At 41.5% G+C, this 144179-nt stretch overlaps 1 protein-coding gene across 3 annotated transcripts; it reads left to right on the top strand.

Moving 5' to 3' along the window:
* Positions 1-100938: 100938 nt before the first annotated feature.
* schip1 (schwannomin interacting protein 1) lies at positions 100939-143807 on the top strand. Of its 3 annotated transcripts, none has more exons than XM_063494290.1 (8): positions 100939-101479; positions 104290-105075; positions 132279-132397; positions 133825-133942; positions 134554-134751; positions 140839-140962; positions 141630-141723; positions 142808-143807. In XM_063494290.1, the coding sequence occupies exons 1-8, from the start codon at positions 101471-101473 to the stop codon at positions 142857-142859; spliced, it is 1500 nt and encodes a 499-aa protein (XP_063350360.1). In that variant the 5' UTR covers positions 100939-101470; the 3' UTR covers positions 142860-143807. The 3 variants fall into 3 exon arrangements, with proteins under 3 accessions (XP_063350360.1, XP_063350359.1, XP_063350361.1); XM_063494289.1 differs by lacking the exon at positions 100939-101479 and adding an exon at positions 102229-102525; XM_063494291.1 differs by lacking the exons at positions 100939-101479; positions 104290-105075 and adding an exon at positions 117595-118009.
* The last annotated feature ends 372 nt before the right edge of the window (positions 143808-144179 follow it).

Genomic DNA, 144179 nt, shown 5'->3' with positions numbered 1-144179 from the left:
ACAAAAAAACCCTTTATCAAAATGGATCTAGTGTTTACTCTGCAAGGTATTCATTTTATTGACTATCAATTACTTTATCGATCTGGATTCAAAGGCACACAGTTTCAGAACACCCTATCCAGATTGTGAGATCTGTAGGCACGCTGATGTTGTTGCTGTGTAGAGGACACTCTCAGTTTGTAAACACCCCCCCTTCCCCTTCTGTCTGATAATGCCAGTCAAGGGCCTCTTCTTTTAAATTAATAGCTCATTATCAACATATTTGTAATTAAAAAGAGAGGTGAGCTGCTTTTTTTTTATTACACTCTCTTATCTGTCTCGCTCTACCTTTCTCCCTGCGTCCCTTCTATTTTGCCTCCCTTTCCTTTTCTCCTTGAGCCTTTTTAATTTCACAACACTTTGAATTAAATATTAAAGGGTTTCAGGATGACATCAGACTTGCGAACAAGCTGCTGGGTTTTTCTAGCCCGCCTTCTATTTATAAAATGTCATCCCTCCCTATTTTTTCACCCTTTTTTTTCCCCTTCCAATTTCATTCTCAACTTCCTTTACATAAATTTGTGCTGTCAAAATATGCTGGGATGAAAACAGAAGAAAGATCATGATAATAACAGAGTCTACGAATAGTAAACAATGGTGGCTTAAACTCCCTTGAGACCTTACAGAGGAATTTACTCCCAGCATTTCATTTGAGTGACTGCATTGATATTACATGAAATGTAGCGCATTGTATGGTAATATTAAATTATTGTTATCCACTGCTAGCTAATATAAACATTTGTTTGATGATTATTTTCAGGTTATGTGTTACAATGATCTAAATAAACAACTACCTTTAAGAAACCTGTGAAACTACACATCACAGCAGATTGATGTAGAAAATATCGTTCTGTTAACTGCAGGTCACTCGGGCTCCAGCAACTGATGTGCTTTACAAATCCCACTTTCACATTGTGGCATCCTGATTGGTCTCCTTATTAAATAGAAGACTGGAGCAGAAATGGAGACATCAGTATTAACCAATGCAAAGGGAGAAAAGAACAGCAGCTTTGAACAGTATTTGTGCAACACCACGGACAAGCAAATTGAGACGCGTTCCTAAACCTTCACAAAGTCAAAAGATACTCACACTTGCATCATTCTCTGATAACATTTTAATATAAAAAAAATACATCTGCTTGAAAAAACCAAGCATGTTACAACATATATCATTAAAGGGAGAAAAAAGCACCTTCTTTCCTTTCCCCTTTTCTCATACCAAGAATGCCTTTCTGTCTTTACTGATCCCACAACCACCATTACGGTATTTCACTGATCTCCTGCTCGCTCCATAAAACAGACGTAATTGATCATCAAAGCCTGATTGGAGACAGCGATGATTTGAAGTGATACAATTATTTATTATCTTAGCTCTAGAATCTATTGATTGGGGCTTTGCAGGGGTAATCAAGAGCAGCCACGCGCTGTAAAGTGTGATACTTTATTCTGAAAAGTGTCCATCTTAGATTTCCCAACAGTAAGTAGATGTTTCAGCTGATGGACACAGGACTCAATTTAATTCTGAAAGCTGATAAGCGTGATAGTGGGAGTTACAAAGAAAGCAGCTAATTTTTTTTTTTGAGAGGACTGGATAAGAGGATGAAGAGAAGGAATATGGATTCTCATCAGTGAGATAAGAATTCCATAAAAAAATCTATTTATAATAATAATAATAAATATAATTCATAGTAAATAACTTGTGTTGCTTTTTTCATGTTCTGTGTAATTTTTTTGTTGTCTCTTCTGAACGAATAAGAACTCGGTCAGTATTTATCCAGAGCACTGGCTATCTCATTTTGGAATAAAGCATGTATTAGCACATCAGCTGCTACCTGTAGCTCATTAGCAGTGCATTTGTGCTGCCTTTTAGGCGACACTGAAAAATAGAGATGAAGATGGAACTGCGTCTATTTTCCTGTGCCACAAGTTCTGCCTACCTATAACTAGCGCTAGTAATGGAAATGTTTTATTAATAGGGGAGTGCATGCTCTCTGCCTCAAACATAATCCATGCTATTCATGCATAAGTGCATCACACATACATGTGCACATGTACACACATAGGAAAGAAAGAGGTAATTAAGAGTATGTTACCGTAGCGCTCATTTATACTTGACATGATTTTACACATTTGTACCTCAAGAGCTGGAAGATATCTTGAGGTACGTGTGTGTGTGTGTGTGTGTGTGTGTGTGTGTGTGTGTGTGTGTGTGTGTGTGTGTGTGTGAGAGAGAGAGAGAGAGAGACACTGAGAGCAAAGGAACAGCCTGCAGCACACCGACCACAGTATGTGAGGACTCAGGGCTGTGTGTCGGACAGGGTCGTCTGCAGTACGGGGGCCCCACAGGGAACGGTTCTGGCTCCGTTCCTCTTCACCATCTACACTGCAGACTTCTCCCACAACTCCACCCAGTGCTTCCTGCAGAAGTTCTCTGATGACTCTGCTATAGTCGGCCTCATCACTGATGGGGACGACAAGGAGTACAGAGGACTGACTCAGGACTTTGTGGACTGGTGCCAGCTGAACTACCTCCAGATCAATGCCAGTAAAACAAAGGAGCTGGTGGTAGACTTCCGCAGGCACAAACATCCTCCACTGCAACCACTGAACATCCAAGGTATGGACATTGAGGCTGTGGACAGCTACAGGTACCTTGGTGTTCATCTGAACAGCAAACTGGACTGGACTCATAACTCAGACGCCCTCTACAGGAAAGGGCAGAGCAGACTGTACCTGCTGCGGAGACTCAGGTCTTTTGGAGTGGAGGGCCGACTCCTGAAGACCTTCTATGATTCTGTGGTGGCCTCAGCCATCTTTTATGGTGTGGTCTGCTGGGGCGGCAGCATCTCTTCTGGGGACAGGAAGAGACTGAACAGGCTGATCTGCAGGGCCAGCTCTGTTCTAGGATGCCCTCTGGACCCAGTGGAGGTTGTGAGTGACAGGAGAATGGTGGCTAAGCTGTCATCCCTGTTGGACAACATCTCCCACCCCATGCATGAGACTGTGACAGCACTGAGCAGCTCCTTCAGTGGGAGACTGCGGCACCCACGGTGTGGGACGGAGAGATTTCGCAGGTCTTTCCTCCCCACTGCTGTCAGACTGCACAACAAAGACTCCAACTGATCAACACACACATTCACACATGTGCAATAATCTTTTCTGGTATCGTTGTATTTTTACTGAGTTGTATATAGCACTTGTATTCTATTTTTATCTTATTGCATATTTTATTCTATTTTATTCTACTGTATATAGTATTTTATTTTATTCTATTCTGTACAGTTGTATACTGTATTTATTCTTATTTTATTTTATTCTAATTTTTGCTTCATAACTTTTGCACTGTCCACTTCCTGCTGTGACAAAACAAATTTCCCACATGTGGGACTAATAAAGGTTATCTTATCTTATATCCAGCCTCATTTACCAGATTCCACTCCTCCATTATCAGCTGGATCATTATCCTCTCTCCGCCCTGCCCTGGCTGCTCACTTCAGCTGGGACTCAAGGTGGCACACTAAAACATCAACGCATACATCACTTACTTTCACCCAGAAAGCTTAGTATTCTGCATTTCCTTTAAAATGTGAACCTCAAAACTGAAAATAGTTCACTTCTGGGTGTATATGTGCACATAAGGGTGCAAAGTTTTCGTCCTGCTGCTGTTGTATGTGGCTATGTGTGCACGTGTCTTTTACTTGTGAGACGAGTGGTTTGCAGCTAAAGTCGAGTATCGAGATGGAGCGATACACGTCTAAGATTAGATAAAGGTTTCAGTTCTGCCACGAGCACGAAACCACTCAATGTCATACCGGTCGTTATCTTCTTTCATGTACATGTACTGTATAATGCTTTGCTGAGCATAATAGAATGCACTTTATATGGCACAGCTAGTCATACGTACTGTAGGTACTCGTGAAAGGACACATTTGTCTGTGTACACCGGCAAAGATTACAGGAAGTGGAGCATTAACTTTTCAACGACTGGCTGTTTCACTATGATAATAATTACTTAGAATAGATCGCCGAAGTGAGCGAGAAAAATCATTTCACTTCTGTACAGAGAAGTCCTTTCTTTGATTTTGTACACTGCTGCTTTTTTCCTGTTTCCTATCAAGATGGCAACATTCCCCCACTCAGACAATGAGTCTGTGATTTTTCACAGCCTAGTCCGAACTTATATTTCAGAGAAGTTCTCCATGTTGTTATTCAAGTCGAACAATCCCACTGCTTATTCAGCCCTGTGAGATCCCACTAATAGTCACAGTGACTGCTGAGGCGCGGAACGGTAGGATACACTGAACCGACTCTGGAAATATAAAAGACTGCACGCATACCAGAAGTCAGTTGTTGTGTGTGTGTCTGCATACATTTCGGTGTGTATGTGCTCTCTCAGATGTGACCATCTAAGCTGTGATTTTTATTAAAATACTGAACATGCAGTCTGTTTGAGAAGGAGAGAGTGAGGGAGAGGAGGGGGATTTTGTTTCTCGGTTTATTGGTTTGGCATTTAGAGACAGGAGAAATCCTGAGGAGAAGAAGAGAGGGGAATGTATTGAACAGAAGGGAGATAAAAGGGGGAGAGGAAAAGCCTATTCTTCTTCCCACTGAGTGCTCTGGTCCCCAGAGAGAAACAAACTGATTTGTGATTAATGAAAAGATGGAGAAGAGGCTTCCTCTCCTTCTTTTTCTTCCTCCACAGTCCCTTTCTCTTACTAACCTAAATCTCTCACCCAGAAAAATCCATCTTGGTAATGATGTATGTGTATTGGGAATGATTAGGGAGCAGATAAAGAGGGAAATCAGTCAATAAAATAAAGACAAAAACATTTTATAATGTTATCATCGCACAACCAATTTGTGCCCCATGGAAATAATGTGCTATCGTGAAGTAAAGACCTCACCGCTTGGTAAAGTCTCATCTCTCTTCTGTGGAGCTTTCTCTCCACTTTCACAAGTGAGTGTAAGTTTTGTCTTCTAAGTAAGCTCACGAAACTTTCTACCTTGCTGAAACTACACATTTGCTCCACAACTTAAGATTCGATTTTTTATTTTTTTTTAAAGTGAGAAACTTTGATAGAAGGCACGACAGTAAAGGGAAAGAGGGAGATCCTGAGTTTTATGGAGCATTTTCATGCTTCATTAGCTCAGTGAAAACCAGCTTTGTTCCCTGACATCACACAGTGCATATTCCTGTGCCGCACTGACATTATAGGTCATCACTTTGCCCCAGTTATTCATCCAATGACAATGACGAAGGTAGTTTTTTTGTTGTTGTTTTTTTAAAAATGTACTCTCAAAGCATTTGTAGGAGAACATGGTTGAAAAAAAGTATGTGAAAGAGTTGTAAGACTCGGAAATGGAACAGGGGTGAGCCAAAGTATCATAATTAGAGACACCTGGAAGATCGGAAACCACGGCGCTATACTGCACCTGCCTGTCACAAGGGAGACTTCACAGCAACCGTAGTACAACTCCTCGTTCACATGACATTTCTCGGGGAAAGCAAACCTTTTTTAGTAAATCAAGAGTGGGGACAGGAGGATGGAGGCGTAAAGGGAGAGATGGTAATTAGGAAGAGGAGAAGCATTTCTGCTGAAAGGCAGAATGTTGAGAAGACGAGCTTTGATTTTACGCATAAATTCATGGAGTGCTAAGGTGAGCGGGTGAAACTAAGTGCCATCAAGGGGTGTGGCAACAAGCCTACTGAGGCAAATATGAGGAAAGTAAAGCAAGAGATTTTGAGCACTTTAAACAGGATAAAACAAAAAAAAAATCATGATAGAAGTTTATATTTAAAAAAATACTTTTGTTTCTCATTGGAGCTTAATGCAATGTGAAAAAAAATAAAGTGAGAAAATTTAAAATATCATTCATCCATCCATTCATTCTCTTCCAACTATCCTTATCAGGGTCTTGGGATGCCTGGAGCCTATCCCAGCTACCATAACACGAGAGGCGGGGCACACCGTCGACAGTTCGCCAATCTGATGCAGGGCTAACACAGAGACACAACCATTCACACTCACATTCACACCTATGGGCAATTTAGTATCACCTATTAATCTAATCCCACTAAATAAAATATTAAGGCAATATGTTTTTACACATCAAAAAACAAAAAAAAGGTTTTTGAGTAAACAACGAGATTTTAGCTTAACTTTACATTCACAACTTTCAGCTGCTCCCTTATTTCCAGCAGCAGATTTAACTCCATATTTGGTTTGGCACAGGTTTTTATACCAGATGAAAATCCTTATATTTATCCCGGCTTTGGGGCCTAGCTTGTGGATAAATGGGAGGGCTGTCAGGAAGTGTGTCTGGTGTTAAAATCTGTGCCAAGCCAAAAATGTTATTGTTAGCCTCATAGAAATATTGTGATTAGGTGAAGAAGAAGAAAATATAAGATGCCAGAACTAAAGATTAATAAAGTAAACAGGTGAGAAAATTCAGAAAGCTCAAGTAGGCATGATTTTGTGGTAAACTGACTGTTACTTAAATAGTGCTTTTCTCTCAAAATACTACAAGCCTCATTCATCCATTCACACACATGTAATTTAAGGTGACATTCATACACTCACACTCCAATAGATTAATCGGGGGTAACTTGGGGCTCAGTGTCTCGCCCAAGGATTCTTCAACATGCAGACCAGAGGACCCAGAAATCAAACCGCTCTACCTCCTAAGCCATACTGCCTTAGCTACTAAGCTTAGTGTTACTAAAGTCACATAAATTGGCCACTTATTGAGGATTTTCAAGGTCATGACTCAACTACCATAATGTCTGGATATATAGTATACAGGTAATTAAATAAATGTTGACACTAAGTGTTTCAGTACAGTAAGGTTAGGTAAAGATTTTGGTAACGTCACTGGTTACTCACTGGTTTCTGAAAGGTTTCCACTTTTGCTTTCTTACTTAGTTACAAAAATGAATGACTTGTGTTTGACAAGTCATTCATTCAGTCATTCAGTCATTCATAACCAGTCAGTGGCATTTGCATACCAGATAATCCTCAAAATAGACTTAAGTTTGAATTCAATATGATCCGAAATGAGTGAGGTCAAGACAGAAAACCGCAGGCATGTGACCACTAACCATGTGATGTTAACTGTCTTCCATTGGGTGTTCATAATCACCTTGACAATGTAGGATCAAGTGAATATGGCCTCAATCACACATGCCTAGAAACCAGCCCATGACTATCTGGCAACCAGCAGTCAAGACAGAAATATTAGTATCCTCCTGTGAGTGGTTGATGAAGGTTGATGGCATTTGCTGGGAAAATGATTGCTAAAGCCCCAGTTACACAGCCCTATGGACCAGTCACAGATCCCCTGGCGACTGCTTGTCACTAGGGAAAAGTCACTAGGTCATGGCTTGTAGTTGTAGTTTGAATAGAAGTGACAGACTTGTCTACAAACACTGTTAAGATGTGACACAAATCGAAAATATAGACTTTTGCCTTCAAAGTGAAAGTTGTGCTGTATGAAGCATGTGGCTGCAGTGCTTATACATAATTTCCTGTTTGCTTTGTACATTTTCGACTTGTAATTAGCAAGTTTTGCATCCAAACATGAAAAACCACAGCCGGTTCTGGCAATGTGCTAACAACCAAAGCAATCACTGGGAGATTTTTAGTACAACTAGCCAGCAACCTCCAGGAACTACTGCCAACTAGTCGGGTAACACATGGTTTTCCCTAGCAGCCACAGCTGTCGCCATCTGGTGTCTTCATATAGAACGCATGAGTATATGCATGTCATTGTCAAAGCCAGGAACAGACCTCAGCTTGTAAAACTTTTAACTTCTCTTAGTGTTTATTTTCCCCCTTCTCACTACATTTAAATATATCTGATATGCCTAACCTGCATTTGTTCATTTAAGCTAACAGCTGCACTTAATGCACAGAAATGTGATGTTTTTGTTTAAAGTTTCTGTGTATTTAGGAATTTTGCAAGTGTTGCCTCAAAGACAGCACGTCTACTCTAAGTGTATACTGAGTGACAACAGGCATTCTGCACCAGACAATGTTCAATGTCTGCATATTTGCATCAGCTGTCTAGGAAATGATGCATGCAGGATTCATAGAGCAAACAAAGAATGGCTGACAGCTTTGATATGACAACGCTTTTCCTCTCCTATGGAGCTCCACGGTTTCAAAATCAGTCATTCCCTGAGTTCATGAACTGTGGGGAAAAAATGGCATGTGCAGGAGAGAGTACGACAGAGAGGACAGCAAATGTAAGGAAAAGAACAGAAGTCTTCCTACAGAGTGCTTCCTGAACAATTCTTCTGTGGCTTTCCACTCCTGTGAGGAGAACATAGGCTTTGCTGAGAAAAGAGATCACATCAGTATTAAATCGAAGGCATTTTAACTGCTTTGTAGGAAGCAGAATTAACTTGGGACTAGCAGAGGTAGAAAGTTCACCAGGTACACGCAGGGAGAAGCTAACTAGTTTAGAGAGAGAGAGTTTTTCAGTTCCAGTAATATTTTATTAATTGCAGTTATGAAAATTAATATCTCACCAAATATCAGAGCTTTAGGCTCCTTTCTGTCCAATAATTCTCTTATTAATTGAAAGGCTCTTTTTCTGCCCACACACTGTTTTGTTCTTCGGTGTGGATAAATATTTCATTTGATGATTTACATTTCCAGGAGGCAACTATCTCCCCTCATGCCATAAAGGCTAGAATATGGAAATGGCCTGAGTCGCTTTGGCACAGCAGAACATCAATCACAATATATACACTTCTATACCACCATTCCTTATTTGCATATGAGTCTTTTACAAATTCGATATTGTGCTCTCACGAGTACTGTTTGAATGGAGAAATGCACTCTGCATGCATAATGCATCACAAACATTTTTTTTAATTTAACACAACTGTTTCAAGTTCCAGTAAGACTCACAATCACAGCACAGACACAACATTTCTCCGAACAGTTCAGCAATTTGTTGAATATAAGATGATTTAATATATTTCTGCAACTAAAGGACACAAAAACAGTTTTCTGGTACAAACATGAGCAGTAGCGCGTCTACTGGAGATCATCAGTACTTATATTTAATTAAAAAATAATAATTAGTAATTAGTAATTAGTGTGTTGTTACAGATCAAGAATGATTTACTATGTCAAGTTAAGATGCAGTTTTCATGAGATACCCCCAAGTGCTGGCACTCCAGTGATGTACCAGCATTTGTGATATGGTTATAGAAAGGAAGCCACTTCCATTAATTAGTATTATATGTGGACAAACTACCAAAATAAAAGCACTACCAGCAAGGCTGTTATTGAAAATAAGAGGGGGAAAAATGTGGAGCAGCTGAGCAATGCTTATTTTTATTTAAGGGTGGAGATCACTTCAACAATGACTTCACCACATTCTGTAATAGCATGGGTTTTGAAATAACACATTTCTCTTGCATACATTCGAAGCTTAGGAGCTACTGACTGCCAGAACTGCGGACAAAGGAAAAGGTAAAACAATGATCTGTGTACCCTTTTGTCTACGTAAACTTTGCACATCTTTGGAGCCACTCTCTTTTTCTTGTTTTATTAAACGGTATGAATAATGTCTCTGCAATATTAGAATGACAGGGGGTTTGAACAGTGTGTTAATGCACTGCTGTGTAATACCTAAAATGTATCTAAAGCCCCTCTCAGCTCATCTATAATGCCTCTAAAAGGACACCCCTTTTTGCCTATTTATACTGAACCAAGCAGAGCTGACCTAATGCCACAAGAGAGATTTTTAGTTAGTACATCACTGCTCTGGAATCGGACTGTAGAGATGCAGGTAATTTCAGTGGAGTTATTTCATTGTAATAGAAGAACAGCAAGCAAAGAATCTTCATACCTCAGCTGCAGTTTGAGGAAGGGGCGATGTTTTGGTACAAGAAAAAATGAAACTTACACTGTATGGCAAAACTGACTGAAGCAGAAGTCTCACTCCACGAGATGAGAGTGTGACATCCTTACATTAACACCCAAGCTGCGATAATTACAGGAGGCCCACAAGAAGTGTTTTACAGCTAGCAATTCATTATCAAGGCAAGCCGGCGAATATTCATATTACATGTCCAAGTCCTGTATGTGTGTGTATGTTACGCTTATACGCGTAAAAATGTTCTGTTAAAAGTAAAACTGCCGGACCGTGCCTTCACACATGTCTGGCCACGACGTAGCCGTGAAAGACAGTTATGCACTAAGATTAGAAACACAAAGTCTTATTCGATCTTTGTAATGAGAAACCTGTCCTCATTTCTATGCTACTGATTTGTGGAGAGACCAGAGAGGTCCATGTGCGGTGAGAAAAAAGCCCAAGCCAATCAATGTTTTCAAAGTAGAAGAGTGCACTGTGGCTGCTCTCTCCTAACAAAGAAATCTCCCATAAACCCATGCAAAGAATTGAAATGATTTATTTATTAGACTTGCTGTTTAGAAATAGTTCCATTTTTATCATCGTTACACGGTGTTTACCGTATCATTTTTAAAGCAACATGTTTTTTCGATTTTGCAGTAACCAAAACAGGTGTCCCTAGCAGTTTGAAACTTTACCTAGGAGGGATTTTCCATAAACAAGTGTCATGTCAGTGAACCAGTGTTCATCTCTTCACAGCTAATTATCTTGTAGGAGACGGCACATAGCACGGTTGCTTGGATCAGTTTCAATGAGCATACTGCATGTGCTAAACCAGGCGCCGTAGGAAGTGGAAATCACCAAAGGACGCAGGGAAATCTCTTTGCTACACTGAGGCATAGAGTGAGATTAGCGGTGATGGGTTTCACTTTGCTGTAAACAGGCTGAGCAGGAATGCAGTTGTATTAGAACAGTTTCTATCACAGGCTGCTGAAATTGCCTCGCCTCCGATGCGATGTGGGTGCGTTATTGTGTCCCTGACGTACGTACCTTTGATCAGCTGCGATATTTAATTACACTGAAGAACACCCTGAACATCTGAATTTGTTTCCACCTTGTTTTTGTTTTTTTCATTTACTCCCCTATGCATCTATAATAGAAAACAGCTGGGCATATCATAGGGAGCAATAAAATGTCTTATCCCGAAAGCCTTGCTATCATAGCTGTTTGCATTCATGTTGAGCTCCTTTGTGCAGGGTGACGCTTTATGAACACAGATGTTCACTGAACGCAGAGACAGACAGATTAAGAGGATAACTGCTCATTTACAAATTTTGAAATTGTTGAGTGTTGTCTCAACATATACACAACATTTACTACGTAGAAACTAACAGCTGTCAGAGATTAAGGTAAAAGGGAAAAGAGAGCCAAAATGCACTCTACTCATTTCTCACCAAACCCCAAGTCCATTTTTACGTCGTAGCTACAGCACAACCGCAAAGGGTGGAGACAAGATGTGAGTTATTGAATTTGTAATGAATGGTCTCAATGACACCACTAGCTGCCAGATTGCATATTTTAGCTCAATCCATCACTAAAGGGACATTTTCAAATCTTACCCTGAAGCTGAAATATGAAAATCACAGCCACTCTGCCTGGTTTTAAGACTGAAGCAATCAATCCTCTGGCCCCCATCTTTTCACAGCCTTAATTACATGGTATCTCTTGTGCCATCTGCCCTCCTGTCCAAGTCTGGTTGTCATTCAGTATAAAATGAGTGAGATGAGCCTGTTCTAATTAAATAAGAAAGAGATAGACTGGGGAGATTACAATATGTGTGTGCAATATGAGCTGGGTGGAAAAATGTCTATATTTGGCGATTGGTGTTTATGAACTGCTTAGCTGTCGAGTCATGCCACATTTATATAGGATAAATGAAATGAAAGATATGAAACCAACCTCAACAGAGACATCTGTAACAGACAAATGTTGTATGTTCTGCTATCAGAAACCTGAAATACTGCAGTATTTCATGCTTCAAAGTGTATAATGAAGGCCACCCAGAGGAATTGCTGCTACTACAGCTCATTCAGTAAATAACAATTACACATGTCGACACTTATATGAGCACAGCATAGGCATTTTGTGTTAGCAACTGTTTTTTTAGTGTAAGAGAATTAACGCATATTGTACTCTTACCGTCACTTCTTTTTGCTCCGTCACATCAGTAGAAAGTAGAAGCTCAATGGATCCTGTTTCCCTTCTTGTCCGCCGACAGTGTGACTTATAATTGGTGGAATTGATCAAGTGAAATGAGTGAGCTGATGCAGCACAGCGCAGTGCAGAGCAGAATAGTGTCAGACTAAAATTGCACATGCACAAATGAATGACATTTATGAGATCAGACATTTACACGAACTCTGTCTCGCTTGCCAGCTCTCACAGAAGGCAGAAGGCACCTGCAGAGAGAGGAAATGGCTCACTTTTTGTGCATTTGGGAGGCTGAGTGTTACTGGAAATTCCCTGAAAACAGCATACTCATCCCTGAAACAATATATCTGTTATCCCCGTCCAGTTCGTGTATCCCCACTGAACCAACTGATTCCCCCCATTTGGTGCGTGCAAACATGTGTAGATGGTTCTTACGGGAAGGTGTAGGTCTCAACCCTTGCAAGTGTTATCTCTTTAACAGAGCATGGAGCACCCTGTGGCGCCGATCAGCTGGGCAGCCTTCTCTTCCACAGCAGGACATGCACTACTCAGAAATACTCGCTGCTTTGCTTTTCTCCGAGGGTTAATCGAAGAGCTGCAGGTATGCCCTGGGGGGAAACAGGTAGAAAGAAGGATTAGGTTAAAGAAAAGAGATCTCGTGAATGTGCGTTTATTGATTAAAATGACTAGTTGAGTCTAGTTATTTGAATCAATCAAAGCTGATTCTGTTCAACAGAATCAACTTCTGGGGATTTCCTTACCTGCATGATTGAGCATGCATCAAGAAATTAAAATGACTAGGTTTTCAGTTTTTTTAATCAGTTTCACTGAGGGACATTTTTCCTCATGCATAACATCCAAACCAGTGCTTTGTATTGCTCTTGCTCCAAAACAAGGTCAAATGTTATATGAAGATCAGAGTGATGAAGTCTTACCTGTGGTTCATACACAGTTCATTGAATACATGAGACTTAACTCACAGGGTAAGATCAAAAGTCAAACTCCTGAGTCCTTGACCTTAGATCTCCTCCCAGTGGCTTCACTGATTTATCTTTGTTGATGACCTTGCAAGGAATAAAAAAGAACATCTGAGTTTCTTTCTTACAGGTATGCTTTTGTGTCCGGTGAGATACACTGGTGTATATCTTCCAGAAATTCAGTTATTTTTCTTTCATTCCAACTCAAAGTATGCAGATCTCGTGTCCATTTCTGCCTTCCCCGAAAACTTCTCTGCTCCCTTAGGCTTTGTGCCCTGAGCTGAAGACACAAACGACCGCCAAGGCTCTGCCAGTTTCACAGCAAACAGTCGCTTGTCACTTCACAGTGGTGAAATCAACTTGGATAAGAGGATTATGTGACTGAGGACGACTGAACAGAACATTTAGTGTTGGCGCCAAGAAACAGCTCGATCAACAGCTAAGGGTTATTAGGCAGCTTGCAGACTTGAAGTCCTCGCTATCTTTCATTTACTGTCCTCGACTCCTGCCATCATCTTCTTCTGCCTCTTTCTCCTGCTAGAGGTTTTCTTTTCCTCTTTTCTTACGCCCACTTATTTACTCCTCTGTTATATCTGTAGCCTTGCACCTTTCTGTTAAGATCACTTACATCTTGCTGTTCAGTTATTCCTCTTCTTCCATCCTTATTATGGTTGGTAATTCATCAGTTTGCCAGCATGAGAGTAATATTGCAGTTTGCATTAATCAGAAACTTGTATAAACTGTTATATGGCAAGTAATAACACTACGCGTGTGTACGTGTTTTCTCACCTCTTATTAGGATCGTCAATTTTCCAGCAGGAAATATATGTTCACCTCTCGTGCTTTAATGTGTGGGGAATGGCTGAGTGCTGTAAAAGAGAGCCATAATTGTACGACATCAGAGAGAGCGAGGAAAGTGACTACCCCCAAAGGACCTGCAATACAAGAAAAGATACTTACACAGAAAGGAATGCAGTGACACAGTCGCTTATCCGATAGACCATCAGTCACACCACTTGGATGGGTGATCTTGGAAAACCCTTGAAATTCAAAGGAACAGAAATATGGTTTGTAAAGTTTAGGTATTTCTGTTTTTATTGTATTACATTTTTTTATTTGTTAATCCAGAGTTAACATTGTGGTTCTGCTCTCATTCCCAGCTGCAGAATGACTTTTAATGCCAGTTGGTCTTCATTTCTGGCAAAATACTTTACCTTGAGGGAGAGAAAAGAGCTTAATGTCTGGCTCCCTGCTTCTTGTTTTCACTTTTTATTTGTGTGAGCAATGAAATGATCGCAGCAGAGCTTGATTTTAATGCCGTTATTTGTTTTAACCACCAGAGATATTTGATTTTAGATTTAAGCAAATGATCGTTTGCTTACTGAGCATGAATGTTTCGTCAGAAACATCTTGTCTCAGTTGTAGCACAACCCAAATATGCCATAGAAAGTGAGACGTGAAATGCCTGCATTAGAGAGTACTGAATACTCTTCATTAAAAATAAAGCATGGAGGTAATCTTTAGCATTGACTAAACTGTCAGCTACTGTTTTATTATTAACACTTGTTTTAAAACTGCAAGAGCTGCCTTGTTCAAATGGTTTTGTTTAATGAAACAAAGCAAGAGGAAGAATTTCAGATATTACCGAGCATTGCTTATTTTTGTAACACAAGCAGCTTGTCTGATATGCAGGAGGTTGGTAATCAGGGCTCCCTGTAGCAAAAAAAGATGAGCAGTCACCCCTTCATGACAAAATATGGTGAAAATCCTGTATTAACGAATCTTACTCAAAAGTGCTGAGGTATTTTAGGGAAAAAGATCTTGGCCAAGTGTGCATAAGAATTCACAGATAAAAATCCACCATGAGATAGAATCACACCAGCTACAAAACCACAGAGCTCTCAAACTGCAGAAGAACAGAACTTCATTGTGGTCTCCACTATCCAAACAGACATTTTTGGTTATGCAATGTGTCTCACATTTCAGTGATGGCAGACACACACACATATAAACCAACAAGGTGAAAATAATACCCACTACTTCAATCCAACAGTTACATCTTTTAATACAGAAGAAAGAAATGAAATAGAAAACTTGAGGCCATGTTGGAATGGGATCACCTTAGCTGCAATGGCAGTGAGCTGTCTACCTTTGAACATATCATTTGTTTATACACCAGGTAAAAATATTCAGTATGGGGCGTTAAGAATACATTATAAAATAAAAAGCAGCAGAAAGCATCTTAAACAGGGGACAGACCATACCAATCTTCAGGCTTCTGTCCAAATTTTAAACTAAGCTCAGAAAGAACAAAAAGGCTCCAGGGGTGAAAACAGTACCAGCCTTTCTGTTGCAAGCACAACAGAATTCCTGGCAACAAATGGACCAACTTTGTCATTCAGTCTCCATCCCCTGCTTTTCCCAACCAGTTTGAAATAAGTAATTTCCAACTCATAAGCTAGCTTTCCTCCCAAGTGCCTTCCCAACTACCTCTCCAATGCACACTCATTGCATTTGTCCAAACAGCCATTTCCTAAGCTGACATTTGTTTTGATGCAGTGTTACAAATGCGGTGCAGAGCTCTCTGAGTTAGTGTTTAGTGAATCAATGCTGTTTCATTTAGCTTTGTCCTTAGTGTTTAAGGGGTCTCTGGAAAACACAACTTTACTTTGTCGCAATGCCAAGAACCTTCACTAGTCTATCATGATGACAACACATTAAGTTAAATGCATTAACCCAGAGATGGAATAAAAGTCAGAGCCAAGGAACCAATCACATAGCAAATGGAATAAGTTTGTTTATTTGTTAAGACGAATGAGAGGGAGACAAATGAGAGGGTGTAGCCAATTACAGCTGATTCTGTGTGAGGGGAGAGAAAAAGCGGTGCATCAAGTAGATGAGCGAATGTTTAATATTTCATCTTAAATGTTCACCTTAAAGACTGATACCCTATTTCACAGATAAATAGCTTTTACACAAACAATTATACATCGTTCAATAAGCATTTAAAAATCAAAGGCTTTTTCTATTGCCTGCGATCTGGTTCAGTGATGCTTTTTTTTGTACATGCGCTCAAGAACACATTCACACACATGTCGTCTTTGAGCAAGGCTTTCAAATTCAAAAACCTTGTGCTGTCTTGTCTGTGATGTTTTGGCATAAAAGATCCAGTCATTTCTAAGCTCTAGTACGCACTCAGTCAGACCCCCACAAGCCATTTACTCACTCAGTAGGGTGCCAAAGGTATTCATTCCCTATTCCAGCAGCATTTGTGACTCCAATCATTTTTCAGTTGTGTCTTTTTTTTTTGTCTAATTCAGACAAGATGCAATGAATTTTGGAATTGGTATCTGAAGAGCTAAAAACAGCAAAATCATCACCTTTTCCTCTGGCTTTCAGCTCTGCAGTGTTTTAAGTGCTGTTATGCTCAGTGCAAACATGGGGGCTCTACTGCTGATGTCACATTAGAGTGCCTTTACTGGACATGACTCTAAGCACCTTATGTAAACCAGCCCAAACCCCTCAATATATTAGTTTTACTAAGAATCATATAGACACAGACTTTCTTTAATCTTCTCTTCTTTTATGTGAAGTGACATTCTCAGGACAATAATAACTAAAAGGCTTCTCGAAACCAAAAAAATGTATTCTATGGGTGGAAAATTATTTTCAGATTTTCTATCTTCTCAACCCAAGAAAACCAATTTCTTCTTTATTGTCATATTTCCAGCAAATGAATTGAGTTTTTTTTCTGTAGCGGTGAAAAAGTTCTAATCCTTATTGCTAGAGGGAGAAAAATAATTGAGTCAGGGAGAGGTCAATAGACGTCCGTGCAAAGATAAAGGCGCACGCACATAAGCTGGTTTTGTACTGTACATACATACAAAGACACAAAGTAAAACAATACATTCGCAAAGAGAAGCATAGACATGTACCCATTTCATTCAATAAATGCACACGTGTTTATCAATGCCATTGTTTTAGCACTGACATGTTAACATACCCACAGCGATAGTGGTAACATGTCAATGTCTGTGCTTTCCTTAAAAAGGTAATATTGTAACTTAATTCTTCTTATTTAGAACAGAATATCCATCTGGGGCTGGCAAGAATGTAATTTGTTTTGCAGGTGATAGTTATAAAGCACACTACTTGGAGAATGGGAGTAATTTTTTTTGGGGGGGGGGGGCAAATTTTTACGGCAATCCAACTAGTAGAGAAGTACATGAGGCTGACAGGCCAACAGAGAGATTCGTAAAGCAACTCTAAATTTCCATTGTCTCCAAAAAAAGCATCTAAAACAAAACAAAAATATATCTATCTGGAGTGATATTAGGCAGATTATTTTCATTTTCACTTTGAATAAACTGGATTCAGTGATCAACAGTTTTAACTGATAAGCACTTATTAAAATGGGCAGCAACAAAAAATGACAAATCTACAAACTATCTAACCAAAAATACAGGTAGTGTTGTATTGTGGGATAGTACATGCTTGAGTGTCTTGTAAAAATGCCACGCTTTATGAGCATGGGGCACCAACATCCCCTCTGGACCAGATGTAAACAATGCTATGGCCTTCCTTAGTAATATGTGTGTAGAGATGTGAATAATCATCAAGTGCGAGCCCCTGGCTGACTGTGGTGCCAGGGGAAATCAAGCTGAACAGCACGCAGTAGGGACCCTTCCATTCCATTAGCTAAAGTACAGGTAGATCAGCCCTGCCCGACTCCTGCTCCACAGAGGCAAATGTGTGTTTGCCCACGTTTGCAGGCTACTGTGCACAAGCTTGTTTGATGCCCGTGTAGCACGAATACTGGGACAGCTATGGCCTTGCTATACTGCCTGCCTTCAGCTCCCCAATATGCAGCCATTAATCATTGAGCAGACCCTATAAATAACTTCTAAAGGGATTTCTGTTGTGTAAGAGTCTGCGCTTGTAATCAAGCAAAAGAAGTACCCCTGTGGTGTGTTTTTGTTGCTGTTGTTATTTTTATTTTTATTTATTTTTGCTTTTCTTCTTTCTCTGCCTTTTGAGGCGTAGAATGGAAAGTTATTGTCAAAAACGTCATCCTTAATTGTCCTCGCCTCATCTCTCTGATGAGCACCCTCTTACTCTTGTACAATAATACTTTGTTTGAAGGTGACAGCTGCTAATAGCCATGTTTGGAAACATGCATGTGCACATCTTTATATTCATTTTTCTTGATTAGACGTGTGTGTTTATGTGTTTATGTGTTTGTGTGCATGTGTGCATGTGTGCCTGCGCTCTTCCATATGCTTGAATGTGGCTGGTCTGTCTTTGCCAGGTCTCAGTCATTAGGATCGTATCCAAGTCACACGAAGCTGAACCTCTCATCTCTCATTTAGCCTGATGGACACCCACTTGGGTAAGCACAGAGGGGAGGCACGTCCTGCTCTGTCTGTCCTTCTCACTTTCTCTGTTTGTTTGAGCGTGCAGGACTATGCGTGCCTGTCCCTGAACGGCTCAAGGGCACTGAGTGTAGAAACTTCCATTAAAATAAAGGCTAAAAAAATCCAGTACAGAAAACCTGATCCTTTCTGTCATGTAATGTCATTAGCTCATGTTAAGGAAATTGAAGATTTTTAAAGATATGGGGTTTTTTCTTTTTATAATAGATGCTGTAACAGCGCTTGAACTTGCAGAACAAGTGCATTCTTAGGTTAAGCCTAGCATTTAAAAGCTGTAAAAAATATGAAAGGTTGCAGTCATTTGTTATAATTTCCAGCCTAAAGTTGTTTATTGAGATGGGAAATAAATGCATTTTTATTTCTCATATTCATTCTGTAAAATTTGTAAAATTTGTAAAAAAAAAAAAAAAAAAAGTAAATAAATTTTGAAAAAGAGACAAAGAAAAGAAAATGAATCGGGTGCTCAGGTGTGAAATTTATGGTTTTCAGGGGTTTTATCGGTTTTTATCATTATTTTTTTATCACTTTTATTGTTAACTCGGCTTGCCTGGGTCTTTTCCCGTGTGTTATGAATAAATCTTCTTCTTTTTTTGGTTTTATTTTGTTGTATTTATCCGTGACACCTTAAAGGTTGGTCCATGAATATATTGTCGGACATAAACCGGTCCGTGGCCCAAAAAAGGTTAGGGACCCCTGCTGTAGTGGATCACTTACAGATCCTAGACATTAAAATGCTCAACCTTAGAGCAGAAATTCACATGTTTTGCGCCAAATTTACTCAGAGGGGCAAGTTAGTGCTGTACTTAAAAATATATATATAATAAGTTCTGATTTAATGCACTTTGTTTCAATAGCGACCAGCAATCTTCTCAGAGTGGCGCAAATTAGCGGGTCCAAAAGAGCAGGGTATGTGCAGTCTGCAGGCCAAAATAATAAGCTGTAAGCGCACGCTTTCTATTGTGTTAATATGGCAATTTATAACAGAGGCAGCTGGAGAAGAATCAATATGTTAGCCTAACTCTTCTGTTAGAAACTGCTGTGGACTCGTGCTTGGTTTTGTAGGTTTAAAAACAGCTGTTCTCTGACTAAACCTGGACATGTCTGATTTTCATTATTTGATTCGTTTTGACAGACCTTCAGTTTGGTTTGTAACAGATTGATACCAGAGAATAAAAAGGTTCCTGCGTGCGTTCACACTGCTAAGAACGGGCATGTGACGTCTGCATACCGCTCAGCTTGATGTGAAAAGTAACCTGGCCGTGGGTAAAACAAGATGCACATTCTTTTTCTCCCTCTAATCTTCAGCTCAGATCGTCTAAGCTCTGCTCGGTTTCATCAAAATGCCAGAAATATTTAGAAGCAGAAAAATGTGACTCAGGTCTAGCCAAAGTTTTGGCACAATGCTCACAACTTTGAGCAATCCACTCATGCCGGTTACTCACTCATTCTGATAATCTCTCCCTTCCTTATTAAGAAGGAGCACTTCTAACAGTAACTACCACAACCATACATAAAAAAGACGTTCTTCTTTTCAGCATTAAATTCAATGGAAAAGTTTCTTTTTAATGCCTCGAGAGGATTTCATGCCGCTACAGGCTGTTAGGAAATCTGGCTTTTGGGCTCAACTAATTTGAGCGACTGAACTGTTTGTGGTGCATTTTTAACACTGTTGTCTAAAAGCCAAAAAACACTACTGCACAGCTATTTCACTGGATGCTAGGAAAGAAACAGACGCATCCAGTGTTGCGCGCTAATTTGCAAAAAATAATATTCATTTGCAAAATGGCAAAATTCAAAAGGGTAGTCCACAAACCACTGGGCGATGTCATGGTGGACACTTTACCCTAGTTTTTGCCCTACAGTATATGCTAACCAAATCTCCTGGCTGTATCTTTATTAACAGGCAGATACGAGATATGAAGTCAAATATTAAATGTAATTATTGTGAAGAAAGGGAACAAGCTTATTTCCCAAAAAGGTCAGTTAAATAAGCCTTAATCATTTCCATTTAGCTCAGTAGCAGGATTACCTACCAAGAAAATGCTCGTATTCTGACAGTTACCTGTCCTCAGTGTATTATCTGGCCCGTATTAGTGATAGCACAAAGCACAACAAAAGCTTCAGGATGATCTGCCATCAGCATAATTCATAAAGCTCCTCGGGCATATCAGTGTCAAACATATGCCAATGCTGTTTAATTACTAGACTGAGATAATCCACAGGTAATTACTCCTTTTTATTAATTTCCATTTTTAATGTCCCCATATTCATTCATTTGCTTTGTTGCAGCTGCCGGGAGACTTGGATGGAAGGCATTATGTATTTAGACAGGTTTCATTTAAAATTTAGTGTTTTCCTATTGCATGGAAAGGAGGAATTGGACTCATGTAAATAATGTGGTAATTTGCCTAAAACCTAAAGCCCCAGTATATTCTATCTCCACATGCAGCATTCTTGGCTTTGTGCCTCAAGCACTCATGCAGCATCCCTACATACAGCCAAGTCTTGGTTTTAAGTGTAATCATATCCTTCTTTTTCTCAATTTGTTCAATTTTAAAATGCTTTGTTCATTTGTGTTGGTTGAGCTTAGCCATCAGGCTGAACTTTTTAATTTTAAATGGGTGGACCATCTTATTACTTAGCCTAGATGCATTATTATGAAATATTGTGAAATGTTTCCCTGAGGTTGTTTATTTTGTTTTATATTTCCCTCTATACAAAAGAAGCAGACTTTAAGTCAAGAAAAATGGCCTCGGGCATACAGTATTTGGCTAAAAACAACTAGAGAACTGTAAGCACATTGGCTTAAGAAAAGTGAGAGAACACAAAGACAACAAAGTAATTTAGGGGGGAAAAGGTTGTAGAGAAGAGGGGATAACAGGGTCGTTATGTTTCACCACAGAGTACATTCCTTGGACATCATTCTCCTGCTTCCAATTAAGCCCTCCAAAAACAGATCTTTGCAGACAGGAGGAAGGCACTCAGCTAAGACCCTGAATGTCTCCCACTGGTCCAGTTTCCCCAGATAAGTAGTGGATCAGTGCAGCCCCAGCGCTGCTGTGTCTGAGACACTGGTACCTTCTTTGTCAAGTTGAGGAAACTCCAGCTGTTCTCTTGCTATAAGGAACTGAGGATGCATCTTTTTCCCGGATAAAATGAGCTTGCCTGGAGGGAACAAGAGTTTGTGGATTTATAGCAGGCACTTTCAGCACAAGCCAAATGGTTCACTGATATAATCAGGCTCCCCATCACAAGAGACACAGCTACTCTATGCCCTTTGTCTGTCACATATTCACACATGCAGATATCCACGGCAACCTTTTTTTCCTCCGGTGTATACACACACACACACACACCACCAGCATGAGCACAGTTTATATCTCTTAACCTACCATCCAATTAAACATGTGTAGTATTCTTCCTCTGTCCATATAGTATTCAGTGTATGTGTCCATACTGTACAGATATCATCAGCTTAGACCAGCCATGTCTGTGTTTTTTCCCCAAAGGATCCAACATTTCCTTGTCTTGCATCATTATAATGTTTTTCAAGGTGTGCGGGAAGCTCAACCGTGACTTGGCGCTTTGTTGATGAGTCATCCTAATCATTCCCGCCGTCCAACCTTGTTTTTCCGTCCCTTGGCTCTTGCCATGCATTAGTGTGCCTGCATTTACATTATATCCTAATAAGTGTTTCCCAGCAGGATATCTGAAACTTTCTTTCATTGTCTTGAAACCTCAAAATGAATACAAATGTAGATGGATTTGATCAGTGGAGATGCCGCTGATTTAAGTTTCCTCGATGTGCTCAGCAGCGCTGGATAAGAATGAGGTGCGTGTGTGTGTGTGTGTGTGTGTGAGAGAGAGAGAGAGAGGTGTTGACATCAAGTACACTGTGTGTCCTGTAAGATTGTTGCTAGGATGCACATCTCTCAGAAGGAAATGAAATCTGGATGATGTTACAGCAGCAATCAATTAATCCTGCTTGAAGTCAGGACAGAGTCACACGCCCTCATGCACACATGCACACCAGTGCGCACACACACGTATCTGATTGGTCTGTATTTCGAGCTGTCATTGGTGCAACTCAGAGTGGATTGTCGTATCATCGTGGCATATTATTCGGTTTGTTTTATGCCATGTTTTATTACTTTTTTTAAAAATTTCATAGTAATCTGTTTTGTTGTCCTCTATTGGTAACTATAATTTGAAAAGTGCTACTCAATTTGAACCTACGACCTTTGCTCCTCAATTTCTGGGGTATATTTTTGCATCAGGTAGGTGAGTGCGTTGCTGCAGGAGCAGCAAGAACAATTGGCTATATTCAAAGTTGAACTGCAAAGTGAGAACTCCCACACAGTAACACAGTTAGCGCTGAGTTTATGCAGCAAGTCATTGGCCTTATTGAACCACAAAACTGAATGAATCTAAAAGCCAGACAGCTCTAGTGGCTTATGAATAATGATCTCTAAGCTAGGTAATTTGATTTATCATTGCATACTTTTAGCCAGAGTCTACTTTTTCTTCTTTGGTAAATTGATTCTCAAGGTTAAGAGACAGCAGTATGATAGTACTCTGGAGTTTGTTTGAAATCCTTTTTTTTTCTTTTATTATAACTACAATGTAAGAGGCAGAGGTTAACAGAAGCATAAAACATAGAAAGTACGGTGAACCAATCTGACATAAACACAACAGGGGTATAAATGTATATATCAACATGAAGCAGGAGCACGGCTTATTTTTTAATTTTTTTAATAGATTATTTGGATTATTTGATGGTGCATTGCTTTCATGATACCTTGTATATTGTGTTTTGCATAAATTCTGTAACCAGTTTTCTTAATCAACAACTTTTGATACTTTAGCCACATAAAAAAGCATCAGTGTGGCCAATGAACCAACACCGAGACAGGAAAAAGAAGTGGATGGACACAGAAACGGTTTTAGTGGCACTCTGTTGGACTACCAGTTACTGCTTATGGGGTTTATAGCAGCTGGGGAAGTCTTGTCAAAGAAATAGTGTGCTGTAATTCTTCTGACAAACAGAGAAACACAATAATGTCAAAGCTCAATGGCTTTTCTGTGTCGTGCATTGTGGGATGGATTTTGCTGAGGTGTATGTATATATTGGCAAAGAGCACAAGATAAACAGTGAATATAAGAAGTGCTCGTTCACTAGCATATCCTCCCAAGAGTGAGGATCCCTTTATACATGACAGAAATATCAAAGGCCTGTTTGATCTCACCACCGGCTTTTCACCCTCCGAAACAAATCGACACGGTTCAGTCTTTTTTTTTCCCCCTTTCTGAATAGCTGCTTGTTGGAGTTTTGATGATGAAATGTTGCAGTCTGTTCAATCCCTCATGCTCTGAATTTCTCAGCTCCTCCCTTTGGTGTTCTTTCTTTTACCAGTTTTACTCTCTCAAGTCAGGCTCTCTTCTTTAAAGTTCAGCATCTCTCCTCGTGTGGATGTGCAGCTATTTGCATCTGGATGAGCTCTGGGCCAGCAGTTTCTGTATGGGACAACATCCTTAGGTATCAAATGGGAAGAAAGAGGAGAGAAGGGAAAGGGAGAGCAATATGCTGGCTTAGTTAATTCGAAATGTGTGCTATCACAGCCCCATCCAATCTTACTGCCACACACTCATACTGTTACAGGCTCTTAACCATTCCGTCTGGTCCAAGTTACTCTCAGTGTGCTTAATGTCCACCAATTAGGCCCAGGCTCATTTTGGACTAGGCATGTCTTATTATTTGTCATTTGTCCCATCAGAGCTGTGTTGCTGGACTCATAACTGCTACTTAATTGGCTGGGAGACAGAACACTGGGTCTATATGGGTTCTTATGCTGGTTACTGACTGATGATGATGGCTAGTTTGGGACTGAGAAAGCCTATCTGTGGGGTAATGGAGTCTGAATGGATGGTGCCCTGCAGATGTCTTATGCTTTCTATTTAGCCCATATAAGCCCTTGTGTCTAGACTGGAGGTGCCTATTAGAGATGTGCCAAATACATGGTGGTGTCTATGCTCTTTGATTAAACCTACACGTAGAAGGTACAATGCTGCAGTACTTCCTTTTTTTGTGATAGAACAGACAGAGAGCACTTTGCTGGATGGACACGTCAACATAAATCTTGTTTAAATAGGACAGTTAAAGAGTAAAGACTGTAATAGTGGGCATGGAGCCATTTTAATTCCTTTTGGAACAAAATGGGTGACGAAGCACTCTTTTGTCAGAGGGCAAAAACCCTCTAAGTTGCAAACCACTTTGGTTAATCACAGGTCGTTTCAGATGGAGAGCGTTTCGTTTGGTTCCTCCAGAAACTAAAACACACATGCATTTTCCTCCAGATAATAAAAGTTGGATTTAAAAGAAGAAAATTCTCCAGGAAAAATACATTGCAGCCTGTAACCTACAGGTATTTTATGTTTCATGAGACTTATATGTCTCATCATGTAGATATTACACTATAAATTACCCATGAACGTGTGCACTTTGCCCCTTTGGGAAATTTGCTCATCACGCAATGACTTCCTTGAGCAAGAATATTCCATCTTCAACTGCACGAATGTTATATGCAGTGCTGGAAAACAAGGAGAATTCTAAGCCAACTTTTTCGGTTTTTTTAAATAAGCAGAGAGCCAGTGCCTTGTCACCTGGAGCAGATGGACAACACCTCTGCAGATAAGACCATAAAATGCGACAGATAAACAGCCAGTCTGATAAGACCCATTGAATCGAGCTTTGAATAACTGGCTCAATGAACACGCGGAAGGAGTAGATTCAGTTGAAGAAAGACTTGATATAATGTGGAAATTTTAAAAACACACACACACACACACACACACGCATAGGCAGTGTTGGCTGTTCCTGGAAATAGAGTAGTAGCCAGTATGTCCCTGACTACATATTGGAAGAGGAAAAAGATGAGTGTGAGAGAAATAAAGGAAGGATTGGTTAAGAACAAGGGGTCATGACTGCTACAGCTTGTATGTAGTCAGGCTGAATCTGTTAATTTCACACTTCACTTCCATGTCGACTCGCTCCTCTTTGGCTTCATAGTCTTACAAGTCCCGTTTCATTAAGGAATATGAACATATTCTCTAATCCACTTTCCCATGTACTGTAACCATAACAACCAGGAGATCTTTTTTTCTTTCTTTTTTTTTGCATGTTTTTCATTCTGTTTGACTTCGATCTTTGTTTTCATCCTTGTTTTTCCTTGTTTTTCTCCCAGTTTGGTGAGGCCACTTCCCCTGAACTTCTGTTTTTTCTTTTTTAACTGCGAAGGCTGGAGGGCATAGATAGTCTTGTACCTCCACTTACATACATGCTGTTACCAGCTGCTCTTTTCTGCCTTCAGAAGGCTGTAATATGTCCAGAGATTTCCTGGTTGTGGAGTAATAAAGAAATGGGTACTACTGTGAAATAAACCCAGATACTAGGATGGGCAAGTGCTTTTTCCTAGCCCAAGCCACTTTACTGCAGCATATCCTTAACCCTCACTAAAATAATGTTATTTCCAACTTTCATTATGTGCGACTCTTCGATTACGTATGGTTTATGTTTAATGAAGTTTCTAATCCCACATTTGTCATTTTTATCAGCTAAGCAAAAAAAACCTTTTGCTTCTATTCAGTATGCATTTGATTGTCATTTTGTGACCTGCGTGTATTGAAAACATACTATATGTATGTGCATCATTTCTATGTGGACAAAGCAAAGGAAACTATAGCAGTAATATGGTTATCTCTGTGGCCCTGCTGCAGCCCATAGTGAAAATCTGAAAGCCATTTACCTTACCTGTGTGCAGTTAGGCAGTTATATAAGTGTGTCTGTCAGTAGTTCTACCATCCACTAACTCTTACTATTGTGATATTCACTCCACTAACATGAGACAGAGGCATTCAAGGGAGAAACTGGGATTCAGCAATAAGAAAAAGTGAGCAAAGAAAAGAGGAATACTGTAGGTGACAAAAGGAAGCATATAGAGAGAGACACACACAGTAAAAGCAAGCTGTGTAAGTAATACGAAAGCCACTGTTATGGAACTAAAAAGCAAAAAGGTCAGCTTGTCTGTTTGAGAGAAGCATTCTTCTGGGCTCTGCTGCTCGATCTTCTGTCCCCGCTTGTTTTCTGCTTCTGTTTTTATCTGCCTGCAATCTCTGCCACACTGCAACGAGCAGTTGGTTTACATCAGAGACACCTGTATTATGATCAGGAGCACTGAAGGGGGATATAAGACAGTATAAATTTGATTTCACAGTGTAAGGGAGATTTATCAGACTGATGGTGTTATGTATCAGTATACATAATGCAAGGGGTAAACCCAGATTCTATCAAAAACAACATCATGTCTTTGTCTCCTCTGTAAACTCATTTCATCCCATCCTCACTACTCGAAGACTGACCTCTGCCAGACAGACAGCAGATGGGGTTTTTTTTTTTTTTGGTTTCTTTTCTGTTTTGCTCTCTCCCTCATTCTCTTTCTGTTCCTTCCTTTCACTGGTGATGTCACTGATGCAGAGATAAATATGCTGCTTTAAAGACCATCTCACTGCTGAGGGACAGTCCGCAGTGCGGAGAGGAGGGAGTCAGAGGAATGCGTAGCAGAATGAAACAATGTGTAATAGACAAAAAAACTTAGTTCTAACTAAGCTCGCTATGATGATTCCTACTTGCTGTGAAGAGTCTGTGGTATAAGTAGGCATTGATATTCTCACAGTGCTTTAGAGATGCATCACTAATAATCGCTTACAGTTTATTTAATATGTGATAGTAATAGTAATCTAGAGTATTTCCATATGCAGTCACATACATCACTGGCCACGCCCATCAGCGTGCACGCAGGCATTCATAAACTTCTGCAAACAACCAGAGAAAGAAGAAGCCAGGCTCAGTGTGTGCAGATGTCTTGCAGTGTAGGTGATTTATTGCCCGCCAGCTCATTCCTAGATGAATTCTCCCATGAATCATTGCACCTGCAGTGGTGATGGCAGACAGGGCAGTGTCACTAGCTGCTTCTTTTGCTTGGCTCTATACAACTTTGTTTAGAGGGATTTGCTATTTCTACTCTCTTTATTCCACTTGACTAGCCTAAACTGCACACATACACACACAAGCTTGCTGAGTTTTTCTTTTTTCTTTTTAGCATCTTTTTGACCATCTTGCAAATAAGTAGCCAAAAGTGTGATGAAGATATAGAATAGATTGTATAGTGCAAGAATAAGCAGGATTTTTAGATGCCAAGATAGCGGCCATTGATATCCAGGCCCTACAGTATGGTTGTCAGTCAGTGGTGCTTAGAAACCTATCTGCTTGACCATGGCCATGTTTGTGAGCAGCCTTATTCAATATAATAAAGTAATAGTGGGATTTTTTACTTGTAACGCTTTTATTTTTAATGGGTATGTTTTGAATCTTTTTATTTCCGGCCACTGTTCTTAACAATTTTGAGGTTTGTGGCTAGCATTACCCTGAGCAGAGTACTGGTATCACTTCAATTAGGTTTCCAAAGAGAAGAAGACAAAAACTAAAGGACTTAAGGGATTCAACATTCACAGGCCACCATGATTTCTACCAAAAAAAGGAGAAAGAAATTAAAAAAAAAAAAAAATTCCTTATCATGCCACTGCACCCTGGTGTTGGTGTTGGTGTGTTTGCACATACCAATTGTAAGACTCATAGAGTGTATAATATTCACACTGTTGTTTTGCGGCCCATACCCTATTTGCTGTGTCGTCAGCTGCTATGTTCTCGTCCTGGGTGTAAGTGCTGAGTCACGTTAGTGTAAGCCCAGATAGACTACAGGCCTGCACACATATTTGTTTAGAAAAACGCAAACGCAGCTCAACTTGGACACTCTTGTCAGAGTTTGTAGGGAGTGGGAGGCTGAGGAATTTGCTGAAGGATTTTCTGCCTCTCCGTCTCTAATCACAATACTAATTAAAGTTTACTGGCTAATTGTGGCTGAGATAGTGTTTCTATATGCTGCCTACTTCTCTGTGCTAGTGCCTGGCAAATTACAGAGCTAATGGTCTATTGGCCAGCTCTGCTGTGGACACAGCTCTAATGCATGAACAGTAAAGTGATGGATTACAGTCCGTGTTCATCAGTCCTGGTCCCGCTGGAGCTTCCCATGGGGTTCAGGTTTTTGCTCCTGCCCAGTGATGAAACTGGAACACTGAAAATCATCCCACTCCCTGCTAGCCACAGCAGTCAATAGCTATCATTTCATGCTAGCTCATAAGACTTCTTATCAACCTGTAGTATTACACAGCTCATCCACAGACACCCATATGCTTGCACGTGACACAGATTCCTTTCATGCGTGGCCACTTCCCTTCAGTCAGGTTAGAACGTCGACAGCTGGTACTGACAGTCTCATATCCCGAGGCTAGTGCTAGGTGTGTGTAATGTTTGTGCATTCATCAGCCATAACAATGATTAGCAGGGTTAATTGGGCACAGTGAGGCTCTGATTATGCTGCAGGATAACAAGGAGCTGGTGGAAAGCTGTCAGAGTACTACTGGAGTGTTGAGGTGTACCCGAGTTCTGTCCTTGCAAATCCCAGCAGATCAAGTCAGGGAGACGCACAAATCTTCAAACGAGGACTGGCTTTCCGCGTCTTTGTCTGTATGCTCTAACTTTGCTTTAACTTTGCCCGTGGAATATCACTTATGTTTTGTGCAGTACACTGCAATATGCTTCCCAGCTAAGGGCACTCAAAATATTGTTAAGATGCTAGCGGCCTTGCAGGCAGCTGCACTCTCGAGCAAAGAGAAGGACTTGCCAACAGCACAAAACACAAACTGCATACAAGCATCATGTTGTATTCCCAATCCCACACACCAGAATTCCTTTACTCCATCATCCTCCTGCCTGCTGGGGGCTCGGCTAGATAACAGGGTTTTCAAGGAGCATTCCAGAGAAACGAAAGCACAAAACATCTTTGGGGATGCTTTTATTCAATACATACAGGCGCTCATATATTAAAGAAATGATCTAGTGTGTGCCTTGGATGTGGAATTCTGAGGTTACTCAGTTTGCTCCATACAAAAGCACAGGGGCATCTCTCTCAGAAGCCAAGCCTCTCATAAGCACAGTTTCTTTTGAATGTTCCTCTGTGCATGTGTCTTCTTGCATGTGTCAGTGTGCTTGTGTCCTTTGCCTTTGTAATCGGATCTCTGTGATGTCTTGACTGTCTGACGAACCAAAGCCCTCTGCAGGCAACAAATGATAAACACAAGGGTAAAGAGAAAGAAAGAGAGGCCTATTTGAATTAGGGATTCATCTTTCTTTACTGCATACTTTGAAGCTTAGGACAAGCCTGATGATTGGATCAAGGATGCTGTAAGAAATGGGATAAAGGATGGGAGGGGAGTGGTGGGAATGAGATTTTCCCTTCTCTGGGAATGTTCTAAGATTTCTTCATGCCTGTACGCTGACATTGACATTAAGCTTGTCATCATTAAAGAGCTATTCTGCGATTCTATGTGCAATTCTATGTGAGCAATAGGAGGGCATATTATCAAAAGTCCTCATATCTCTATGACCGTTGGACATACTCACACACGCACGTTGAGGCATGTATTCTTAATTGCAAATCATTTTTAAGTCCTCCTCCACCGTATCAGATTCTTGATTGAATTAGATCAGCATGCTTTGGCCTTGAGAGGATTTCTCCACATGCATTTTGTATGAGACTGTAATCGGCACTGTTACTATCACTCCTGCTTTTCAAGAAGAAGAGGATTATTAGAACAGATTACAGGAGACTTTTTAAGATATTCTTCAAAAAAAAAAAATCATGTGCTCATATGCCACCCACAGCGTGAGCAAACACTGGTGCCAGAGGGAAAGAAATGATAAAACGGCAACAAAAAGCTGAAAGTATTATGCATAGCTACTTGGCATCGTTTCCCCTCTCTGATATATAATAACTTTGATCCAAGCTGTGAGATTTTTCTTGCAATTTTAGCCCAGTTACTCTCTTTTTTGTGCTGACCCGAGCCTTTTCTACATATGTCTCCACTTTAACATCCGCTGTTAACTACGTGTCTGTGCCCTTACTGCAGTGCCCTGCCTCGCCCCACTGTCTGGCGTATTGATCAGGACAGCTTTAAGCTCCCTGCATTGAAGCTCCCTGGAGCCCAGATGCTTCACACCGCTCTGAATGTGGACTAGAAAGTAGTGGTTTGTTTTGGCCTTGAGTATTAAGCAAAATACCTCTATACATTGATGCTGCTGATGAGTACACATACCTCTGTAAAATGCTATCACTCTTTATTCAAGCTTTTGTCAGTGTGGTATTTTGTTTGGTTTTGTTTGTTTTTTCCTTGGTTTTGGCTCGGATCCTGTCTTTCATTCTGTTGTCTGTGTTTAATTTTCTGGTTAGACTACAAGACCAAGAGCGAGTTTATCTCTCCTCTCCCTCTCTCTGTCAGATCCCCTTGGTGAGTTTGTACCTGCCGCCTGTCTCTCTGTGTGCCTTGAACTGTGCTTTGGAGTAATTACCTGGAGAGACAGAGAAATGAGAGGGAACACCTAACCTTTAAGTCTTTATCAGCCCACAGGTCTGGAGAAGAGAGCACAAACACATGCAACTGAGATAAACACACTCACACAGAACACAGTAATGACACATACAAAGTAGACCTGCAACAACGAATTGAGCAATTCAGATATACCTGATTACAGAAAATCCTCAATGCTTCATGTCATTGCGGTCCAAATTGCTTAATGGCTCAGTCATATTGGAGTAAATGATAAGATGGCAACCTCCTCGTAAAAAGGAAAAATCTGTGGTCAGTGAGCACTGATGCTCTTAAGTCTGTTTCAAAAGTTTTAAGTCACAATTCACTTTATTGTGCCATTTATTGTGTGCCCTGATGGGTGGTTTGACTTCTACTTTTCAATAATAAGCTCAGAGCATAAACACCTTCAAGTAAGTTTTCATCCTCAATAGGTTGTGGCTGGACCCGTCATATAAGCAGTTAATGTGAATTTCTGTTTAATATGAACTTCTGTGTATGTAGACAGCAACGGATCTGCAACAGTTGGCAGCAGATTTGCAATTTTTGACAGTTTATCATAAACAGATTGTATATATTTGCCAACTTGAGCCCATTCAATCATATCCTGATAACCAGACTGATAGTTGACCAGTTCCGTCTTGACGCACCAAAGTTGCTTTGAAGATGGCAACGGCTGCAGGTGGTCGCAGACCTAGAACCCATCTTCAAAGAAACCAATTTCAAAGGCAACGAGATTTGTAAGTTTAGTCATGCCATGGTTTGCAGCCTCTGTATTTTGTAGTGTGACTATAGCATTAGGTCACCATCCTACTTTCATCAATAAGATTCTTGCCCAATGACACACTTTCCCAGTCTTCCACTGCTGACACCAACACCAATCTGTGAGCCGGGGATGAAAACCTACCTGAAGACATCATTGTGTTTGAGCTCTGAGCTTATTACTCAAAAGCAAAAGTCAAACCACTTGTCAGAGCACACACAACAAGTGCTTTCTAATTAGGGGTGACATGATCTTGTAGTGCCGGCCATTTTTCTTAGTGAGTGGCGGACGCCCGTCAAGTATGTTAGCTGGTGAAGCTCACACTAGCACATGGCACGACTTAAAACTTTTGAAACAGGCTCAAGAGCATCACTGCTCACTGACTCAGTGCTATTTCATTAACTTTCTAAATTCAATTGTTGAGTAATTAAAGATTAAAAAGACAAGATTTCTTATCCAATTAATCCATGGAATGGCCAGTAGAAAACTTGATTATCAAAATAACTGATTGCTGCAGCACTGACACCAGCAGAAGTCTAAAACTGTGTTGTGCTGAGTGATGACACACCATTTCAGTGAGGGATTTGGTCACATGAGCCAGGCACATATGGCAGGGCTTAATTAGACTTGCCCACAGATACACATAATTGATCATGTAATCGGTTAATTAATGTGGCCCCGCCCCACCCCTTGTTTGTGGCCCATGAAGCCCATTTGCTTTTACAGGTCATTAAAATGATGAAGGGATGAAAGTGGTTTGAAATGAACATAGGTAAAGAAATAATGAGTCTGCAGAGGCTTGTGTGGAGGAGTGTGTGTTCGGAAAATGCCTGGAGACCGCTGTCTGTTCCTCTCATTCCTTTCACAGGCGTTCACAAATATGAAAATACACACATGCAGAAGAAATCTGCAGGTAACTTTAAAGAGTAATTGTCTGCATCGGCTTGTTTCTTCCTTCATAGCATTTGTTTCTCACTCTTTTACATTTTCTTACTCTACATAACTAGCTCTACTCTATTTGTCAGTTTGCCACCGATTCTTATTCATATGGCAACTGTCTGCATAAACGTGTGTGGACACACAGACACACTTACACACACAAGTCTGAGGGAGGCAGGTGTGTGAATGTGTTGACAAATGAATATTAATGAGGAAGAAAGTTTCCTTTTGCAATGGAAAGAAATCTAGCTGATTATTCAAATCAGAGTTGGCTTTGTAGTGAAATGAGCTTGGCAGTCGTTCAGAGGAATGAGGCCGTAAAGAAGGAGAGAGAGATATAAGAAACTCACTTTTTTTTCTTTTCACAAGGAAAAAGCCAAACCATCCCTTGTGTCTGATAGTTTCCCTGAGGGGGGTGGAAGAGGGGGCTTGGTTGCTTTTAGGTGAGGAGAAAAAGGGAATTGTCTGTGTTGTTTTCCGGTTACTCTGCACTAGCAGCACAGAGGAGAGGAGACTGAAGCAGTGATTTAACGCACAACTGCTGTCTCGCTTCATCAGTGTCCTGTCATCTTCCACATCACCCCGCCTTAAACGCTACAAACCCACTGCTTCATCATTCACACAAGAACCATGAGTTGTAGAAATTATAAGAAAGCATACAGCTCGTCCAGCCTTCTAACCTTTAACGCTCAATTCAGAAAACATGATTTTTAATTGTAATTTTCAGGAATGAAGTTGTCTAATTCAGTAGTTTTCTTAAACATCTTGTTTTCTTTCTCGGTAATTAAAGGTTGATCCGCTTAAGTTTGCAGTGCTTTCCAGTTTCCGGTGACACTGGTTCACAAAACACTCTTAGTATCAGATCCAATTAGCTGGTGGTCAGATCCTTCTTCCTGAAACATTTTCCCAAATTTGATAAACTCTAAAGGTTAGAATAGCAATTTATCTGAAAGTTTTTCAATTAGCCTGAAAGTTTATCCTTAAAGGACACCTATTACATGCACACTGATACATATGTAATGTTATGTGTTGGACGTTCATATTGCAGCTTCAAGTAATCAGTTAAAGTATGTAAAAGTGGTTGTTCTGAACTGAAAGCTCATGGGTCAGGCTGCTTTGCTTCCTTTATATCATCTCATGTTTCTGGCAAAAGCTGAAACCACAGTCCTCCTGGTAAGTTGCTGATCACATTGTAGCAAAGCAGTATGAGTAGTGTTAAAGGCATTTATTGCAGCATAGAAATAACCAGTGGTGCAGAGAGTTACTATACAGTTGCTTGGAAACAGCAGAGTTAAAACTTCCTAGCCAGATTATCTTTAGTATTTCCTGGGAGTCGACACTTTCCAATTCACTTGGCATTTTACGGTATTTCCCACACGTACATCTATTAACTGGGGTTTAAAATGAAAACATTTTATGTATGGCTTGTGACTGCAGGTAATGAGCGTAATGTTTACCAAACAGAAACATCAGACTGCAGTCTTTGTTGCTGTGAAAGTTCATGCGGTGCAGGTTAAATTCAAGCTCAAACACATAATGGATTTATTTAAGATGTTGTAAAATTTCATCTCATGAGAAATATTGTTACTAAGTACATTTACCATTACTGGATAAACTGTTTTGTCAAGTCTACATACATCTGTGCAGTACTGACCAGGTGGTAGAGGCATAGTATCCACTCCCAGTCACTGCTGTGCATTACTGAGTTTCAAAAAGTTCCATACTCTCTAAAATTATAGTAACCTACTGACTTCCCCATTAACGTCCCCATCAACTAAAAGGGATTATATATCTTATTTTTCTATTTTTAAAAGTCCTGCGTGTCCTAGTGATACCATCCAGACAATCTGATAATTGTAAGCAAAGCAAGAACTATTTGTAATTGAGCAGTGCATTAGTATGACAAAGACATTGTTTCATAATAGAATTTGTTCTTTTGTTCATAATCTTATATACTTAAACATCTCTCCAGCTGCTATGACCCAGTTTCTCTAGAGGAATCATTAAACTTTTATCCTATCGAAACTGCTCTTGGAGCAAAACCTCCAGGCTCTCCAGAGCTCACTCCAGATCACACCAGCACACTGCAGCCGCATTCATCCACACTGGCTGAAAAACCCTTCCACAGCTTGCTACTTTAACAGCCCACTCAGTGGATACAGAAGACAGCGAGGACTGGAAAAGCAAAGGAAAAGGAGCACGAGAGCAGGCAATCATTATAGCTAGCAGCAGTGCAGAATGACTAATGACCTATCAACCAAGTGAGACAAAGTAAAACAGGGAGGAAGTTTGGGTTAATGTGTGGAGGGTTATTTGCACGTTTGAGTGCTCGGCCTAATAATAAATATACTGGCACAGAGACTCACAGAGTGCTTCACCTGCCTTATGTTGAAGTGTTGTCATATTGATTAATGGGAGGCCATCGTGCTTACATACAGTCGATTTGTAATAGCATTATCAAACAACATTATCTAACGAAATATATCATCCCCCATTTGTATGACACTAAATTCTGGTTAGATATGTGGGAATATTAGTTTTGCACACCTGAAAGACAACGTAATTTCTAATCCAGAAATCTGGAAATATGCAAGTTTTTGCAAAAAGAGACAGAAAGCATCATTTACTAGATGTTAACTGGGGCAAAAAGAATAAAGTTTACATGAAGTTAGAGGAGAGGAGAGGAGAGGAGAGGAGAGGAGAGGAGAGGAGAGGAGAGGAGAGGAGAGGAGATTTGCCACAGTGTAACATGTGTTGCATACTAAGATAAAATGCTTGAGGAGAAAAAACAACATGATACAAGAAAGACAATAAGAGGCTGACTTTGAAAAGATTTGCTGTGTAGAAGTCAAACAAGAGATATGAAAGAAAAGAGAATAAAGATATTAAAGCCTGAGCAAACCAAATATTACCCATTGAAATCAATGATCCCATTAAAGCCTCCAGCAGCTGTTCCTTGTTAAACAGAGACTGGTCGGCACCGCTTCACATCAAAGTATTGACAAGCAGTACAGCTCCTTCTTACCATAGTGGATATTAAGTCAAGCACCAAATGATTATAACATAAAGTGCTTTTTATAACATATTACGTACACAAATAAATTAGGCAAGACTTTCTGCAATCAATCAAAACGTCTTTCCTCCTTATGTTTGGGTTTTTCTTTGTGTCTGCTTTTTATCTCTGACCTGCGGTGACAGTGGTGTTGCTGCTGTGCTCTCGCTGACATAAAGAAGCAGACTGAAAGTAAACTCTTCGATAATTTCCTCCTCTTAAAAATATCAATCCAGAGTTAATAAAGTAGTCACCATTTGAACCGGTGTAAGTGCATGTGAGAGAATGTCTGCTGGTCTTTATGAAAGAGAGAATTTCATGCATTGCTGGTTATAATGGGAGCAAGAGGGCAATGGTGTGGGCTAGAACGGAGGGGTGGTGGAGATGAATTACGAAGATGGACCTGGAGGAAAGGATTCATGCTGTAATTTATGCAAATACTACTCGCCCCTTCACACTTGATCCTTCCAGCTTCTTTTACAGCATTCCCTCATTTCAGAGCCCAGTGGACACAGTTTTCGACTCACTGCACAACATCGATAGTTGTTGTACGTTTAACAGTTACAAATGATACTTGTTACTCGCTGGGAGCCGTCTTTGTAATGTTTTAATTTGATGACAAGTGTTACTTCACTGGGTTTTGTAGATTATGGCGAGATGTTTTGTACTGAAATCAAAACTTGGATATTTGAAGCAATAGCTCTACACAGTATACTATGATTGTTCAGTCTGTGAATCATCTTTATTTCTCATATATATATTATGTAGCTTACAAAGACTGGACCTACCTAAGAATGACTTTCATTGTTTTTACCTTTAAGAGCACCTTACAGTTCCCTGAGTTTATTGCGTGTTAAAACGATTCACCGTGTCGTCTTCGCTTTCTTTAACTACTGGTTTTTGTCTTTTTGCTCTGAATATCGAGGTGCTTTGAATAATTCCATGTGGAGAAAAGAAACTTTTACACCATGCAGGGCTCATTTTTATGCAGCACAAATAAAAGGGCATTTTCTTCCTTTCAATTAAAAAACTAATTAACAACTAATTATAATGACAATGACTCTGGGACTTGGAGTTTATTATTTGTTTTTGTTAAACCTCAAGGTGATATTTCCAGAGGTTAATAACAAATGCAATAACTTGACACTTTACCTCAGCAATTACAATTGCTAATACACTATCATTTTAGTGCCTTTCATTTCCATGTTTGTATGGCTCACACTTCTATCATTTTTCTGTGACACACGAGTGCCTACCTTCCTAATCATCCATTTTCCCACCTACACTAACACAAACAGACACACAGCAGAAAGACAGAGAGACAGACAGAAAAGCATCTCCTTCTCTCTGCACCTTTGACCAAATGACAGTGGCCATGCTGTCATCCATGAGAGAGGTGTCTCTCCTTCAGAGTCTGGTTCTATAAATCACTCAGCAGCAGGACACTTGCTATTCCCCCGACACAAACACATCTGACAATCAATTCATCACGGTAGTCTGGATACACTTAGGGAGGAGGGCATCACCAAACTTGTGCTTGTTGGGAAAATAGAATTTAAGAGTTTGTTTTTTTACCACCTTAAGCTGTGTCTACCCTGGAAGTGATGTGGTAACCAGAGACCATATAAAGTGAATGACATTTGACAATTTTCAGGGATCACAGGCAAAATTACCGCTGGCGACACGAAGTGGGCAGGACCCGAGGTTAACCTTTCTCAACTTCCAGGTGAGTGATTGAAGCGACTGCCAATGAAAGTGTGAGTTAATAGTGATTGATATATGACCTAGTAATATAAACCTGTGGTTTATCTAGGCAAGTGGAACCTGGCATGTGCACAAGCAATCAGCATTCAGCATCAAAGACATGTGCAACGAGCAGATCTCTCGAGTGTGAATGCAGGTTAATGGCTCATAGCAGAGGAAAAATAGGACAATACCATCCTAGTAAACGCCTGTGGTTTCCTGGTGATTGCTTTTAATTTCTTCAGTTTCCGTGCAAGTAGCTGTGTTAACCAACTGTTAGGCTGTGAGGGTGTTGCACATTTAACCTCTGGGCTAGACTTTTGATCACAAGGAAATTGTCATCTGCTGGGAGGGCAACCTATTTCCAAACAGTTACGGTCTGACTTGGACTAATTGCAACTGCTCACAGACAGACTGGAAAAGGTTTGCAAATAATAGCCACCTAATGTATAACTGCAGACAGATTGCCAACACGTTGGTATCAGATGGACGGTATCAGGTTGTGCATCAGTGAGTTTACCTCATTTGCAATGGGTCTCATTGAGGCAGGGGACTAAACTCAAAGATGGATTTGACTGCAAGTGACACGGCTGCACTGGCAGACCATGGGGATGTTGGGAAGGAGGACCTAAACGCTGGACTCTTTGATGAATGCAGTGCGTTTAGTTACAGTGACGTAAAGATAATCCACACAACAATAAATCCCGACTCCCACTCCGTGTCTTCTCCAAGTGTCTGTGCTCCGTGTGTCGGCTCCCTAGTGCCCGTGTACTCCGTGCCTGCTGCCCTCTCGTTTCTGCACTCCTTCCGGGAAATCACAGAGGCAGCCGTTTGTACAATCAACTTCACTGGCAAGCTCACACTCACAAACCGACTAGCTGGAGAATTGACGGCAAGTCTCACGCAACAATCCCACGTTGATGGGAGCTCAGCAACTCTCTAAAGTAGCTCCCTCCAGACGAGACTGATCAGCTGCAGGTGTGTGGCATCATCCTGGGTGCGGCCAGCGACCTGGCAGGGCACACCCACCAGGGCTGTGGCCTACCTGCACACACACACACACACACACACACACACACACACACACACACACACACACATACCTGCAGCAGGAAAACTATGGACAGCAGCACAACACATCCAATATACATATAACATATAAGTCCAAAACTGCTCATGGACTCTGGGTCCCTCAGACCCTGACTGCAAGAGGTTGCAGACATGGTCCTCATCTTCAACACGATCATTCTAAAGGAAATGAAACTAGAACAGTATATGAGTATTTAATTAGCTGTCTCTGGCAGTCAAAATGTAATTGACTTGGATAACCATGTAAGTGCTAAATGATGTAATATAACATACACTGTTATAAATCTGCATGTAAAACCTTCCACTTGCAAAGAAAAGGTCTTAGAAATACCCTTGTGATCAGCTTCCCTCTCTTCTCCCTGAAGATCAGTTCACAAAAACCACTGATACAACCCTGAGATTCAAAACAAACCAGCTTCATATAAAGAAGCTAGCTTCAATCCAACACACATAAGAAAACACAGACACATATGCAAACACACATAGGCAATCCACTCTGTTAATAGGCAGAGCAAGTCAAGGCCTTAAGAGTTAAAGGTTGTAGGCAAAGGTTTGTATTCAAATGAGGATATTTGCAGTAGGTGCAGACTTAGAGGATCTTGTGCTGTTTAAAATTACCAGAAGCACCCATCATGGGTCAAGATGTCAGTATTCATGCATCACTCCATCACCTGAAGGTTCCAGGAAATGTGCATGAGAGGTTAATAAGGGCAGATTTTTGGTCTTATTTGTCTGCCTCTTTGTGCACGTGTCTGTGCCCTGCATATATTGCATGTTTGGTGTTTATTCATTAATTTTTTTCCCAGTATTTCTGTCTAAACACTGAGTGTGTACTTCTGTATGATTGTGTCTTTGCTGTTGGCCCACATGCATGTTTATGTTTGCTTGTGTTGGTTATCATCGGCCGAGCACAGCATTTAACGAGGGAGATGGGAGGAAAATAAATATAGTGGCTTTGAAAATGATTTCATCTCATCCTTTTATTGCCTCTCATTTCCATCCATTTATTGTGTGGGAGAGAGTGTATGGAAGCACAGAGAGGAAGAAAATTTGAATCATTACACCCCAGTGTCAACATTAGTTTGTCCTCCTTTATGCCTCTGTTCAGCTTTATTCGCTCCTCTTACCCCAGCTGTGCACGGTGAGCTCTGTTTGTTAACATTAGGACAACTGCAGTTCAACAATAATACAGTTTGTGGAAAATGCGTGTCCTTTTAAGTGAAAAACAAATGAGTACACTGCAGATCACTCACATGTGTAAATTATGCAAATTGTGAAAAAAGTTTTAATATGGCATTCTTTAGCATGACAGGCAGAATGTACAGAACGTGATACTTTAACTAGCATGGAGTTTCAGAAGCATAAGTGATAGTCAAACCACGCATGCAAGAAACTGAGACCACCTTTAGAGTAAACTTTGTGCCCTCTCAAGTGTTTTGGTTTCAGTAGTAAAACAGAACTTTTCTTTGAAGGTGGTCTCAGTTTCTGGTTTCTTCACAATATCAGCATCTTCCACGTAAACTCCCAGCAGTCGTTGCAATCCGCTGGTGGCCGAAGCAAACACAAAGAGATTTTTAGGCCAGCACTTTCTCTTCAACAGATTTCACCTGATTTCAGCCATTTGGGAAACAGACATGTTTCTGTAGTGTCCAGAGGGGGGTGACTTAGCCTGTGTGACTGAGGTCTTGTTATTTTGTTCATTTGTTTTGTAATGAAGGCATGGAAGGAGCTCTATCTGTGTAGTATTAAGATACTACACAGATAGAGCTCCTTCCTTGTTTAGAGCATGCTGCCTTTCCCCTTCTCATATTGTTGATTGGTATAACATTTACTGCATCTTACCTAAGAAGAAGCTGTTTTTACATGAGCCATCCAGTCAGCGTGGTGGAATGTGTGTGATTGTGTTTGATTGCCAGTCTAAGAGCTCATAAGCTTTCCAAGTACCAGATTGGTCTAATTTCCTTCCTGTTTTTTTCCCCTACTTAAAGTAGTAGAGCATGGTGAGGCATTGTGCTTTCTGTTATCATCCCTCATATGCTTTATTGATTGTTATTTAGTAATAATGTTTTAGGGGCAGGGTGAAATTTAGGTTTTGGATTGAAGTATTGTAGAGTTCCTTTACTTTACAAGTAAACTGCCCTGACTTTGCCCACAGTGGTCTTCACAAAGAAGTGAGGCTTCAAAAACTAGAAGACCATCCTGATGGTTGACGAGATAAAGCAGCTTTCTAAAAAATGTTTTACAAGGTGACTTCCTTGAGAAGGCCGAAAGAAAGGTTTCTCTCCAGTGTGTTAGTATTTGAATGGACTGGAAATCCAGAACCAAGTATATTCTAAGGCAAAAAAGGGTTATTTTTCAAATTGGCTTTAAAGCAGCAGACTTGCAAATCTGACGGACAGCTGCTTGTCCCAGGAAAAAGGGCATGTGACCACAAATTACACAGAAAATAAGACGTTGTTGCAGGTGAGGGAGTAAAGAGGCGAGGAGAAAAAGAGACCGTGATTGGGAGGTTGCAAAAGGAAACCTCGTCCTTTACATAATGCTTCTGTGATTAGTCTCAATTATGACTTCAGTTCAGTGCAAGAAAACAAATCTCAACATCTTATTACATGCTGAACCATAGTTACACATTGTATTTTCAGTGTATGTTTAATTCCAGAGAGATTAAGATAAGATCATTCCTTTTGTCTGTGGCTGCTCGTCTCTTAATTAAAGCTGTTGTGTGTGTGGGGTCAGAGCCTACAACATTAGGGTTATTACCCCACGGAGCTGAGAATCAATGCGGTGGGCAAGGAGCATTCTTTTTGTCCTTTAACTCATCGACTCTCATTTACCTCCACCCACCATCCATCGTCACCACCCAGTAAAGCGTGCGCAGAGGTGAATTAATAAGACTTACAGAGTCTTATTGTGTGTGTGGAAGTGGATATATGTGTATATATGTTCACTTTCAGTAAATAGAACAGTATGTGATATTTATGTTGATAATCTTCTGCTCTTTAGTCTTCTTCAGTCACTCTATTTTTCCTCAAACACAGCACACCTGCAGGCTCACTGCCTGTTACCTCACACTGATACCACTCTTACACCTCGGCACAGCTGGAGGTGAGGAAACAGTACGCGAACATATGAACCATGTTTCCCCTCAAGCCCCTCTCTTGATCTATCCTACATGTTCACCCTATGTTCACTCCTCTCCCGCCCTCTGCAGCATTTCTGTACTTGTCTTTGCAATCAAAATGGGAATAACAAGGCACCCTTCTAACCTTTTTTCTCTTTTCATTTATCAAACACAAATCACACGGTCTGAGAAATGACACATTTTTTTATTATCTACACCCCCTCTGTATCTGTAACGCTCTCCCTCCATGACCATTTTGTAGGTGTTGGTATTATATGCTGTGAGGTGCGGCAATTAAGAGAGTGGGCAGGAGGCTGAGCTCTTAACTTGTCTCCTGGTATATAACATGTGACATGTTTTACAGCCGTCTGCTGTGTTCAATAACACCTCAATCTCTCTCAGAACAAAGACACTGCTGAACCTCCGAACCCTAGCAATCTTTGTTAAGGTTAATAAATACAGACACTCAATACTGCATGCTTCTTGTATTTTGTATGTTGTATTTTAATTCCACTGCAGTGACCCTTGGGTTGCAAAACTGTGAATTCAAACAGGTGTCATTTCTCAATCTTCAGTCTCAGTAGCAATTACAACCCAGTTGTAGGCAAAGGATTGATATCTCACTCTGTGCAGTTTCACTTAATATTTTTCTCTTTTAATCATATGATTGATGGTCACGCAACATCACTATGATATTATGAGTCACTCAAATCGCTCATGGAAGCAAACTAACAGAATAATGTAGTGACATTAGCAGCATTTTGCACGCGCACGCATGCACATTAATTTGTGTACTGGCCATGCGATGTTTGTGCACGTGTATTTGTTGACTACAAGGTTATGTGGGAGAGGAGTGCACACATATATTAGCCCTCAACCTCATCACGTATTCTGCGACAGCCTTGCAATGCAGTGTCCCGGGACTTTTTACAGACCATTTTTCTTTTCATTGTTGGGAAATATCAGCCATTATGCAGGGCACGGGGTATCAAATCTGACTTTTAAATTGTATACAAACACTCATCTCACATTCAGTGACATCTCCTTTCCACTGCGTGCCCTCAAAGGATTTCTGCTCTATTTTCTCTGTTTGCTGTCTCCCCGGGGAGAACTCAAATGAAAGGTCCGTGGCCCAGGGACATGCTCTTTTAATAGCCCACCCCACACACACACTTAAAGTCTGAAGTCATCCATAATGCTACAGTACAACCTTTTCATACACACACACTCATAAGTGCACACACAAGCGCACACTTTCTCCTCTGTTTGCCCCGGGACATATTGGAAGAGGAGTCCTTTGGGATCAGTGTGGAGAAGGATAACTTTGACTGGATAAGAGGAAATGATTGAATGTGTGACCTTGGAATGGTAACAGAGACAAGAGACAAGCAGGTAGATTTTGATTAAAGGGTTGCTCTAGGTGAAAGACAAGCTTGGGTTTAAGAGTGGAGAAGAGTGTCAGGGGATGGACAGGAGTAATAGTGAGAATCCTTCAAGAGGAGGGTAGACGGGGTAAAGTCAGAGGTTCAGGAGATGCCTGGGTCTACAGAGGAATAGCCCGTATCTGTTCATTTCTTTTTCTGCTTCTGGGAGTGCAAATCTATTCCATGCATAATCATATTCATCATGATTCTTTGTCGTGAAATCATGATTCACAATTTGCATCACAAATGCATCAAACCTTCTAATGATATGCAGCAAAAAAAAAATTTGGAATTAGTTCCTCAGGAAACTTACTCAGTAGGTCTAAATTTATCTCATTGTTTCATAACTTTGGAAATGAAATTCAAAGCTGGATGCAGGAATAAGGTTTCAAGCAGGGTAGAGTTCTGTGGGCATTGCAGCTGCGTTACGTCACTAAGTGCCGATGTTTCTGTTCCTGGTCCCCCTTTGAATATTTCACACTGCCATTTGCTCCTGAGTTCCTTCCCAGAGAAAGGGAACCACAGTAAATTGTGCTGTGCCAGATCTCCCCTCTTCTCTTTACCCTCTCTCTCCTTCCTCCCTCTCAACCTTTGTTTCTCCCTTCTCGCCTTTCTCTTCACACTTAACGTTACTTTTTCATAAACTTCAGTCCTCTGCTCTCCATCCCTCGATTCCTCGCTTATACTCAGACACCTCCTTTCCCATTTTCCCTGATCAGAGACATAATAGGTTAGAAACATGTATGTGATATAATCCAAACAGACTGCACTTCCCTCTCAGGAATACCTCTCCCTCCACCTGCTCCCTGCAGTCTCTTTTAAGACACAGTGAGCCTTCTAGTCCATATCCCCATGTTTTTGTGGCTTGTCTTCACCTTTTCCCACCTTTAAATAGAAGATCTATGTTCAATCTGCCCTCAGTTCCTTAGCAAGGACCTTTGATACCAATTTGCTGTTGTGATGTGAGATGAGCTGCAAGAAAATGAAGATAAAAAAGCCCAAACCACGTAGTTCCTTTTCACAGTGACATTTAGCAGTCTTTTGCCTGTAACTTTCTTTCTAAGTGTGGGGCAAAAGGTGAATCTCTTCATTCAGGATGAAAATGTTGTTTTTGACACCATCGTAGCAGTTGCTCTGTAGCAAACCTTACAGCTATAATACTTCAAATGTACTAGAAATGAGTGGCAGATCATTGCATAGCTGACCTTGTGAACCGTGGTGGCCCTCCGGGCGGCAGACAGGTGCTGGGCTGATCAAAGGCTGCTTAAAGGCGGTGAACTTTTGTACCAGCATATATCAAAATTCTCCTCTTTCCGTCAGCCATTTGCTAACTTTCTCTTCCTCTCTGAGGAAGAAGCCAGCGAGTGTGTCTTGTCAAAAAGCGGCGACACTTTTATCTGTTCAAGAAAAGAAGGGAAAAAGAGTCGGGATGGGAGAGAGGGAGATGATGTGGAATCAGAAAATGTGTTTATGCATGGACAAAGGAGAGAATGAGAAACCAATAGAAAGAGAACAGCAGGGAGAGAAGAGATGGAGGGGGAAACGAAAGATATTTTAAGAGCCACAAGAAGCGTATTCGCTTAAATATTGACAGCAAGGAATGTTAGATTACTTCTCTGTTATCTGGCAACTCCTTTCTACACAGTCTCTCTTTGCTTTCCCTCATTGTGTCACAGCAATCTGTGCTTAGACACAGATGTTTGACCTCCATCAAGAGTCCTCAATTGTCTCCCCTTTCCATTTTCTGATCCTTTTTTCATAATAAAAACCCACTCCTTAGGAAAACGAATACACAACACTATTTAAAGGAAGCACTTGCTCACGTATTTGTATTCATTATGTGCTAAACCCAAAAGCAGTATTGCTATCTACATAGCAGGGTTATCCAAATTCAGTGATTATTTAAGTTTATTAATCTACCAGTAAAATATATTCATGATCAGAGTCTGTTGTATTGCTTATATTAGCTAATGTGGCCAAATAGAGTTGAAAGGATTATATTCTATCATCCCCATGTTGCTGCAGTTTGTATTAACACCCCATTCCAGTGGCTTACAAATGCTTGCCACTCGTATTAGCCTCATGAACCGCTATATAACCTAAATATTTAGCCCATGCACTGTGAATGTGTTGCAACGATGCCCATTGTTCTCAATCTTTTGCAAGCCATGAGACTGTAATTATGCTTCAGTAATCTAATGGCTCATTGACACTGTGCTTTCCTGTTGCAAAGGTCTGAGCTAAGCACTGGCTCAAGTGGATGCAAAAGGAGGCTCACTGCACACAGGCTCAGCAATGAATTATAAAAAGAAACGCATCTAAGTTTATTCATTAGCACCTCGGCACATGCTGACAGCAAGAAGCCCTCGCACTGGTTTTACACACACGTGCACACGGCACAACATACCCACACACGTTTGTTCCCAAAAACAAAAGCCTCTGTCAGTGCTCCATGGTAGCACAACTGCAGTGCTGCACAGCCAGATTTGGGTCAAGTGCTGGATGGTGGCCGTATGGCTGTGGAGCTGAGTTGTGGCTTTTTAACAGATTGGATTTGCCCTCTCATCTGCTCATGGATGGGTTCTTACTGTGGTTCACAAAATGCTGTGAGCGTGCAGATTGAGCTGAGTGAAGCATGAGAGGAACGAGAAGAGATGGAGTTGGATTTTGCCTTTCAGGGAAGTTGTGGAATGTTTCCAAGAAGACATGAGCCTCGGTGGTGTATTTTAATGTGTTGTATTTGAAAATATAGCGGTCCAGTGCTTACCGTGTTTTGATTAAAATCTTTATGGTGAATGAATGATGACTGAACACCACAAATAGCTAACAGTCAAAAAAATAAGTAAAAAAACAAAAAACAAAATCTGAATTTCATATTTTGTAGAAAATTATAATTGCTGTTTGCAGGACAATGCTTTACGTAACACTCTTTGTTAACAGCTTTCTGTTAACAGATGCTGTCTTCTCCTGATTATGCAGTTTTATTTTAGCTTCTAATCTTCTTACTCTATTCAGGTCAAGTTAAGCAGTGCTAGTGCACAAATTATATTCTGGGTTACACTATGAAGCTGACAGGTAGTTTTTTAAAGGTCCAATATTTTTGACTTATTAATGGAAAAGAACATTGTGCTCATAAATATACTGTACAATGATTAGTTTGTAATTACGTCTTACAAGAAATTGATGCGTTCTTATAAACTTAGAAGAAATTTATTAACAATACATAGAAGTGGGCGTCAGTTTGTGGAAGTCACCCTCTTGAATACAGAATGCCAAGATGGGCATTGCAGTTCAGCCTGATTGCATTTTATGTCTGTGGCTAGAGAACGGCCACAGACATAAATGTAGTAAGCCTTATAAGTTACCTTTAATTTAAAGATCACAAATAGTTCTGTTGACCTGTGTATAACATTTTTACATTCTCTTCCTCCATTGCTGCTCCCTGCCCTCCCTTATTTCCTCCTCTTCTTACTCACCTCCAGCCTCATCTCCTGAACCCAAGTCAGGGCTTGCATGACAACGTGCATAAACATGTTTATTTATTCCCAATTTTGTGGCAGTCACTCGCTGTTAGAAGATTAGACATGTAAACAAGAACAACCGCTAAGCTAAAATTATGCTAGCGGCCAGTGAACATACAGAAGCCTGCTGCCTTTGACCTGACAATTAGTGATAAAAGTGCATCCAGGTTTATGTTATTATAGGGCACATCAGAAATTTCATATACATTTATAGTTTTCACTGTCTTCGTATAATTCAGGAAGTATTTCAGGAATTGGGTGCTGTTAAACTCATTTCAGGTCCTTCATCTCTAAATCATTCTTCTGATGATTTAGTGTTCCCAATATTACTTTCAAAAAGTGTCCACATAGCCCCTCACCAGGGACACATTCATTCTTGTTTGACCTTTAAACTTGCCACAGGCAGGAAATGTCATTTTCACTAACCCACTAACATGTCTAGTGCCATTTAATTAATAACAGTGTTCATCTCTACAATTCACGTATGCACACATACAATTATGCAGTCGTTACTTAGGTATATAGGAGAAATATATTTCATAGACGCGGTCTTCTGGTATCACAGACACAAACACAGATGCACATGCACAAACTCATCATCATTTTCCTAACTTCTTCCTGGCAGGACATCAAGTTTGTCTGATAAACACTAATGCCATCTCGCCGCAGAAGTAGATCAATCTATCAGAATGCCGCTTCAGTTCCAAACTGAGACTGTGATCATATAAAGTTATGTTATTATAGTGTTCCTGTAAAAAAAAGGAAAAGAAAAGAAAGGGAAGGTAAGTGTCTTTTCTCCGTGTCAGAGTGTCTGATAATCAGTCTCTCTCTGCTAAAGCCCTGACTTCCAGGGATTAAGTAAGACAGAATGAAAGTGTAGAAAGTAAAAGAATAAAGAGGCTGTAATTTAAATTCACTCACTAAAACCATGAGCTACTATATTTCACCTCAAGGTTTTTATATGTAAATGGAATTTTCTATCATCTGATTCTCTCCCCACCTCCGTGACATTGCAATAATGAGCTGCACTCATGCCAGAGTTCAGATCAAGTCTTCAGGCTGTTTGGTGGGTGGTGGAACACACAGAGTGTGCAGAGAGGAACTCAGTCAAAACTGTGTGGCAGCGTTTCGAAACCTAAGAAAAGCAATTCCGTTTGTGCTCTGTATTTTTGGCAGAACATTGGCAGTTTGACTTCACACTCACACATACAGTGATCTACAAGAAAAGCCCTATAGAAAAGTGGACCGGTTTTTATTTCTCAGAACATTCAGAGGATGTACAAAGATGATTATTTTTTCAACTGGTGTTCCTAGCAGGACATTAAACCTAAATCACTGAACTGATTTTCACACTCTTTCATCACTGCATCACTCTCCCGCACACCAAAAGAAACAAATGAAAAAAAAAATGGGTTGTGTGCCAGTATTGTAATGTATCATTATCACTTAAGCAGTTCAGATTCTGTGTGCGTCCAGTGTGTGTAATGAATTACAAGAAAAGTGCTTAGTGACAGGCCACAGAAGCTACAAGCTGGAATATGGTTTCCTGGGAAACCTCCTCTCATCTGCTACATTAAATCTCTGTTGCGTGTTTTATAAAAAACAAACAGGAGTTCAGCCTAATATGTTTATTTTATTGGAGTTTTTATATCACTATTTGCTCTTAGACAAGTATTCACCTTGAGACTTGAGAGTTTATTTTATTGACAGTGTCTTACTTTTTCTAGCTGATCATCCTTTATATTTCATAAATTTCTTCCATTCAAATTTAGTATTACGTGACAGAACTAATGAGCACAAAGTCCAAAGATGTATTCAGTCACCCTTTATAATTCTCTTACAATATTGCATGCGTCACATGAAATTTATTTTAAGTGAGTGGCCTGTTGTTTTTTCTCTGCTCAGGAGAAGATTGCAGTTAGTTGCCCATGAAATGTAGAGCAACAGCTTAACACAAGTCCATATGCACCAACATCTGGGGCTGAAAACTGAAGCCAACACAGTTGTGTGAAAGACCTGAAATTCCTTGAATTGCTCAAAAAGGGAGTCAATCACCAGATAAGTCTTAGTAATATTACTGTAATACACGAAAGATATGGATATTTTCCCACTAACTCATCCTTCACAATTAGGAATTATGTGACCAAAATTAATGCCCAGGTTCTTATTTGTAGCAGATGGGCTCCAGGACCCTCGTTACCCTGATAAGGATAAGCGGAAGAGGGTGGATGTACTACCAACACTCTGTTTGCCCAGGTCTATGAGCATGGGTGGTCTCTGCCACCCTTTTTTAATGACCAGTCAAAGGTAAGCTGCAGAGAGCTAAGTAAGCAGCATAGAAAGCACAAGTGCCACTTCTAACTTCTAACTGGATTGCCAGCTAGAAGCTGCAGATGTAACGAGTAGCACGCACACTCCAATCCATCTATCCATTCTCTTCCACTTATCCAAATCAGGATAATGGATGGACTGGTGTCTTTCCCAGCTGTCACAGGATGAGAGGTCACATATCGTTTCATTATCTGTAAAAGAAAATTATCAGAACTCATTAAGAAGACTTAAAATCAAGGCTAAGCTTCTGTTTAGGCTCAAGAGAGAGCCTACCACTGTTTATTAATGTGTGTGCTTTAGTCATGATTTGGTATTCATAATATTCTTCTCATGGAGAAAATGTACTGAATGAGCAGCCTGACAACATAAAAACAACTTTTTTTTTCTTAAGAGAAAGAGCGATTATATTGACGTGTAAACTAGAGCGTGAGACATTTAATGAAGCCATTACAGTTTGTTTAGTGAATGCTAACTCGGTAATTGTTTTTATCTTGAGTTTACTGCAGCTGTAGCAGCATTATTTATAGCAGCGTGAAACCGTTTTGACACAGAAAAGCTGGACAGCAGACAGAGGGTGGTCAGAGTCCTTGTTTGTGTGTCGGGCGTGGGGGCGCGCAGATGTTGATTTCTGCTGTTTTTGACTGCTGTTTTTCAGCTTGTAGAAGATATCAGAAAACATCTACAAAAACATTTGTCAGAGAGATGATGCTACCATCTGAACAAGGACTCAAACCTCTAGGTTACTATTTGTCTGTTCTAACCTAGAGTCTTTGTCTCAGTCAAGTTGCCAACCCAGGTCTGGGACTGGCTCAGATTGAGAGTTTTATTTAAATCTTACCAGTATTAGCAGGCATGTTTGTCTTCACGATGCATCTGTAGTCAACGGACTGAGCTTGCTAAACCAAGCTAATTAGTGTTGGCCTATAAGTTAGCCTTCCACCCTCCCAGTCTAAGACCATCATTTAAGATGGTGACAGCTAATAAGGTGAAATGGAGGCTTTGGAATAGCAGTCCATAAACCTTTTGATGATATTATGTTTTATATGGATTCCACAGGTGAACACCTGGATTTCTTGCCTTTAAACGTGCTGCAAATAAGGATACATAAATGTACATACATGTATTTTGCATGTGGGACGTGTGGGAGGGGTTAGCAATGATGTTTTTTAGGATTGTTGTTGTCCTACCTCATTAGCATCGATGCCATACTGCCAGTCTGTTTATGGAGCAAGGCCAGCTGCTTTTACCTTTTTTGTAATTCTGTAGAAGAGCTAAGAATAGTTACATGTTTCACTCAGCCTGTTCCTCTTCTATTCTGAGCCAAACTCTGCATTGACAAAGACAAACTTCAAAATTGATCTGCTGAAAACCTCCCCTTCTCTTCTATCCCACAGGAATGTTAAAGCAGGACAGAAAAGCTTATTTCTCCCTTCCTCCTCGTTTCTTTTTCATTGTCCTCTCTGCATTGCTGCCTTGGACTGCCCTGCAGTAATTCAGAACTTTGACACATGCACCGTCTTCGTGCAGCTGTCTTTCTCTCCATGCGTCTGTGTGTGTTAGCAGCTATAATGTGCAGGGCGTGACTCTTTTACAATACGTTCAATATCACACCACAGGGCTTCGCAACCCAGACAACAACTCTAATGATGCAGAGAGAAGGAGCGAGATGGCAGGATGTTAGAATATATGGCACTGAACTATCAGTGCAGAGTAAACCCATTTGTCTCCCTCTTCCCGTATTTGCAACACCCCCTACAGCCTATAAAACATACCACACTAAACATACCCACGCACACTAACAAAGAAACATTATAGCTTCCAAATTCCACATTATCCATCCCCCAGAAGCTGAACAGCTCATATTTCTAGACATGTACTATTCTCCTCAAGCTATGCTTCAATTGTCAAGCCAACAGGGCTTAAAAGGGAAGACAGATCTACATGATTTGGACCATTATATTTGTAATCTTGTAAGATCTGTGAGATCAATGTGCTAACATAAGCTGCAGAACAATTTAAAACAATGTCAAGGTAATTTCAAAAAGTCTGTCTAATACAGCTTAATAATTAGAGTCAATATCAGACATCGATATCAATATTTTGCCATTACTGGTGTAGTACGTTACAGACTGGGAAGAAATGAAAACGTTGTTCAGTGACACAATGCTGCAAACTGGGATCAGATCAAATCCAGGCTAATATTAGCTTTTTATTTATTATGCAGACATGGCAACACATTAAACATGCAGATTATCAAGAAAAGTGATTTCCATACTGGATCAGTCGGGGCCCGGGTTAACAAGAACCACCTCTGGTGCTGTTGGACAACAGGGTGCCGGCGGAAACTGTGACACTGTTGGCCAAAGACAAAGGACATGCAGAGGTTTGGTGTGACAGAGGAGGATGCTAGGGATTGGGTGAGATGGAGACAAATGATTCGCTGTGGTGACCCCTAAAAGCCACGGGCAAAAGAAGGAGAAGACATGGTAACATGTCTCTCTTTCGTGTACCTCTTCGCAAAATAGCAGTCAGTTACTGCATTTGCTGTTTTCTCCCAGGACATAAGTCGTTTCCAAAAAATATAACAAACAAAAAAAAATCTATAAGTCAAATCATATGACAATGACTTCATAAGATTTCAGCGAAACTCAGTTAATAATTTAATCCCTATTTAATTTGCAACGTAATGACAGTTACTGTCATCCCAAAGGACATACAGTACAGCTTGAGCAGCGTTTCAGTTTTAAGAGCCTGTCAGGATTAACTGGCATCCTGCTCAATGGACACGCACAAAGTTTTTGAACACATTTGTGATTTTCTCAACACAGACCGGGCCAGTGAAAGTCTGACAGGCAGTTGGAGTGAAAGGAGACGTGTGCTAATATTTGCTTGGTTATCCATTGATCCATGCGGATGTGTGTTGAGGCTTTGTAGATTAGGTGGCCTGCCTCGGGGCTCTGTGGAAATCAGCAGGACACACTCTCACATCAGATTGTCTTAACTGATTTCTGCTTAGAGGGGGATTTAATCTCACTGTCACGAGCCTGACTAATAAAGGTTTTAAAACATTGCCAAGTTGTTAAAAGTACTGAGTGATTAACAGTAGCTCCCAGATGGTAGCTGATCCAACCTATATGCAATTAGCAGTTATACTGGGGTATAAAGTTTTTAACTGCATTCAGAGACTCAGTTGCAGTGGTGCGATTTAACTATCCAACGTCTCCAGTGATTTTTGTGTAAATGCTTATAAACACTGATCATTTGACAAGTCAGGCTTATTACTTTTCCCTCAATAGTGATAAAACTGCCCTTGGGGTGTATTATCATGGGAGGGAATATAATTATTGTGTTTGCTACTTAGTAATGTGGTTTTGATTAAAGGGGGTTTCCAGTGTGGATGCTATGACAATGAACATTGGGGGGGGGGGTTCTTTTTTATCACAAGATTGCTTGAATAGCAATAAACACATGCACAATTACCATTTCCATTTCAGGCTCAATTGAGAACACATTGAGTATGCGATGGTCAAGTGAGCATTGGCCTATAGGGAAAGACATAAAATGATGATACACAACTACAGTATGGTGTGTTATGAAAAATAGGAAGTGACACCACTGTGGGGCTTGGTCTCCTTTACTGGACAATTGGTCATCCTTAAACAGAGAATGAGTGTTTCATGCTTTCCGCGTGTGTGTGTGTGTGTGTGTGTGTGTGTGTGTGTGTGTGTGTGTGTGTGTGTGTGTGTGTGTGTGTGTGTGTGCACGCCAAATGCAAAAGCAGGACAGACTCTGAGTACCTCTCCACTATTCTCTTTCACATACATTCCCTAGAGATGTATATAGGCTTGTTTTAGAAAGCAGAAAAAAGTAGGAAGAGCGAGAGAAAAAAGCTGATGAAAAGTAGGGATATGCTTTAACCCTTCACTGCAAAGAGAGTTATATAAGCAGAAAAATAGACCCTTGTATGTTTTCAGTCTCTAAGCTGACTCAGTGAGAGCAATCCACCTGTACCTGCATTCTTCCTTTTCCTCATCCATTCCACTTCTTTCCTCCTCCTTGCTTTTCTTCACCACCCACGATCCCGCTCTCACATCTTCTGCTTTATACCTGCTTGCCAAGTTTCCTCTTCTCTCGCCCACCTGAGCCCAACACCTGTGTGAGCAGTGAGTTCCAGGAAAGAGGGCCAGACCGCCATCGCAAGCAGCCTGTCAAGAAGTTCTCTCCTGCTGCGAAGCTACCTCACACAGCCAGCCTGCCTCCCTCTCTGGAGGCCCAGATCTACCCCAGAGATTGTGTTTCTAGGGTGGGTTCTTTAAGCTGCCCACTTTTGTTGCGCTAGAGACTTTCCTGTCTCTCTGCACTTGCACACATATTCACATGTAGAGCCGAGCACACACACAAACACAGAAACACATTGTGCTCTTGGAAAACCTGTTCACAAGTGTGGGCTGCTTAGTGGTAGTGAGTCGTGATAACCCTCTTACCGCCACCAGATGGCCTGCTCTCACTCATCATTGTAATGATCTGGCAGCCAATCACACGCTATGTAATATTCATGAATGAAAGCAAGGCTGGATGGTTGAGTAAAGTGTTTAGTGAGGGGGAACAGACATTATGTTTGCTTCTCTAATTTTTTGAGATTGAGAGCAGTGTCCCACATTTTATGGTGTATGGTTCCTTGATGGCACCCGAACATCGACTCAGCACTAAGTGAGTGATTGTTCATTGGTTTGTTAAGTGTAAAGTTTAATTTAGCTGCATTTGTCAAATTAAGCTGAGTCCTTGAGCAACATTACGCAAAATACATCTCAATAAATAAATAAATTGTTTACTATCCCCTAGCTGAGAAACATTTTTCCACCATTAATGATGATAAGGAAATGATCAAATGTAAAATAAACAAAAAACAATTAAAGGCTACACATTTCCTCTATTTAGTGTTGTAAATATTAGCAGTAAATTAATCTAGTTAACATATTTTATCCGTTAATCGTTAAGTTTTCTTTTCAGCTATTGTGATTATGTTAGCATAGTGATGCTAGCGTTTAGCTTTTTAGCTAGTTAGCATTAAGCTTTTATTGACCAATAGAGTTGCCCTAATTGGGTTATGTTGTGATATTTATAACTGTATAAAAGAGAGAAAAGAAACAACATGCAAAGCTTTCAATTTCAGACACTAGAACCAGCTAATGGGAATTAAATTTTCTGTCAGCTAATAATTCAATGAATCAGTCAGTCATTTCAGCACAGTTCAATCATCCAGATGACATTGTATTTACAATTATCATGCTAATTTATTTTTATTGTGTTAAATTTAATTTCAAACATGCCCAAACCCAGCAGAGAGCAAAGCAATGGAACATGACACTGCTTTGTTATCTCCGGCAGCCAATTAACCTCATCCACTCTGCCTAGGCAGCCACACAAATATGAATAAATACACAAACACACCAGCACAAAAGTACACATAAACAACGTAAAGCTGTGGTGTTATCTGTGATATGCAATTAGGCGAATATTTACCATTGTGCTGATGGTAGCAGCAGTGACTGTAGTATTAATCTATTAGTATGCACAGGCTGTCTGTGATTTGCTCTGGAACACTACCTTGGATTGTTAATCAGAGAGAGAATAAAGTGTCTGCTGCTGTTTTTTCTTCCTTCTCAATTCTTTGTTTCTCTCTTCTCCTTTTATCTCCCCAAATAACATCCCCTTTTCTTTATTTCGTTTGCTTTTCACATCACATTTTTTTCCACTCATGGATATTACTCATTACCCCCAAAATTTCCATTTTGTCATTTTTACACTCAACAATTTTTTTGTTAAGAGTTAAAATTTCCATTTTGTCATTTTTACATACTCAGCTGCTAGTTTTATGTCAGCAATTGCTTCATGAGTCTAGAATATTTTGTTTTGAACTCTCTCCGCTTTTCCTCCTCTTCTTCCTCCTCCTGTTGCTCCCCAACTCCCTGGTGTAATGACTCATCTAATGAGTTGAAGTCCAGCAATTTCAACCAGGCCACTGGCCACACAATCACACACAAAAGGGAGACAAGCTTGGACTTAATCTGTACACTGCAGCCAATCATCTCCTACAAACCAAAAACAAGTGGTGAGATGGACGGGGAGAGCAATAGGTGAAGAAGAGGAGAAGATCAGTGACATAAAGGCAGGACAAGGTAATAAAGAGAGACCATGAGAAAACAGTGTGTGTGTGTGTGGGTGGGTGGTGGGTGGTGGGGGACCTTGTACAGGAAAAAATATGCTGAGAGAGAGTTTGATCCTCATAGTGTTTGTACACATGTATAATCAGTCCCCAAGCCTACTTGTTATTCTGCTTGGTCGTCCAGCTTCAAACTGCACCATAGAAGTTAATTTAATGAAATAAAATAATTATCCCTGTTGACTCCTCTTTGAAGGACATCATAGGATTGTAGGGATCACTGTAGAAGACCTGCTACCTCCTTCTTCAGCCTCTCTCTCATACACAAACACAAATTCCCCTCCCTGTCTCCACATTCAGTGAGTCATCGGTGATGTGTCAGAGCCAGATCGATACTGGGTGTCTCTTGCACAGATAGAATGGCAGAAACTCCTTGGAAAGGAGGAGAAGTTAGGCTATGAAAATGTGTTCTGTCTTGACTGCTAATATTGCCATTGATGTATTCCCCAGGGCCATCCTTAAATCACACGCCAAGACTCACAAGTGAGAATTTGAATATCGACCTTTTGCTGTAAAAACCATTTGTCTTTTCAGGGCTTGTAAAAACAACTTAGGTGTATATTTTACATAATTTAGGTTTGAAACTATAACCCTGAAAGAGGAAAATGTTGTTAGGTATTGTTTTCTATATGATGCTTGATGGTAGTCGAAGTGCTCTGTGGTGTGGCTGTCAGAAGGAGAATGTAGTTCTATTACGCCTTCAGAAAAAGTTTTTATCAGACTGTGTTCTGTCTCCTTTATACATAGGTTTTTTAAAGTAGTTTCAGACCTATTTTGTTGTAGTTATGGAAACATATGGGCAAAGTGAAAAAATTGCAGCATATATGAGACAGGTGAAAAAAGAGTCAGTTGCTTTATTCAGCCAACCACCCACTGCAACATCATAGCAACAGGACTTACTTTAAAGTTTACAGCCCCAGCAATACAGGCAGATTGAGATCAGTTGCCAACCGCCTAGCAACCACCAGTTGCTAGGGAAAAATGAGTGCTGATAAATGACAGGTGCTGTGAATTCAATAGCTAAAGCCCCATAAAGGCAAAAAGAAAAAGTATGTGTTTTTGGGACCGCTTTGCCAGTGATCGCTGGAGGTTGCTGAAAGTCACTAGCATGAATTTGGTCTCATAGTGGTATACGAAAAGATATTTGCATTTTCTTTGGTTGCTAACAATTTGCCACGGTCTCCAGTAGTTTGATCCCGGTCTGGACCAAGAAGCTGTCCCAGAAGGTTATGATCTAAAACCTGACAGGGTGCATCTTTTTTAACTGGTAGAGCTTTTCTGATCTTTACGGTTCAACGGCTGAAGAAATGCAGAGACTAATTTGGTGCTAATTAGGCCACATGATACCACTCAGCCAATCAAATCTGTGCATCCCAGGCACTAAACACTGGGACTCTACAGTGCTGACAGCTGAGAGTTAGTAGTGATAAATGCAGAAAAAAAGAAAGGGAGAAATACAGATGACTATCTGGAGAAACGGAGGGACAAATAAGGAACAAACGGTGCTGTGAAAAAAAGAAAAGTGGACAGTGAAAATAGAGCATTGGCTCCACACTCAAAAGTGAGGCAGTTTTCTCCACAGTGACATAATCGAAACTAAATGTCGTTCCCAGCTCACCAATGAGCACCTCCAGATGTGTGTAAGAATGGCCCTGACTCCATTCAAGCCCAGGTTTAAAATCCTGGCAGGGCAAGCTGGAGCTCAGTTCTCTCACTGAGCAAAAAAGGGGGGGGGGGACTTGATTAAAAGAGTGGAAGAAAATGACCCTCTAAAACTATTCACAACTGTTAAACTGTGTTAAGATTTATTATCTGTAAAGTTGTTTGAGACTGTTCAGTGAGGATGTGAAACAGAAAAGGGGAAATTCAAGTTTTTCCATCATCCATCCATCCTCTTCTGCTTATCCTTGTCAGGGTCACGGGGGGGCTGGAGCCTATTCCTGCTGTCTTAGGGCGAGAGGCAGGGTACACCCTGAACAGGTTACCAGTCTCCCGCAGAGCTAACACATAGAGACTGACAACCATTCACACTCACATTCACATCTACATTCACACCTATGGGCAATTTAGAGTTACCAATGAACCTATCCCCACTAAGTAATCCCCACTATCCCCACTATTTGTCCTCCCTTTGTGTCATTTTTCTGAATTTAAGCACTTCATTGGAACGTGCACAATTTTCACTCTTCAATGGTGAGAATTTTCAGCAGTCATACTGTTCAGTTCTACGTCTCATGACCAAACATTTGTCATATTGCTTAGACATTATGATCATCCGGACCTTTGCATCCAAAAATTTTTCTAACTGGATCTCTTTAAATTTTAGTTGAAAACCCCTGGTCTATGTGTATTGACCACTATATAACCAGCAGTCATCAGCAGTCATGTTTCTGGGCAAAGAATGGAAGCCCATTATTTCATTTCCTGTTTACACTGTAAATACTTCACTGTTTTGATATAATTGATGACTTTGTCAGTTTCCCATTTGGTGTTTTAGAAGAAATGCTTAACACAGGGCAGTCATTCTTCAACTTATTCATCCATCCATTTTTGCTAATTACCTATCTTATGTAGCCTTATGGGGTGGCTGTAGTGTAGGACAGTTGTCACAGCATGAAGGGCATACCACACTCCGGACATCCCTCACATCCACACCTATGCTAAATTTAGAATCACCAATAAGCCTGATAAGCAGGTCATTGAACTTGATTTATTTATCTATGGCCATTGTTAACACATGTGTCCCATATCTTTTCATACATTTCACACCTGGCTGCCTGCACATCAAAAACATCTAGCAAAAGATCAATACAACATTTATTTAATTAGTCCATCCTGCCACAATCTAATGCACCTCAGTGTCTGTCTTTTCGATCTATTCCGGGAAGAAAGGCAAGTCTTGGTTCATCTTAAGGTCATGTCTAACTCTGATTGACCAGACACTTTACCATTTGTTCACACTTCTCTACTTCCCCCCCTTTTCCTCCTGTGTTTGCCTGGATTTTTTTTTTTTTTTTTTTTTTTGTGTAATCTGTTTTTTTATGTGAGAAGTCCTTGTTGTTAAATCCATTCAGTCAATTGCAGGCAGCCTGAAGCCATCATTTGCACATATATCTGTGTATTTCACTTGAGTCTCGCTTTGCAAAGAGCAACCCTCAGTTGAATCTTCAGACCCTAATATGGTTTATTTGTGTTTGAGGAGTGCTGATATTACAGTTAATTTCTAGATGTACTTTCTGAGCATGGATTTAAGTTGTAATTAAATATTCCCCTTAGAGTAAGCGAGCAGCTATTTTTCATTTTAGTTGAGAAGCAAAAAAACAGTTTTCAAAAAATAAATATTGAAAACAATCATTGAATTTCTCTTAAATTTATTCAGCTTAAGATTTTTTTGATTAAATGAATATTTTAAATTCAAGAGCTGTTTATAATAGGCAGCTAGCATTCTGGCACCATAAACAAATAAGTTGTATTCAAATTTATGACATCACACGCTACAATTTCTCCTGCTACAACAAGCCGTTTTGTCCATTCTCAACTCTAAAACTAATCACTTGTAATCAAAATAGATCATAAAATATTATATAGTGCATAAAAGTAAATAAAAGATGAATTTGTGCATTTTGTGATTTATCTTACCTTTTCAGAGAATTAATTTCTATAGTTTGTTGGTGCTTTTTCCATCGTTCAGTGGGTTCCCAACCAAATCCTGCCCATTATTTCACCAGAAAACACTCCAGTCATAGGCCTCAGTGTATCACCCACAGTGACCCTGTTAGTTTTCACATTCATGTCTGACAAGATAGCAGGTCAACAAATCCTGAAATATGAACTGCAGAAAATAGCTTACAGCACATTTTCAAGCAGAAAGAAAAACCCAAAATCTGTTATAACCAAAGTCAGAATTGCTCCTTTTCTAGTTTCAGTTTCTCTCTGTCAGCCCCGCTCTTTAAAACAGCTTTAGAGTATCTCCCCCTTAACTACCACACCAAGCACCACCCCCTCAAGCACATTACACAACATATATTGTTTGTTAAACCACATGCATTTTTATAAATTTCTCCTTGTGCCTTCCATCTATAATGACAGTAGCTTTCTTGAAATTAATGAGATGTATACCTCTGTCGCTCATTTATCAGTTATAGCTGACAAGCAGATGTGTATATGTTGCATATATTGCTTTTTTATATGGATGGATAATACAATTCAACCAGATTTAGTAGCATGTTTCCTTTTTTAATTGTGCTTAAAAAAGGCTAGCTGTTGAAAGTCCACAGAACCACTAAATAAAACCATTTCTGTTCTTTCTCTGAAACATTTACCATATTAACCATTTACTTCATAACCTAACTCGTAAGTCCGATTAGTTAAACAGCATTCTTTGGATTTACATGTTAAATGTTGCTTATTTAGCTTAGCTGGGTCTAAAGCTTTGTTTGATAGCAACCAAAGATTCAAAGCAAGTACATCCCTATAGATTGCACTAAAAATGGTATTTTACGGCCAAAATGAGAGCCAGTTGTTATCATTGGGGCATCAGTTAGGACCACTTTGTTCACTTTGTTTTTCCTACTTTACACACAAAGTGTATATGTGTGTGCATGTGTATTCGTGTGCTATGATGCACTTGGTTATGGTGTAACTGAAAATTTTGGTCATTTCTAACATTGGTCAGTTGTCAACAAAGGCCCATCCATAAAAGAAATAACAATGTTTCCCTGACCTTAACCAAACTGTTTTATGTAGTGCCTAAACTCGATCAAGTAGTTTTTACTGCCAAAACTGGTGAATGAAACTGAAAGCACAAACGTAAGGAGAAAAAAAGAAAGTAACTGCAAAACACAAAGGTCCCAACAGCACACAAACTAGCATGTCCTGCTGAGTGTGCCATCGTGACCCCTCCAGCCTGGTTGCACGCCTGTTAAATGTGGCTGTTATCTCTCACTGGACAATATAACCGCAGTCAGAGCGTCAGAGCACTGATGCTAAAGGACATGTGGCGCATAATGAGGAGATGAAGGATGCACCACAAAAATTAGCAAATAAAGTGTTTATAGCGTAATACATAAAGTTACATAAAGTTGCTGATACACAGAGCTACAGCCCAAGTGTGAGTCACTGAAGTAGTTTTTGGAGCCTTTTAATAAAAAATAAGTGTGATGCATTATTAACTGCAGTGTGTGTTTTTTGTTTAGTGAATTTCCCTTTTATTATTTTTTTAATATATATAAATGGTGCTTATATGTATAAATGCATATTTTATGAGTGCATACTGTTGCATCATTTGTGATCAGGTTTTTAAATAGTTTTTCCCAGCTTCTTGTAAAGATGTTAGGGACACCTACAGGTCTGGGAAATAAATGCTCTAAAAACATAGGAGATTAAAAAAAACAAAAAAACAAACACATAGACCTTTGAGTTGAATGAAAAGAGAAAAATAAAGTGATCTGTGGTTCCCCACATATTTGAGATGTGACTGTTTATCAGTAGTCCTTTTCATACTTAGATGGGAATCTGCATCATCACTGTTATCATGGCCGTCTTTTTTTAGACAGTCATTTGTGCATCACATGCTGTTCTCCATTGAGCTGGAGAGAGAGAGCACATCACCTGATGTGGAAGTTGTATCATGCTGTTTAATTCATTCAACCTTTTGGGTTTTTCTAAATTTAACTGTTTTCTAGTGTCTTCTAACTCTATAGCTGCAGCATAGAGTACATGCACACACACACACACATCTACAGCTACCATGTTTTGTTTTGTTTTTTTCATTTCTTTTCATTTCTTCAATGCTGGCTACTCTGTGCCATTGATCTGTTCTACTGATTTATGGCAATGGTTGAAGGGTTCAGTCATTCTTTACTTTCACTTTCACATGAGCAGACATTGAACATGCACATCTCTATACTTTTGTTTGGCTACACACAAACAAACGCATGCTGTATTTTACTGTCCATTTTACAGAGTAAAGAGAATCTGGGGAGAAGAAGTCTGTGTGATTCAGGTTCTTTATAGCCTACAGACTTTGTATTATGCAGAGTGCAGCTTATTGTTCACTGTGTGGGCTGTGCAGCTGTGCCGCAAGTAAAAACAGCAACATATAAATGAAGACGCAGACAAAAGACAAGTATTGCAACTTTTTCATAGCATATGTTGTCATATTGTGAGTCTGAAGGCTTTAAACTGAAAGGCAGAAGGCCTGGGTCAGGCTAAGTTCATGTGGCAGATTTATCCCAACCAGAGAAAGATAAAATTCCTTTCATTTTTGTTTATGGGAAAATAAAAAGGCAAAGAAAAGTCTAATGTTGCCAAAAACAGGATTGGTTGATGAGATTGGTGATAACACACACCTGGCTTTTTGTGTGCACTAACACTGCAGCTGCAACGGTTTGACCTCGCAATGTTAACTGAATAAGGAAAAACTAAGTATATTGCAGACTAAATGTTTTTTCTCTGTCTCTCTCCCTGTTTAATGATTAAGGTTTGATTACTCAGATTTGTAAGAAAGCTTTAGTTAAAGATTCAAAGAGTGCAGCCTCATGGACATAAAAAAAAACTGTGGCCTTACATCTATAAAGCCAACTAGTGAGTCAATATTGACCTTTTTCCTCAACAGTTAATCCCTGACTCCAGGCCACCCTGGACCTGAGTCCCATGAACTCATCAAACAGCTCTCTGTCACTTCACCTTTCTCTTGCTCAACCTTTCTCTCTTTTCATGCCTCATCCTCTCATCTCAGTGACTGATGTTGCAGTCAAACCCCAGCTACCTCTATGACTGTCTCCCTATCCATTACCACCCCCTTTACCTTCTCATTTCCAATTTTTTAAACCCTTTTATTTTAAACCACTATAACAGCAAAATAGTCTTTTTATGTTGCCGCTCGTGTTTCATCTCCGTCTGGCTGTTGCCGAGTTCAGATTTTATTTATTAGAGCTTCCTTTGATATCAAATATCATATTGATGAAAAATTAATGTGAAGTTATTTGTGAAATTCGGGGTCAAATGCAGGATAATTCATGAATTCAGATCTCGTCTGTGTTTACATTTGAACTAGCCAAAAGTTCCCTAACTTTCTCATTTTTGTACCGATGTATATTTTTAGTCAAGTGTCTCAGGTTATGTGAGCTCTGTCTGCAGAACTGGATCCTGGCACATTTATCTGACGATCAATGTATTTACAAGTAATGTAACTGTAGGTTACTCATACAGAAAGAAAGTGTAGCACAATAAACAGTTGATAATTTGTCAAAATGAAGAAAAAGAGCACCTCATTCGAGCTGCAATCTTGTATCAGGTTGGACCTTTGTTTTGCCTAGATTTTGATGGCATAGATTCCAAAAGATTTTAGTGACAAATTGTTGTAGAATCTCCTGATTTGAGCTTTGTGATATTATCCTGCTGGAAGCTGCTTTGAGAACGTGGGTGCAGTGTGGCTGGTTATTTGAGTTACTGTTACGGTCCTATTGGCTCGAAGAAGTCAGGTCATTCTCCTCTGACCTCTGGCACCAGTGGGCTATTTTTTTCCAGATAACTGCTGTTCACTGGATGTTTTGTCTTTTTTGGACCGTTCGCTGTAAACCCTAGAGTTGGCAGTGTGCAAAAATCCCAGTAGATCAGCAATTTCTGAAATTCTCAGACCAGCCAACAGCATCAAACACATAACATTTAAAGTCACTTCTTCCAAATTCTAATGCTCAGTTTGAACTTCAGCAGGTTATGTGAAGAAATGCATTAAGATGCTGCCATTAGATTAGATTATTAGAGATCTGTGTGAATGGGTACTTGAATACAAATCTTTAATCCATAAGTGGCCTGAGTGTATATTGAAAAGCTACTATGGATGTAAACACCCATCTGCAATAATTATCCTTGTTATTTTGAACTACAGCATCTATCTAAAGTCCAGCAGTAGATGAGCCTTAACCAGACCTGTTTATCGTTGTCTGGCTCTCAGGCTTCCCTGTCTTGAACTGTTGTACTGCCGCTGAGACCGCGGGTTTTGTCATCTGCTAAAAATAATGTCACCCAATTAGCACTTTGTAATTACCTCATCACCCAGATAAGCCTGATGCTGATTGGTTAATCAAAAATGTGTGTGTAAGTATATGTGAGGATGTGAAATCTTGCAGGGATTTTGTAACCGCTGATTTTCAGCACAGTTTAGTGTCAGTGTGTTTTGAGTTACTGAGCAAAAGAAATTCACTTCCTCCTTAAAATGATGTGACACAAAACCTTTATGGAACCAGACACATTTAGTGGGAATCAAAAGGCATTACTGGTTAATGTAGATACACACACACACACACACACACATTCACAGAGATATGTTTTCATCAATTTGTCATTACCAACTGTTTAGCTCATCAGGCACTGGCAAAGTGGCCATCTCTATCAGATCTGCCCAGATATCACAAACACACAGTAATTCAGCTTAAGGTGTTGATTGTGCACATTTCTGCGGGTATTTGTGTGAACATGTGACATTCTCTCAGTCTGCAGGGTTTCACCTCCTCCCTGAATCAATCATTGTCCACCCTCTAATGAGGGTGAAAGAACAGACTCATTAAAACACCTCCATTCTCCCACTGATAGAGCCAAACAGAGTAACAGTTAAACAGAAAGAGAAAAAACTCTCCGATAATCTTAATGAAATAGAGAGAATTAACATATGGAGTGGGGGAAATGTGAGCGAGGACTGCTGGCGAGATAGATACCTGAGATACAACAAGAGTTAGAGGTGGAGAGGACAGACGGAGAGCTGAAGAGCTGGCCTGAAAGATAGACAGAGGGAGGGATGTGGGATTCCTGGAAGGCGATGAAGAGCGCTGAGTTTGTCGGGGTGCACATGAATGATCATTGCATTTGTGCAGGCCTCCTCCATAGCAAATGGAGAAATTGCCCAGATTTCCTCTTTTCATGTGTTGTGTTTCTGATGCAGTGCCAATCCGTCTGCCTGGCCAAAACTCTAAAGACCCATATTTAATCTGTTCACTTCTCCCTCTCTCCACTTTCTGTTGTTCTCTCCTTTCTGCGTAAGTCAGAGGCTTGTCAAGAGCTACTTTAAGCCCCTCACGTTCAGTGTAAGCAAAAGATTTTTCATCTTTTTTATAATAATCCCAGAACCACATAGTGTCACCATTTTTTTAGTTTGTGACCTCACTGTGTAACTAAATGTATAACTAAATCTTTAGCTAAAGTGACATCATTGTTCACAGAATCTTCTTCATTTATATGCTGTTTGTAAATTTCCCTGTTGTCTTTCACATTGCCCTTCTTAGACCTCTGTGTGTGTGTTTGCTTGCCTGTGTGGAAGGTTAGTGGATGGGAGGTGAGTACATGCTGCTATGGATGGATGGCACCAGGCCCAATATTACCCTGTGGAAGACAGAAACACTGTACCACAGGATTAACCACTCTTTAAGCCCCTGCGTCTGGGGCTGCTGCACTCTGTGCTCTTTGTGTGTCTGTACAATTTTGTGTTAATGTGTCTGTACATTTGTGTGTGAATGTGCATATTTGTGCTGGCACACCAATGTGTGCGTGCAGAAATGTCTGCTGCTAGCAGATTAGCACAGTGTGTGAAAACAATGGCCAAGCTTTGAGACAAGAAAAGCGAAGAGAAAAAAAAGCAGGAGAGAAGAAAGACACGGGAGGGAAATTGCCGAGTGATGAAGAAGGAAAAGGAAATATTGACTGATATTGGGAAATGACTGGATGAATAAGAGAAGGAAGGCTTTAAATAGGAATGAAAAGAAGGTGCCTCTCAGCACTGAGTAAATGAGGTTAGGAAAGGTTTGATGAGATTTGAAAATAGAATGAGGAAATTTGAATAGCAAAGATATTTATGAGCAATCCAGGCTGAGCTTCAGATAGAAGTTTAGAGACCAGAGTGTGGAGAGGAGGAGATGGATGGACAGATGAAAGCATAAAAGGCCACAGAGTTAGGCTCACTTATCTGCGAGGCAGCAGTTAAAGTGCCTGGGGCTTCCCTATCGCTTCCCTCCCTCTCTTTTTTCAGCCCTGTACCAAAGCAGCCTGCTAATTCTCTGGGATTCAGCATCCTCGTCGCTTGTTATGCATGCGTGCACACTCAGATGTCTGCTTAAACATTCATAAATTCGCAGTGTGAAGCTGTACATGTGTGATAGATTTGTCTTTACATGAATGACACACACAAAAACAAACAAACAGACACACACACACCTAGTTGCTAACATCCATCAGTGTTGTCCCCAGTGTTTCCTGCTCTTGTCCACGGCCAGCAGGTGTCACATCGAGAGGAAACTTGGCTCATGCTGAACTGCTGGCAGTAGACCAGGCTGTACCCATGTCAAATACACAAACACCAGGACTCACACACTGTGCTTACACACAAATATACACTCGCTAATGTACACACAGAAAAGGTGACACACACTCACAGCTGCTGGCATGCCTCAGTTTTCTGACAGGCCGACAGAGGACTGCTGGCTTTACACCCACACAACTGTGCAACCCACTGGCCTTGAGCTCCATCAATCTCTGTAACATAAAGCATAAGCATGCACATAAGCCCACTGGCATGCAGATTGTGAGAAGAGAAGAAATATATAAATTATATATAAATGAATGCATTGTATTATAAATTGTTTCTTTACATTATGGCACATCCCACCTTAACATCCCACTCTCGCTGCCACTGAGTTACAGCCCTCATATACTGTTGTAACTCTAAACAGTAAGCTTGATTCTGTTAATTTCAGGTCTGACAGACTGTGCATATTTTTGTGTAGTGCTCTAGGCTGCTTCCACACTTCTGCATTCACCACCCACATCTCAGATTTTGCTGGGCAATTTAACTTGTCTCTGCTTTTACTGAAATCCCATCAGTGCCTGAGTAGATGGGACTAAGGTTAGGAGCATCTCCAACTGTCTCTAAGACAAATATGGTGTAACACACAGATGACACCAATACTCTTATCAAGGCTGTGGTAAACTGAATAACCTTAGATGAGAGCGTGCTGAATTTATTTCTTCATGAGATTATTTATTTTCCCCTGTGCTTTGGGGAAAAGGTTTTATTCGTCACCCTGTCCTTTATACTTGAGGAAATGGGCTGCAAGGATTTAGGGCTAGTAGTTCCCTCTGTCACCTTTTTGACAGCATACTTTAAGCAATTACATGGAAATAGAAATTACAGATACAGGGCAAGAACATTTCTAATCCCAACAGAATATCAGGACATCAGCAGGACAGAAAGGCCCGCAGCTGTTTGTTTGTTCAGGTCATTAGCATCAAGTCGGAACTGTTTACAGATGTGCAGAAAATTAATCACATGCCAGAGGTCTAATGTGGCGTAGTTTAAATGCACAGTAGATAAACATTACTGATGTTTCTATCACCATTTGGTCATATTACATTTTCCTCTGCACCTGTAAACTGTAATTGTTTCTCATTGCTGGAAAACCCTGAAAACAGCCCGAGTCTTTCACCATGTCAAGAGAAAAGTGATAATGGGAGTCTTCTGAGCTAAGCTATTACATTATTTTAATCCAGTTTAACTGTGTCTAATCAGATCATTTTAATCCCCTTGTATTTCTGCTTTATTATGATTTACTGTATCTGGATGTATCCTGTGCTCTCTATGACTGACATGTTGTTATCAATGAGCTCTTAAATCCCTTTTCGACCTGCTCAGTGTCTCATGCTAACCCACCCACATAAAATGACAGGTGTCCCACCTTGGCAGCTCACCTTGAACGGTTAGTGGCTCCCTCATTATGTGCCATTATGGTTTGGAGGGATATCTGGCAGAAGAGCAGAGCACAGCTAAAGCCAGAAAGTGACAGCTGACAGAAACCAGCCAGTAGACCATGAAGAGGAAATCTTGTTTCATTTAGTAGAGAATATGTGGTGGCGAGGATCTTTCTACCCACTGTTGTGTCAGTGTTCTTGTGTTTATTCTGGAGCCTGTTGTTGATGTTGTTTTTGTCTGACTCTTGGCTGGGGAACAATCATTCAGGCTCTTCATGCAGTGTATTTGATGGACTGACTGTGTGCAGCTGGGCAGGATGATAGAAGAGAGGGAGAAGCCTGCAATTGATTGTTAACTGAATTGAAATGCAACTGAATCCTGCTTTTAATGGGATGAAAATACCCTTTGCATTAAAATGCCTCCATTCTCAATATTTTTTAATTATTCTTTTTTTTTTTTATACTGAACTATATTTAGTAAAAAAACAAAAATATGTTTTTGTTTGTGAACTATAACATTAACACAAATTAACACAAGGAGAAAGGAAATGAGTACAGTCGCATCATCTTTGGCAAAGTGAGGAAGGTGATCAAGAATAGAGTAAAGCGCTATACAAATACAGGCCATTTACCATTACCATTTACAAGAAGCAACTCAGTGTCATTAAGTGTCATTATGCTGCCACTTCTGATATGTTTTGGTTTCACCAAATGACAGAAAAGGAAGGTGTGTTTAGGTAAGCCAGAGCTTGTTATTTCAAAGGTAAATGGACGATGAAGGACAACTGTGGCAAAACCATGTAAACTTAAATTGTTCATGTAATTTGCTGCTGTGACTATAGTCTAAATAGCATCCAGTAACACACACAAAGAAAGTAAGTGTGGTCACTTTGTCGAACAATGGTGCCAGAAGATTCAATCTGTTTACAATAAACAAATAATCGCATCATGTGGATATATCATTGTGGCGGGGGCGTGGTTTGCTGGCCTGCTGCAGAGGAGGGGTGACACAGTGAGCTCTCTGGGCGGCACGGAGGGGGGGAGGGAACAGGTGTACAGGACTGTTTTAATAAGAGAGATGTGTCTTATGTGTGTCGGCAGTGAGAAGGAGCAGATTATGCTGGGAGAGAGTCGGAGTGGCTGCGTCCGAGGCGGGTGCCAAAAACCGCAGATTATTTCTCAATAAAAGACAGTCTAAGCATAAACCAGTCGTGTGTGTGTGGGTCCTGTGTTACAAGTGGTGCTGAAACCCAGTTGTGCGCTGTCATGTCGGGCCCCCCGCTGGATCAGCCTGCCGTTCAGCCCGCCGCCCAGCCTGCCGCCCAGCCACCTGTCCAGCCGTTGCAGATTCTGGGGCAGATGCTGCATGATCTGGCTGCTATGTCCGTGTGCCAGGCGGCGACCCAGGACCAGCAGCTGGCTTTGCTTTGCCAGTAAGCGGCACAGCAGACGGCGGTGCTGCAACAGTTACTGGGAGGTCCGGCCGCACCGCCCCCACCTCCCCCGCTGTCTGTGACGCTGCACCAGATGGGTGATGGGGAGGATCCTCTGACGTTTCTTGAGGCATTCCAGGCCACGGCGCTTGCCTGCCAGTGGCTTGAAGAGGAGTGGGCTCCCAGGCTGCTACCGCTGCTATCAGGGGAGGCCCTCAGTCTGCCCCGGCGTCCCGGACTGTCTATGTGGATGTCTGCAGGGCAGTGCTGGATCGGCTTGGGCTCACCCCGGAGGACTACCGGCGGCGGTTTCGAGTGAGCCGGATGTTGGAGGGGGAGCGGTCGTTCGCTTGGGCTCGTCAGCTGGAGGACGCGGCAGCGAGATGGTTGCGTCCGGGACCGACGGAGGAGGAGTCGCGACTGCTGAACCTGGTGCTGTTGGAGTAGTTTGTGGAGGGCCTGCCGGAGGCTACGGCTCGCTGGGTCCGCTGTCACCGGCCTCCGGACCTGACCACTGCCGTGACACTGGCGGAAGATCACCTGGCGGCGGGACCGCCACCGGCTCCGCAAGCATCGCGGCCGAGGGGAGTGGCCTCAGAGCGGCCGCCGCCACCTCCAGCTAGGAGGAGGGGAGGCGTGGTTGGTGGGACAGAGAGAGCCGGTGCATAGAGCCCGAGGAATCCGTTCGCGGCGCTGCTTCCAGCCGCAAATGCTGACAGACCCGACGCCAGTCTGGAGCCACGGGGAGCCGCACAAACGCCGGGACCGGATTGCTGGAAGTGCGGATGGCCGGGACATCTGCGCCGGAACTGCCCGCTAATGGAGGTCGGTCAGGTGTTCCGCGTCGCTGGGGCTCCAGCACCCGCTCCCGCTCCCGGTCCAGGAGGGACATACCGCATACCGGTAAGGTGTCGAGGGGGTATACGCCACGCTTTGGTGGACACGGGCTGTACGCAGATCCTGGTTCACCAAAGCTAGGTTCGCCCCAGGGCATTGTTGGAAGCAGAGTGGGTGGAGGTGAAATGTGTGCACGGGGATATTCAGTACCCGGTAGTGTCGCTACTGCTGAAATTCAGGGGCAAAACGCATAGAGTGAAGGCGGCGGTTAGCCCGCGGCTGTCACATCCCCTAATTTTAGGCACGAATTGGCCGGGGTTCCACAGCTTACTGGGGCAGTACACGGGGATGCGATCGCGGTCTGTAAATTTGTGTAACGTTGGCGCGGCGCTCAGCTGTGACGCGGGGTCAACCGACACTAACTCTGGGGGGAGGAGGTGGCGGGGACTTCTACGGAAGCCCCACTGCCTCCCGTTATGCACCCCACGGAAGATTTTCCACTGGAGCAGTCTCGGGACGACACCCTACGCTCATCCTACGGCCAAGTGATGGATATTGATGGTCGCTTGGTGCGCCCTGACGCCGCGCAGACTTACCCCCATTTCCAATTGCGGAACGATCGGCTTTATCGAGTGAGCTGCGACACTCACACTAATGAGATCCGCACACAGTTGTTGGTGCCGCAAAGCCGCCGGGAAATGATTTTCCAGGCGGCTCATTCGAACCCCATGGCAGGGCATTTGGGTTGTGAGAAGACTCCGGAGCGCATAATGGCCCGATTCTATTGGCCGGGCATTTGGGCCGACGTGCGCCGCTGGTGTGCGTCGTGCCCAGAATGCCAGCTGGTTAACCAGCCGGCTGTGCCAAAGGCGCCATTGCGCCCATTACCACTGATGGAGATCCCGTTTGAGCGCATTGGCATGGATCTCATCGTAGTGCACGCGGCTATCGCTTTGTGTTGGTCCTGGTGGATTACGCAATGCGATACCCGGAAGCAGTGCCGCTGCGCACCATTTTAGCGAAGAGCATTGCGCAGGCACTGTTTCAGGTCATCTCCCGGGTCGGTATTCCGAAAGAAATACTAACTGACCAGGGCACGTCGTTCATGTCGCGCACGTTGCGGGAACTGTACGGATTGTTGGGCATTAAATCTATTCGGACCAGCGTCTACCACCCTCAGACTGATGAGCTGGTAGAGAGGCTGAATAAGTCTTTAAAGTCAATGATTCGTAAGTTTATTCGCAAGGATGAACGAAATTGAGATCGCTGGCTAGACCCTGTGTTGTTTGCAGTGCGGGAGGTACCCCAGGCCTCCACGGGATTTTTTCCCTTTGAATTACTGTACGGTAGACGGCCACGGGGGGTGCTCGACCTGATTAAAGAAAACTGGGAGGAAGGGTCGAGCCCCGCCAAGAATGAAATTCAATACGTTCTGGACCTGAGAGCAAAGCTGCACAGGCTGGGGAGGTTATCACGGGAAAATTTGCCCCAGGCCCAGCAACATCAGCAGAGCCTGTACAACAGAGGGGCTAGGCTCAGGCAATTTTCACCGGGAGACAAAGTGCTTGTATTGCTCCCTTCCTCCAGCTCTAAATTGCTCGCCAAGTGGCAAGGGCCCTTCGTGGCCACACGGCGGGTGGGGGACGTTGACTATGAAGTTGCCCGGTCGGACAGGGGAGGGGCGACACAGATTTACCACCTCAACCTCCTCAAAGCGTGGAGGGAGGCGGAAACTGCCGCTCTGGTAAGCCCGGTTAAGGAGTGAGATGAGTTGGGGCTGGAGGTGCCAAATTCTACCATTCCCGCCACCCTCCATTATGACGACAATCTCACACAGGCCCAGAGAACGGATGTTGCTGCCTTGCAACAGCGCTTTGTTGATGTGTTCTCCCCCCTGCCCGGCCGTACAGCTCTCATAGAGCACCATGTTGAAACGCAGCCTGGCGTGCTGGTGGGTTCACGGCCCTACAGGCTGCCAGAACATAAAAGACAAATTGTTCAGCGGGAATTGAATGAGATGCTGAGGCTGGGTGTAATAGAAGAGTCGCACAGTGCTTGGTGTAGCCCCATAGTTCTTGTAGTGAAGAAAGATTGGTCTATACGGTTCTGTGTGGACTATCGCAAGGTGAATGAGGTGTCACGGTTTGATGCGTACCCAATGCCCCGGGTCGACGAACTCCTGTACCGGTTGGGCACTGCTCGTTTCTTGCCAGGGCTACTGGCAGATTCCCTTGTCTGCAGAGTCTAAGGAAAAAACGGCCTTCTCCTTCTCCATACGGGTTGTACCAATTTGTCACACTTCCGTTCGGCTTGTTCGGTGCCCCAGCCACCTTTCAACGCCTCCTGGACCGGGTGCTGCGTCCACACACCGCGTATGCTGCTGCCTACTTGGATGACGTGATCATCTACAGTGACACCTGGGCAGAGCATGTGCAGCGGGTGGCCGCGGTCCTGGAATCCTTGAGGCAGGCGGGGCTCACGGCCAACCCGAAGAAGTGTGCTGTTGGACAGAGGGAGGTACAGTATTTGGGGTACCACTTGGGGGGCGGGCAGGTGCGCCCCCAAGTGGAGAAGACGGCGGCCATCACGTCCTGCCCGCGCCCCAAGACCAAAAGGGAGGTGAGACGGTTTCTGGGGTTGGCAGGCTACTACCGCCGGTTCATTCCGGGGTTTGCGGACCTGACTAGCCCCTTGTCCGATCTCACCCGGAAAGGTGCCCCAGATCTGGTGCAGTGGTCGGAGCAGTGCCAGGCGGCGTTTGTGCAGGTAAAAAAGGCTCTCTGTGGGGAGCCGCTGTTGTTCACACCTAACTTCTCCCTCCCGTTTATTCTGCAGACAGATGCCTCGAACAGGGGGCTGGGAGCCGTTTTGTCCCAGCAGGTGGGGGGGTCCCATTCTTTTCATCAGTCGTAAACTCTCGGATCAAGAGACGCGCTACAGCAACGTCGAGAAGGAGTGCCTGGCGACCCAGTGGGCGGTCGACTCCCTTCGTTACTACCTCCTGGGGCGCCCATTCACTCTCTGTTCGGACCACGCCCCACTGCAGTGGCTCCACCGCATGAAGCATGCCAACACCCGGATCACCCGCTGGTATCCGGCTTTGCAGCCATTTAAGTTCAAGGTTATCCACAGGACGGGTACGCAGATGGTTGTGGCTGATTTCCTCTCGAAGGGGGGGGTGGGGGAGGAGTAGGCTCAGCCGGGTGTGGCCTCAGTCGGGCGGTGGGGAAGCTGTGGCAGGGGCATGGTTTGCTGGCCTGCTGCAGAGGAGGGGTGACACAATGAGCTCTCTGGGCGGCACGGAGGCAGGGACGGAACAGGTGTACAGGACTGTTTTAATGAGGGAGATGTGTATTATGTGTGTCGGCAGTGAGAAGGAGCAGATGATGCTGGGAGAGAGTCGGATTGGCTGCGTCCGAGGCGGGTGCCAAAAACCGCAGATTATTTCTCGATAAAAGACAGTCTAAGCATAAACCAGTCGTGTGTGTGTGGGTCCTGTGTTACAATCATTTAGACAGTAAATGTGCCAGTAATGTTCTGTCAGGGCAATAACGTAAGCAGTGCATGCCCAGCGACATCTAAACGTATACATCTACCGGTCTCTCTCCCTTTATTTCGACCAGCGTTCTGTCATAAATGGTTTGCATCCATCATTTAAATTACTCCTATCTTGTGGCTGCAGCTGGCTATTGTATCTGGAAGCAGGCTTAACTCCGCTTGACTACTATCCATTGGAATCTGTAACATCTGTCGTTATCATCATGTGTCGTCCTCACAGAGGGCAGGCTCTAAGGCTAGAAACTTTGTAGCAAATGTTTCACTGTAGATAAACCTTTGGTCTTTGGCAGGAGATTGATGGAAGGCTAGTGTGCTTGGGAAGCTTCTGCTAGCTCTGTTTTCACCCTGCTTAGATCAGTAAGAGCCTGTGCATTGCATGGAAACAGAAGGAGCATTAGCAAGTAAGTGAGTTACATTGTCATTTATCATCTTAACAGATTTTCTCATACTAACCTTAGGCCTGCTTTTCTGATATCATTGTACTCTGTTTATTCAGAGACACAAACACTGGACAGCTACTACAAACATTTAAGTGGATAGAATATGATGTATTAGTGCAGTTTTAATGAAATATAAAGTATTTTAAGAGACCTTAAATATTCTCATCCTTAGATATCTGCAGTAAGTCATTATCTCTGCTTGGCTTTCTGTAAAAGTCACCCCATAAATTTGAATCCTTGTGCTTTTTTAAAATATTCTTATACAGAAGTCAAGTGATAGTGGAGATCTTTTAAAGCATCGCAAGAAAGTGTTCAGTGTATGTTTATTCCAATAAAAAAATATATATTAGTATTCCACTACAGGTAAAAACCATCAAAAAAGACAACAATGAATCAGAGCTGCTGGTTCTTACATAATTATTTAATTTCAGTAAAATAAATGTTAAAAAACAAAAATCATAAAGCTAGTTATGGAAATGCATATTGTTATTTGTTCATACACTTCATCCACATCTTGTGCAACATTTTAACTAAAATATACTATGTAATGTCTGCAGTAAGCAGAAGACAATGTGATAGACAATATTATAGTTAGCCTTTTCCTTTATTCAGCATAGTTTTCCTTCAAGAATTATGGATTTCTCAATCTCACACAAAACAATCATTTGTCTTTGGCTGTAGATGGATGTAACATGTAGGGATAGAAAACTAAAAAGTGGGAATGAAATGATCGACAGAGGCCTAGTATGAGGGAGAAGGAAGAGATTGAAGGTGAATACCAATGCTCTGTGGTCCAGATCAAAGTGCTGGCCTCCTCTTATCCTTCTGCTCATCAGTTCCCCATCCTCACTCTTCTTTCCACACTCACTCTATCCTCCCCTCCCACTCACTCAGCTTTGCTGTCTCTGCTCCAAATCTTTTAATGCCTTTAAATTCATCTCTAGGTATTCGCCTCTTCTACCAAATTTTCCTGCTTCTTCTCCATCACTTCCATCTTTTGCCTACCCCTGAATTCCTTCTGTTTTCTCTTTCTACTCACTTCGGCCATCTGAGAAATGGTCTACATCCAAGTTATCTCCTCCATGTTACCTCAAGCCTCTCTCGCTCTCTCGCTCTCTCTCATTGTCCCTGTCTCTCTCTGTGTGTGTAAGGGATTGTGTACATTCAGAAGCCCAGCTTTCTCCAAATAGCCCATAAATCATTGAGGTTTGTCATGGCGGGAGGAGATGGCCAGCCAGGGCAGAACTATTAATGCAGCTGAACCACACTTATCATTGTCCCTCTCTGCTTCTCACATCCTGTCCCTCACTGACTTTCAGTGATGCTTCCATGTTAAAGCACATATGTAACATTCTCTGTTGATCATAGACAGTGAGTACAATTAATTTAGTTAAACCATCACCTGCTAGGATTAATTTGAATTAAAAGATCAGTAAATAAGCAGATCAGTCAAGTCAAATTCTATATTGTGCCTATAGAGACACTCCTGCACCTAATCAGGCTTTCCACACAAAGGTTCCAAAAAGCGACCTTTCCGAGATGGTTGCTCCTTTTATTTTCCAAGAAGAGGCAAACTGCTTGGAAAATACAGAAACTAAACCTTCTATATTTGCCAAGAATGTTCCTTCTTGTCATTTCAGTCTGCTGGATGCATTACCCACAAAATACAGAAAACAAAGGTTTTCGTAAGCTGAACCGAAGACTTACCCTAATGCATGTCTTTATTATGCTGTAGCTTGTTAACCAATATAATCTTTTTAGACGGCTAAAAGTCCTTATTTGCATTTCAACCCCCGTGTTTATGGAGCCAAATCTTTCTCTGGTTCAAAATTAATTAGATTAAAATGTTTTTTTTTATTGTGCCAACTGACCCACTTTTTTAAAGACCTGTGACCTGATCCAGAAAAAAACAGACAATCAGCATGCTTATGAAAGGAAGTAGTTCATACAATATCAACAAAAAGAACCACTACCGAAATTGAACATGGCCAGATTATCATGGAGAGGGGGAGATTCAACATTGTTTACATGCTTCATTCAGTCATTCACGTCGCTTTCCATTGCAAACCAAATAATGGTCCTCCACTCAATGACACGTCGCAGTCTCGCTGCAGTGAAGCCAGCATGTTGAGCTCCAGCTGAGCTCCAGTCAGCCAACAGATGGATTATACTCCGTCACCGTGATGCATGGCATTCATTTACCAGTTTGCTGAATGTATTATGTACTTACTCATTGGCATTCATTGCTTCTAAATGCCTCTCTGTATGATGGCCATTTTAAAAGGCTACAATACTACTGTGGGGTTCTCCACGCCTAGCTGAACCCCTTGTGGGCAGAGGATGGGGCACCATTACTGAGCTGCAATCCCTCATATCCCTCCCTCCATTTTCCACATTAAAAAGAGAATGATTCAGATAAATTAATGAACCCGTACATTTACAAGAAGAAGATAATTTGAACAGGTGCACCTAAAAATCTGATATTGAGCCTCGCTCTTTCATTTACTGCATTTCATCTGTTTTATTTCTGGGCAAGTACCTCCCCAGAAACCTTCAAGGAAACAAAAACTAACTACCATGCCACAAAATCCCACAGCACCCAGCTGCTGGGTAGTAGAAAGTTTGTGACCCATGTAGAGAACAGAAGAGAAAGTACGGGAAGAAGCGAGGGAAACAGTTGTGATTCCTTTTATCTCCTCAGCTTTTAGAAACATATGCTCTGCTTTGAGCTTGGGACAGACACACTAATACACTGGTCTAGATGTGTCAGTGGTATGCAAATTCATATTCATTTAAATATGTGCTGCTCATCGTCAAGTCATGGTGTCCACCCTCTGACACTGCACCCAGCCCATCTGTTTATACAATGCATATTCATGCAGTATACATCCATCCATTAATAGTTGCTTTCTTAGTGTTGGCTTCTCCTTCTTCCTGGCCTCTTTTTTCTGCACTTGTAATTGTGCAGCCATATTAAAGTTTTTACATCGAGTCTTAGGAGTTTCATGGGAACACGAAGAGAGATTACTGATATTGTTTAATTTCCCTGGGGTCCAGTGTATTCGAAGAACCCAGAAGCATATGGCCGGCTGCCTGCGTGCTTATGTGGACCAACTTACATTTGTTTGCCTTTACATATGTCTTTGAGTGTTTTTCTTGAAACTTAATGGATGAAGGGATGAATTTTGCCAAGCTGTCTCAGTTTTATGTGTCTTGGATATTGCTCTCTGTGAGTTTGTGTGCAAACATAAAGTGTTCCGCTTTTTATCCCACATTCGACAAAAGGATGAGGAAATTTCTGGCGACCTCTCTGTGGTTACTGAACCTGCCAGCATGTGCCTTTCAGCCACCTGTGTCTTCTCATATAGCTTGTGTCCCATAGGACTCAGATGATTGATATGTCAGGCAGTTTGCTGGCCACCTCTCCCGTCCTTATGCCACCGAAGTCCCATCCCGGTAGTCCAAGGATGACTGATTTGTCAGGCAATGTCTCCAGACACATTTTTTTTCTTTTTTGCAGGGCCCCATGTGAGTCAGTGAGTCAGACTTTTAGGAGGGATCTTGTCACCTTTCACACTACGAATGATAAATGCTATGTTTTCTCTGTATTTTCTTTCCTTTTCATATCCCCGTTGTCTCCCTTTTTATTGTCTTGATCTTGATCTCTTTCTTTCTCTCTCTAGAGCTATCTCAGTCTCTGAATCTCAAATTATTTGCTGACTGAACGCGTGCAGAGTTATGATGTATCTCAGATCTAGTTGCTTGTTCTGCATCAAAATGCATTAATACACACTGGGCTTTTTATACTTCTGTGTGTATTTGTGCATGAGGGGCGTAACGGTGTCTTGTGCACTGTGTCGTATGTAAAAATTCAATACATACTGGCATAAACATTCCTAAGCTTGTGTAATTTGATGTACATGAGAAAGAGTTCAGCAGAATGAGTTTTGCCTGTCCACCCTGGCATTGCTAGCATATCGATGTGCTGGGTTAATGCCAAGATGATGACAGATCTGTCCATCACTTCCCTGATACAGGACTCTGAGGAGGAGGAAACTTTAAGAAAAAGTTGAAAAAGTAAGCTACATACAAAATGAAATGTGGGAGTCAGGGTTGAGATCGACTAGTTTGAGTTAGCAGTCCAAAGAGATGAGCAGCAAGGTGGAAACTCAAAACTTATTCTTTATAGTTGAAGGCTCTGAAGGTGAAATAGCTTTTCAGAACTATAGGTAAGTAGAAGATTGAAGGTGGGTTACCAAAAGTAACATCTCTCATCTTTAGAGTATAAGACAGCGATCAGGAAGCAGAGATGGACCTGTTCATTAGCATGGCACATACATTCTTCAGTTCTTCTTCCTTCTCTTTTCACCCTTCATTTTGACCTCTCATCTGTTGCCACAGTTTGACAACATTGACTTTCATACCACGGCAGCATCCTGCTGATACTGTAACACAGAAGAAATACTTGGTGCTGAATTCTTACAGTGCTGCAGTCAGATAGTTATGCTGCACAGGAGAGTCAAGCTGGAACAACACTAAGACTGAGAATGAGGCTTTGCTGGCAGACAGGGCAAAGGTTGATGGCACACAAATACACATCAATGCAGTATATACAGTTTCTCTCTGCCTGTCTGATTATGACCTATTTTTCTTTTTTGCTACTGTTATAATGAAAGTTCTCACTAAAAATGGTTAATTACTGTTAATTATTTCACAGCCTTATCTAGCATGAACGTGGACACACACACATTTGAACCATGCCTCCATTACAAACCACACTCGTGTCTTTATTTGTGTGTATTATTTTGCATGTCACTTTGTTCAGGCTGAGTTTAACTAGCAGTTGCTCTGTGCATCTTTACACACACCCCTGACAAATGGCACAGAGCTACCAATAACCACACTACAACAACACAAGTACAGACCAGTGCAAATATCCTCCAGACACAGCCTTCCATCCTACCTCCACTCATGGTAGCCAGTGGCAGTTTAGGGAAATTAATGAGCTCTTATAATGAACGCATCAACTAACCTGTGTGCTGTTGCCTATGGGAATATTACAGAAACTCTGACACACACACATACACGTAAGCACACGCAGCCCACAGGGAAGACTACATTAACACAAAGAGATGGAGACTGCTCAATCACTATGGTTACACAGATGGGCCCCAGAGAGAGGCCGGCCAGCCTAGAGTCTTGAGGCAAATCACGCATAAACACATGTAATACAGATAAATTGATAGACCACGTATATTGTCACATGTTTACTGACACAGTCGGTATCTCTGAATGAAAGTGCCGAAAAAGGTGTCTCACTGTGCCTGCCTGCCTGTCCTGTCTGTTTTTGTGTATTTAACTGAGCCTTTAGACCTTATAGAATATGGCTTATAACAGCACGGCAGACACAAGCTCTTTTCTCTTCACACTGTAAAGTTTCATTGTCCCTTTCCTCATCAGGGAATTGTAGTAGAGATAGCATTAAAGTGAACGATATCGCTGGTGTGTGCTCCATATCCACAGGGACAGCCAGAGAATAAATCGCTTTGAGGAAAAGGGAAGTGGGGTAAGGGGAGATGGTTTAGGACTTTTGTGTATTCACTCGCATACTGCATTACATCGTGGGGTTAAAGCACATTACAGACTATAACTCTTCTTATGTCCACACTGTCTTATCTATTTCTCTGTTTTTTCTGTCCTTCCATTCTGCCATCCTTTTCCTCCGTCTGTCCCCAGTTGATCCCTGAGGGGACACGCGTTGTCATCCCTTCCATCTCTGAGGGCTCTGCAGCCTGACAACACAGCAGCCTGTTGTCCCCCAGGGGCCAAGAGTGCAAGAGAAATAGAAGAGTTACATATAGGCTTGAGGAGGGAAACGGAAAGAGATCTGGCTGAGGCTGAAGCCAAAATAGAATTCATGCAGAGACACAATGTGAGCATTCACATGTGTATATGAATGTAAAGTGCATGCATATAACAAAAATCCTGTTTACCCATGGGTAATGCGGCGAGATAAATGTGAGCTATAGCTATTCAGCATGTGTGAACTATGAGGCTTCCTCAGTGGGTCGCTGCTTCAGACACATGGCTGACTATTCTTAGCATCGAGACAAGACACTGAAATACTACCTACTCTTTACTGGGCTGCAGCTACACCTGTCTGCTCTGGAACTGAGGCAGCCACACACACAAAGAGAGCAAGCCTTGACATATATGCTTATGCACTGCTTTTTAGGCCATGTCATTCATTATGAATCATTTTTCTGGTTCTGTTATGTTTATCTATTCCCATCCAATTTGTCAGTGCGGCTATCAGCGCCGTTATTTTTCCTCATTTTTATCTTGTCACATGTCCATGCATCTTCTCTGCCACTTTATTCAGTATTTATTCATCATCATTATTACAGAACTGGGCAATATATCAATATAATTGGCGCTGTAATGAAAATAAAATTCAGTATAGTCTGGGACTGATTAACATAATGCAGGGATCCTCCAACTTTGAAACTAATCTGAGTAAGAAGGCTGTTTGAGGGGGGGTTTTGGAAAAAATAAACAGATGTTTTTATATGCTATTGGTCCTTTTTTTTAAAAAAAAAAAAATTATTACTTTTTTATACTTATTGTCAGGTGAACCTTTCCATTTCTGTGACACATTCCAGCAAAGGTTTAAAAACTACTGGAATAATGTCAGTTTCAGTTAAAACAACTATCAGCCCAGTTATGGCCCGTGGTATAGGATGTGTGCACACAAGAGCCAATAGTTACAGTTATAGTTATTGGTACAGTGGGTCATAATCAAAGATTACCAGCAATGCACCTGGTAAAAATCACCACATCCTAAAAAAAAGAAAAAGTAGCATGACAGAAATTTTTGGGGGGAGGGCTGGTGCTCCACAGTGATTCTGTCACATCTGTGAGGTTGAGCACAGAGTGATCTGCCAGCTGGTGAGAGCTTTTTTCTGCCGCTTAGCTGTGTACAACTGTGTAAACATGGAAAAGCAAAAGAGGAATGAAGTTTCTTTAGCAAGGTAGAACTGTAAATTACAGTAACACAAGCCAGTAACATATACACACAGCTTCAGTTGCCATCATCTGCTTACATTGCTACCTTGTGCTTCCATGCTGATGTGGAGGCGAGATTGATTGGAGAGCGGCACAATCTGTCATGTCACAAGAAGGAAATATTTTATAACTTTGTAACTGACTATTCTTGGCTAATCTACTCTGAACCCTGTATAAGACAAGATGGTGACAAATTAAGGTGTTCAAGAGGACGCAGGAAGGGAGAGACTGAGCCCTAGACCATGAAATGTCAATGAAATTCAGCTTCTTGTAGCGAGGATGGGTGAAATACCCATTAGCATTGCAAAGTGGGCAGGTCCTAAGTTGAAGTAGTGTCAGTTCTACCAGAGCAACTGAAGCGAGGACTAGTGGACGGCAAATAATACCCATCATTTTTATATCAGCGGTTTTAAATACATTAGAGGGTTAACTACTCAATGGGAGCCACGACTGTCCAGTAGCAAGCAGCCATCAGCTACAAGTGACAGGCAGAACGCTTTATATGTGCACAGGGCTTTAGTTTGCTTTGACAAGTCAAAATATTCTCCATTAAAACGTCTATCATGAGTTAATGCAAAAAAGAGAGCTTAGGAGAGAAGTTCAACCCTGTCAAACCTTCACACCGCTGTGCTGTCACCGTGTCAGGTAAGTGTGAATGGCGAATTGTTGTTTTCAGAAAACAACAATTAAAAAAGTTAACAAAAAATAACAAAAAAGTTCACACCAACAAACAATAGTGGTAAAGAGGTGTGGAAAGAGGAGGTCTGACCCTCCAACAAGCATGTCATTTTATACCTTTAAAACTTTCTGCTAAACAGATTATTATACACATTACATTTCCTTTTGCAGTCATTTCCCAGTCTGTCGGTAGTAATTGCTGTGCTTTATTGTCACTGTATTGTTGGGGATAAGGTTATGGTAAATAATATTTGAGTTTCACAGTCCTTTTCTTTATTGTTGTATGGTATATACATTTTTTTATATTGCCTACATTCTCGTTATTCTCCGTTACCCTCGGTCTTTCAGCTCGTCACCATTCAGCCTGATATCCCTTTCCTCCATAACTGCATCCCTTCTTATGAAAACATTATATAGGGCCTTATAGTGCCTTTGTGCCAGCTATATTTCCCTCATATAGCCTTCTCTGCATTCTTGTAAAATGTTGTTTGCAGTGAGTAAAAGGCAGGATGGCGAAGACGATGCAGCAGGCCGAGTTAAAGTAAGTCTAGGCGTGATCAGACCTGGGGAGGTGGTGGACTCGTCGTCAGCGTGTGACACGGGGACCGGCTAGTGCTGCCAGACAAAACCAGTCATGTGAAAAACTAATCTACCTATCCATTTGCCTGAGAGCAGCAGAGGTAGACGGAGGTGGTATAATTGTGCTCAGTGTTAGAAGGATTGCCAGCCGCTTTTTGTTTCTCACGGCTATGGAGGCCGGATTTCACAGCCCATTTTTACAGTGCTCAGTTCGCTCTCTAAGCTGTTTTAGATTGCGCAGACATGCTGATAATTGAATGAAAAACAGGTCTTGTGTAGGTAGGTGTGTGTGCATGTGGGGTTTAAAGCCTGGCTGCATTTTATGAGCAATAAGCTGTTGTTTGTGATCCTCCGTGGACGCATAGCAAATGCATGTCTTAGTCAGCAGACTAGTGGCTGTATATTATAAAACTGCGATGGGGTAATTGACTGAAAGGAGGTGAGACAGAAAAATATGGCTGTAAGATATAGCTTTATTGGGAATAATATATTCATTGATGATACCATCAAAATTTTGCACATTATATCTTAATCCAAAGTGGATATGAGTTTACACTTTCATACAATCTGTAGGATGCAAATGTATCGCCCAAGTCAATAAAACGTATGACTGTATAATACCTTTGTATTACATTAGCATCCTTTTCCTTCTTTTTGTTCTGATCAAAGAGCCCAGGTAGTTAAAATGTTAATGAGTTGGATCAGTTTAATAATGTCACCATAGCTAGACTCATCAATCATGGCTTCATATGCGCTGCTATAATGCTGACATGAATGCAGACTCGACGCAAATGAAGTCATTAGGCTATGCCCCCAGCTTTAAAGAGAAAAAAAACGTCTTTTTATCGTGTTTATACATTTCTTTGTGTGCAGTATAACGTTCATCTATCTTTCCTTCTTATTCCTTTATTACCTTCCTTTCATGCTTCTGTTCCCTGTCAACTTCTATTGCTGCTCTCCTGCTTGTCTCTTTTAAATGTGCATCTTCTCTCCAGGCATTCCCTTCTTAGTTTTGCGCTGTAACTTGCTGCTGTTTCTTCCTTTAATATCTGACAAGGCCCCCTGTGCTGAGTTTTTCACGTTTTTTTTCCCCACACGCAGTACAACACACACATACCACATACACAGACACGCACAAGCAGTTGTGTTGCAGACTGAGTCTTTGTTACTATGACAGTACTGTCATTTCCATCTAGATGTTAGTTTAGATGGGTTGAACAAGATGGCAGAGCGTATATCCACCTCTCTGGTCCTCGTTACTGTTACTCTGAGTGACAGTGTGATTATGGATGAGCATGTACCACATGTGTGTGTACCTGTGCTTGATACTCATGTTCTAAGTACATTAATTTCACATTTTGAGGACCTTTTGAAAATCACCATATTGTAACTTATTGCATTTGAGGGGAAGGAGATGATTTATCTAGGAGTTAAGTTTATTTCATTTATGGTTGTGGGCAGGGTATGTGTAAAAAAAAAAAAAGAAAAGAAAAAAAAAGAAAAGAACATAAGCCAAATGTAATATCGATTGAAACATGACGATGTGTGTGTGTTCAACTCACTGAAGCATGGACTCTACAAGACCCCTGAAGATGTCCTTTTTTTCCCCTTTAAGTCATTTAAGTCTCAGAGAGCCCCACAGACCTTGAATAGATTTCTGTTCCTTTTGTCTGGTCATAAATATGCTCAGTGGGTGCTTCATAAGGTATAGCACATAGTGAAGTGGCCAGTACTGGGTTGCATTCAGAATAGCTGTAATCCTTCATGGCACAGAGTCAACAAGGTGCTGGAAACATTCCTCAGAGATTTTGGTCCATATTGACATGATAGCATCACAAAGTTGCTGCAGATTTGCCAGCTGCACATACATGATGCTAATCTCCCATTCCACCACATTCCAAAAGTGCACTTTTGGATTGAGATCTGGTGACTGTGAAGGCTATTTAGGTACAACTCACTGTCAAGTTAAGGGAAGCCACTCGGGTAGGATGTTTAAATAATGCTCAGTTGATATTAAGGAGCCCAAAGTGTGCTAAGGAAATGTCCCTCAACTCATTATACCAACATTAGCAGCTTGTAACATTTGCAGGATGGATCCACGCATTCATGTTTACTCCAAATTCTGACTCTACCATTCAAATGTTGAAGCAGAAATGGAGACTCATCGGAGCTCATGCAAATTGATGCCTCAGTTTCCTTTTTTTAGCAGACAGAAGTGGCATCCGGTGTGGTCTTCTGCTTTTGGAGTCCATCTGCTTTATGGTTTGATATCTTATGCATTTAGAGATGCTCTTCTGCATATCTTGGTTGTAACAAGTATGTAACATTCTCCTCTGACCTCTGGCATCAGAGTACAGCACAAGACAACTGCTGCTCACTGGACGTTTTCTTTTTTGGACCATTCTCTGTAAACCTTAGATGGTTGTGTGGGAAAATCCCAGTAGATCAGAATTTTCTATAAGACTCACACCATTTTGCAGGTCATCTGACAAAATGGTGTGTAGTTATAGTAATAAGACTTAATCCCAGACCTTGACTGAACTGTTATTATAAGATTACACCAGTCACTACATTTGTGAATTTGATTACCAGATTCCTGTGTGCCTGTACCTGGAAACATTAAAGAAAACATTAAGTTAATCTTTTATATTTACAGTAGAGGATAATATGTTTGAAACTGGCATTTCCACCCACTTAACATCGTTACACAGTGACAAAACATTTATTCATATAATCTACTTTTATGGTATAATATCTTTCCACAGTACATGTATAGAAAAGCAAGTACACAGTACACATGCTCTACTCTACTCTAAAGGTTTCCATCGAGCTGAGGTTAGCAGTTTGCACTGTTGTCGCATTCTAAGCCTAATTAGTCTGTTGAAAATGTATAATCCCAGTTTCTCAGTGCAGTAAGTTAGTTAGTCACACGCTAATCTTTCCCTGGCGCATCACTAATCCACATAACATACTGTGCATCTGGATTTTCTTTCCTATTACCTCTTTCAGCATTTTGTCCATGTGTGCGATGCTATTTTGTTCATCTTCATTTATGTGCCCCACACCTTCTTTCTGAGAGGCTGTTCCCAGTTCAGGTTGACATTACACACCCAGGTTTGAGTCCCAGGAAAATGTCTGTACAATTTGTATGATAGACAACTTAGTCTCAACAAGTTGAAATCAGAAGTATCAGGAGTAACTGACTAATTGATTGAATGTAATCTATGTGCTACATGGGCACTCAGCCAGTCTGTTAGAGCTAAATTTTCTGTCTCAAATGCTCTTTTCACTCAGTGACATGCAAATAATAATGGTATCCTGCCTCTCTCCATTAAATAATAATGCATTAATAAATGAATGAATGAATGAATGAACCTGGTAAAAAAAAAAATGAAACTACCTTAAAAATTAGAGACTGTTCATTTCTTTGTAAGTAAGCAAACTAACAGATTCAGCAGAGGATCAAAATAATTATTTCCCCCACTGTATACTTTAATATACTTTTCTAAATTAATGAACTCAGGCCTGAAAAACAGGCCTGAGTTCATTAAAAGCTGTTTATTTAGAGAAATGTGGTCCTCACACATCCACTACAAACATATAATTTTGTACAATATGATGTATTACTGTAGTTTAAACAGAAAATAAATATTCTCAGTCTTAAATATCTGCAGCAAGTCATTAGCTCTGAAATAATTACTTCCCCCACTGTAAGTGTGCCTGTGTGTGTGCGTGTCCTTAAAATCATGTTTGTGTGTGCAGCTTTGTGAACACTTGTGTGTCCCATGTATCCTATACAGCATACAGCATTTCTAATTAGTATGTTATCGATAGCTGGTTGTTGTGATGCTGTGCATGGGGAGCCGTGTCGGAGCAGGGAAACAGTGACATTTCAGCGGACAGGGATTACTCTGTTGACCTTATTGTTGTGATTAGAATTCAGACTCAGCTCCCCCCAGAGATGACCTCACCTTGTTCCACACTGCACCGGGATGCTGGAGGTTATTCAAAACTTACTTCTTTCCTCCTTCCTATTCCTCGCTGATGTTGTAAACCTCTGAAACATCCTCTGCTGCTACATATATATATATATATATATATATATATATATATATATATATATATATATATATATATATATATATATATATATATATATATATATATACATACATATATATGTGTGTGTGTTTTAAATAACATCTTTCTGTTTCTTGTTTCTGCTTTTTTCCCTGTTTCTTTACATGTTACTCAATCTGATGCTATACTTTCAAGATTATGTGTCATAAGATGTTCAGCTTCTATTAGATTGTTACTCTTTTTTGTGTGGCATTGTGCAGAAGGGCTTGTGTGAGTGTGTGGACCACAATATATACATATATAAAAAAGACTCAAGGACATAAAACTGTACTTTTGTAACTTTTTATTTCCTTTTTCAGCAAATCAATGAGGCATGTTATTTATATGCAGTCTATTTTAGTTAACCCTTCTGTAATCTCCAAATACAAAGCACACACAAAGATACTCAAGCAAACTTGCATTACTCTTTTGTGTTGATCTTTTTTTGTTTCCACATAACCTACAAATAAACACAAAAGGTGAGAAACAAGAAAAGATAAAATAAAAAGAAAAACAATGCTTTTACAAAAAAGTGTTGAATATTTTGTTTACTCTTCTCACCTGTTTTTTTCTCCTTGTTGCTAGTAGGAATCACAGATCTTTCAGTCTGTGCCGTTTGGTGGAAGCCTTTATAGATGAAAAGAAAAAGTAAAAGTGGAGCATCATGAAGGCATGGTGTTGGATCAAAGCCATTCATGAATATTAGCTAATTATTCACTGACCAAGGCATTGCTGGTGGGTTTTGTCAAATGTACTTTTTACGTCTTTATAACCACAGACACAATCTCAGCCACTGCCACTGAATTGCAGCAGTTATATCAGAAGCTGAGCAAATAAAACATATTTCTGAAGTTATAGAGTTTACGAGGTTAAATAGGAGAAAATGTGTTTTTGTTATGTGGGAGAACTACAAAGTTCCCACTGCTTAAGACTGATGTACAATTTTGTTAAAGTACAGTACCTGTTATTCACAAATGCTTTTAAACCCTTACATAGTGATCTAAGGCCTGCAAGATATTTCCACTCAGGTTATTTGGTCCAATTCCCATAACAACAGGTGGGTTCAGAAAAAGCACAGTTTGATTTTGCAGGTTTGAAACAAATAATATGACTAACTGAGAGGATAATCAATGATTACCATGTGCTGAGAGAAATTGGTATTCCACTCTTCCAAAACCATTTGCACTTACTGTATTGATGTGCTTATAAGCAAAGCTGAGAAGCACTCACTTCAGTGGCATAAGCCACTAAAACTTTGTTTGTACTGCAGCTTGTTTGCTGGAGCTCACTCAGTGGTATTTCTTAGTACATGATGGTGGCATGCCCATGACTACTGAATTGTGGTTACCTGTCTGAGGGTAATAACTGCAGCATGGCAGTTCAAGGTTGCATCATTTTCACTACAGGATCATTGGGTGACTGGCACACATATCTAGGATATGGCCCCGAGTGGCACATGAACTAGGGGGAGGGGGTATAATGGAGCACCAGCAGCAGGTGAAGGTTGCAGAATTGTGGATTTAGTTGCAGCCTTTTGGTTCCGCTAAGGGGAGGAGGCTGCTGGTGGTGGGAGACATGCAAACCTGTCACACCTGTTTGATGTCCGCTCTGCTTATCGGGGGGTTTCCAGCTCAGAGACATAGCTATGAAGCTATGTCACTATGGAGGAGAGGAGAGGAGAGGAGAGGAGAGGAGAGGAGAGGAGAGGAGAGGTGAGGTCATGGCACGCACATATATTGGATCGAGGGAACAGATAATGGTATAATGGTTACAGTAGTGAGGACAGCTGTGGAGCAATGGCAGTAAAAATGGAGATGGAGAGGTGGAGGGCTGGATGCCACCAGGGGAGCGTTTCGGGCATAAGAATTCCTCTGTAGCCTCCCACTGCTGCCAGCTTAGTGATAACATGCATGACTACACCTAAGGTGAAAGGAGATGGGAAGATGAGGCGAGAGTCAGGGTGGGAAAAGCGGGGCAAAATTGACAGATTCAAAAGAGCAAAGTGGTCTGAAAGCCTTCCCCATCCTCCCTCCTTCCCTCTCCTGCATCCCTGTCGCTTCTCATAGGGGAGCCTGCTAAGGACCTTAGCGTCCATTAAAATTGCAGCATGTTTACATAAAACGAACACAGGCTTGTGCTGTCTTTACCTCCTACCTCATCTCACCCTCCTACATAACACACACGTACAAAAACAGAATTCTGTTTATTTACTGATGTACAGCAAATGCTTTCAAATGTAAATTAACATGCAGTTTAAAGCCTTTATCCTCGATCCTTCTGACACTGTACAGACCTGTCTCTCGTAAACTCCCAGTGACCCCCTTTCCTGTAAATTGAAACAGTCAGAATATGCAGTATTTGCTGCAGATCAGAAGCTCTTCCACATTGCTTATAATCATTTTCCTTAGCTGGATAGTATTGTGTACAGTACAGTAAACAGCTGCAAAGTCATCCACATACACATCCACATCGTTCACCTATCAGCTCCCGTATTAATGTCGTATCCTGTTGCGTAGCTTTTGAATGATTCAACACGCTCTATCGCAAGGTCCATTTGCTGTCTGATTCCTTCTGTCAGGGTAGTTTTCTCGATATTCTGCTGATGATGCCCTACTGCTTTCACTCTCTCTGCCAAGGAGCTGTGGGCTTGATGCCCTCATGCCTATTTACCCTCCCAACCTCTTCAGCAGCATCTGATGGTGCATAGAGCATCAGTGATGGCACAGAGAGTCTGGAGGGGAGAGATGAAGAGATGGTGAATGTAGAATACAAAAGAGCAGAAAGAGAAAGGAATGAGGCTATGGAAGATGAAAAAAGACATGAGTGCTTCATTGATGAAGGAAGAATGTGACAAATGAAAGGGAGTAGTTTTACGAGGGGGTGCTCATCGTGATAAGGCCCTCCTTGTGGTGTATTCTCTGCCAAATGGCTGAGGTGCTGCTTTTGGCAGTGCCTCTAACAGGGCATGCCTCTCTGCTGGAGTGGCGGGCTACCATTATGGCTTTTCAGTGGTTCAGGTTGGACTAACCCTGCGGACTTAATGACTTTTATGTGGAGAAAATGTTCAAACCTTGAAGTAACTTTTTTTCTGCAGGTGCATTTGATGAATGTATTTTGACCGAATGAAATACATGTCATAGCATCACTGAAATCACGAACAGAGGAATCCTGCTCATGGAAAGCAGTCCTATGATTATCTGCCCTACTAGTTCCCCTGCTGTTAGTTAATAGCAAAACTAAGATGACCAGAGGTTTGTGGACGTCTGTTCTTTTTTAACCCAATCTCCTCAGATTGGCTTTATTAACAAATGACAGATGTAATTACAGCAACCAAACCACAGTTTTCTGGCAGTTTTCTGGCAATCCATTCACTGATTCTTCCATTATCCGTGCACTGTGGTCGTGGATTAGCTCTAATCATCGCTGTTGTATTATGTAATCCACTTCAAAGAGAAGTCCATTATAATTTAAACTACTATAATCTGATCTCATTTCCTCGCTGTCATCTCAATTACTGTATCATTAGGCTACTTTCTTAAGGCATCTTCTGTGTGTGAGTATTTTGCAATTAAATTATCTGTTAGGTTCTGTTAGATTTTCAGTAGTTACAGGAGTCGTTGTGATGCAAACACGATACTGCTTTTTGTCAGCTGGTCCATTTAGGGGTCACCACAGCAGATCATCTGAATCCATCACACCCTCTGTCACACCAACCCTCTCTTTGCAACGTCTACAACCATCTGTCCTTTTCTCTGTTCCTTTCACCTGCATGTCCACTGAAGTCTGCTGCAATCACCATCCTATCCTCCCTGCGGACACTTTACCATTTCATCCAGCTTACTTCAGAATTTTACTTTCTCTTCAGACTGATGGAGCATACGCATCCACCTTATTTAATATGTATACCCCATACACACACATACTCTTTTCACCTCCACAATATACTCTTACTCTTACATACTCTTCCTTAAAGATTACCTTTTCTTCATTTCTCTTTCTCTACACAGTGATAGAATAGTTTGGATCCATCTCCAATGCTCCCGGCGTTGCTTCCCTTCCAAGTGATCTTCTGCACGTATCGACCTTCCCTCTCTCCATCATATCAGCCATCATCATGTCCCAACATTTAACCTCTATACAGGGATATTTGGTGTGTCGAGGTACTGCTCTCTAAACACAGACAGAAGAAGTCAGTTCCACCTAGATTTTACCATTACCATTCTTCATAACCATTTTGAGAAAATTCAAATGGTTCCTGAAAGTAATTTGTAATTTTACGTTTACAAAATAAGTCCATTAGGCCTGTATAACTCTTGGTCAATAAAGGGTTAAAGTCCCTACACTCCCACACTCGTGCCTTTCCTCCTATCTCACTGCTTCATCACATGCCTTAATCACATCACATCCTCTTGCTTAATCTTCAGCCAACAGTGGCCTTACCCTAACCCTGCCTGACATTAACCCCCTCTATATCAGTTTGCAACGGTGCCCTGTTGGCCAGCAGCACCAGAGGCTCCAACAGCTCCGGTTTAGAAATCTCATCCTTGATGATCCACATGTTTGTGCCAAAGACATGAAAGAAGTGAAACTGCAGCTGTCGGTTCCATAAGTGACTTGTAGTGCTAAGTGGTTTGATTGGTCAGTAAGACAAGTAAAGTGCTATATAAATGCAATCCATTTACCATAAATGCTGTACAGTAAGTGTGGAGTGATGATATGGACCATTAGCTGTGCAATACTCTCCTTTTTTTGAAAGTCTATGATCTCCTGTGGGGAGGAAAGGTTATTAAATCAAAAAAGCCTGCTGACTACCGTTTTTAAAAATGTCAAAATACATCCATTCACAGATGCTGAATAATGGACAGCTCAGTATAAGTTTAAACTTCGTATGTATTTCACAGATGTATTTCAGGGGGGATATTGACTTTTCAAACTTCTGAAACCAAGATTAGATTATAAGAAAAATAATGTGTTAAAGATCCTCAAAAGTACAGTTTAAGGAAGATCTCATAGCATTTATAACATAAAGACAAACTAAGTTACCGTTAACTGTGGTGAAATTTTAGATTAAAATATTGAAGGGAAATTTGACCCCATTATCCTTCACGGGACAAAAACCAATCATTAGAGAGCCATTACATAGATATCTAATGCTGCTTTGGGGGAGAAAGAGCAGGGAAGACGTAAATGAGTTTGTGCACACTAATAGGCTAAGGGTAATCATTTTGATTTGCATGCTTTTAGGAATTTGGAAAAATAATGAGATAAGCTATTAAGTGAAAGAATATACACAGAAGCAATGCTCCCCAAACAAAAATAATATATTAAACAAAAATCAATTAAATTTTGGCAAGACACGATAAGAGAAAAATTAAACCAATCCCCTTTATCAAAGCCAGACGCCATTGCAATTACAAGACTTAGAAGATGGAAATGAAGTCCAGTTAGGAATGTTATTGAAAATGAGTATCGGGATTTGTATCGTCCAAATGCCAATGTTCTCCTACAACAACTTGAAGAAGACTTTTAAGGACACAAACTATTAATATGTAAAAAGTATGAAAGGCATGATGCCCTGCAGCATATGCAATCAGAATAATACTTAACCATCTGAGTCACTGGGAAACACATGGCTGTTCTCTGTAATTACTGTAATAAACAAAGAGGCCCAAGATTGCAGCTTGTCTGTTGAAGAGGCTGATAGTTAAATTAAATGTAAAGACTGCTTTTGGTTTTACCCGATACACAGTATTTGAACACTGATACACCACAACAGTGGATTTCAAATCAAACATTCAAGGTCTGCTTTAAGTGCAGACTTTCAGCTTCATTCTAGGAGTTTAATAAAAAAATTGGAACAGATTGTTGAGGAAATAAAGTTATTTTTATACCTAGCCTCCCATTTTCAGAGGCTCAGAAGTAACTGGACTAACTAACATATCAGGATTGTTTTTATTGGTTAAATGAAAATCCTTTGCAGTCACTGATTGCCTGAAATCCTAGACTCATGGACATCACCAAATGCTCTCTCTTCCTGGGAGATGGTCTGTCAGGCCTTTACTGCTGCTACCTTTAGTTGCTGCTTGTTTGTTAGTCTTGGAATTGCCTGTGGGTAACTGAAAAACATCCTCTGTTGAGCTTAGATCAGGTGACAGTCTTGGCCATTGAAGAACATCACATCTTTGCCTTGAGAAACTCTTGGGTTGCTTTTACATTCTGCTTTGGGTCATTATCCATGTGTACTGTGAAGCACGTTTGGTTGAGGCTCATCAGTGAGTATAGTCCTGTACACTTCACAATTCATCTTCTATCAGCAATCACCTCATCAGTAATTACTACTGACTACTGAGTTCCAAAAGCACCTATACATGCTCATGCTATAATGCTGCCTTCACCAGTTTTGACAGATAATGTGGAAGGCTTTGGATCATGAGCTGTTTCTCTCCTTTGCTGCACTTTTCTCTGTCCATCCTTCTGGCACAAGATCTGTCTAAAGAATTCTTTTCCAGTAATGTGCAGGCTCGTTCAGATATTTTCTGGCAGAGTCGAATCTGAGCTCTTATTCTTTAGTGTAACCAGTGGTTTGCACCTTGCAACCCTCTGTATTTACATCCATGAAGGTGTCTCTTGACTGTAGACTTCGCCTAACTCCTCAAGACTGCTCACTTGATTGGCTATTGTGAAGTTGTGTCATTTAACTGTGGGAATAATTCTGCTATCACTCACTCACTCTTCTGTGGTCTTTCAGGCTTTTTGGTGTTGCTGAGCTGATCAGTGTTTTCCTTCTTTTTAAGAACGATTCTAAATCTGTCTGCTTCAGTTTTTGCTGTCTCTCCAAAAGTTTATGTTTTTTTCAGTGATGGCCTCCATCACTTGCATCAATATCTCTTTGGGCCTCATACAGAGAGTTCCAGTGAAAAGTCCAAAACTTCAAGCTCAACACTTGGCATTAACTCTAGATCTTTTATCTACTTAATTTATCAGTTAATTGCTCATCAGTTAATTATCCGATTACTTTTGAACCTTGGAAAATGATATATGCAAAACAAGGACTGCTGAAAGTCTGCACTTTAATCGTATCCCGCTTGATTTGCACACCAGTGTGGTGACGTGCACAGGCAAAACTACAAAAATTATATATTTGTCTAAAAACTTCCAAACCTTTTTTGACTAAAATCAAAAAAGAGAAAAAGGGAATCCGTGTTTAAAGAACTGCTGAGAGGCAATTAGCACTCAAGCACAGATTTTTGTCTTAAGATGCTGAAATAAATCCTTTGATAAAATTTTAGAGTCATTCAGTGTGTCATTAATTTGTGAACTTTGGGGTTTAGACAAAGTAATTAATTACCTGCTTTAATCACCACAAGGATTCTTGGAATTTGTGTGTGGATGGACTCTGGTATACATTTTAGATATATGAAGCAGAACTAAGTTAAACTAATATGATTTATGCAGAAAACACACCTTTTGAGTCAACTTTTATTTTGTCTAAAATTTTAAAATGAATCTTTTTTCTTATTTTTGTTGTTGAAAAACATTTCAGAAATACTGCTTTTATAGCGGGTACTTAGGTTAGAGCCTGTGTCATTGGATCCCCAATTCTGCCTCCCTTTGGTTCTTATATATCTTATAACAGTGATATATACTTTTACTAATAGTTGTGGTATTTTTCTTATTTTTCTTATTTTTCTTATTACGAATGAGTCTGGGAGACATCAATAACTAATTTAGACAGTGTACCATTCGTGTATTACTGCAACTTTCTAATTAAGTATAGCTGACCTTAAGAGTACTTTGGCTGGCTATATACGTATGCATTCAAAGTGTATAAGCTGAAGATCATCAGTGCTCATTTTAGTGCCAGACTGGTTCTAAAACCTGCAGACTAGTGTGAAATACATGGCCTGTTTTCGACTGGGTGAAAAAGATTCACTGCAAAGAATAGAATAGCCTCCTTTTGTCATATCACCCATCAACCTATTTCCTTTCTTTTTTCCAGCTCGTTCAGTCCTTCCTAGTTTAATTTGCTCCTTAAATCACCTCCCGCTGCCTCTCCTCTCTCTTCCTCTCCAATCTCTGGATGTTTATTCGTTTATGAGAGGAGGTTGGGAACAGCAGGTGCGAGGCCTGCACAAAACACCAGAGAAGTGATTGAATTTGGTGTGGGCAGTAAATTGTGTGGACATATGCACAGTGCACAGCGTGGAGATGGGCACAGGGCAGTGTGGATGCATATCTCTGTCTGGCTGTATTGCTGACAGGGCACAGAAACCACAGAGTAGGGGTGCCAGGCGGCATCAGAGAGCGAGTGAGAGAAAGAGACTGAGGATTGGGACCTGACATAGTTTCAGAGTCTCTGTCTCTATAATCTGACTCTTAAATTGTCGTGGATGTTTTCTGCCATGTTGCAGAAAGAGAAGAAGAGAGCTGAATGTGTTTTAGGGAAAAGTAAAGAGGAGTGAGAGCATTAGGACCATCATGCAAACCTTCAAGTGTCTTCTGTGGCATTCAGGAAAATGTTCTCCACAGTCCTGAGCCTGATTCTTTCCACGGCCCCACAGGACGCCTCCCCAGGCTGAGCTAATTGATCAGATTACAGACCTTTCCTTCTTTCACTCTAATTAGCATTAGTGCGCCGTCAACTAAATAGGTCGGGAGCAGGTCTCGGTCCTCGACTCTTGCAAGCGATTAAGATCTTTTGCCACAGCGGTGACTATGGTCATAACTTCATTAATGACTTGGATGACTTTTTCCAACTCTGCTGGTCGCAGTCCCCCTGGGGAGGTTACGTCTGAAATTTGCTTCCCTGCAGCATAACGATCTTTGACTAGATTTAGCAGGCTTCTAGTTTTACTTTGTAGCTGTTTAGATGTATGCCAACCGTATTGGTTTTGATTAATCATGTTTGTTATCATGATCATCCTCTCACTGATAACTATGGTGTTAGAAACTATCATTTTCATCAGCACAAGCATGGTTGTAATCATTCTGATTTCTCCAGTGATTATCATTAGAGACATTCTCATCTTCCTCAACATCTACATCTCTGTAATTGTCTTCCTCCTCCCCCTCGGTAACACTATATACTCTTCCTTCCTCACATTTATCACTGTCTGAGTTCCCACCCAATCTCTCTTTATGGTTATGGCCATATGCACATATTCTGGTCTTTTCTGTAATTGCTAGTTTGGATTTAAAGCTTCTTTATGAATGCTAAGCTGTGCAAAACACTGCCTACCACTGTGAGCGAGCCATTTATCCTATAAACCAAGCTAGATTAAACAAATTTGGTCTCAGTTTGTCCGCACTGCACATGCTACACTGCAGACTGGAACCTGACGTGCTTCCCATTTAAATGAATCTAATAGCTGTGAGTGCTTGTATATACGTTGGACAAGATGTTGCTCTCACAATTCATTTCACACTTCGTTAGCAAGTGAAATTGTTGGTTGGATATACAGTATAGGAGGGAAGATCAATATATTACAGTCAGGTATTAGCGCTGCAGTCAGACACGGGCATCGGGGTTCGACAGATTGTGTAAACACCATTTCAGAAACACGATACGAAGTGCAGTGCTATGCCTCACAGCACACATACACCCACTTACATATAGTTTCCTGGGAAATAAAGAACACCCAGAAATTCACAGACACACACACACACACCACACACACAGACTTTTTTCTTTCAGTCCCCCAGTAATTTGAATGGAGTAAATCATCATTGTGTTTGGGAAGGAGATTGATGGCCAGGCTCAATGGTTTGGCCACCCATTCTATTTAGAACAGCGGGTCAGTCGGCCAGTTACGGATCCGACCTCTATTGTTGCCACCTGACATCTCTATTCATCATCACACAGACTGCATCCTGCCGCTGCTGTCTCAAGGCACAAACTGCTTTGTGTGGCACTTTGTGTGCATGTTGCAGGAAATGTGGCAAAAAGATGTATGTACTCAGAGGCTTTTGATGTATTAAAATGTAAATAACTCGCCCTTTAATGACTTGAACTGACTAGAACTGCACAGGAGAGTTTAACGCTTCATTGTAATGTAGGATGTATGGAATACATGCTATTTTATTATCTGCTCCTTTTGTTGCTTGCCTAATACATTTTGTAATTTAGGTTCTGTAAAGGAAAAATAATATTATTATATAACTTTTACAATAATATGATGCTTATATTTTGAATGATCAGATTTAGCGTTTACTGGAGATATTCTTGTCTTGTTGTTTACTTTCGTTAATAGGTTTTTAACTGATTTTCCAGACAATTTAGTCTGTCACCATTTTTATTTAAATTGCAGAATGGAAGTGTAATTTGAATAGGAGTATGCCTGAAAAGTAACATAACTCACATCAGTGTTTTGTAATTTAATATGTATTTTTTTATTACATTTGAAACAATATTTAGGTTTATATTGAAATTTGTGTCCAGTGTTGAATTAAAGTTCATTTTTTGGGGATAAGATGGACGAAAGGAGACAGGAAAGTAGAGAGACAGGGATGACATACAGGAACTGGTCTGGGATGGTTTCAAACCCAAGCTCCTTTAAGCTTAAGGGCTGCCCAGTCATCGTATTACAGCACCTGCTCGTGGAGTTATTTCAACACTTTTTCAAACATGTTCAAATTTAATAATAAAATATTTCAGGCTTTGCAAGGGTTCCTTCTTTAACTTCAAAACCATTTTAAAAACAATGTGGGCAGTGCCCAGTAGACTTCTGGCGGGTGTGCCCACCAAAGGTCTGCTCACCTGCTGGTTAAGGTTTGAGTTAGGCTTGCAATGTATGTCATTATATGTCTGCCCGTGCCTTGTTAAGTGATAACCTATAATTTAGTGTCTCGAAAATAGTGCGGCATTGTCCAGCTGTTATGATGTTGGGTTAGTGGCAGCTTCCACGAATCCACCCAACTACATACGAGTGTTGCACATTGTTTCCTTCCTCCTGCAGTTCACAAACAGACTCATCACTGCTGGTGTGACCAAAAAATTGAATTTGAGTGTAATGAGATCTCTAACAAGTTGAGCTGATTTTATAAACTCACTCAAATGACGCCAACACTGAAGAACATTTTACTTTGGATGTGTTAATAGACACTCTTAGGAAGCTGCAGCAATTTGGAAATATTGAAGTCTTAAACATTTACAATTTTTGCTGTGTTCTTGCATGTTTGATTATATTCTCCGATGTGACTTTGCTCATATTTGTTCATTTATTTGTGATGCAGAGTCACTATTCATACAGCTATAGTTATTTATAACATTTCCTGTTTTTTCATTGTTATCATTTTATACTGCTACGCAGTTTCTGTGTAAATGTCACAACTTATTCACCGTGACAGAGAGCAGTGTGTTTTGAAGAGAGGCTGTGCAATGATAATGGCCTTGCTAGATGTGTTTTACTGAAGACTGCTTACCACTTACTTACTTCAAGTTGTCTTTGTTTTCAACAGTTTCCACTAGCAACCTAAGCTGAGCTGCTAATGTTTTTATATAGTTACAGATTTGAGGAGGAGGTAACAACATAGCCCGAAGTATCAGTAGAAATCTGTATATGTACTCACCGTAGTAAAGAACACAACTTCTTGACACACAAGCTTTAAGTGGGTAGTAGAAGTGTGGACAGGGTATGCAGTGAAGTATAAAGATTTCATGACAGCCAGGATTGTGTCTTCTTCACCTAAAAAAGACATGACACTGTGAAAGAACTGTGTGTTGAGTGTCTGGCCTCTTTTTGCCCCGTGTTACTCATAACCAGGCAGGACATTTCCCATCTGCAGGTTGTACCACAGTCATGTTTCTGATGCTTCATTTTCTGTCAGCTGGCTCAGTCAGAGTTTTATTTCAGGGTGAACTCCCTTTCTCAGTCCCCGAAAAGAAGGAAGTGAGAGGGAGAAGAGAGAATCCTCCAAGGTCACTTTTGGTGTCTCTCCATTGGAGTCAGTGAGTTCCTGACAAGCCAGAGACAGGTTCAATTTCTCGCTGACTGTCAGGAGCTCCCTGTTTTTTAAATGCCTGTGAGACAGATATAAGCAGAGGAAGATGTTGCCTGACTTTTCAGTATTATCTGAGGGGCATTCTTTTCTCCAGCCTTATCTCTCTGTCAGTAATGGGCCTTCAGTGATTCCTGCCAGATATCTGCTACGGATGGACTGGTATGCTGGCAGATAGAGCAAAGCTTTCCCAGATACTGTAGATCTAGAAGGGGCTGTTTTTCCACGTGTTCCTGCCCCTCGGTGATTGGTAAAGCCGGGTGACCGGCAGTTTGACAGGCACCGCACCTCTGCTTCTTAGTAAAGTAGAGGAGGAAAAAACAAGAGCGGGAGGAATGAATGATCTGAGGCGATGGAAGTGTTGCATGGTGAACTATCTTTGACCACCTCCTCAATCAAAAGTACAGAAAAAAGGCATCTTTTTTTGCCAGGTGTGATGAGGACATGCATCACAGAGCTTTGATGTGACAGATCATGGACATCTTCATCTGGCCCTCCTGGCTCTGAGCTTGTTGCTGCTTTTATTGTTTTGTGGAACAACCCACTGAAGGGTAGGATGCCATGTCAAAACTGTTTTTAGAGTCTTTGACGCTAAAGAGGAATGGAAACTTCAAAGACAGCAAACTGTGTGTGCCTGCGTGAGTGCAAGAGTGACCTAAACAATGCTGCCCTCCTGTTGACAAATTAATGATAAATTAATTGCCTGGTGAGCATGTGAACTTACAGTCTTCAAATTCTCTACAGGATAACCCCAACCCCCCAAAGCAGTTTATCCGCCTTACAGGCTCTGAGTTAACTCTACAACTCTTCATTTTACTTGACTATGACCGATTAATGTTTGGGGAATTAGGGAGGAAATGCAGAGGGGTGGAGTGGAAGGGCTGATAAGAGAGTTGAAAGCAGCAGTGGGGAATGGAGTGGTACCAATAGGCAGGACTCCTGCTGTCTCCTCTTTAGGGAGATCCCTACTAGTGCTGTCCCTACTGCAGTGTAAGGACAGGCTCAGCCAGGGGTCTTTGAAGTACTGCTCTCTTATTATATGGATGAACTCCTTTGTGCTACTATTATATATGCAACGCACCATATCGGAAGACAGCTCCCATCCTTCAAAAAAAAACTACAAATCTCTGCAGAGCCCAGCCGGCCGTGCAGAAAGGGTAAAGCTGTGAGGGACTGAGAGATTCTCGACATCATCGCTGTAGTGCTTTTATATTTTCAAATGTTTGGCTTACCACTCGAGAGACACAGAACCGGCCTCTAATCAAAACACTCATTATAAAAAAGCTTTGGACTGCATTTTACTCCTGCGGTGGATGAGATTGGGTTATCATTGACATTTAGCTTGATCTCGATTTCATGCTATGTAAATTACCAGCTGCTGCAAGAAGAAACAGAATGCAACATGGAGATATCATGCCAAGTTGGTGTTAACCCCTCTTCAGCTCTGACACTGCAGCTGACATCTGTGTGTGTGTGTGTGTGTGTGTGTGTGTGTGTGTGTGTGTGTGTGTGTGTGTGTGTGTGTGTGTGTGTGTGTGTGTGTGTGTGTGTGTGTGTGTGAAAGGAAAAAAATAAATCAATTAAAATAAAATAAACATTAATACAGATTAATACATGCCGAAAAAGAAGTGAGCATCTGCTGCAATCACAGTGGAAAGTTGTCTTACATCCATCTGACTGATGTCGTTAATTATATGATTTAGTGCAATTTAGAGTTGCAAGTAACAATTATTTTCATTACTGATGATTTTTTTTCTTGAAAATGTGATTGCCCATGAAAATAGAGCTGTCACTGATGTGTTTCTTTGTCTATCCAACAGCCCAAAACACATTCAATGCCTTAATTCTTCATGGCATATATTCAACAAGGTGCTGGAAACATTCTTCTGAGATTTTGGTCCATATTGACATGACAACTTCACACAGTTGCTGCAAATTTATTGGCTCTACATCCATGACGTGACTCTCCCATTCCACCACATCCTAAAGGTGCTCTACTGGACTGTGACCGGTGACTTAATTTCATGTCCAAGAAACCAGTTTAAGATGGCACGTTATCCTGCTGGTACTTAGGAGCCCAAGATGTGCCAAGGAAACATTCCCCGCACCATTTCATCACCATTAGCAGCCCGAACCGTTGATACAAAGCGGGATGGATCAATGCTTCCATGTTGTTTAAGCCAAATTCTGACCTAACCATCTACATGCTGCAGTGCAGAGTCTCATCAGACCAGGCAACATTTTTCCAATCTTCTACTGTCCAATTTTGTTGAGCCGATATGAATCAAAGCCTCAGTTTCCTGTTCTTAACTGAGAGGAGTTGGACTCGGTGTGGTCTTCTGCTGCCCATCTGCTTCAAAGTTGCACATGTGTGTTCGGGGATGCTCTCCTGCATACCTTGCTTGTAATGAATGGTTGAGTTACTGTTGCCTTCCTATCACATCTTCTCTGACCTCTGACCCCAACAAAAGAACTGCCATTCACTGAATATTTTCTCTTGTTTGGAAAAGCTGTATAGATGTGAGCATACCTGAGGATTCCAGTAGTGCAGCATAGCCATATGCAATCAAGTGTTTGGTAGTCAACTTGCCCTTTTGTGCTGTAGCTGAATAAGTATTTATTTTTACAGTAAAAGTGCTGTTATTACAGTGTGTTTTGATTTTGCTTATACCTTTAATGGCCTTTTAAACACGTTTTGCGTGGCTCTCTGGCTGTGGGGCTATGCAGACTTTAGTGTAAATCACCTGAATACTCCCCTGTGTGGCATGATCTCAACACAAACTGAATGTTATAACCTTCACGAGGCTGGATTTATTGCCGGGCTGTTGCATTGGATTGCACTAGGTGTACCAATAAAATGGTAATTCAGTGTAAGATGAAAATGACAGTCTTCGCTGTAAATGTTTGAAGCCAAATAGAAGATGTAACAACAGGGTGTGGGGGGTGTTCTTGATATCCTTGAGTTTTATAAGGGCTCTAAAACAAGTCTGAAACTATTCTATATTCACAACACCAGAAGTATGTTTAATAATTCACCTAGATAGTTTCCTCTCTTTTTTATATCTCTCCATCTCGCTCACTCTCTTTCTTTCGACCATTTGCAAGGTCAGTGGGTGCAGAAGGTTGGGCTTTAGTTGTGTTTTTCCGTCGTCACTCCTCAGAGTGGCAGGCTGCGACAGACTTAAATAGGGAGGGAGTGAGAGAGAGAGTCTCCACAAATATAAGATCTGTGCCTGTCGGGGAGCAGCGGCATGCTTGTAGTGCGCTTAGTTTTTAAGTCTTGTTTCTGAGTAATAACTGGGCAATAAACGCCGCCCGGTTGTGTGGAATTTCTATAACGTGAGCAAACCCACAGTGTAAGAGGACGCACTTTTACTCAGAGGCTATTTATTTCCCGGCTGACGTGGGAGCGAGAGAGCGCTGGCTAAACTGTCGGCTGGGCATCTCTGCGCGCCGGGAAGAAGAGGACAGAAAGCAGCGTTGACCTGCTGGGATTTAAAGAAATCCGCGTTATTGTTTGTATTTTCTGTGAGGTCTCAGACTCCGGCTCTCTCCTCTGTGGGTAGACTACACACTGAGTTGCGATGACTGTACTGAATTATCCGCCGGCTGTCTGTAATTTCTCCAGCGAAACCAGCCCCACCGCCACCCGCCCTTAGAATAAAGCTGCTGTAAAGCGAGTCAGCACCGTCGCCGTTGTCTAACAGCTGGGATTTTACACTTTACCATGTCTTGAGACGTGGAAGGGAAGCTGCAAAGATGATGACAGTGAGTATGGATTCGTTTAAATGGCAGTGATGTTGCATCGAGGCTACTTTTAGCTCATCTCCCGGCTTCGGCTTTAATTTTGACCGATAATGGTGGTACTGAGTAGGGGTCAGCTTGGTCACAGTAGCGGATGACATCCGCGGTGTGATTGTGTGATATCTGGGCGTTTCTGTCACCGCTGTTGCCGGGGGCATCGGGTTCCTCCTGGGACTTTTTTTGGGAACATTACATCATTTGAGTAGCCTATGAATGACTGTGCAAATTGAAGAAACACATGCGGGTTGCCTTTATTTATTTATTTCTTATGACGTGAGTGCTGTCTTGTTCCAGTCGGTGTTTCTGTTTCAATAAACTATATGTTGCCAGATGTAATCGTGCGGCTGCCACGCGTGGAGAAATGTCACTTGGACTGAGCTCGACGCACGCAAAAGACTGGGCGTATGCGATGATGCCCCTTTGGAAACCTAGGGGACGACCGACAGAGTTGTGAGAGTAGTCTTTGGCATAAATTAAAAGGCCAGCCCCCACACCCACCCCGAACACCCAAACACCCGCCCGGCTGCTGCGGGATGGAAGGGAATCGGTGCAGCTGTCAATTTGCATGCATTCCCGTATTTTGTTGGCCGAATCCAGCCTATAGTCTGCCTGCGCTCGCTTAATCCCACGGCGGATCAGCTTTAGCAGCCCCAGTCTGCCCTCATACAGCGCCTTCTCCCTCTTTCTCGATTATATTTTCTCTAAACACTTTAAATGATTAAATTATTTTTAATCGGGCTCTCCTGACCGTCGTGTATCGACGCGTTAACGCGCAGACACCCGGCGGTGTTTGGAGGCTGCAGGAAATGAGAATTAACACTTGAAGAGAAGGATTGGTGACCGGGATTTTGAAACGCGATCGTAGCTTGGATATAGGCTACTCTGCTTCTGCTTAGCGGTCTTTCCACGCTGGAGAGGAAAGCCCACCCAGTTCCTGAATCTATTTCTTTACTTATAAAGGGTGGCAAAACCAAAATGAAAGCCTGGTGAGGCTTTTCATGAGCAAGCCGGTAAGGTTGTTGTCTTCTGTAAGCTCCTGATAAACTGATCACGAATCCGAAAATACCAATAGCCTTGCTACATTTCCAAGCCTAAATGTTACACTGTGTTTTACAATCTCATAACAGTGACGGATGGCGCATTGGGCTGCTAAAAACGGCTCTAATCAATTACTATAGCATTAGCCCACAAGTGCGCAGGTATAGTGTCGTGCGCCCTTAAGTCCTCCCCCTTCATTTGTAAACACAAAGAAGCTCCTGGAGCTTTTCATGCCAGGAAACTGATTATGGGATGTTACATGTTGTTACTGTCTGGGAAATTAAACTAATGAGACGTTCTTGTGCTGAACTTGTTCATCAGGCAGGGAATTAATACTAAATTTGCTCTCCTTCCAGTCAAACTGAAGGTCTCAACACCTCAGTGGCTATGCACTACACAACCAAAGTTTTCTTTCATAACATTGCTCTAAATAGGTAAGAACCACCTGCTGTGCTTCATGACAAAAATCTTTTCTTTTGTGTCCCCGCTCGTGTATCTGGTGCAGACAGCATCCCTGCAGCTCCTCTCCTATTCTCTTTGACCTGTTAGTATTTCACACAGAAATGCAACGTCCTCAGCGGAGGGAGGCTTTATTTTTCTACACCACATCAGCACTTTTTATATCTAGTCTCTAAGATGCTGAGTCACATTGCCCCCCACCCCACCCCCAGTGTAGATATTTTCTGCATCGTGTTGTGATGCCTGGTGTCTGCACAGGTGTGATCCAGTGGCCATGTCTCTAGAAAGCTTTTTGTCATTAAGATAATACTGTGTTAACATTTCTCTCTCATTAGTCTTCTGCAAGAGGCAAAACTACTGCAAGTCCTTGTGGTCTAAACCAGTAATCAGCAATCTTCATAATTAATTTCAGCTCATAATGCGGTCGCGTAGGAATGTGTCGTTAATTTCTCTTTGCCCTGGGAGAGATTTTGGTGCGCTTTGCTTTTCATTATGCTTTAAAAGTGTTGAGGCTCCATGATAATGTGCTCCTTTAGAGACAAGACTAACTCTGTGAGAGAAGGCTCAGATCAAGTTGATATTTGTGGACGGCTGTAAACACCGTCGACGTTTTCATTAGCTGGGAACTAATCAGTCAGGTGGAGATTGGGGCGCTGCGGGAGCATCGCAGTCAAGGTTAGAGATCCGCTCCAGACTCATCTGTTCGTGTCACAGTTTGGTGTGTTGTGTACTGACATGTCGTTGTCACTCACTCTCAGCTCCTCACTGTTTTGTCCCTGTGGAGCTTGGCAGACGTAGGAGGGAATGGCAGCATTTATTATTCTGACATCTCTGGCCGCACAGACTCTGCCTTCGCTGTGTCTATGTGTGTCAAGCCATTGAACGCATACACATTTAACAATGTACAGGAATGTAAAAGGAATGGGATTATCTGTTAGGCAAACAAGCAAGAGTAGGAGAGTCCAGAGCACTGCGAATTAAAGGCGAGAGGAAAACAAGTACAAAAGAGACAGTGACTGCAAAATGTTGTGCAGAAAGGAAGTTCCCTGCAGGACAGGAAGTTTTTGTGGTTGCCCGACTCAAACCACAATACCGGTGTGACTAATCTAAGTCTACACACTTCCCTAAATTCTTTTTGCCGCCTCCTTTTTTTATGTCATTTCGCTGATTCTGTCAGACCAACAATATGGCCCATGTTCCCTGTACCACATTTTTCTTTAGGGTACTGTCTCCCCAGTCCTAAATCTCTTTCTTTGTCTCTTCTTTTTTCATTACAGGATTATAGGGAGGATGGCATGGACCTGGGGAGTGACGCATCCAGTCGCTCCAGCTCAGAGTCCAACTCCAACAAGGTCACACCTTGCTCCCCTTCTCTTGACCTGGCTACTTTAGAGGACTACAAATCCTCCCCCTCTCTGGACCTGGTTACCTTAGAGGACTATGAGGAAGATGAGGACTACCAAGAGTATAAGAAGAAGGTGATAGAAGAGTGGGAGAGTGAGTATGGAGAGGACTATACCTCTCCACAGCCCTCTGGTGAGGGGGACGGCAGAGAAGGCATTGTGAGCGCTGACAGTGCTGGTGAAGGCTACAGGAAGACAGTGAACAGCCGCAGCCTTGCTGAAGAATTCCAGGATGTCAAGACCATCCCGCCCTTACCGGCCCCCAGCGGACGCACTGCCACGTCAGCCGCAGCCGTCCCCGATGAACTGAAGCAAAATGGCAATCTGATTTTGCCTAGGAACAACCAGCCCCAATCTCCTGGCACACCACAGGGAGGCACGGGGACTCCTAAGTCCAGCCACCGGAGCACCAGTCAAGGCAGGGGGAGTCGCAGCAGTGGCGGAGGCAGTGGTGGAGGTGGTGGAGGAGGAGGAAGTGTGGGGACTGTGGGGATAATGCGAGGATACAGAGAAGAGGAAGGGGTAGAAGAAGAGCCTCTGCCCACCATGGACTGGGCAGCCCTGGAGAGACACCTGGCTGGGCTGCAGTGCAGAGAGCAGGAGAACCATAACCTCAACCAAAACCAGAACCACAACATGGGCAAGACCAACTACACCTCAGTGAGTGTGCAAGGATTTTTTTTTTTTTTGTATGTTATTTTTGGGAGTTAAGATTTTGTCCGCTTTTATCTATGTGTGTCAGAGGTCATCAAACATAGTGCACCGATGGGCAGCTGTAATCCAGCAGTTATCTGTGTCAGACGGACCCAGGAAACATGAGGTCAGGTTAGGTGGAGGAAGGTCGAGAGATTAGTCAGCTAATGTAGCGCTAAGCTATGTGGCCCAGCTCCTATCCATTATGGAAGTCTGTACAGCTGGAAGGAAATGAAGTGGGGCAGCAAAGCAACAGGGTTTCAGTTCATCTTACTTCAGATTCAACTGGATGTCCAGGAAGTGCACAGATTTAGCTGAGACAACTTTAAAACTATAGATCTACGACTAAGAGTTCATACTGATGAGTCCTGACAGCATTGTAACAACGATTTGTTGCTGACCTTAGAGAGTTACGTCTGTCTAGCCTAATTTCTACAAGTTCTAAAAAAAAAAAAACAGTTGTGGCCATGTAGTGTTTCTACCAGAAGAGGTCAGTGTTGCATTGACATTAAGCAGAGAGGTGCCGTAGGCCTTTCATGCCTCACCAGCAGCACCAGCAGGAGAAGCTGTCATGATTCACTTGCTAATTTATTGCATTACTCAGTTTAAATCACAGTCTCAGCCAGAGCTTCATGGTTTGTTGTCAGTTTATGGGTCCAAAAGGGTGTAACTTTAAAATATTTAGGGTGGGAGTGGGAGAAAATTGTTTAGAGCTGCTAGAGCTCCATCGCCAGTTGTCACAGACTAAAACTAAGTGAGGGCAAATGAAAAGGCTGGATTGGTGTTCTCTATTGATGTGCAAGCACCAAGGCCTTTTCCCCTGATGCGCACACATAATGGCTGCAACCTAGTGCTATTGTGAGTGTGTCGTGTGTGTTGTGCGTCTTTGTTTGTCTCTCCTGGAGGCCCTCTCTGTCTCCCTGAGGCATGTCAGGAATGCAGCGGGAGAAGTGGGGGATGAGCGGAAGGAAAGAGGGAGTAAAAGGACAGGAGGAGGACCGGGCAGTTCAGGGCCACATTTGTGTCAATGTTCATTACCTGCTGTCCAGCTTAAAGTGGAAGATCACCTCCTTAGAATGGGAAAAATCTGCTCCCTCTCTCTCCCTGTCTCTCGATCCCCTCAGGCAGTGGGCTGTGATATAATTGACCCGGGTGGAGGAAAATCTCTCAAAAGAGGGCCTCTGTGTCCACGTGTAGCTACTACTTTCTCCATGCAGCTGCACAAGCACATGAAATCATGCATATGCTCCTCAGACATTTTGATCTTTGCTTGTGCCTTAGATATGAGTACATCAAGGCTCAGAGTAGTAGATAAGAGATCAAGTGGTCTTGATGATGATAGTGACACAACATCCAACTATCTCTCCAGGAAAAGCCTGAGAAAAACCGGGCCTCAGATTTCAGTGCTCTAGATAAGAAATTGGAATTAGTGTTGTAATCCCACCAGAGCAGGGAGCAGAAGTGAAACACTGGAAAAGGCAGGAGATATAAAATAATATATCCCACTCTGCCTTTGCTATTTCTGCAGAACTATGCCCATCAGATTTGACCACATTAATTAAAAACTAATAATAATTTGATGGTTTGGTTCCTTTAATCTTTCATTGTATCTCCAAGCTTCCACATACAGTAAAGGCCAGACTCTGTTAGCAAGCAAAAAAAAGGAGTCAAGTGCAAATTTGACACTCCCAAGAGATATCTTCGGTTTATTTCTGTGTCTGGGGTTGTTCAGATCTCTTAATTCTGAAACCTGCTGGTCTTGGCCAACACTCAGGAGAACAGAGAGACTGGTGCTTTTAAAATGTTGTTAAATATTTAGTCGTCCTGTCAAGCAGAACCCACCAGTGAACCAGTGCATCTGCTGGTGCACACAGGGGTGGGTCTGTCTGGTATGTCGCTGGAGGTCCAGTGGGACGGAGATATTCATGCTTCACTTGAGCTTCAAAAGCATCTAAGCCTTCAGAAAAAGACTGGGACGCAGTAAAGTCCAGAGCTAATAATCTGTAGCGGTCACTTTGTGCCTGAAGACTGGGTTAGTTAATGTGCTGTAGTAACAGAACTGACTTTTGCTTCTATATATATAAAAAATATGGAAAACATTCAAGTGTCAGTAAAATCAATGGTGCACTGAGTGCACCAGACTGGACACATAGAAGGCTTTTCTGCAAATTTATCCTGCTCAGTTCTCAGTGTCTTTGCTTTTCTGGTAGAAAATTACAGCTGAATAGTTGTATTAGCTACTATTAAGCTGTAGATTTATGGAAAATGTGATGGCTGCACTGTATTCTATGCCATGAAAAGCTACAGTTATTGAGCACGTTGTTTTATTTCCACTTTATTTTGTATTAAGTCTTGTTGTTGCAGGTGTGTTTACTTAGGGTGTGGCTTTTGGCTCCTGTAATCTCAGCGTCTGCCTTTGGGCTACAGGTGTGGCGTCCGGAGGATTCATGTTGATGAGGGGCCCGGTGGATTTTTCAAAAGTTGTTTCTAATTAAATCTGGAGGCACGTGGCAAAGACGGCTCCACAGGGACCTCAAGTACACTGGGGGTAAATTACCTCTAACCCCGCATTTAGCTCTGCACTCCTGAAAGGTGAATGATAATATTAGTCTTCCTATCCGGACTTGAGGTTAAAAAAGCAGAAATGGGCTCGGGCTACATGTATGGTTATCTGCATGCAGAAATTTGCCTGTGTGTTTTCTGAGGTACGTGCTGGAGAAGTATTAAATCTGTGTCTACAGGCTAGTTCTTTTTCAATCTCAGAGTGCACACACCCAGACTTACTCACACAATTTGAAAACACCCCACGGGCAAACTGGCAAAAAAAAAGAAAAAAAGATAGGGCCTGTGCTGAGACCTGCACAAGCTTAAAAGTGCGGGCATGCTCTCTCTCTCTCTCTCTCTCTCACACACACACACACACACACACACACGGTCATGATAAGGCTGAGGCATTTACTTCATATGTTAGTGCAGTTTCACAGCATTTTCTCAACTCAAGGAAAACCAGTCTATGTTTTACTTTAGCAACATCCTGATTTGAATACTTGACACTGAGTTTGGAAAGGTGTAACGGAAAAATGAATTATGAAGTTGCATTATAGGAAGCATAGTTGCCATGTTTTTGGAATCTCTCTCCCCTAACCCTCAGCCTGCCGTGGCAGATGCCCCCCCCCCCAGCCTACTTCTGCTGGAAGTTTCTTCCTTTACCTTACAAAATAAAGCACTTTGAGGTAACTGCTGTTGTGATGTTGCACTATATAATTAAAATTGAATTGAACTTAATAATATGTCCCGTGAATGTGCTCCATCCTTATGTAAATTCTCAACAAAATTGCTACAGTTCGCTTCTAAATCATTGATAATGTAATCATAAATGGCTTATTACTGCATAACTATCAGTATGTGTGAGATTACATATTGCCAACAGTTATCTTAGGACAGATGTGATGATTCACCTTTGCTCCTCCCCAGCTGTCGGAAGAAGTAATAGGTTGATGAACAGAACCTTGTATCGCAAGTGTCGCTTAGGCACACCATATAAAGAGTAAAAAGGCCACAAGCCAGATGAAACTGTACAACTGTGGAGTGCTTTGCCCCAGAAAAGCACTCAAGGGCTGTGGAAAATAAAAGAATGTGGAGGAATCAGAGAGAGGTTAGAGAAAAGAGCAAAGGAAGAGATCGCTTTCTCTTTTTCTCTTTTTGCACTCTGTGTTTATGTACAAGTTCAGCAGTTGAACCATTCGCCAGCCTCCACTAACAACTTAACGACTACCTTCACCCACAACTCAGACTGTGCCACGTATAGAGGGAGAGAGGCGGCGGGTAAAAGAAGAAAGAAATTACAGGGTTCGGGAAGTCACGAGCACATTTATAAAGGCTATAAATAGGTACAAACAATCTGTATAAAGAGGTTGCACTAGAGTTACATCTTGAATGGGGGAAACAAATCGGTGAGGCCTGAAATGAGCAATAGCTGTAATAAGCAAGAACCTGTCAAAGTGAACATGAGCTCAGAGGACGTGCATAAGTCCAGAATTGTGGTTTGAATAAAAATGGAGGCGAGCCAAATAGGAAAGGATAAAAATGGTTAATATGTAAATGAGTAGGAGGAAACTTTAGAGATTGGGGGCAGGGCTCTAACCAGGTGTAGAGAACTCGTGGTGGAGCACTAGTGTCTGGTTCAGCCTCCATGGCTTAACCACTGCTCCAGCACTGTGTTTGAGTGTGTGTCCATGTGCAGATACCCGCTGAAACATGCCCAACCCTCCGCACACCAAAGCTCGTACACACACTCACTCATTATACAACTCACTGCACTGTCTGTGCTTTAAAGTAAAGCAGTCTTCTGTCTCCTGTCAGTCCACACATGCACAAACTCAGCTCACTAAATCATATCAAAGGATATATTTGTATTCTCATAGTATCCTGAAAGTCTGCCAGTGCTGGCAGATGCTTTTTTTTTTTTTCCTTTTTTCTTTTTTTTTCCCGTGGAATATTTTTCATCTCAGCTTAACCTTGGATTCCTCACAGCAAGTCGGGCATTTAACTCAGGTAAAGAAGAATGTGATCAGTTTGTAAAAGTGTGCTCTGTTTCCAGCTTCTCAGACTTTTCCGTGTTTATACATTGTGAGGTGGAAACAAATCTTTATGCACAAAGTTGAATGAGTTGTTTGGAAAGCAGCTTTATGTGTATTTATAACTGAGTGCACGACATAGTTCTGCTGGGAGATGTTGTTTTTTGACTTTGTGCGTTACTCAAAAAGTTCAATATTTTGAGAATAGAACCAGAACAGAACCAGATGCACATCCATAGATCTCATTTTCCTTTGAATGAAGTTGTGACCCTTTAACAAAGAGCAGGTTCATGCTGCCTTCTTTGTTGCCCTTTTTTTTTGGTCAAAACACAATATGCTGCACACGTGTGTTTGAATTCTGTTTTAAATAAGCAAATGTTTGCACCATACAGCCGTTTTGAATGAAGGGGCAGAGAAAGTTTTTGTGAGACACAAAGACCTGCTAAAAGAACTAGCCACGACAAAAAGCCAGGCAATCAAAAGCTTTATGTTGCCTCTGGATAACCACGTCTTCTGTCTGCTCTGTAAACACAGAATAAAAGAATGAGCTAAAGTGCAGACGGTTAATGCATTTCACCTGTGTTATCAGTGGGCTGTTTCTTTTTCTTCTATTTTTTCCTGGTGAAAGAGGAAGGGAAGCTGACAGAAGCAAAGCACAAGAATAAAGTACCTTAAATGGGTAAAAATCAGTGATTCACAAGAACAGTCAGTTAACTCTAACACTAATGGTGATTCAGCTTGTTCATTCATCCTAATGTGCCTGTTGGCCAACTGTCTACTGAGTAGGCCCACACTGACCCCACACCCTCAAACATCCAACTACCAGTGAATAAGTGAAGTCAGTTTGACAGTTTAGTTAGTCTGGTATACCAAAATCAGATGTTTTGCTGCTTAGATTTATCTACCTGCAAAGTCTACGCACAAAGGCAACACAAACATCGGAGTTAAACCACACGTTATTAAGTTCAAGTTTCTTAGACGGCGTGCATGGGAGTGGTGCCTAAACTGCTCTTGTCTGGTGTCAAAGTACAGCTTAATGAGCTGCCTGATAACATCTCCACAGAACCAGAAAGCAGACACAAAAACACCACCTATGTGTATTTATAATAATAATATGATAGTATAGATGTGACTAAACTGACAGAGACGGGCATCCCATCTGGGTACTTAAAGAGGAAGCACTACCAGTTTGGTTGATGATCCAGAGAGTGATGTCACCCAGGCGAGCAAGCAGGAACTAGACAGAGGCACCGCTGTGACTGGAGATAAATGGCACTTTTAGGTGGAAATTCACAGCCTACAGCTACACATTCCTCTGCCTCTTCTGTCTCACACTGATGAATTCACAAAAGCTCACGCGAGCACACCCTTCCACTGATTTATTCACTCGTGACTCACCACAGTGTGAGAAAGGTGGATAAAATGCAAAGTCAAAACCTCTCTTCAGCATGTGTTATATCCTATCTGGCATGGAAGTCAGCTTAGGCTCTGACTCGTTTTACTACACTGCTGCAAATCTTCACCTTCTCCCCTTTCCCTCGCCGTTTAAGACGTCCCCTGTCCTTCACTACTGTTCCCACTCCCATTCCAAGCTAATTGTTTTCTTCCTCTAGCTGTCAGGAGGCATTATAGCCTAATGTTTTCACACAGCCAAAGTTACAGCAGGAGACCATTTCCCCCCTCCTTGCTTGGTTCCCCCTCTCCGCCCTATATGAAAACTATCAAAGAGAGGCGCAGGCTGTGAGTGGCAGAGCGTGCTGTGGAGGAAATAGAGGTTTATGTAGCAGCGAGGAGATGGCCTCCAATGTCATAGCTTTGTGTCAGAATGCATACGACACAGCCACTTCAGAGCTGAGCCGAGTACACACATATACTACACACAGGCTGGCTGTATAAGTAAAAACAGGGCTGACGGAAATAAAAACAAGGTTTGCTTTAAGAAAAGAGGGTGTTTTGCTCCCAGTAAAGGATTTAAAACTCCTATCCATCACCTATCCATCTCTGGTCAGAGATGGATGCACATATACAAAGAGATACGTAGTAGCCTGTGTTTCTGTGCATTTACATGGGTGGAGCTGAAACATGAAACACTGGTCTTCTCTGCTCCTAATTATAGAGCGTGTGCTTGGGTGTATGTGTGCATGTGTAAGAGGTAGAGATGTGGGCTGTAAACGAAGTCTAAAAATACGAAACGTGTTTATTCACGTCTGCAGAAAGAGGCAGACTTATAAAAGAGGTTTTCTGTCTCCATGACTGTGTGTTATCTAAGCTGTTAGTCTGTTCATGTGAGAGACAGAGAAAGAGATATTGTGCCAGGCCATGCTGAGATCTTCATCTGTTGCTGGAGAGCACAGAACATTTTCATCCCTTCACATACCAACAGCAAAAAAAAAAACAATTTCATCAGATTAAGGGAGGGCTGCAGCTAATGACTGACCTGCTGATAATTTCCTAATGAAACACTTCATTGTGAAGGTTGTGAAGTTAAAGAAAAGAACAAAAATAAAGTTTGAGCCTGTCGAGTCCCTAAAACAAAAGATGACCTCTTTATAATGTTTTTTTTTTTTTTTTGCCTTTTATTTGCTCCAACCAACAGTAAACACCATCAGCCAAGACAGAGGCAAGTAGAAAATCAGTAGCTAAAAATGGGGGAAGGTTTGGATATTTATGCTTTTCCAGTGCCCCGTATACATTACAGCAGTGCAGTGGTTAGAGCTGTCAAATCACAGCCAGGACGTTCTTGGTTTCAGGATGGTTTTTCAAGGACATGCTCGTCAGGTAGACTCTAAACTGGCAGTGGGTGTGAGTATGAGAGTGTGTGGTTGTTTGTGTTTCTGTGATGGGCCGATGAGTCATCCAGGGTGTATCCTGCTAGGATATTCACTCATTCAAACTCCAGAGTGACTGACTGACTGGAGAGATTCACAAAGAGCATGTTCACTTTGTAATTGGACTATAACAAAGCTGGCTACAATAGATCTAGAGCAGGGGTGTCAAACATAAGGCCGGGAACACAAATTGGCCCTAGGCATCAGATGCGACACCAATGTGGCCTCTCTCGCCCCTGCAAGTGGTCTATCCTTCAAGCTCGGGTCCTCCACCAGAGGCCTGGGAGCTTGAGGGTCCTGTGCAGTGTCTTAGCTGTTCCTAGGACTGCACTCTTCTGGACAGAGATCTCCGATGTTGTTCCTGGGATCTGCTGGAGCCAATTGCCTAGCTTGAGGGTCACTGCACCTAGTGCTCTGATTACCACAGGGACCACCGTTACCTTCACCCTCCATATCCTCTTGAGCTCTTCTCTGAGCCCTGGGTCCTTCCTCAGCTTCTCATGTTCCTTCTTCCTGATGTTGCTGTCATTCAGTATCGCTACATCTATCACTACGGCCGTCTTCCTCTGCTTGTCTACCACTACTGTGTCCGGTTGGTTAGTCGCCACCACATTGCAATCAAAGTGAGCTGTATGTGGCCCACAATGTAAATAAGTTCATCACTGGTCTAGAGTGAGGTAGTCATCAATCAGGAATTAATCGAGCTAAATCGCTAATTATTAACAGCTGTTTTCAGACAAAAACAAAAAAAAAGCTTTTCCCAAATATAGTATTGATTATTTTAAAGATAATTTTGCCTCCAAAGTGCTAGCATTGTGTAAATGTATACTAACTGGACAGTTAAGGATATACAACAGGAAATATTTCCTATGGTACTTCTTTCAAAGACAGCAACTACAACAGATGTTTGTCATGTAAATTATAACAGAAGCTTGCATGAAAACCAGCTGGTTGCATGTTTAGATGACTAGTGCTTGATTTTGTCTCCTGTTGCTCATTTAATTTAATAAATGTATTAAAAGTTGCTTGTGGTGCTGTGGCATCTGTAGTTCTTACAGAAAAATATTTTACTACAATCATAAAAGAAGTTGCAGTCAAACTGTCTAAAGACCCCAGAGTTTGGTCAGATGAGATGAAAAGATCTCCACAGGGAAACACGGGTAAACATTGTCCTCCAACACAACAACAACCCAAATCATAGTGACATATGCTCTTAGTGAAGAACTGCCTCCAGAAGACCAAACTGAACATTACTAACTAGTCTGGACTAGTTAGTAATGTTCAGTTTGGTCTGCCCCCCTCCCCATATTTATTCTACACTATTTTGCACACACCCTTAAAGAAGCTGGAACCTCCAAGAGAGGGAGGTTAGAAAATCTTTTCCGTTCTTTTCTGTGTTTTCAAGCCATCTTTTTTGCTTTTGCCACTTTCTATCTGCTGCCAAGGAGACATACCATGCCATAGTTCTGTCTCAGCTGCTTGTTATTCTCTGTGACTCACAACTGCTGTTTCATAATGGACTTCATCATTGCACAAGTGTAACTGGTGGTCAGTTAGTCATTTAGTTCGCTGGTATTTGAATGTTAATGCACTGATGCGCCTTTAAAAATGCAAGGCAAATATTAATACAGGCTAGTGATCACAGCAGGCCCTGTCTTTCCACCACAAACCGTAGGCATAGAGTCCTCATTAGAACAACCTCTAGTGGCTGGTCGTCCACACACACACGCACACACACGCACTCCTTGGCCTTCCACATCAGTTCCTCCCTGTCAGAGTGAGCTCATTACCGCCAGAATCTGGCCCTCACACTGAGCCAACCTGCTTTGCTATGCAGTGTTTTTACACTGGCACAAAATGTCAGCTCGCTAAAAGCATCTGTGCTCCTCTCTTCCCGCTGAGCCAGAGGGAGGGGGTAGCAGAGAAGGAGCACTAGGGGGAATGAGGGGGAAGATGGAGAAAAGTGGCAAAAGAAATCAAATGTAGTTACGCTGAAAGGCCAAAGACAGAGAGGAAGGAGGGGTAGATGGCACAGAGGATAAAAAGAGAGAGGACAAGCTGTTTGTCGGAGAAAGAGAGGAGGTGTCACAGCGTGCTTGAGACTCATGTATTTTCCATGAGCTCTGCAGAGTGTTACGGGACATTATTTCCCACCTACAGCACCACTTCCTGTCCTCTCTGTATCCCACTAGAAGAATGAACAGCAGTATTATTCACTCAGTGATCATTTACTTATGATGAAGTATTCATTCCTGCTGTTTTCCTGTACAGATATGCCCACATCGCAAAGCTAAATACACACATCCCCCACACAAGTGTTGTTTTGATGTGCAAAATGAGATGAGGAAAAGAAGAATGAGCGAAGAGTCCTCAGTGTACACAACATACTCTCGCAGCAAGTGGCACACACAACAGCAATTCCCTCTGCTCTGTGCAGGCATAAATTACATATGACTGTTAGAGTTTACATTAGAATCAGCAGGCAGCTATTGTATTTTAGCAGAAAGTCACTGCTGGTGGAGATCCAGTGAGTTAGTTTTAGCATCTCATAACGTGGCCAGTGAGTGGGAGGCAAAACTGCAGTCTGCCCGACTCAAGTTAATAATTTTTGTTCTGGGTTTCTTTGTGGTGTTTTAGGTCACTTACATAATCACAGCTTTTTGAAACTTTGTTTGTTCTGTGTGCTTGTTACTCTCTGTGTATATAATTGTGTGTGTAATTTGAGAGTGGGGGTCTTCACGGTGTGCAGTCTGGATGGAGTCTGATATTGTTTTCTTTTCTTGGTGTGAATAAAGAGATGCTCTCTCCGTCTCCACCTGTGCTGTGACTCAGATTGTAACCTTGACAACCCTGTGAAGGTCAGTGGGGGGTGTCTTCAGACAGACTGCTGCCATGGTGACAGAGGAGGGGAAAGGGGGTGGCTGTGGATTCCTCTATCAAAGCTAGGCTCGTGATGTTGGGCATCAAAGTTGTTTCACTGCTTTGTAGTGTTGTCTGGATGCATATACTTGTGCAACAGAGAGTGAAATGACTACATCTGTATTGAAAAACACAAGAGCATCTTGAAGCTCCACATACTGGACTGAATCAAGTCATTGACTCATTGCTTGTGGGAAGTTGTTTCATGCTGATGTTCTTTTCCTGTGGAGCCTAAACATAGGCTCGCACTCATGGTTTCACTTAAAATGAATATGTTATACAAAAGTCGGTGAGAGAGAAGTTCAAATTCTGACAAGCGTCGTGGGAGCATCATCCAGCCACCCATGTATCCATCCATCCATCCATGTATCTGTCCATCCATTCAAAACAATTCTTCAGAATTTAAATATAATTTATTTGTATTTTCTTTACTGATTTTTATTTTTATTTCTTTATATATTTATTTATTTATTGCTACAGGGCAGAAAGTAACTACCAAAGCAAACCTACAATAGCTGTTCAGTTTTTATAAAGTTCTGATCAAGCTGCAACCTATTCTAGGCCTGAAAAATGAATCTGTGTGCTGAACATTGTACTTTAAAGCTGACTCCAAAAAGCAAGCCAGTCTTCACACAGACTGTTATAATTGCCAGCCTAAGAGCACAAATAAATAGGTTTATGCCCAAATGCACACCAAAAACTGTTTGGGTTTCATTACAGCTGCACATTTCTATATCTTTTTTTCCACTCTTTTGAATTGTGTAACAGCTTAAAGTTGTTTGCTTTAATGCACGTCTGGAAGTTGTACTATACACTATAATTTGGGATGTCCTGACCCTCTTCATATTTAGCCACTTTGAGCTTGTTTAATGTATGCTTGTAAGCTTAAAAGTGCTTTTATGAGGCCCATTTGGTATTCTATGAGAAAAAAACGGGTTTATCATACAAAGATAATTATATCATTGGTGAGTGTCACAGTATGGGCGCTCTTCCAGCCCTCCCCAGCTGGGCACCCTGCAGAAAGCTAACCCAGAGCCAATGATGCGCAGGCTTGAGCAGCGAGATCAGAGCAGGGAGCTCATCGATCCACATCCAGGTCATTAAACCCAAGAGTGGTCTTATCGGAAAAGCAGCGTCACCCAACAAAGATCAATATCAGATAGAGAGATTTGGCCTGGAGGACGGATGAGATAACAGGGTTAGTGTGTGGCTAGCTACCTTGCCACAAAAGAAAAACATGAAACTTGAAACAGATGCATGTTGCAACGGCATCAGAATCTCACATCCTCCAAACCGCTGTTGGAAGTTTTTCCACTTCCTCTGATGGGAATGTTTATAAAAAGCAGAAAGCAGATACTTACTGTAGAGTCCAAACAGTTCTGTAGCTGCAGTATGCTGGTTTGTGTAGTTAAAAGCTTAAAATGACTATTTAAGAGTGTTTGTGCAGTCATTTTAAAGTAAAAAAGAGTGGGGTTACAGTAAAAAATGAGAAGGACACATCCATCTCACTGGAATTAAAAACAAATAGATGGAGATATAAAGGTTATGGGTAGATGCCAGTGGAACGGGGGGAAAGATAGAGAAGGAACAGATTATCTGAGGAGGTTGACCTGCATGTGGATTATAGACCGGCCATCTGCCACTGTGGGATTATAATCTTACAACGAGGGAGAGAAAGACAATGAAGGGAAGCTAAAGATGAACATGTATACTTTCACACAGTGAGGCAAAAGTCACAAAAACGTGCACATAAATTAAGCGAGAGACACACTGCTTCACTTTAAATAAGGAATGTTTGGGGGGAAATAACTAAATAAGTGAATGATTTGTGTCTGTTCAAACATTCAGTGCCAGCTTTTGATACTTTCAGCTTTTGCATACTTTCTGATTGCAACACATTTCAGGTTGAGCTTTTATTCAGTGCCACTTTGTGCAACACACATGGAGATTAAGATAAAGGTTAAGGTATGAAAGTCTCCCCACTGCCCTTCTCTCCTGTCCGCTTTCCGTGTCTGGCATGACTTTATATAAAACAGCTGAATGACATCCTGGCCCGGACCCACACCACCCGCACCCTCCCTCATCCCTTTTCCACAATCCCCTCTCCCCACTGGGCATACATTCAGCCCCACAGCTCCTCCCCCTTTTCAGTCCAAAGCAGACAGAGAAAGGCGAGCGGGAGTGTACTCTGCTTTTCACAGCGTCTTTCCCTCCCTCTCTTATTCTCACACCCCTCCTCCAGTCTCTCACTCCCCTCCCTCTTTCAGCTTTGGGGAAGCAGCGATCAGACCCTGCCCTTTTCTGTTAACAAACAGACAGAGCAGAAAACAAGCATAAAGACACAGAAAAGCAGAAGGTGAAGACTGAACTGACCGACAACGAGAGGCAAGCAGTGGTAGTGACAGATTTTTCTGAGTTTGGATCAAACGCTGAGTGGGATCTCTCCTCTCTTCTCCGTTGGAATACCACTGCAGGGCTGGGAATCTTATCCCAGTCCCGCTCCTGTTCCCCCAGCTCAGGCAGCTCCGCTCTAGGATGCTGTGAAGGATGGTCCACCAGGAAAACTGTTCGTACCAGGTATTTGTCTGACCAAAATGACACAACAAACATTGCTGTGCCTCAGCTGGCAGTCTTACAGGCACAAATTGATGATGTTTTATTTATTTATTTTATTTTGTTACGTGTAGCGTTTTATAAATCGTAAGTTTTTCCCTTCAGTGAAGCTTTAAATGTCACATTTGAAAATAGGACACTCAGTTCACATGTGCAGGACTTGTGTGTCACTACCGAGACTCAGACCTGTGTGGGAGTGTTGCTCTGTCTTTTGCAGTTACGTGATTGTGTTGTGAATCTGATGGCTGTCTGGTTGCTAAGAGAGAACTTGACTCCAGGGAATAATGTCCTAACTCCCATCCACCTCCTCGTCATACAACCCCCATAACATGGAAGCATGAGTTTTGCATGGAACTGCAAGTTTATATTCTCACAACTAGCCGATGTAAAGGATTTTCAAAGCTATGAGATTCATATAGCGGCGCAACAATATTCGTTGTATGGCGCAGACAACATAGTGATAAATGGAATTTAAATGATAATGCTTGGAGAGTGTGCTTGTGTGTGGATTCATGTTTATGGCCGTGTGGGTGACCCTGGTGGGACATGTGACAGCAGTGTCCCACTTTATCTAACTAAGAATTGGGAGAAATGAAGCATCTGTGATTAAAGGCAAGCATCACATCACAGCTGTGCATCCGGTTTTCTATAACCAGCTCTTCTCAGGAAGAAAATCTGCAATGCAGTGAAGATGGAGAGTGGAAACAAGCAGAGAGGTAGATGAAAGGCACAAGAAATGAGGGGATATGCCGGGGGAGGCTGCGAGGAAGGAAAAGATGGAGCTTCTTTGATGAGAAGAAACAAGTGTAGAGAGTCCCAGAGAGATGGATGGGCCTTGTGGGTGTACTTAAAGTGTTTCATCAACATGTAATATGGAACTTCAAGATGAAAACTCCATATTCTGTCCTTTAACTGCAACATTTTGCATTTAGCTCAAATTCACTTGCATGAAACCTTCAGCTGAGTTGATCAAGCGTAGTCCCAAGTGGGTTAATAACAGTTCCCAAATGCTCAAGTCTCTACAATTATCCACATTTGTGCAGTCTGATCTCTTGGCTGTTTCATGCAAGTGCTGTGTATTCTTAAGATTATGTTATGGAATCAATAAACTGCCCTTAAAGAGATATAATATTTGTATTATTCCCTATGCGTCCTCCACATATCAGTATTTGCGTGTCAGGAGGGTGGATTTGCGCTCGTGTTGGGTTAATGGTTGTGTAATGGGATAAGGATTTCCTGCCATGTTTGTGGCAGATAAAGGCTCGATGGAGTGACTGAGAAATGGCAGGAATGAAGGAAAGAGCACAAGATAACCAGAGACGCCAAAGGGATAGTGGAGATGACAGATAAAAGGCAGAGATGAAACAGTAAGAAAATTGACACCTCTGGCTGAGCAAAGTCCAATAAGAAGTGTGCAGACAGCAATGACGAACAGTCTTCCAAGGCAACTATAATAGATAATACACATGAAAAAATAATCATAATCATCTCCAGTAAAGAGGAAGGGAAAATTAAGGAGATGTTAAAAAAGTTAAAAGCAGAGATGGCTTTAATGTGGCAAAAATACTGGAAAAGAGCGAGATGGAGAAAATAAGAGAAAGAATTCGAGCGGTAAGCGGAAGAAGAGGTTCAAGCTCTTCTGATAACAGCTACTCTCTAGAGGCCTCTCAATTAGACTGGTAACCTGGCAACCAGCAGGCAGACAGCGCCCCTCACACACAGAATAACACACACACACACAGAGAGGGATGGTAAGTAGCAAAGGGCAATGGCGAGACAGGATTGAAGAGAAGGAATGAGTGAGGGGTGTGATGAAGACATAAAATTGTCAGAGAGTAGATGAAGTGGAAAATAGAGAGAGGTCAGTGTGGCCATGTATGTGCCCATCTCTTTTTTAAGATCAGCATCAGTGTTTTGTCCTGCTTTAAATAAGGTGTGGTCCTCTGTGTTTGGAGGTTAGCAGTTTTAATCCTCTTTTCTTCCCTTTCTATTCCCCACATACCATATCAGGCAAGCTCCCACTTAATGTCTCATACCATTAGCCAATTAGGAGGCAGGCTGACCCTGGGAGAACAAGAAAAGCAGCCATTTAACCCACAGTCATGTGAAGCCATCAATCGATTAAGGTTCTAGTCAGTTTAAAGTCCAAAAAGAGGAAAACATTGTCTCGTTAATAACCAATCATCTGCTAGATCTCCTTTATCTCTGTGCTGCACTTCATTTCATTAAGTGCTTAAGTGAGCAAAAGCACGCAGACCCTCTGTCTGTTTACTCGAGTCTGAGGTCTCGGTATGCCGCCCTGTTTTCAGATTCTCGTGTAAATCTATAAATCTCGCAGCACCGTATTGCTGTCAGCAGCAGCAGCAATAACCAGCAGGGTGAAGGGTGATGGGGAGATTTATCAGCTTGGCCACAGTGTGTCATCCTGGGCTGGAGGAATATTGTCAGCTTGCCAAGGCCTGGAGGTGTGTGTGTGTGTGTGTGTGGGGGGGGGGGGGGGGGGGGGCACTCTCACTGAATGCTGAGTACTCCCACATGTAGTGTTTGTATGTACATATGTATGTGCGAAGATTGTTGTATATTTATGTTGGGGCTACATGAGCTCATGCAGTTTTCCAAGCTTGACTGGAAAACGATGGAGAGAGTTCAAGTGTAACTGTATATGAGGTGTGGCCTAATGAATTATAAATGAGAGTACAGTACAGTAGATCGCACTGGTAGATCATTCCAGCCTGACAGAACCAATCGATAAGTTGGTGCAATAAGCAAAAATCTATGGAATTACTGTCAATATTGTTTTCCATAGTTCACCAGGCCATAGACCTTAATACATTATGTTTGTATAATGTAAGTGAAAAGCATACATTTACACAGAGATAAACATATGTATTTAACCCTATTTCCTTTTCTCTGCTAATACTAACTTGAGCTTTACGTGCTTCTTTTCAAGGCCCAAACTTAATGCACAAGCATGTGATGCTGTACAACTTCTTTCCAGTGCTCATGTTGCTTTTTGGGCATGTTTCTGATTTATCTTTTAATCAGTCCTTTAGCAGTACTGGCCCTAAGTCCAGCTCACGGTTTGGCTTTCAAAATTGTGCAAACTGCAGAAAATAAGGCTTAACTTTTGGACTTTCGATGCATTTTGGTGCAAAGCAGAGGTCTGAGTCATTGTCGGTTTTAAGGCCTTCTTGCTGACAAACATCACCCATGGGGTAATGTCGTAATTACCCAAGCCAAGATGTGGTCCTGATATATTTATTTGATTCACAAGCGTAGTGTTTCTTTGTAATGTGGAAAAACTGACACTGATAGTTCAAAACCACATTTGTTTTTCCTAAGACATGTCGAGCTCTTCCTCATGTGTTTTGGATTTTCGGATGTGGACGTCTTCAGACCTTTTCTTTGTAGCCCGTGTGAAGGTTTTACTTGTGTGGCCCACTTGAGATCAAATTAGGTTGCATGTGGCCCTTGAAATACCTTTCGATTTATCTGGCTGACCTAAATACACCACTGATTTGGCAGGTTATACTGTAGCCCACACTAAACTCAGGACAGAGCCAACACATAAAAGAGAAATGTTATGAAATTATATTAAAAAAAATACTAAAAACTTTTGTGCGTATCGTATTATTAACATAAGAGTCATAACTCATATTCCCTTGCCTATATGGACGGGAAGATCAGAAGGGAAAATAAGAGCATTTCTTTCCCTAAAAGACACCCAGACAGTATCATTTTTGGATTAATTGCATTGCATCATGATGTATGTGGATGGGATTGCATGAGTTTTGAGTTCCTTAACATCACTCTAACAGTATTGTGCAATTTACCAGAATTGGAGCTCCCTCAAAAGCATGCCTCAGTGTGAGTTTTGCAGACTTCCCGATGGGCTGCCCTGTGTTCCTTTCACAGCCCAATTTGTTTGGAACACAGAGCATCGCCATGGAGAAATTCTTACCACGTTGCTATGGTAGCAGACCCCGTTCTTTTCCTCGTCTTTCCAAAATAAGATCAGATGAGAATATGTGGCATTACTTTCAAACGTGTCAGTAAAACTGGTATGATAATGACATACAGATATTAGAAAGATAATAAACAGTAAAGATGTGATTGTACAGCATGTGCACACGCATGCGTTTGTACTATTATCTTTGTGAGGACATTGGCATATTATGTATTTCGTAAAGCAAAACCTTTATCCTAAAGCCAGGTCTTACCCCTTCAACACACCTTGTGAAGTGTGTCAGAAAATGACGAGCAACCAGACTGTCCTCACTTCCTGCAAGTGTCCTCACCCCTGAGTTCTCAATTCTGTATTGGTCCTCACAAAGATAGATATACAAGTACAGAAACACACATAGCGCCACTGGCCTTGGATCCCAGGCGCTCAGGAGGTGCCAGGAACCCTCTCCCACAGTCACCCTCTGTTCACTTGGAACAATAAGCCTTTCTGTGTGTGTATGTGTCTCTCTGTCTTTCATACTCGCTCTCTCAGCTGACCATAAAGTCAAGTCATCACCTATACTAGAAGAACTAACTTGCATGTGTGCAGGCTCGTGTGTGTGTCTCAAATGTAGCTTAAAGTACCCACAGTTCACTTCGCCTTTGAACTCTCAATAGGGAATGTTTGCGCTAGTGAGTGGATGTGCTTTGTTTGCCTAGGTAGACCAGGTAACCAATTCCTCCCAGCCTCCTATCAAACTTGAATCAGCGGTGACTTCACCTTCACGATGAAGTCAGCCTCAGTAATGAAGTAGAGATCCAGCGGGGCAAACTCTGCCCCACCCTCTAGCTCCAAACAGGCCGCTCTCACTGACGGCTACCACTGGCTTTATCCGCCTGTGCATGTATGTGTGTGTTGCATGTATTGTCCCCAGCAGCACCCCAGTGTGGGTGGGTTCAGGAGACAGCCAGACAATTCGCTGTACTCTGCCCATAATCCACAGGGATCAACGCTGAATCAAATCCACTTCCTATATTTTCCACTTAACCCTTCTGTGTGTGTGTGTGTGTGTGTGTGTGTGTGTGTGTGTGTGTGTGTGTGTGTGTGTGTGTGTGTGTGTGTGTGTGTGTGTGTGTGTGTGTTCAAAAGCTCTTTGATGTTATCATCCAATTGCATTATTCCCCAACTGTCTTCCTCTTTGATATTTTTTCTCGTGTTATTCTCATCTGCGTGCTCTCTCACTCTGAGCAGAGAAACAGATGAATGTGACTCATGTTCATCAGTAACACTTGGCATTCTCTTCCCTCTCGTCTTCTCCTCACAATCCTCGTGTACCCCTTTGTCCTTGGCTGGGTATTTTATTTCTTATCTGATATCTTCATCTTTCCTTTAGATCCCTCACTGTTTAGCGTGATACATCATCTGAACCCACCTGTAGGCGGTGGTTTAATGCTTCAAAAATTAAAAAAAAAACTCTGTTTAACTTTCATGTCTACTCTGTTTGAGATCAGGGTTAGCTTGTCTAATTATACAAGGCTTTTAAGAGTACCATAGTTTCAGTTGTTGTTCCTAATACGTAATAATGAAGTGGATTTTAAAATACTGCTGCAAATACATCGTGAATATCTTAAGCTGTTTTCCCACATGAATTACAAAGAATGTTTGAAAGATTAGAGTACATATAATCCAGTACACACAAAACATGAAATACAGTAAACAAAACAAAAAGTGACCTTGAATTGTGAGGAAAAAGGTTCAAATTACAATGTCAGATGGAGCAAATGGTGATTATGATCTTCCCCCCAACCTGCTGAGGGTCCCGGGCGATTGTGCCCTTGAGATGACTCTCATTTCATACAGATTCTGAAGGTAACTAAGGATGGCACTGGATCGTAGCTAACACCCTCCACCTTCAATCAGGCTGGAAATGTATCCAAGTTATCTTATTTCTCATCTAGTACACTAACTACTGGAAATGATCCTCGTGGCCTGGGAAGACCTTATAGAGTATATGAGAAGCAGCACACATGATGAGCACTTAGAAAATGACCTGCTCTATTCTCAGATGAGCAAAACCTCACATTGCACAGATTTGGCTTTCAGGAGACGCGAGTTATAAACTTTATGTCTGATTCATCTGCATTTACATTAAATCTAAAACAACTGAAGGTAACATTGCATGTGTAAAATACTTTTCACTTCTGGGATACTTCAGATTTCTACCTTTGGAAATACAATATTTTTTGTATCTTGTTTTCCATTAAAAAATAAAACAAACCTTTAAAATACAACTGTGTATTGAATGCATTCTGCCTGAATAAAATATAACAGGAAGGAGTAAAAACAATAACATCAGCTGCAATCTGTCAGAGATGTGCTGGCATTTTGTCATTATGATGTAAAAATATAAGTGAGTACCTGATTTGTCATTCTAAGTTCTTGTCATACCGGCCATTTTTCTGTGTAACCGGCTGACGGTGTGTGTGTGTGTGTGTGTGTGACTGCGTGTGTTTGTGTGAAGTCATGTTCCCTGCAGTGTGAAGCTGCAGCCATATCTGGATATAATTTTCTGTCTGGGCAGCTATGACAAATATATGAGTCACGGGTCAATAACGTCTCACAAAGATGAGATCATTACACACCGTGGAGAGCTCAGATTGAAATTGTAAGTCACCGATACAAGGCACAAGCAATCTCTGTGTGTATGAGTGAGTGAGTGACTGTGTGTGTGCTTGTGTGCCAGACTAATGGTCTATTGTGCTCTGTCAGGGTTTATTTAGCTGGCCGGAGCTGTGGGGTTTGCTGGCTTTGGAGTCTGGACCAGGCACTATTTTTACCTTAGCAGGAAGGGAGTACACCACCTTCTCTGTTACATATGCTCACTCTTAAACATTCATTCACCTCCAGTGTATAGTCTGATTTGCAAAGTTTTATCATACACAGAAATCCTAGGTGGGACAGACTGGAAAGAGATATATGGAGCGAGAGATGACGCCCAGGAGGGCTTTTAGACACAACAAAAACCATCAAAAACACACATGGGCAAGCACAGTCCCCTACACACATACTGCGGCTATCCCTGTCTCATCGCTGAGGTGTCTCTTTTCAGACTGGTGGTGAGCAGCTGCTGTCCTCATGTCAGGGCATGAAGATGAAACAAACACCCATCTGAATTTCTCTCCTCGCTCTCTCTCTCTCTTTCCTGTCCTGAGCTGTGAGAGGCTGCCCTGGCCAGAGGGTGGAAGGTAGGGAGGGTCTAAAGGGGCTTTACCTCTGACAACTATGCTTTTTCAGTCCTGTGGGAGAGGCGGAATGAACCTATAGACCGAGCAAGCAGAGTATTCAGAAAGTGCAGGGAAAGAGAAACAGCGTCACAACATGTTAGGGTAAGACGAGGAGAAGACACCAGTAGAGGAGTAGATAGGGGTCAGTTGACTGGGATTATGATGCATTTTGACTGGACTAAAGCTCAGGAGTCAGTGTGGACTACAACCTACTGACTGGGACGTAGAAGGGAAAAGACAGGAAAACGGAGAAGGAGAGAAGGATGAGGGAGGCACTGGATAAAACGGATGTATGTGGAGGGGTGGATGATGTCATCAGGCAAGCGTCCAGTCTCTACCTCAGTGATGATTATAAAGAGGTAAAAAAAAAGCATGGAATCAAATTTTGATCATTAATTGCATGATTTGAAAGTCAGCAGGTGGATTATTTTAGGTAATATCCGTGCTCGTGGTTATGTTGGAGGTTTCTTCTACTTCGTGTCTGCCAACTTAAACCACTGAACATACTTTTGCTCTGTTTTATGACAAAAATAGAAGTTCAAACTTCATGCAAAGTGTAAAAGCGCTACTACAGAGTTCGGAGTTAACTCAGTTCCTAATGCAGGCATCTGTAATTTATTTATAATCAGTATGAAATGTTTTATTTGTTTAATCCAATCCAATGAATACACTAAACTGTGCGTTTTATGATGGCCCATTAACCTCACTGTGAGTAAAAGCCTTCATAAAGTGACTCCACCAAAGTCATTCTAGAAACAAGTCTTCTACACCTTTAAAGGCACTTATTTGGGAAGTTATTTGGAGGCCTTAATTTAACTTTAATGGTCATGGGGAGAAAAAAAACCTCTACAGAATCTGCTTAAAATCTGATAAAAATGCTTCAAACGTTTTCCTGATTTGGGCCCAAAATTAATTTTTAAAAGCTTATGTGCCATGAAAAGTTAAACTTCCACCTCAATCTTTGGTGGAATTTTCCCACAGATTTCAGTTCAGGGATTCTTTGAGTGCTTTGATGTCTTTGTAATATAATAATGTCTCTTACTGCAACTGGCCCAGAAATAGTCCAATGCAACACTGCACTGTGTAAGTCTGACATAACTAGTTCAAGGATTTGCTAGAGAGAGAGCTAATGGACTAATAGTTGTTGTTAGCTCCCAGTCTCCTCGGTGAACTAACTCACCTTCATACTGAACAGAGATGTGATAGTGAGTTTCAGCTTCTGATTTGATTTTCAGCAAGAAAAGTAATAAAAAAAATTTTTCCAAATGGCTGAACTTTCCATTTAATCCACTTTTGCGTGTTGTGCACAGCTGTGAATGCAGCCCAAAGACCGAGGCTGATGTAGTTTGGCGTTGAAGCACTTACATATTTGGGCCATTGTTATGACAAAACAGTATGAGTAACCAGGATTTTATTCTGTAACTCTGCTGCACTTTGCTCTACAAATACTCGGCCCTTCTGCTTGAAAGAATGCTCTAGTGTCACATGGTGGACCCATTGTCCTGTCCAAACCCACTTCATGCTCCTTATCTCTTCTGCCTCCCTTTGTCAGACCCACCCCCGCCCTTCTTTTTTTCCTTTCTCCCACCAAAACCCTCCCCCACCTCTTTTACCCCACATGAACATTCATGTGTAGCCCACTGCCACTTGTTGAGTTGTTCCCTTCCAATCTGAGTGACAGGAGCAGCCTTGCACTGACCTGCAGCTGAACTATATGGGGGGTCAAAGGTCAGGTCTCTTATCTGGGATGGAATGTTCCACTGCCTGGACAGACGGGTCTCAGATAGCATGAGAAGAGAAGACAGTCTTACACACACACAAACACACACCTCTTTAGAGACATTTAAAGAAATCTGTGCGCTTCCTCTGCTGCTGAGATGAGAATATCACTGCCGTGTAGATGGGAAGGCTCTTTCAGTAGTCAGTCAGTTTAGCCTACAGGGTGTAAAGCTGTCCTCATAAAGCTGTGAAGCAGGTGCCATCCTCAGAAAGTCATTATATAACTCTATGCCAAGAAGACCACGAAGATTTGACACTTTGTTCACTTTGATTTATTTAGGGGTTACTTAAACAAAATCTCATGTGCTATTTTACTTTAGATATGCTTCTAAGTAGCTATGCTGTGTAATGGATTACCAGCTGCTGCACATGCACTCGCTGTTTTCGAACTGTAATTGTACATTACAGTGGTACAGACAGTGTGGACAAGCAAGAAAGCAAAAACAGAAATGAGCATTTTCCCCTGGAAAAAATACAAAAATGTTACATTTTAAATGGCTTTAAATATAGTCAAGTTGATCCAGTTTTACTCTAAGCCTGCAAGAACATCTGTGTGAAATGTGAAAGTATGTAGCACAGTCATAACAACTGGCTCACACAGAAGACTTTGTGGCCTTGTTTCTGTTTGTAAAGCTGAGGGTTCAGCAGCATCCCACTGTTAGTCCTGGAAAATATATGTGAGTGAAGTCATCCCTGTTTGGATTCACACCATCACACAAAAATTTCATAACGCAGCAACGCACACGCACATCGACACGGCACCTTCGCTGAAAACAAGCACTTAGTCATGCCCAGGTGTGCTCCACTGTCGTGCATTTACTAATAATATACATGAAGACCTGAAGTCTGTGCTCACAAGAACGGCATTTTTGTGCAAGTGCATGTGTGATAACAGTGGGTTCTTGTTCTCAGTCAGGGAGTAAGGTCCGGGTCACTGAAAAGACTCCATTGTGCAGAAAAAGAGAGACCACTTTGTAAGGAATTGTGTGAAAAGAGATGAAGAAACCTTGTAGAGCACTCCTCAGCCAAAGCCAATACCATATGTCTCAAATTCAACAAAAGTGATCCCCATCTGTTCCAAACTTTAATATGCACTTCCCTTGCTCCACCTGTCCACCAAGTCTCCAGACACTCAGCCTTTAGTTTTTTGGGTTAATCTTGATGAAAAAAATAAAGATAATGCAGCACTGATCACATTCCTTAGCCAGCGCCTTCGCAAAGGAGTGAAGGGGTTTATAAATTTTAAAGAAACACTATCTACCACATATTTTAAGTTACAGTAAAAGAAGGCTTTCAGAGACTGAAATCAGAGAAAAGTCAAGCACAGCTGTACTGATTCATGCACATCCGCATTTACATGTAAACACGTCTCAGATCTTAACCACTGAAAAAATTCTGGCCACGAGAGCCAACAATTTTGTGGGAGGCAGAAGGAGGATGCTCTTTGCTGGCGCGGATAATTAAATTCATCTCCCTTCTCTAATATAGATTTTCAGGGAAGATTTGAAGGCTCAAAACAAGCACCCTGTCATCCACTGCCAGGCCTAAATCACCCTCTAGGCCTGCGGATGAATGGTTGTACTGCGGAGTGGAGAGGGGGAAATGCTTTTGTCAATGAGGGTTTTTTCAGCAGAGGAAATTGCTTGGTGATTTTGAGGAAAAACAGAAATTAGTCCAATTGTGTTGGTCCCAATCTAATTTGGAAAGTGATGGCTCTAGTGTTTAGGCCAGGAACTGATGGAGGTAGTTAGGATGATCTCTCATTCGGTGTCTCTTACTCGTTTCATGCATTAAAATGTTAATGTAATGGATCCAGCAATTTTCCATGTCATCATCAAGTGGAAATGCTCATTTGCGCTCTGTGGATTTTTAGTTTTTCTTCTTTCTTTGGAAGGATATTTAGCAGAAAAATTACAGAGTAAAGCGCACAGAAGAATGTTTGAATAGCAAACCTAATGAAAAGGAGGCTTTGTGTGCCTGGAGCCTGTGACTTGCAAGGTTTGCTTGTCACACCTGTAAGAGGTGGAAGTGAATATGGAAACTGTGACAGGATGTGATAGCTTCCTGCGTTTGAAAAGTATGTGATTAAACTGATTTTCAGTCAAGGGAGAAACTGAAACTAATACGAAATATTAACATTTAAAGAGAAAAAAACATGCACGTATTTTTTTTTCTGCCCATTTCACACTTCCTCTTGTTAGTTGCATATTCAACACCTTTCTAAAAGGTTTATGGATCTCTCATGATGACTGTTTTGCCACCTGCACGCACACACAAGCGCACAACGCAAACAAGCAGTATAACAGATGACGGCTATTCAATGACAGGAAGTTGTTTTGTCAGGCAGGTGTCAGATGCAGAGCTTTGCAGAGCCACATCTGCGTGATGTAGTTGTCTACTGTCACCAGGGGGCGATGTCAACAATATAACAGCCAGTAATGTGGGCAAACAAATGTGAAACCAATTTGTAGTGCGCTGTGGTGCTCGCCGAAGAAATGAGAATAAGTCAGGGTAAGTTCACCAGATAAGAACTTATCGGTCACAAGTCGTTAGCCAGTGACCACGCAGTGTCGCCCGGTTCTACAGTCAGATCCACACCTCACATTATCACCACCAGCAACACGCATGTGCGTCTCCATAGCCTCTGCGTTGGTTGGATTGTAATAATCCCTTCCTCTGTGTAGCCAAAGAGCTATGCTTACGGACACAAACACAGCAACATTAATCCGGCTTTAATCCAACTGCAGATCAGTGTTACAGTTTGACTCCCAGAGATTTTCCCACTTCTTTAGGGAACGTAATGTTGTTTTGTGTGTCTTCATATCAGTTTTGACAGTGCATCACGACTATACCTGCCAGGGGCGTAATTTCCAGGGGGGTTAGGGGGGTTATGACCCCCCCCCCCAATAATCATACCCAGCCAATATAACCCCCCTATCTTGCATAAATAGGCTGTTAAATTTTCTTTACTGATTTCAGAATTTATACAGATTTACTTATTTATTTAGACAAATATTCAGATTAAAAACAACCCTGGCTTTCCTGTATTCGTTGTTTGCATTATATAAAGGAGTCGAACCAGTTTAAGAGTATAACAGTAAAACTCATCAGCAGTGCTGTTAATAATTGCTCTTGAATATCATCAGTAACCAGCGTGTCCTTGAGCATCCCTGTTGCACATTATTGCAGCATATGCTTAGTCTTCTGCATCACTAATGTATTTAAATAACTCTGAACTCTGATGACTGGACATTAAATGTAAATCTGTGCTGCTGAGCTGAATAGTAAAACGTTATAAAACTGGATAAACACAAAGCTGTTAAATAGATCTGCATCTTTATGTCCACATACAGTCTGCTAACAGACGCCCCATAAGGTCTTCAACATGTTTTTACCTGTTGTTAAGGTGACATTAATAACATCCAAAATATCCCCTGAGCCTTCGTGAAGAATTCCTTCCCACCCATCCCTCATTTTAGTCTTTTCTTAGCTCTCACCACATGAGCGGAGCATGCAGTTACCAATGCTCAGTGAGCCTGCTGCTTTTGATTCTTACCTTTGCTTGGAGCTACTGTTCAATGGAGTAACATGAGTGACAGCTTTGTTGCAGTCAGTATGAGTGATGTGTAGTATACGTGTTTGACCTGCACTGTGCCACACAGGCTGCTGTTGCACCTTTGAAGCAGTGAATTGAAACTTTCAAGTGTGTTCTCCAGGGAGTGTCTCAAACAGAGCAGTGCCAGGTCCGCTCCTCAACATGCCAGTGCGTGTTTATGTGTGTGTGTGTGTGCTCGCTGCACAAGGAGTGTCTTGCGGCCTCTTGTGTGGAGTGGGATTATGTTAATATGTTAATTTGTCCTTAGTGAAGGCACTCTCACCAACGCCTGCACACAATTGTCAAGAGAGATAGGCAGTGAGAGAGGAAAGGTGGGAAAGAAGGAGTTGAGAAAATGAGTGGGAGAGAGGTGAAGGTGTGATGTGCGATTTGGAGTAGCGTAACAAACAGAGTGAACCGCAGAGAGATAGTTTGATGGAAGGGTTAGGATGGGCCTGAGGATGAAGATGAAGAAGAAAGCATGTAAATGGAAACAACAAGACAGATGAGCAAGGTGAAATTTTTTAAGATGGTTTGCATGAAAATAGGAAGGAGATAAAGTAATGGACAAACTCGCAAAGACAGGAATAGTGACTATCAGTCAGGCAAACACCACAGGTATCTCTTTCCTGCTTAGCACATTCTCACCTCAATCTTACGCTCTCCTTTTTGCCAATTTGCCTTTTCTAAGACAGAAATACAGGCCAGAAATATGGGAAAGAAAGAGACTACAGACAGAGCAGGAGTGTAGCAGTTACATGATATATATCTTAGCACAGTACCCTGGTTCCCATAAGACGTTAATATGTCATCATTATGGATAGCTTTGCTGTGCACAAACCAAATAGTTGATTTAACCTCAAATCATGTAAAGCTTTGTTTTGTAAACCTTTCCCTCCCTTCAGGTCCTCAGACTCCCATTTGAGAGAAGGACGTTTAAGCACTGCAGTGTTTGGGGCAACTGTGTATCAAACAACCTGCAAAAAATTCTGCAGAGCTTGTCCTTCAAAAATGTGACGCCACAGTTTGAGTGGGTCACTAGTAGCGTGCATCTCTGCCTGCTGTGTTCACCTGTTATCAGCAGAGGCGAGATGGGTAGCTGGTGCGATTTTGTATGAGCACTACCCGTGCTGAAGCTGTCCTGAGCTAGACCGGGAAGAGGCAAGGCAAGAGAAACTCTGAAACTGCGTTGTTTGGAATTCCTGCACCTTTAATTATGTATGAAATGTGCATTAGAGTAATTTCTCAGGGGTTTATCCTATATAAACCCGTGCACGTCATCTGTGATATCAAGTGTTGTTCTCTGAATCAACAGTACCACCTCCTGGTGAATCCTGGTACTGTCAACTTCTAAAGGTCTAATATTTCAAAAACAGTTTTTTTTTAGTAAATCAGCCTACACCATGCTTTGTATCAAAGTTGGCTAAGACAGATGCTGCTATAGATATGCTTGCATTTTTGGTTTGTACAGTCAGAAAGTGATCAGGGTGGCACTGCTTTCTATCTGTGCATGTCCTGCGGGATGAGGCTTACTAAAGGGGAAGACACTTGGCCTAATTTCGAAACTGCAATATCAGTCATCAAAAAGATTACAAAAAGTAACCAAATCCTGTTAATTTACTGTTGCAGGCCCAGAAGAATGAGCGGGAGTCTATCAGGCAGAAGTTGGCCCTGGGCAGTTTCTTCGATGATGGGCCGGGCATCTACACCAGCTGTAGCAAGAGTGGCAAACCCAGTTTGTCCTCAAGGTAACACAGCTGACATCTCTCATATAAGCGTGTGACTAACACTTGGAAAGTGTTTGATTGTGTGTGTGCGGTCTTTTGTTCGTTTGTTTGTTTGTTTTGTTGTTTTATTTTGAAGTGTGTGTGTGTGGAGGGGGGGGGATGTTATGCGGTCACATAATTCTCTAAATGTGAAAGTGCGCTGAATAAAAATGTATATCTATCAAGTTCTCTTTACTGTCATTGGCAGCTGAGTGGGGTAATGTCATATAGTCAGACCTTGTGGTTTTTCACTTCCCAAGAAAATACCAACATGTGTATGCACAGAAACACACACACACGTACACACACAACCTCCTACTTGTACCTTACTGGAACTGCAGTGCTCATCGTATCCCCGTGATTCGAATCAAGTGGATTTCTCATTATTTGTGGTTAATCGTCAAAGGGCAGTATTGTGCAAAATAAGATGCGCTCATCAGTTTGACATTAACATGATGTTCTCGAGAAAACCCTGAAATGAGGAGCTTAGTACATTTATGAATTTTTCTTTTCTTTTTTTTTTAAAAATGAAACTCAAAATATTGGAGTACCAAAAGACTGTTTACAACATGACACACGTCTCGGGCATTTCCATCTCTTTCTATTCAGTGCTAATTGTCAGCTGATATATTAACCAATGCTAATATGTCTGAGCCAGATTTATATTGCCAAGCATATATATATATATATATATATATATATATATATATATATAGATATAGATATATATATATATATCAGCCAGGTCCTACACTGTTTATTGCTGAACTTCAGTTTATCGTCTCCTGGTTGTCAAAAAGTCACTTTAGTGGCCTGTGCAATCTATTAAATTCAGAGAGTGTTTTGATTCTCCTTCTCTCAAAAAACCAACCAGCCACTCAGGTCCTATTTTTATTGGGACTGATTGGATCTATGCTATGTAATCAATCACCTCTGTTTGTAATTACTCTATTGAATTAAGCAGATTATTGATCCACAGTGGGATGGAGCTACACCTTGCGATATTCTGTTCTTCCATGGCACAAATACACCACCTCTGCTCCCAGGCAGATTGCAGCAGACCTATCTGAGGCCACCTGGATCGATGCAAAGGGGAGATGATTAAAAACAAGAGCCCTCTTTAATTGTATCTTCAGCTGGCACTTTTCTCTGCTGATGAAGGGCACTCGTTTCTATTGGGATCTTTTTTCCTATTCCTGTATTTCTGTGTTTTAGCACATCAAAGTTTGTGTTTGCTCTCTTACACTCACAGCACTCCTTGTAAGAGCAGCAGTGCATCAGTGTTCATTTTGGTGTTGCTCCAAGTCTGCGTCAGTCACTGCAGAATCAACTAACAAGTGAACCAACTTAACGCTCGCCCGCTTTGTGCTAATATTGTTTTTCTCTGTGTTTTCACGCCTCTCTTTCAGGCTGCAGAGTGGGATGAACCTACAAATCTGTTTTGTCAACGATAGTGGCAGCGATAAGGACAGCGATGCAGACGACAGCAAGACGGAGACTAGCCTGGACACACCTCTGTCCCCTATGGTATGCACAGATGCCCACACGTCCACCACTGAAGCCCATGCCAAAATTGACTTAAATCCTGATATCACTATGCGATGTTTATTACTGATGATGTGAAAGTAGCAAAGTGTAAAGATTTGATTGTATCAACAGATAATCAAGAAATAATAAGAATGAAAGCAGATTAGTGGGAGGAATAGTGTGTTCAAAATGAATCACAGAGATAACTGGCAGTTTAGCACCTTTATGAATTTCTGTGCTCATGTTTTCTGCGCTGTTCACCAGTTCACCAGTTCACAGTTCCAATGAAAAGCAATTTGGTAGGTGCTCGCTGAGGCCACGGATGACTGGCTGCGATAACCTGTTATCACACTGAGACATACTTAACAAAATGAGAGGGAGAAAGATCAAATTTGAGCCTTGTGTCGCACCCATGTGTATAATGACACTCTCATCAGTGTTAAAATCTGCATACCAAAATGCCAAGAAGTCATGAGCGTTAACTCCTTATTACTTCCTCTTTCTTGTGTGATCCATATGTTATTTTCCCTCTAACTTCCAATTGTGTTTCCTCTCTCCTTCAATTATCCTTTTCCCATTTTACCTACTCCCTACCTTCCTCCTCCCTGCAGTCCAAACAGAGTTCTTCCTACTCGGACAGGGACACCACAGAGGACGACTCGGAGTCTCTGGAGGACATGGACTTCTTGAGTCGACAGAAGAAGCTGCAGGCAGAGGCTAAACTGGCTCTGGCTATGGCCAAGCCCATGGCCAAGATGCAGGTGGAGGTTGAAAAACAGAACCGCAAAAAGTCACCAGTGGCTGACCTGGTCAGTTCCAGAAATCTGAGGCTGTCTGTTTAGCTGTTTATTCATTTATTTCCTTTTTTTTGCGTGTTACTCATACAATCTTTGACCTTTCACAAGTCATTTTAAACAGACTGGCATGACGGAGTGGTGATTAAGCGCTATACAGATATTATTAGACTTAAACTTTCTTGATTAAAATTAATTAGTTTTTAAAAAAACAGGGTGATGATGTTGTCAGTGTATTTTACACTTTCTCTTCTGGGGTCCAAAATGGCCAAAACATCATAAATATTATTATTACAGGACTAAAAAGACAATTTTTAACAGTGTATGGATCTAACAGCTGACTTCTGACTCATGTAAACTGTAAGATAGACTGTTTAAGACATTATACATGCTGGAGTGACCCTTTTTAACTAAAGTAGCAGCTGAAAGAAGCTCGTGAAGCTCATGTGAACAACCTTAGTTAATTAGAAGCTTTTCTACTTTTGCTCAGAGAAGGTTTAGAGTATGTCTAGGCCAGATCCTGTTTTTATATGAGCCATAAATAATTTTATTTATCCAAGAGTGAAAGCCTAGAGAAAGTGAAAGATGAGCAGTTTAGGTGATGTCCCTGAGGACTGACACTTTTACTGTTTGCTAATAATCAGGGGAAGACGCGTCTTGTAGCCCTTAGGATTGTAAATGCTCTCTCTCAGTGGCACTTTTCTGACACGGCTTACGCTGGGATGTAATGGAAACAAATACCAGTCAAAGCCCTCCCACCCCTCCTCTGTTTCCTCTCCTCTTCTTAAAGAGAGGAAGGTGATGACAGCCCTGCTCATCATTATTTCATTCATTTATGTCTGCCCCGCTGCCTCCTCCGGAGCACGCACGCCAAGGGACACTCACACATCCACGGTGTCACAGATGCACACTGTGTTTCCACGCGCACTTGAAGGCAGAACTTTTTTACTTATTCAGAAAAGAGAAGGGCAGCTCGCCCGGGTCCATCTATAATTCATATGCCAGAAAGCATCGACTTTGGTGTTCAGGGATGTAGCAGTGCTCAGCAGTCAGAAGACATCACCGTCACACGCGGACACAACCCGCAGTGAATTTTAAAATGTTTTAAGACTACAGCTGCCCGCCCTGTCCGCAACACCAGAGATCTGTTAAACTGCGTTCATTACAAATGTAAAGTGGTGAACGGTGATTCCCAGCTAAGAGTGCTTTTACCACAAGTGGTTCGTCTGCAGGGCTCAACTAATTTGAAAAGTGTAAAATTATAATTTGTTTAAAAAAGACGTCCTTTAAGTTATCTTTACAAATTAGTGTAATGCTTATCTTAGTGAGCTGAGACAGAGGAAGTCAGAATAAATTACACCCTGTTTAAATTCTAAGGTTTTACATATTAAAAATAATCTGGTCCTTAACAGTTCTTAAATTTAGGTAAATACCTCAGGTGAACAAACCATGACATGTTACACTGTGTATGTATTTAATATAAAACTGAGCCAACATGTCAAAGCAGTGTGTGTGAAAACGTAAGAACACCCTTACTGCTTCCATAGGAATTAAAACTGTAAGCAGCAGCAAGGTGCATGCGATTAACGACTGTGAAGTTTCAGGTGTGGGTTAGAGAAATGCCAAGGAGGAAAGACATAAGGAATGACCATGCATCATTCTAAGAAAGATTATTCACAAGTGGAAAATACTGAAGGCAGTAGTCAGTCGTCTCAAGAGTGGATGTCCCAGGAAATTCACCCCAAGGTCACACTGTGCAATGCTGAGAAACTGTAAAACCCCCAAAGCCACAGCTCAAACTCAGTCAGTTAGCATAATAAATGTTAAAGTTCATCACAACAAAATCAGGAAAAACACTGAACAAGTACGGCTTATTTGGAAGGGTTTTGGGCAGCAAGGCTCTTCTGTCTTAAAAAAAAACAGGGAAATGCACTTTTTCAGTTCAGTTTCATTTATATAGCTCCAAATCACAACAGCAGTCGCCTCAAGGCGTTTTATTTTGTAAGGTAAAGACTCTGCAGTTATACAGAAAAAGCCCCATCAATCATAAACAAACAAAAAAAAAAAACACGACAGCATGGATTATGTTTGCAAAATTGCAACTGAACGAACCACAAGACCTGTGGAACAGTGTCCCTTGGACAGATATTTGGCCACAGCACTACATTTGGGGAAGTCCAAACACTGCAAATCAACACAATCAGCACAAACACCTCATACTGTGATGATTTGGATTTGTTTGGTACCCCCACAACTCGAGCAACTTGCAGCCATTGAGTCGACCGTGAACTCCTGTGTTTCCCAAAGTATTGTAGATCTAAAAAGATCAATTCTCCAACAGCTAAAGCTTGGCATAAAGCGTCATCCAGCAGAACAATGATCCCAAGCACAGTGCAGATGTACAACAAAAGACTGAAAAAGAAATGACTCAAGGTGCTGCAATGATCCCGTGAAGGCCTAGTTTGTACTATGCCCTGATATGTAAAACTTTTTGTTATACACAGCTTTCAATAACCCGAGTCAGGTGTAGACTTTTTATGTTTTATACAAAGTCTGTTTACAAAACCTTAAAGTCAAGATATCTTGAAGAAAACTAGCTTTTCCAAAGCAAGAATGGGTCAAGATAATTAAAGTAGCACTAAAACTCTAAGGATAAACAGGTGAAATAGTTAATTGCTAAATCATTATCCTTCTTTAGCTCTGTGTGGATAAACTAAAGATAAACAGGTAAAATATTAGTTAGCTAATAAAGCTAAAGCTACATTACTAACAAACAGTTAAAATATATACAAAGAGTTTTAATATATACCTACAGGTGACAGGTTGAATAAAAAATTAAAGATAATCCATAAAGAGTTCAAATATGAGCTAAAGCTACTGCGTTTGTAGCTAATACTAGATGCTAATACTACTTACCAACTGAAAATACTACTGGATAAACAACAGGAATGATACGCTTAAAGTAAGTGATTAAGTTTCTGATGAAGTGGCCTGACCTGCCGCTGGGCAAGAGAAAAGAACGGAAACTGTGGCTTGTGCAGTGAGATTACACCTAAACGTCTGTCTGCTGGTTAGAGAGTCGTCCTAAAATTTCAAGCAGAATCACTGAGAGAAAGTGAGAAAATCAGTGAGGGAAATGGGGGCAATAATTTGTTTCCACTGTAAAGCCTCTAGTTTCTTTCTTGACTTCATTCACAAAGCTTTACAGCTCCTCAATATGACACAGAGTCATCACTGGAAATTATCTTTCTGGTTTTGAATATTCAGATGACAATTAGCAGTACGGTCAGTCTACCACAGAAACTCAGAAGTTGAGTCAGGCCTAATACCAGTCTCAAGCCTTTCCCATGGCCCACGCATGCTGACATCACATTTCTCCTTATGTCACTCTCAAGTGACCTTCTTGTACATAGCCAATTTCCCGAAACTGAAACTGACGCATGACAGCCTCATATATACTTGCTCCGGTATTAATGTGAAAGTGAAATGAGACTACCAAGAAGAGCGAGCCCACGCACGCCTTACGAAAAGAGAGCATGAGTGCGTTCTCTTCGCGTTTATCTCCACTAAGGCTGGAGGTGAAAGTGGGCCACGACAGAGGAAACGGGCACTGGATGCAAAGATAAAGAATGCAGATTGGTTGAGACAGATTGTTAAGAGAGGCAGAGAAAGAGAGGAAATGATCCACCCAGGTGAGCCTCACTAAGCACACGTGATGCTTTAGTGCTTTTATTGCATCTGAAGGAACCGGCGCTAGTGCAAGCAGAATTCTGATATACACAAAACCAGCAGAAGTGCCTGAAAAGGTTTAAAAAATATATATACATGCACAGCACAGATTCTGGCATGTTAAAAGTAATAGTGAAGGGAGAGTTTAAATATCTAATTTCTCATCTCTTTCTCGTCACTTGTCTTTGATTACGTGCTCGATGTTTGCACTACCAATGCAACCGACTGTGATTTCTTGCTAACTTGCAGCATCAAAAGGTTCCAAGAAAAGAGAGGTGATATAAATGTAAATGAGATATGAGATGACTCTGTGAAGTAAAAATAATTCAGTGGTCTCACTGTTGGCCCCTGCTGGAGAGACAGCACCCCACAGAGACACCGAGTTCATGTGCTGTGGACTTGTATAAGGTGCTGTCAACATGTTTGTGAACAAACAGTAGCGCCTACTTGAAATCCCCCAACTTTTCTGCCGCTCAAAGGAAAAACAAAGGGAAATATATCCTTTTGTTTCACCAGGGAAGCAGGAGCTGGGAAGCATTCATTCCTTTTGCAGAATGCAAACGGAAAGCGTTCAAGCAAAACAGCTGACTCTTTTATTTCCCACTCGGATTCACTTTCACTGCCCTTATTCTGCTGATAATTCCTGACAGTGTGGGTTTAACCGGGTTCACGTTTGTTTTTCTTAAGGTTGTTTTTTGAACACACAAAAAAATGTAAATCTAATCAGGCTCAGATGTCAGATTTAAGAGTCTGGGAGCAGTGAATGACAGATCAAATAGTTATAAGATTGAATGTAAAATAGAGATTCAATGAAACATAATTCAGAACTTGTTCTTATCCATATAAAAATGTGTCCCTTTTCTTTTAAATCATGAAAAAAGACATTCAGGTTCAAATAGTACAGAGTCTGTTTTGTTGCAAGAGTTAAATCATTTGACACAAACACTTAAGGATTACCAATTGGATTCAGGGTTTTTGCAACTGGAAAACAAAACAAGCATTCGTTGTCATCCAGAAGTCAAAATGTTGCATTATTAACTCAAAATTTCAAATCAACGTTCAGAGTAAATAACTAAAAAAATGAGAAAATCCATTGAAATTTTGAGATATTGAACTGAAAATTAATTTTTCTGGTTATTTTTCAGTGGCAGAAACAAGCTTCCACAGTGAAGTTACAATAAACTCACACAGGATTTTTAGTAAAACTGAATTTATAATCTTTGGTGATTTAATAAAACTCATTGGAGATTATGTTGAAATTGAAATGACATAAGTTAAATTTTATACTTCTATAAGTTATATCAAAGATAAAATACCAGCTTTAATTCTATGGGGTACATAATGTATTTCATGTGTGTTTGGGTAAATACTTACAAAGCTATTACCTATTCAGTGTTCATACTGTACTTTAAAAGAGATTGTCAAGAAAAAGAAAACACGTCTAAACATTAAAAACCTTAAAATGTAGGGAGCTGGTAATTCTTAAGTTGGATCAAATAATGCACGAATCAAAAATTCTGTTATCGCTGCTGTCAAAAAGTTATTAAAGTTATGAGTTAAGTGTTTGAAAACAGAGCAAATGAGCAAATCGCTGGAAAGCAATTTCTGTGTTCACAAAACAATCAGTCCTTCGGTTTCTGTCGAGGAAATAAATGTGTAGAAAAGCTGCGGTGAGGAACTGAAAACATGTACAGCATTTGCCATGTTTTACCATAGAAATATAATTAACCCTTTAAAGTCTGAACCATGAGATAATTGCCAGAAAAATCACATTTGTTTTAAAAAACTGGAACGTTTATTGAAGCCTCTGAAAAATTGGAAATAAACCAAAAAAATGAATATCAATTTGAATATATGAGTTTTCGCTGCATTCGGCATTCGTTTCTTTAAACTAACATAAACATATAAGGGGGTTTAAAAAATCACTGATGATGTAGAGGTCTCGAAAACTGATGTATCAAATATGATACACTTGGCGTTACAGCGATAAAACGTATAAACATAAAATATAAGATGATGAGGACGAGCCACTTTCCAGTGGAGTGAGGGTGTGAAGGGCAATTTGTTTCTAGGTTTGACTGTTTGGTTTAAAGGGTCAGGATCATGAGCTGTAGTCACAGCCTTTATGGAGCTTTTTGCACGTTGTATTTAAGGAATATTAAATGCATCACTTTTCTGCTAATTTGATCAGTTTGTCATCTGAAAACATTCAAATATAAATATTTTTAAAAAGTAAAGAAGTCAGTTGTGCATTTTGTGCTTTGGTTATTAGCGTGAGGTTTCACTATCCAATTAGGGAAAACACATTGTCTAACCGGGTTTTCTGTTCTTGTTTTTTCTCCCCTACATAACTCTGTGTGTCTATTTCGGCAGCTTCCACACATGCCACACATCAGCGAGTGTCTAATGAAAAGGAGCCTGAAGCCCACCGACCTGAGAGACATGACAGTGGGACAGCTCCAGGTTATAGTAAACGACCTGCACTCCCAGATTGAAAGTGAGTTGACCACACGCCCAGAATACAAACAGAATCACGGTGACCTCTGCTTTCACTTGCAGAAATGAGCAAGAGATAAACTGGGGAAAAACATGCACATACATAGTGACCCCTACCCTTTTTAGTGGATGTGAAAGTACTTTTATATATAAGTTAGTCACTTCAGAGAGTTGTACCAGTTAACAGCTTCCCCTGAGCATTTACTGTTACTGCACGGTACACATCATTGATCCCTGTACTGCTGGATGAATAATCTCGCATCTTACATAAAAAAGTTCCAAAAATCCCCATGAGTCCAAAAGCACGAGTTTGTTTTTACTTACAAAGCAGACTTTCCCTGTTGAAAATATCTTTAGTTTATGCTTCATATTTTCTGGCAACACTGAAGGAACAATAGCTGTAACATGTGATATTAAAGACAGCGAGAGCAGTGTGAGTGTGTGTGGTCAGACTGCTCATAAAGTTTTCAGTGGCCATGTTATGAACCCATAATGGGAATTTGAGGGGATCACTTCCAGTGTTTCTTGTAGATTTAGTATCTATTGTTAGGATCACAATGGATCAGTTGTGGTAATTGTGGTGTTTCCCTAGTTTCAGTAGTTTAAATATGAAATTATGCTTTATCATTGTGGTCAATGTCTGTTCCGCGTGTTATCGATCTCTCCAGGTCTCAACGAGGAGCTCGTACAGTTGCTACTGATTCGGGATGAGCTACACATGGAGCAAGACGCCATGCTGGTTGACATAGAGGACCTCACCAGGTGGCAAAGCACTTTTCAACTATTTGTTCACTGCATGTCCCACTATTTATTTAATTTTTTCACTTATAAAAAAGAACGCAAGCGATTCATTCGTACACATATTTTGCATACACATTCAAACCTGTGAAAATGTGGTCAGCTATCCGATTTTGCACTGCTCTCTCGGTGGCTGCAAAAGTCTTTGCGCAACTCCTTATCACATGTGAAGTAGTTCTCCCTCAGAGTTGTAAACACTTGTAAGCTGTAATGTCTTAAATGTGCAGAGTTCCCCTTTGAGTAAACATTACTCAAATGTGAGTAATTAATCCATTTGTAAGGGACTGTTTTCAGCTGTGCATGTAGCTCCTGAAGCAAAATTAATGGTGATGCATGTGAAGGTGAACATGCCACCCAATGCACCTGTGCACCTAAGAGATTTTAGTAGATTTTTTTTTTTTAAACCAAAGAAGTTTTTTACATTTTACACTGAGAGGTCAAGACTTTTCAACTTAATAAAAAGAACCTCAGCGATCTAACAGTCCCCTATGAGCAAGCGCTTGGGGAGACAGAAACTTCCCTTTGAAAGGAAAAAACCTCCAGCAGGCTCAGCAGGTTAGCCAGGGCATGTGGGGATCAGATATTCAGCTTTAGCTGTTGGTGTTGTTCTCTGTGCGTAACCGTTTCTGTCTGTCTGTTTGTCTGTCTGTTTGTTAGCGGTCTAGCATCCACAGTTTTCTAAATTTGGTGTGATGATCGATACCAATTTGTTGTCAAGGTGGTACCAAATGCAAAAATCATAAAAACTTTATATTATCCACAATTTTTTATTAATCATCTTCAAACTCCCCAATAACATACTAGGCTTTGGGGGACATGAAAAAAAGTCAAGAAACCAATTCAAGTAACTTGTTGTATGAACGGGCATGGAGAGAGCTATACATCAGACTTTGGCTCATCATATTGTGACAATGTTTTAGTGTAGCCCTCGCCCTTCAGGGGGAGTTGCACTGCTTGAGTGCTCTTGTTTATCTTTGGATTTGTTGAGTCACTTAATTCATCATTTAAGTGTCAATATAAATATAATATAAAACTTTTCTCTTTCCAGGCATGCCGAGAGCCAGCAGAAACATTTGGCTGAGAAAACCCTATCCAAATAAGATGCCCCCAACCCCCACCCAAGCACCCCCCACCCTAACACTCCCCACCCTTACCTCCAATCCGCTTCCCTATGCCAAGCTTAGTCCCCTGCTCCCAAACAAACTTTCCCCCTCCAGCCATTCCACCTCTGCCCCGTGTCGATCCGAACCCCTCCCCGCTTGTCCTAAGTACTTTGCTCCTCGCTGCTTCCCTGTCCCCTCCCGATCCTCCCCATCTCCTTTTCTGTCCAACTCACTGACTTCAGCGGTAGCAGCAGCACAGAAGAAGGCCGCCCTCGTTCATTCGCTTCTGTGGTTTTCTCCCAGCGCAAAGGACGGTGTAGCACGTCCTGTTTCCTGGGAGAGGAGGCAACTGATTGTGTGTCGTCATGGATTCTGTCCCCCAGCTTCCTGTGCAGTGATCGGCCTCGCTTTGCTCTTGTTTCTTTTTTTAACTTTCTACATTCACCACTAAATTATGACTGTTCAAGCTCAACAATTGTGGAGAAAAAAACAAACAAAATAATAGTGAAAAATTTAGTAGAAAGTCAGTCATGAGATTTTAAAAAAGAAAAAAAAAGAAACAACGCTGTATGAGAAAAAAAATCATGGAAAACTAACTTCAGACCATTTTAAGTTGGACGGTAATTAAAAGTATTTCAGAGTCGACCCGTTTTTATTCTGCACAAATGGTCGTTTTCAGCTGATGAGAAATGTTTGTTTGAAGGTGCTATAAGAGTGTAAAAGGAAAACATGCCTGCCTTGTAGTGGAGTTGTAGATTTTTTGGTAATACGTTCACTCTAATTGCTCTTCAACATTTTGTGAATGTTGATTTTCTGACACGAGTCATTTTAAATGAATAAGTGTGTTAATATTGTTTTCATCCTACTGTATTCAGATACTTTATTTGAGGGAAGAAATGTTTATGTACAGATATGTAAAATAAAGAATAAACTTTGTTTCATATATGCCGGTTTGCTGTGCACTTCTACTCGCTGCTGCTGCTGCTGCTGCTGCTGCATAACAAAGAGAAGAAATTGCGCTTTCAGTTGAGCTTCCTCCTTTGAATGCAACAACTAAAACCTCTGGCAATAGCAGTGAGAGTACATGACATCACATCACACGTAGTATGACTCAACTCCCTTTTTCGGTCTTGCCTCATCATGACACTTGTAGTTCTCACTCTGTTATTGGGGTTGCGTTTCTGCTCTTAAAGGGACTTCATATCAATTTGGGCAACCCCTTTTGGATCACATTCAGGGATTTTTGTTTCTCAAGAAAAATGACAGTTTGTGGAATTAAAATATTTAACGAATTGCCACTTGTGGTCCAGTGAAAGG

This window comes from Pelmatolapia mariae, linkage group LG14 (genome assembly GCF_036321145.2).
Source record: "Pelmatolapia mariae isolate MD_Pm_ZW linkage group LG14, Pm_UMD_F_2, whole genome shotgun sequence".
In the NCBI taxonomy this organism is placed as follows: domain Eukaryota; kingdom Metazoa; phylum Chordata; class Actinopteri; order Cichliformes; family Cichlidae; genus Pelmatolapia; species Pelmatolapia mariae.
Note: the sequence above shows the minus strand (reverse complement) of the source record. Positions and strands in the feature narration are given on the sequence as shown.

What these genes read in the sequence shown, in the direction of transcription:
- schip1 (XM_063494289.1), top strand. An exon ending in ACACACCTCTGTCCCCTATG is followed by an intron (nt 133,943 to 134,553) that starts GTATGCACAGAT and finishes TCCTCCCTGCAG; the next exon opens with TCCAAACAGAGTTCTTCCTA. An exon ending in CCTGCACTCCCAGATTGAAA is followed by an intron (nt 140,963 to 141,629) that starts GTGAGTTGACCA and finishes CGATCTCTCCAG; the next exon opens with GTCTCAACGAGGAGCTCGTA.